At 41.1% G+C, this 144,179-nt stretch overlaps 3 protein-coding genes across 6 annotated transcripts; 1 reads left to right on the top strand and 2 right to left on the bottom strand.

The window, feature by feature from the left end:
• The first annotated feature begins 337 nt into the window (after positions 1-337).
• Positions 338-45,896, top strand: INTS6 (integrator complex subunit 6). Of its 4 annotated transcripts, XM_061994229.1 has the most exons (19): positions 338-387; positions 708-868; positions 1,096-1,173; positions 1,943-2,092; positions 20,531-20,620; positions 28,407-28,590; positions 29,901-30,026; positions 30,891-31,045; positions 33,825-33,977; positions 34,122-34,254; positions 34,753-34,847; positions 35,173-35,283; positions 36,876-37,091; positions 37,200-37,326; positions 38,045-38,187; positions 38,797-39,031; positions 39,735-40,106; positions 40,560-40,653; positions 45,313-45,896. In XM_061994229.1, the coding sequence occupies exons 2-19, from the start codon at positions 758-760 to the stop codon at positions 45,404-45,406; spliced, it is 2,667 nt and encodes an 888-aa protein (XP_061850213.1). In that variant the 5' UTR covers positions 338-387; positions 708-757; the 3' UTR covers positions 45,407-45,896. The 4 variants fall into 4 exon arrangements, with proteins under 4 accessions (XP_061850213.1, XP_061850206.1, XP_061850222.1 ...); XM_061994222.1 differs by lacking the exon at positions 338-387 and having other exon boundaries at positions 436-868; XM_061994238.1 differs by lacking the exon at positions 338-387 and having other exon boundaries at positions 436-868; positions 37,008-37,091.
• A 1,313-nt stretch (positions 45,897-47,209) lies between these two features.
• Positions 47,210-67,075, bottom strand: SERPINE3 (serpin family E member 3). The gene is made up of 8 exons (XM_062020471.1): positions 66,817-67,075; positions 62,037-62,270; positions 60,562-60,759; positions 55,590-55,788; positions 54,441-54,541; positions 51,365-51,451; positions 48,880-48,963; positions 47,210-47,250 (listed from the first exon to the last, which is right to left on the bottom strand). Exons 1-8 carry the CDS (start codon positions 67,073-67,075, stop codon positions 47,210-47,212), a joined length of 1,203 nt encoding a protein of 400 aa, XP_061876455.1.
• A 29,230-nt stretch (positions 67,076-96,305) lies between these two features.
• FAM124A (family with sequence similarity 124 member A) lies at positions 96,306-137,297 on the bottom strand. Its single transcript, XM_062020489.1, has 4 exons — positions 137,239-137,297; positions 126,789-126,820; positions 109,754-110,493; positions 96,306-97,109 (listed from the first exon to the last, which is right to left on the bottom strand). Exons 1-4 carry the CDS (start codon positions 137,295-137,297, stop codon positions 96,306-96,308), a joined length of 1,635 nt encoding a protein of 544 aa, XP_061876473.1.
• Between the last annotated feature and the right edge of the window lie 6,882 nt (positions 137,298-144,179).

Consider the following 144,179-nt stretch of genomic DNA (forward strand, 5'->3'; position numbering starts at 1 on the left):
GCTCCTCTGCCCGAGAACGCCCCTCCAAGAAACAGCGCACCCGCCTCAGCCCCGCGTCCCCGTCCCTTGGCCAGTCCTCCCGCTCCCGCCCCCGCCTCTCCCCGCGCATGCGCAGACGCCGCGCTCCCCCACCGCCCTGTCCCCTCGCGGCTCCAGCCGCCCCCCTCCGCCCTCCCCCGGCGATTTGAATATGCTAATGAGGCAATTCCTGGGAGCCCTATGGTGAGGCTGGGAGGCGGTCACGTGGGGCGAGGACGCGCCCTTCAGAGGCGGGCCCCGACCTGCCCAGGCTGCCTTAAAAGCGGGCGGCGAGCGAGGAAGCGCCTCAGTCAGAGAGAGAAAGTGCCGGGGTGGTGGGGCTGCGGCTGCTCCGCCTGAAACTTCTGAGTAACATCAACAGGGGGAGGGGAGGGCGGGCGGCGGTGGAGGAAGGTGGTGTGGGGGGGAAGGTTAGCAGCAGCGCAGCCCTATCCGCCGCTCCCTCATAAACCAGCCTGTGTTGGGCTGAGCAGGCCCCTCACACAAAGGAGGGCAGGGCAGGCAGGGCTGCCCCCCCTTCCCCCCCGCCTCGGCAGAGGGGCAGCGGGGAGGCGCCCTTCCCCGTGCAGAGCACTCACAGCCACTTACTCCTCTCCTGTCCCCCGTCTTCTTCTCTTCTTCCCCCACCCACCCCTTTCCTTCCCCTCGCCCCGCGGTTCCCCCTTTAGCCCCCTGCCCGCTGTCCATGTAGCCGCCCGGCCGCCGGTCCCTCCGCACTATGCCCATCTTACTCTTCCTGATAGACACGTCCGCCTCCATGAACCAGCGCACCCATCTGGGCACCACCTATCTGGACATAGCCAAAGGCGCTGTAGAGACTTTCATGAAGGTACCGGCTCTGCCTTGCGAGAAGAGGCGAGAGAGAGCGAGAGTGGCTGCGCGGGGAGGGGAGGGGGAGGCAGGGCGCGGGGGGCTGCCTGGGCCGGGGGCGCGGGGCGAGGGCGGGAGGGACGGAGTGCGTGTGTGTGCGGGCAGGGAGGGGAGGGCCGAGCCGGGGGGGCTCCGGCGGTAACGCCGCCTCTCGGCTCACGCTCTGCTTTGTCCCTCGCGCCGCAGCTCCGAGCCCGGGACCCGGCCAGCAGAGGAGACAGGTACATGCTGGTCACTTTCGAGGAGCCTCCCTACGCTATCAAGGTAACCGCCGCTCACCACCCCCCCCGCCCCTCCCGCCGCTTCCCCCCGGCCTCCTTCCGGCCCCTCCGCGCCGCCGCGGGCCGCTGCCGGCGGCCGCCCCCCCGCCCTCCTCGCCCGGGCTGCCGGCGGTCCGGGGCAGCTCGGCACGCACGGGCTCCGGCGGCGGCGGCGGCAGCGCTGACATCAACATGGCCGACATTTTTTCCCTGTGTGGTGTGTGCGAGCAGCAATGAACTGTGGGGGATATTCAAGTTGGTAGAAGTGACAGCAACTCCAAGGAGAGTTCAGCTTGGAAGGGGCGAGCGGGGGAAGGACTGACTTCAGCCCAGAGAATCCTAACTCGGAAGGGGACGGGACTTCCTTCACTCTAGCCGGGGGCGGGGTGGGGGGACGTACCGCAGGGAGGAAGGGGGTGGTGGGTCCACATGACACAGGACGGTGAACCTGTTGGAGGTCGATCCAGAGCTCCCTCTGGAAAGGGCAGTGGGAGAGTGGTGTAAATAGCTGTAAGGTTTGTGCATCGATGGCTTCACAGAAATTTGTCCTGTGGAACAAATCCAGAATCTTCATTTGACAGATGGGAAGCTCTAAGGTTTAAGGGGAGTACATAATTTCGAGCTTTATGGAAAGACACAAAATATTAATAATTTCTAAGGTGTTTTGTTAACATTTGTAGTGGATGTCGTGCAGCAAGGAAAGCACTTTATAGCTTAACAGGAGAGTAAACTGCACATCTGGAAAATAAGTCTTCTTACATTTCTCTTTTCAGGCTGGCTGGAAGGAAAACCATGCAACGTTTATGAATGAACTGAAAAACCTTCAAGCTGAAGGACTTACGACTCTTGGCCAGTCCCTAAGGACAGCTTTTGATTTATTAAACTTAAATAGATTAGTAACTGGCATAGACAACTATGGGCAGGTAGGTTGAATATTAATAGGTGGAAAAATGGTAAACCACAAACTTCTCAGAGACAACAATTAACTAGTTGTCCAAAGTGGCATCTTCATCAAATAATGTGGGGGCTTCTTCAAAAGAAAGCGGAGATCAGATAGTTGGAAGAAATGTAGTCATTGACGATGGTTTGATACCCAACTTTTTGGTTTTTAAACTTCTATTACTCTCAGTTTTTAAACTTGATGTAACTTTCAAGTTGGCCTTCTCAGTTAAACTTTGTCCTTTTTTTTCTCTGAGTCTATGTTTCAGAAGCTTATCTGGTGAACCAGGTGGGATCATGAAAATTTACGTTCTCCATATAGTGCTGTATAAAGTACGGTTTGGAGGATGAACTGTTTTTCGGACACCACTACATGTCCAGAAGTACTGAATGGAGCACAACTTTTTCCAAACCCATTCTTTCCAATGAGTTCACTACAGCTTTTTTCTGCCTACCTGTATTTTTATAAATCTGCATGTTGTATCAGAGCCCTGAGAAGCTGTGCTTTTCCAATGTATTGTGGCTATCCCTTTAAAGTAGGGCTTCTTTTTGGGATGAGCCGGCATTCTGTTCAGTAGTACTAGTTGGTAAAAAACAAACCAAGTTAAACGCACTTTCGGAAGGGTACCCAGTTCTTTCTGGCACCGGATCAAACCCTGAATTTGTTTCACATAAAGGATGTTATTAGTATTGGGCAAAGTATATCATACATTTTTCTCATGGGACACACTAACTGGGTTCTCCTCTTTCATTTATTGTTCTCATGTAACGATCCCTCTACTCTCTGGATTAGATATTGCTTTTGGTGTTTAACGTGTGATTGACCGTGATTGTGAAAATTGGTCCACTTTCTCCTCCTCCCCTTTCCAGTCTAAACAGTCTATATGACAACATGTCATATTTGTTTGGGAAGGAAGTTTCACTCATGCTGCATTGTGTGGCTTTGCCACTAGGAGATCAAGTGAGCCAGTTTGGTGATGAAACTTAAAAAAAAGGTGCTAGTTCCACACATGGTTATTTTTTTGTCTATTACCATCTGCTGTCCTCTTATACATCTGTGTGCTAATCTTTCCCATTTTCTGATGTTTTTGTTTAGTTACATGAGCTATACAAAGCTTTTTTGAACGCTTATCACTGTAGGAACACACAGAGTACTTGCTCTTTCCCACTGGTACTGACAGTTATTCTAATTAAACCCATGTCAAATAATTTGTGCATGGTGAACTGTGCTCAACTGCTCAAGTGGGCCGTTAATTGTCATGACTATTTTGACTCACTAGTAGTGTTCATTACTGCAAGTAGCTGCTTTTTTGTTTGTGGAGCAATGACTTTTTCCAGTGTCTGTTCTGTCTTGGTTATAAGTCTCTGGACTTGAGCCCACCCTTGCTTGTGCTTGTTTTTTGCCCTGTCCTGCATGTGGAGCTGGCTGCCCTGTTCCACATATGCAGTCAGGTGACTAAATAGAAATTCTAAATCTTTTTAATGTCTGCAAAAATAGATGAATATATTGCAAGTGCCAGGTCATCATCTGCTGCTGAAGTCACAGGTTCCTGTTCTGGCTCTACTGAATCAAAGTAGCAGTTTTTCATAAATCAGATGAAATTCTGGAGCGCTTAACTAGTCCTTCAGCACTTGCAGGATGAGATTAAAGGCAGTTAACTTTTCCTCAACTTCACATTGGCCATTGAACACTGTCATGTTATCCTATCAGCTTTTTGTTGTTCATATCTATTACTTAAAACTTGCTCAAGGTATATGAGTATTTAAACATAATACATGATGAGGGAAAATTACGAATGCAGGGTAATAAAAGTGATCAGAATGCTCAGTTGTGTTTGAAAGAGTTTTCACCCAGAATATAAAGTACTGAATCACTTTTTTTTAAAAGCAGTTACAAATATTGAGACCATAGAGTAGTAGTTAAGTAAAATATATCAGACAGATGTTTAAAGAGTGATTATCTTAGAGGAGAATATAATCTTGCAAAAATGCAACATTTGAATGATCTCAGGTGTGGTATTACATGAAGTAATAAATCCAAACTTTTATTAAGCTTTTCTGTGGGAAATTTCTCGGCTTTGCATCTTTTCACTATCTTTCCTATTTCTTGGTATATTGCCAGGCTTCTGAGTTACTTGCTAAGATCCACTTGTTCACATGTGTGACTTGTAAACCAGATTTTTATTATACATACAAATGACAAGATATGATACAAGCTTGATGGAGTTGTCTGGTTATGTCATCCAACAGCATGATGTCCCCCTGCTGAGTACGAACTGTTTGTATAAATGGCAGTGTGACTCATTACACTTGATTTCTTTCGAAGTAGACCAGAGTTCTCCATCAGCTGACTTCCTGAACAAGAGTGATGGCTGAACGGTCATTCTGAAATTGAGGAAAATCTCCTGCTTCATGTTGTCTTGCAACATTAATTTTCAGATTTTTAATATGAGTATTTATGATATGACTTTTGCAGTAAATAAGTACTGACTGGGTGGCTCCTGAAGATTGAGTTACAAAGTGTACAGCTGTATTAGTTGCTCACAGTATCTCATGTTTGGATCTTAAAGGGACACTGTCGATGCATTTAGATTGTCAGGAACCTGGAAGATTTTTTTGCAGGCTATGTCTGATAATAATGCCGTGGTATGGCTTTATATAGCCTTTTGTCTTACCTAGAGTTGTTAGGTCCACATTTCTGTGAAGGTTTTTTTTTTGACAACAAAACATTTTGGAAAGTACACTTATTTTAAGGTGACTATTCCTTTATTTTTTACATCACTTTCAGACTAATGAGTTCTGTATTAAATTGCTTGAGTCCAATAATATATATTTTTTTCTCCTCTGTAGTATACTTTTTGCTGATTATGGTAGCAGAATAATGAACTTTCAAACAAGGTGTCAGCTTTTAGTGATTACTAAAAATAGTAGTCCTCTTCATAATCTGCTTTTTTATTGAAACAAAATACAGGATTTGGATGTCTCCAGGTAGAAATTAATTTAAGCACATTAAGTTTAGTTAGGGCTCACAGTCATATCACACTCCACTTAGCCCTGTTTGCACTTAGGTAATTGACTCCGCCTTGTCATATTTTCCCCAGTTCAGCTTTTTCATTGTTCCAGGTGGTTTGAAATACTGAACCTTTTATTAGCAGATTTTCTGTCCTCTTGGAATACATTCCCAAGTCTTACGGCTATAGCTTTTTCAGCAGTACATATGTAATCATAATTTAACTGAATGGGTTTATATGAGGCAAATGTGCAGCTTGTTATAGTTCGTGGAAGGGTTAAATATTAATAGATACATTTATCTTTCTGTGGAAACAGAAGACATGAACAATGTAGCTATTATTATAATACAGTAAAAATGTAAACACGTGGTTGAATTGAACCATCCATGTACTACTACTACTATTTGCAGTTTGTAGTGATTTCTAAGACTAAGCTCTAAGGTAGGTAAAATATGTATCAATGGTGTTTTAATACTCATGTGCAAAGGAGCAACACAGCACTACCAAAACTTGAATCTGATGAATGTTTGAAATTGCTAAAGCTCTGATTCTCTTGATACCCTGTGTGTTTCACCTTGCCTATTGTTATTTGCATAATGAAGGTCTCATACAACTTTTTTTTTCAGCAATATTGCATAGAATGGAGTTTGAGAGGATAAAATGTACTTATCTGAGTGGATTTCAAAGTGGTTGAGTTGAGACATCGAGGTATTTTTCCATTTTTTTCAGGGTGAAATTTCATTTTAATATTGAAGCTAGAAACACCACTTTTCAATAACTCAGGCTTCTCATGAGCTTTTTATCTCATTAGAGTATCTTATATTCTTCAGCATTGTAATTATTATTGATATGCTATATCTGATTTAGAGATGACTTTAACTTTTAAACAAATTTGATGTGACAAAAACACATACTAACTTAGTTGTTTTGAAAAAAAATCCAACTATAATGCTTCTGTAATCCAAGTGGATCAAGACAGGTATCTTTTCTTCACAGTGATGAGTAAGGTGCTCTCTGGATTTGGACTAATACAAGAAACACTGTTTTGATGACTTAACAGGCTATGTGCAGTCCTGTTGAAAGCCTATTTTTCTGCAGTGCATTTCACATACCTACAAAAGCATAACTGAGAAATTTTGAGGCCAACTAAAACCCAAATGTAATTGAACCGATTAACAATGTTTTGGGAACTTAAAAATATGCTAAGGGCTGGAAAGACTTATTTCTGACCTCAGAATTGGAAGGTGTCCTGTATATAATGACATTGCGTTGAAACACTACTTTTTTTTTCCCCCAAAGATTTATTCATACCATGTATGGACCATCAAACAATATAATCTTAGGTTAACTGCTACTCTATAGTTCTCTCTGAATATATGGTTAGACTTTTTCTTAGCTGCAGTAGCAGTATTGCTGATGTGTTCACATGGTGAAACTGTTGGTGTAAAGATCAGCATGTTTTGCCACAGTGACTTAAATATTGTAGTATTTCAAATGCATGTAAATAGCAGACCTAGAAGATCAAGACTAATTGTGACTGTAGGCACACAACATCTTTGTTGAAGTCTCTCATTGGAGACTGGCTCCTTGGCTATGTGCTTGTCTGTGCCTGAGATCTGCTGAGCTGTAAAAAAAACCAACAATCACACATGTGAAATAGTGTCCTCTAACATTGCATCCATTATGCTTTTACAGTAATATGTTCTGGTTTTTTAGAATTGTTGAGCAGTTTTATTTTCCAAGTAGTTTTTCCCAACCCCTACCATTCTGTGATTCTATGATTTCCTTGCTTTCAAAAGCCAAAATCCTTCAAGCCTGACTTGTCCTGGTGTTCTGGTGTTATAAACATGATGGTGGAGTGGCCTGTGTTGAGTGTGCATCCAAATTTGGAACCAAAGTTTAGGTTAGCATTTCCTGCTATGTCATTCTGGCACAGTTTCACAGGCAATTTACTTCTCATGTTGGTAGAGGCAGAGGTTTACACTTCTAGAGCAGCTCTCCCATTCTCTTCTCCCTGAACCCCTCCCCCCTCCTGCCCAGCCTTTCCCGAAGAAAACCAAATGAGACAATTTCAGACAGTAGGAAATAACATAGCAAGCATAGTAATGAGATAAATAGAAGAAAGGGTTTCTCATAGTCCTGTTTTTTCTGGTACAGAAATGGTTTTGATGTAAAACTAGACGTGTGTTACTATCAAAGATCTGTGTGTGCTGTGCTCGTAGAGGTCAGTCTTTCTCACCTCCTATATGTTGAAACTGAACATATTGCTTCCCATTTATACTCTTTAGGCTGTAACCTTTAAACATGTAATCTTATCTGCTCTTGAAATGTTTATAATTTTTAGTTATTTTTGTTTCCTAGTATCCTTTAAAGAGGTCATTTCAAGTGTGTTTTTCATGTTGAGAGGTGGAACTGCATACCTTTCAACCTTCCCAGAGCAACAGACTTCACTGAAAGCCTCAATAATAATAATTATATCAGACTTATTCATTCTTAAAATCACTTGTCTAGTTCTAATCCAGTATATTTTTAAAGAAGAATTTAAAAGTTAAAACAAGCTTACACAAAGTATTCTATTTTTCCAATGAAAATGATCTCATCAGTCTGTTTCAGTAGCAGAAAGCAGTGAGATACTTTGTTGTGTTCTGAATATCAAATATGCTTTGTCCTCTTTGAATCCTTAAGTGCTCAGTATTTCAATAAATTTGATTTGGAAGGGGCACTGCCATAACATGTTCATTGTGGTGTTGATTTTTAGGGGTCAGATGAGCATAGTCATGCTGCCAAAGCTCAAGCAGATGATACAGCTTTCTGTCTCTGTCCAATGTTCTTGGATTCACTAAAAAATAATCAAACTAAGTCTGATGACAGTTGAGTACCAAAATTTTGTCTCGTCTTGACTTTCTATCTGGAACAACATATTTGCCTCGAATCATTATAGACTCCTTGGATATACTAGCTTTCTTGTTTGGGTGCTTAAAGGTAAGGTACATGTCTCATAGTTGCAGTTTTCATGTAGTTTTGAAATATATTTGCACTTCATCACAGCCAATTGTCAAGGAGGCAAAGCAAATACAGATACAGAACCAGGAGTTTGGTTGTCTTGTGAATCACAAGTATGTTGGGGTTTTTTTTGCCAGTGTCTCTGTTATGTTTATTCTCTTTAAACTTGTTTTTGCTTTTCTTATTGAATAGTTACATTCAGTCTTGAATTTCTGTTGTAGGCAGTCCATACCTCTGCAGCTTGAAGGGAAGAGCTGTTATTTGTGTATGTGTCTGAATTTTATTCCAACAGAGGCTCAGTTGAAACTATGATTGTATTGCTTGTGAGTCTGGCTTGCAGTTGCTTTTTTTCTTGAAGTACCTTTGAAAACACAGTGAGTCTTTTAGTTCCTTGAATATTCCCATATCTGTGTCTCCCACTTAATGTATTAATGTTTCCACTTCACGTTGTAATTTTTAGTATTGTATTGTCTGACCCTTTTTCCAAGTTACTTTCAACTGTTTATGCAACAGATTGGAATTCCATGTGACTTTGTGAGTGTCAGCATCTATACAGAACTCTTATCAAATGTCCAGTTTGCATTGCATGATTGTGGGGCCAATTTTTAGTGGTCAAATTATAGAACAGTCTCATTTAAAGAAGAACTAATGCTTCAGATACAATCATAGAATCATAGAATGGTAGGGTTGGAAGGGACCTTTAGAGATCTAGTCCAACCCGCCCTGCAGAAGCAGATCCACCTAGATCAGGTGGCATAGGAATGTGTCCAGGCGGGTCTTGAAGACCTCCAGGGAAGGAGACTTCACAACCTGGTTATATGTGTATTTATGGTTAATCATATATATGAAAAGACCTTTATTTTTTAAAGTGGACTAGCCTGTGAGCCATCAAAGATTCCTGATCATCCTGTATGGTATTTGTGATGTCTGCAAAGGATATCAGATGTTTGTGTATTCTGTGTATCAGCATATTTTTACTATTATAGTGACAAATATTAAGAGCAACCAGGATTTCAATTTCTCTATTATTGCTTGTGGTTTTTTAATTAAGATGGAAGGAATTAATATAATCACTCTGTAACTGTAAAGTTAGCAGCTAATGGACTAGATTTTTCTAAAATATATTGTATAGGCAATTTCAGTTTAATGAGAAATCAAGTATCTGTTATCTAAGGACCTGTTGTTTTCATTTTAGAGGTGGCATCTCTGCCTCAGTTAATTGATTTGCCTTAGCTTACAGAAATGTACGATCCACTATAAAGTTAAGCCTAAATTTTTCTAGTGGGGAAACTAGGTTAGTCCCTACAGATGAATTAAAATAGACAGGAAAGAGGTTAGTCAAGAACCTTGAATGATTTTGTTTGGGACGCTGGATAGACAAGAACTCTCTATGAGTGGACAGAGGGTTTGTCAAAATCAATACTGCAGTGTTAGATATAAGTGTTGACTATATCTAACATATTCCCATGGCATTAATATTGTCGATCTTCTGTAAGTCTAGTCTACCAGGATCTGTAGTGCAGATGAGTTGTCTAGTGTGGGGTTTTAGCAGTGATTCAGGGACATACACATCAAAAGTAATGCTTAATGTCATGTTGTTAATGTGGACAGGAAACTTTAACCTGAATCATCACAATTGGTGTCAGCTCAGTGAGCCACTCCCATGTCCTTTAATTTGTGTTGTTTTCTGTCTACCTGTAACTGCTACAGCTTGTGGAGAGCAGGGTGTTAATTTGATTTCATCCAATAATATTTGAGGATAAATTGTCTGAATATACTGTGCATCATTGTCTTTCTGAGCCAAAAGCCTACATTAAACAAATCCAGAATACTTGTCATTGGAATCAGTTTAGGACACTGACATTCTTTTTTTGCTCAGCATACAGACTATTAGTGAAAGGGACCATCTCTTTCTTCAACCACTATCTTGGGGCTTTGATTCCCAGAATGCTGACTTGACTACGTTCATCACTATATGTAAAACATATCCAGCATACCTGCTCACTCTGCTCCTTAACTTATGACCTCGTGTGTGCTCATAGTTGTGCCGAACTTGAAGCAAGTTGTGAGTGATGTCATGTAGTAAAATAAATCAGTGGTTGATTCAGATCTTTAGTAAGCTGGACTGTGAACTGTAAGGATTCAGAATCTGCTTTAAAAGGGTGAAGTTGCTCCCACTATTGTGGTATAAACTCCACGAGGGAGTTATGGGGACAGTCTTGGGGTGGTTATTCAGAAGAGTTGCCCAATATTCATTAGTCAATAAGCATCTTTCTGTCAGTTTCTCCGTGTTCTGGATTGATGCCCCCAAAAATATGGGGAGAATTTTGTATACAACTCTCTTTGATTTTTCCTCCTGTTCACTTTAGCTTTTTTTTTTTGCATTTTCCCTACTCAGTGTGCTGGCAACTGTTTAGTTCATTACCCCTCTCCAGTATATGGAGAACAGAGGTCTGACTTAGCACTGTGAATTGCACTGACTGAGCTAGGACCAGGTATGTAAAGTCATTGCTGTGAAGCAGAAAGGCTGCAATAATTAGGGACTGGATCCAGAGCTTGACAAGGTTAGTTATTTTTGGAGTAAAACATTCAGATGTATTTTTAGGAAATATGACCAAAATCATCCCTTTAAACCCAGATTCTTTGGGACTGACTTTTAAGTTATGTTTTTATAGATGATTATTTTAGCTCTTTTTGCTTCAAGTTGATAGATGATCAAATACAACCTATTTTTAGCAGCTTGCATTTACTGTATTCAATCAAATAACTTTGAAAACAGCTAGGATTTGTTGGTTGATTTATCCAACTTCAGGTGATTCCAGTAGTGATTTATTTACTAATCTGCAACTAACAGATGCATCTTTTTTTTAAGTGCCAATTTCCAGTACCTTAAAAATAAGGTACAAGTTGTGATCACAGTTGTATTGCTATTTGTGTATTTTAATTGATTTGTAAGGAACAGTCCAAATTTTTGATCTGTCACATCAACGTTCACACATTTCAAACATTAGTGACTTTGTTCTTCATTTCAATGTTTCTCTTCACTGTTTAGTTACTTGCTGAGATTGGCTATATATGAAGTCCATTCTATTGGTTGTTGGGGCTGGTGTTTTTTTTTTTACAAAGGTCACATAGTAAGTGTCAGGAACAGTGAAAGATTCAAAGACTGAATTGTTTTTGAAACTTACCAAGGACCTCGTCTAAATTAGAACACCTAGAAAATAATCAAGAAGTTATCACTTACATAATGTGTTATTGAGAACTCAATTAAATTTGTTATTAGATGGAAGAAACAGGGGCAACCTTGATATATTAAAGTAGCATTTTTGAAACTATGACTTAGTCATGTTGGGAACTCTTGATTTTTAGACACATGAAGACATCAGTGTGTCTTGGGATTTGAAGTTTGTCTCAGTAAATTCTGTCATGTGTTCTTCATTCCTTTATTGTTCATTATGAACATGACATACATGCTTCCTTGACATACATGCTTTCTGTTTTCATATGTGTACTATTCAGTATGGACATTTTGTATTCCAAAACTGTCATCTCTTGCATTGCATCTCCTTTCCAGGCTGCCTTGGGTTGCTTTTTTGAGTTTCGGTTTTGTTCTTAGTTACAAGCTTGTTGAGCAGAATTCCAAAATGACTGAAGATGTGAAATTAAGTAGTCTTTAAGCAGTACATTCAGTGCTAGACTTGGGAACCCAGAATATGTAAAATTATAAGCATCTATAAAAATGATACTAGGCACAGAGAATTTTTTTATCACTTGTTTCAAGATGGCTATGCAATGAAATCATTGCCTATAGAACACAAACTTGCAAGCTCAGGCAAATCAAGCAGATGATTTAAATTTATTTCTGTGATTTTTTTTGTGTGTCATATTTAATTCAGATAACTCTTTTGTCTCTCTCATATTTTCAATGATAGTAAGTGATGTCTGACTAGATTTTTTATTTTTACTGTAGTGCTTTGAAACTAGGCAGGACAAGTATGTCAGGACAACATATGTTTGAAGCTTTAGTAGTTAATTGAAGCCATAAATGTTAGTTTTAAAAAAAAAACCTAAAAACCTGCTTAGGAGCAGCTCCTTATTCCAGTCATCTGAAATACATAAAGTCTCAGTTGTACAACCCCATCAGTGTCTTAACTGCATGTGTAAAAAATCAGGCTTTTTTTTACTGCTGATCTGCAATGCCGGTAAGGGGTGAAGCAAAATCCACGTAACTACTTTGTAATCCTCCACAGACATTCCAAATAAGAAACTGTGATTAGTGCATGTCTTGGGCCTCAGAGAAACTCTTAGATATTTGCAATATAGTTAACTAAAGAATTGTCTAGGACATGAAAAATTACTTTCTCTTTAATCTTGCTGCAACCTGTAGGGAAGGACAGCTGTACATAGCTGAATTTAGGTTTTGGAATCTCCTCACCTCATGGAAGAAAGGTCTCTTGTAGGAGCTACCGTACCTCACATACCCAGACTTTCAGAGTGTGAATAAGTGCAGGAGAAATCATGACTGCTTGAACAGCATTTTCCATTTCCTCGGGGAAAGAGATGGTGAATTAAAGGAAGCATGAGTTCAGACTTTGATCAGTACTAGCAGATGTTCTTAAAACTCTGTTTTTGAGGTCTTCTCCAAAAGATAAAATCACCTGACATGAGTATTACCTTTCAGCCTGAAAAGAAAAGGAGGGATGGGGTGGTGGAGCGCAGAGAAAAAAATCTATATGTATGTGTGTAATACAGTTAAATGTTTGTGTCTGGGCCTTCCAAAAGATGGGCAGCAAAAAAGGGAGAATTGAAATGGTAGTATGTGCTGTCACTGGTGTCAGAAACCATGACCTAACTGTTGTTTTAAACACAGAGTTAGATCAGGGTTGAGTGGCTGACTCCTTATTTGTACTTACATAATCGTTTAAGGTTGTTTAGGTATTTGCAGTTTTACAAAATAAGTATTTACCAGTTAGTGTGGGTTTTTTGACATAATGTTCAAACAGAGCATGCCTCATGTTTATGTTCTTGTTACTCAATCACGTCATACAAGGACAGATTTTATTAACTTGTGCCCCCTCTGCTGGCTAGTTTTCCAATTACACAGTGAAAATACAAGTTTACATAGGTGATGTACTCTCTCATATGCTACTTTTACAAACTGATGTTTGCCCGAAGAACCTTTTGGGTGTGTGTGGGGGAAATACAGTGAAAACCATGTGAGTCCTAATTTTTGAGAACTGGTGGTGGTGTTGAGAGATGGAATTTTCACAGTGCGTGGTTATTGTCTTGGGCTCACTCAAGACTCTCATTTGTCAAATCCTGTTTTTCCCATCATCTCTCAGTTGAAGAGATTTGGTGTTTTGGAGCTGGATCTTTATGGTGATCTGGGCTATGGAAGACTATACTTTGAGCTTCTAAAACCTGCTACTCTGATACATCTACAGAAATGCTACATCTGCATTTCTGATAGCAGTCATTTTCACCTTAAGATGTGGAGTTTTATTCTTCCGTGCATAGTAAGAGACACTCTCAAATTACCTACAACAGGTGATTAATATACTTGTTTTCTTCCTGAAACCTGTCTTTGAGGTAGTATTTCCAGCTGCCAAGCATGAATGGGTGGTAGAGGGTAAGTCCTACCATCTTGGATACTGCAGGGAGGGTTAGAAGATAACAGCGTGATCCTACTGTAGATAATGTGGACTGTAGTTAATGGTAAGAATCTTCTTGCTGTCCTGCATCCCTTTCATAAGAAAACTGGGCATTTTTTCTTGGTGGTAGTGTAATTCCTGGAATTCCTTCATTAGATCATTTAATAAAATTTCAGTCTGTGCCTGATGCGACATCTACCTTTGACATTAATCAGGCATCAAGGGAGATCCTGTTTTATATTAAAATTTCTTTTACAATTTGAAAACTTCATAGCAGACTTCAAAACACACTTGAATCCTGTGTAAAACTCACTGATTAGTGTAGCATTCATGGAACTTTCTTCTGAAGCTTCTGAAAGTGATATTGAAATACATCCACTGTATGAATATCTGATCATCTACTAGTAAGACAGAATTACTACCACTGCAAATCTGCATTATCAGCTGCATAATCAGCAGCATCAAGGGAACATATCAGAATCTTGCGGACAGCAAAATGGAGATGAGTTATCAACATTTTTGTTCATGAAGCCTGACTTTTAAGAGGTCTTAAACCTGTACAGAATTTGATTACATTCTTCAACTCTTACTCATTCAGAGTGAAGTCACAGAAGTCTCTCTGGCATTTAAATGGTTCCTGTTTGTGAGGTCAATCTCTATCCTAAACCAGCATAACAAGTAAATATGGTTTCAAAGCTGTTTATATCATACATATTCAATCACTTGGCTAACACCATGATGCACTTGAGAGGTACTTTGCTTTTCAGTCAGTCCACAGAATCATGGAGCTCTTGTGGCATGTCCTTTGAGAAGCCAGATTTATCAAATCAAATGTTCTGATAGAACCCAGCTGCCCTTTTTTCTTTTTTCCCTATAGCATATTCTTCCTTGTGTTCTGGTAGATCAGATTTTAACAGTGTTTGTGCTAAATATTAATTAGGTGATATGAAGCATAGCTTCATCTGGGAAAGCTTCCATTTAATGCCATTTTGCTTCTTATCAAGTAGGAGGAAAGAATTTATTAATCTATTGAAGCAGAAAGCATATTAAATCCTGAGTACTATTGTGTGTACATATGTGTGCATGTCTAGATACATTTGAAAAAATCTTAAAGGCAAAGTACTTGTGAAGAGCTATATTGCCAGTTATGAATTCCATCAAAATACTACTATGATGCCAGTGTATTCAGCTAGTTTTGACTTGGGAAACAATTGTGTGAATGCATAAAATACAGTTGATGCTATAGGTCTTCACAACTATGTTAATTGGTGCTGCAGGGACAATAGAAAATAGTCAAAGTTACTGAAAATGTGAGTGGGACAAGTAAGTTGCATGAGGTGCCGTAGTTCTTATATAGCTGACTGTCAGATCTTGACTGACTGTTCTGCCTTGAGTAATCACAGAATCACAGAGTTGTTGAGGTCTAACCCTTAACCCAGCACTGTCAGATCCACCACTAAACCATGTCCCTAAGCTCCACTTCTACACATCTTGTGAATACCTCCAGGGATGGTGACTCAGCCACTTCCCTGGGCAGGAATGAAGAGGAAAGTCTGTAATAAATGTTTAGTGCTTTAGACATTTGATGGATTTTGCTAAAGCATAACTGAAGTTCCTAAGGTACAGAAAGTAAGTGAAAGTTATGATGATTGGGACCATCTGTTTTAGTTTGTTGAAATTCAAGCTCGGTATTTTGGTATTTGTTATCAGTTTAAAAAAAAGCTTTAAGGCTAACAATTTTGCTGTCATTCTGACTTCTAGTTTTCATTTCAAACTATTGTTTTTGAACAATGGCTGCTCACAGATTCTCATGATCATTTATGAGAATCTTGACCTTTTAAATTCTAAAAAACCTGATTGAATTGAAAAAAAAGATAGTGCACTTTCATATTTCCTGGTCAGATCTCTAAATTTACTGGCAGTTAGGGCTGATATATGATGTGTGTGCAACATGACTTACATTAAATTCAGTCACTTACTGAAATGAAAGCATAACTCTTAGGCATTTGATTGTGATCTGAAAACGAGATTTTTCCAGTGATTAGTAATGTATTCTGTTGAAAATATACATTTTACTTGAATTTACATTTATTTTGGACTACACGCCTTACTTGGACATGAAGCTTTTTGTACTACTAAATATGTCTTTTTATAGTACTTGCTTGTTGAACATGTCATTTTTAGTCCCTGACTTGGCCTTTTTTTGGTCATGTGCCTACTTCATCTATTTAAGTTTTTCAACACTTCTGACTCTGAGATTAATATTGAAATGTGTGCGCTGAGATTACAGTAGTCTTCAATAAATTTTCTGTTTCTGCATGTATAATACTGAATACTTGCACATCTAAAGGTCACCACAGCTCTTGGATTGCTTTACCTGTATACTTTGAAAAAGAAAAATAGTCCATGAATGTACTTATCAGTCATGCTGAAAGTTATTGCTAAGTTTACTTGCATGTGAAAGAAATTCTTAGTTTTGAGAGTCTTAACCAGATAGTAATGTACCTTAATATTTTGGTAGGCTTCTGGTCCAACCTGAGGCTCTCTCTGAGAGTGGGCTAGCTGTATGTCTTACTGTGACCCTAAGTGAGCAGTGTGGAGCTCAGTGGTGCTCACAGATCTATTTATTCTGTGTTATCTGGGCACAGATCTACTTCAGCTGAAGACTGAAGAAATGGTCACCAATATAACTGAGTTGCTCTCTGAGTTGGAACAAGTAATTGTGAAGCTGTCAAATTGTTCAAAAGAATGTGTATTGTGTAACAGATAAGTTACTTTAAAGACTTTGAATCTCTCGCTTATTTTTGGCCTAGCAAGCTTGCAAGATTGCCTTGATGTTGATGCTGATTTTAAAATAATTCTTCCTAAAAGAGTTGTGTGAGGTTGTTTTGGTTTTTTTTTGTCATCTCAATGCACATCTGTCCATGAAAATACGAACTGTAGGTGAAATGTAAAAACCCTTTTGTACCACATTACAGTATTTGATGGTTGAATAGGATGATCAGGCATAAAACCTTAGATGCTTCTTTCTTCGGATTTTTTTTCACTACTACTAAGAACCTTGAGAGGGAAAAAGCGTATTACTGAAAATAATTTGCAGTCAGATTGCTCTAGCAGCTATTCAGATTGAAATGGATACCAAATGAGCCAATTTTTCTTACAGAAGACAGTTAGCTGAAGTCGCTGAGGGAGCTAGTTGCCACTGAATTCTCAGCTGGGAAAACAAGTAATATTTAGTTTTTCCAAAATACTTGTTTATAAGCAAATCTATTAAAAAAACCCAAAAAAGCTTTAAAATAAAAATTGGAAATACTTTTCAATTTACTGTAGGCTGAGTAGTAAGTTGTGACTTGAACTACCATAACTAAATATAGCAGTTGAGCTTCTAGACTCTAAAGTGTTTACTCTTATATCAGTGATTATAATCTACCTGAAAACAAATAACACCAGAACAGAAATATCTTGACTTGTGTGCTTGTTAGAATAGACCTGTATCATGTAGCTTAAATAGGGGATGATGCCCTTATCTTTCCACAAGTACTGATATTGAGGCCAAATTGATCTTTACCAAACTTCTTTACCCTTCTTAAAGAACTCAAAGTTTTGCACTTTCTATTTTTCACTTTCCTGGGTGTGAATACAAAATTGTAATAAAATGAGCTACAGGATTATGTTTTGCTTTTGAAGTGAACAAAACCTTGTGGTGATTAGTTAGTTGTTAGAGCAAGTTGTAAACACACTTATTATTTAGATGTTGGTGGACTGAGCTGATTTCCAGTGTGTTTCAGCATACATGTAAGCTGCCACAGAGCTGGTAACGTATGCTCTGTCACACTGATTCACTGTGTAACTTAAAATAATTGAGCTGTGCTGAACTGATTTCCTGTGCTTTCGCAGTCCATGGTGTTGCTATGTACTTTGAAGAATGTAGTATTTCTAAGATGTGTAAGTTTATAGTGTTTTATTTTAATGGTAGATTTCCAGAGCAAGATCAATAGAAAATAATTTGGTTATTATAGACTTAGATTTGTTAGTTAGAAATAAAGTTCTAAAGCAGTAATTAACAAAACTTAAAATGACTTAAAACTTTTTTTTAAATTAAACTTAAACTTTTACACTTTTAAACTTTTTAAACTTCAATTAAATTTAAACTTACCTATTTTAAGTAATTAAAAGTTTAAGTGTAAATCTTCTGGAATTTCGTTTTCCCAAATTTACTAAAAACATCTCTGAGTTTTGAGAGCTTACATCACTAGGAAGACTTTTTTTTTTTTTAGCAATACCTGTCATAAGACTCATTTTGCATGCCTTCAAATAGCTGAGGTGAGAAGAAGGGTCAGAAAAGTCAGGGGTCTTTAATAATTAATGACATGGAAATTTTTAGTCAAAGTAGTAAACCTCAATAATACGCATTTTATCTGAAGTTCTTCCTTGGTATATTCTAATTATGTTGTTTCTCCTTTAGGTGGAGTGTAAATGCTTCGTATGTGCTTCTAAATTGTATGGATTTGTGAGCCTAAGCACAGCCGAGTAAACTCAACTCTGTTCACTTGTTAAATAATTCAGTGGTGAATTGTGTACTCTGTGACTACATTTCATAAATTCTTTCTAGAAAGGGTAATATTTGTAGCTGCATTGATGTGTTGTTGAACTCGGGGCTACTGTTTTTTCACATCTAGCTAGTGAAGAGGTTTCAAGGGGGAACTTTCCCTTACTACTTAAACAGCTGTGAACTATTCTGCAATAGTATCCTGTCAGTGTTTCCACAGTTATCCTGTAGCTGATACAAAATAAATGTGAGTTACTTTGTCTTTGGAGTTAGAGATTCTCAAATCAGTTGTTACTCTGGCTACGAATGAGTGTTCTTGTTCTGATATAAAGAGATTCTTGCTTTTGTAAATATGTTGCTATATGAGTTGATTCTTGGATGAATGTGTTAGTGACGTCTGTTGTCCAAGATATTTTTGAAATTATTAAAGGTAGACTGAGGATGCAGTAGTTTTTCTCAGACATTTTCCCTAGGCAAACTGAAGCTTAATCTTGTTTTCTTCTTTATTTCATAATTATGCTGAACTTAAAGTGCTTAAATTTAAGTCTTATGTTTTATGGGTAAAACTGAGAAAGATTGTAGTTGAGGTGCACAAGTATTTGAGGTAATGGGGATATCTGTATAATAAGAGTTGGCAGAAACTAAATTTTTGTACTTAAATTTCAAATTAGACCAGAATATTGATCTAAGTAGCATTGCTTATGATATTAGAAATTAAAAATCTTGTTGTTTTAATCAATTGTCAATTTATTTTTAGAAGAATTTATTTGCAGTAGGATTAAGTATTTTTATGTTCAGTATTCATGAGAACTACATCCTTCTAGTTAGAAACCCTGTTTTCAATATTATTTCAGTGTAAGATAATTAGCTTCCAGCTGGTGTTTTGCAGTTGTAGTGAACTATTAGTTGGCAGAATAACATACCGTAACTGTTCTTCAGAATTAAATAAGGCTAAATATTCTTAGGAAATTATTTTAATTAAATTTGAGTGTATTTTGAGAGTCCTTAAATTATTTTGAGTAATTGGATTATGAACTAGCTTAGCTTTCATGGGAGAGATTGATCTTCACTAATTAATTTTAATTTTGTGTAATTTTTGTCTGTAATAACATTATTTTAAAGGAAAATGTTAGGATTTTCCCTAAGGTTTGAGAAAATACTGAACAAATAACTTTTTTCTGTTGGTATAGAGTAAATCGATCACTGTAAATCTCGTGTTGCTGCTTCAAACTGGACACCTCTCACATAATACTTTCCAATTCTTAGGTGATATTTTTGTTCTAAGCACACAATCAGTAATTCCAGAGTACAAGTCTAAGCATATTTTTCTGTTTATTTTCTGAAGAAAAATGAGGCACTAAGTTTGGCAATAGAAGGAGTAGGACCCACTAAACAAAAGCTTGTGGTGACTTTTTCCTAGTCTGTCTTTAACTCTAGCTAGAGTGGAATGTGCTACCTGGGCTTGGAGTTGACATATGCATGGATTGCTTTGTGATCCTCTTTCCAGGAGGGACAGAAGCCTCCCCAGCGTGCTGGCAGTAAGGACATGAAATGCCAATAGGAAACCAGGGTTTTTTGTTACAGATAGACTAGTTGAATTTCTTGGTGGGATCACAAAATGGCTTTTATAGTTTTCTGACTTAAATGATTCATTTAGAAAGTTTATCTATTTTTTTCCAAGCATTGGTTTCTGAAATAAGTCTTGTGTGCATGGATGAACCACTGTGGTCAAAATGTAACTGGTACTACTCAGTTTTCTTTGAAACCTAAAGTATTAGTTCTTAACCCTAGGGGTCATGGTCACAAGGTACTATGCAAATGCTTTAGTTGGTCACACAGCAATTAAATCACATGTATAATCAACCTTGGAATAGGAGGAACTGTAAGTGTCTCTGTCTTGAAGAGAATTGCTCCTCTAAAAAGTTGATAGTTTGTCAGAATACTGCAGTACACGTTGTTCTTGATGTTCTATGTTAAACATTTTTGCCATGTTTTTGTGTGCATTAAATATAGATACATTAAGTATCTAGCTTTACATAACTGCAAAAAGATTCTGAAACCCAGAGCAGTGTACTGTACAGTACATGAGAATAAATGCCTCAGGCCTCATTGTTCTTTTGGTGGATATCATAGCCATTTAGTGACTGAACAGCAGCTTTTGAATTTATTACAGCATTTTAAATGAAATTGCCTTTTTTTCCCCCTTAGGGACGAAACCCCTTTTTTCTGGAGCCAGCAATAATTATAACAGTTACTGATGGAAGTAAATTAACTACTACCAGTGGGATACAGGAAGAGGTAAGACCTGACCACTGATTACAATGATATGTACTAAACATTGTGTTAGAATACTGTTTACAATAGGACTATACATGATTCTTCAAAATTATGCTTGTTAATAGCTTAAATGTACGTGTTTTTTCCTTTTAATTTGAGATAAATTTGTACAGTAATATGGCAAAAATCTGAATAGCTTTTTTCCTTATCACAGATGACAGAAACATATATTACAACTGTTGGTCTATTTAGTAGATTCAGTTTGCTATTTCTATCCAGGGAGTTCATGGCTTTTCAAATATCTCAGAAGAAACTGATTTCTATAAAACATGGTCTAGATACAAGTTCTTATGTATAGATCCAAATTAACATAATGATTTTTTTCAGAGAATGTGGCCACTAGAGATTATGTGCAATACATACTTCTTTCATACTGGGCTCTTAAGGTGATTATAAGGACACCACTGATTTTTTTATAATACAAGATAAAGACACAAGAAATGTATTTCAAATAAGTCTGCAGAGCCAATTAAAACATCAGATCTTAACATACTGGAGAGCCTGCTCAGACATGTGACATACTCAGAGCTATAGCAAATGCTGAGGTGCTGAAGTGTTTTAATTTACTGGCCATTTTGAATTCTTTGCTTAAAAAATGCACTTCTAGAGCCTTCTACAACATTTAGGGCTCTTAGCAGCAGCAGACTGTTTTGCTTTAAGAGCTAATTGTATAATCACTTAGCTGTGTAAATTCTTTCTTGAGGAGAAGTAACTTTGCTGTCAGATGACTACCTTCTAAAAGGAGTGAGGAATACCAAGATGCTCAGTGGATGAAGCATGTTACATCTGGGTAGAGATTGAGAACTAGGTTTGTTCAGCCTCAAGAAGAGAAGGCTGTTGGGATGGGGAATGTCTTTTGGCCATCTGTAATAACTTAATGGTGGAGGGAGCCTGGCCTTTCTTGGAAATGCAAAAGGCTGAGATAAAAGGCAACAGCTGCCAATTGAACCTCGGGAAATTCTGCCTGGATGTCAAGAAAAATGTAAATTGTGTGGGTGATTGAACACTGCCATAGGTTGTCTAGTGCTTATAAGATCTCCATTATTGGAGGTTCTCTAAACTGAGTTTGAGAAGACTCTGAGCAATCAGAAGGCTCTGGAGTATATAACATTTGTGTGTCCCTTCTAGTGTAACAGTTCTATGATTCTACATTACATTTATTTTCATCTTGTTCATTTATCCAGAATGATTTAGTAGGAAAGCTCTGTTGTCTCCTGTGAGCTCTTTCTCTTACAGCAAGAGTCAGGATTTTTTTGTAGTGAGGAAGTTCCTTTTCCTTCAACTATGGGTACAACTTTTTCACTGTACTCTTCACAAAAAGATGTTTTCTTACATTCGGGCAACCATTTGGCCATACAGCAATTTAAAGATGTGAGTTATTTATGTTAAGGAAATGGGTTTCCTGGTGACTGCTTTAATCTACTAAATTTAGGCTTGGATCATGAGTGGTGCTGACTGATAAGTGGGTGCTATGCCCAGAGTTTGAGTGTCGTGAACATGGCATTGGGTGAAATTTGACAGGTATGTGACTTGTTGATTGTTAAACTACATTGTAGAGATGGAAAATGTGCTCTACTAATGATAGTGAACTAATGATTTCTTACTAAATGAGCAAAGTTAAAGGCATTGCTGTATGGAGGAACTGAAGGTGACCATTACTCTTATTTCCTGCAAGACAAAAGTGCAAGTTTCTTTGAGTGTTCTTCCATATGTATTCACAAGGTATATATTTAATACTCAGCAGTGGGTGTATTTTTTTTCTCTCTTGCCATAGATGTACCAGTAGGAATGTCCTAAACACTATCAAAGAACAGGGGAACAAAGCATCCAAGGGTGCTTTGGTCTTTCAGGGATGATCTTTTGCTTTTGTCAGTGTGTGTCCTATTGATCAGAACTTTTCTTAGTGTAGTTTTAGCATCATTTTACGGGTACCTCTCAAATTGGACATGCAAAAAAGAAGCAGAATTAATAGAGTAACAACACCCTGGAGATACGGAAGTCTGTTGTTGCTCTTCTGTTCAGTAACAAAGCTTTTCGGTCACTTTCAAATCTCTCTTCTGTTTTTTTGGGTTTGACTTTGGAGAGGCTTTTCAGAGTTGATGCTGAAGTGATAATATCCCACTGGCTATGACAACAATGGGTTTTTTTTTCCCGTCCTCTCTAGAGTTCTTATCATGGTCTGAAGCAGTATATTTTTAGTTCTTTTAAAACTTATGTACAAGAGAACTGTCATGACATTGGATATGCAAAGCCTGTGAAGCCAGCACAGAACCTGGAAGGAAGTTTTCTCAAAGCTTTGTCATTGAGATGAACATTTGCATTTTTTACCAATGAAACCAGCTTTGTCACTGTGGGAACACTGTCATCTGCCCTAGTGTGAAACAGGCAAGATTGAAACCTGTTTCTGAGCTCTTGCTGAATTTGTCAGATGTCCTGTTCCTTTGTGGAATTTAATATGGGTTTTGGAGATAGCCTCACACAATCAACACTACTTGTCTCTGACAGATGTGGTTCCTCAGACCAAAATGATGCAATCTATGCCATTATCATCTCCACCAGCACAAGTTGGTAGGATTTTCAATCCTGTCCCTTCTGGCACTGAGTTCTAATGCACCAATGTCCATGTCCTGAAGAGTGCCAGTGTCAGTTCCATGTTCAGCATGTCATGTTCTTCAGATTCTTCCTTGGATTTGCTTATCTAAGTTATAACTTGAGGAAGGAATGGACTCAGACTATTGGAACACGATCATTAATTATTGGTCTCATGATATGGATTCCTTCTGGAGTGATGTTCACTCTAGCCTGATCCCTCAAATTTGGTCATAGCCCTTTCCCAATCTTTCCTTTAACAAGTGAATAATTGCTATAGGGAATTTCTCATATTCCTTTTTATATTGTGAAATGAAGTGTCACATGTCTCCAGTTTTGCACCTGCTGAGCTATGTTCCTTTGTCTTATGTCTACTTAACCCTCTTTTAAGAGAAGGCATTAAATTCCTTTTTGCAAGACTTGAAACAGGATTATTGACCTATTAATACATTCTGATGGATGATTATGCAAACAAAAAGCATAAGCAGTGTTGCTTGGGTTCTGTATGTTGCCATTCTTCTGATTTTCCAGTTATGAGAGACTTGTAAAGGAGGAATCAGTGATATTCTTGACAACTCATCCCACATCTGTGTGACATTGTCCCATTGATCCTTCCCTGAGTTGATTAACTTGGATCCCTGCTGTAATAACTAGGAAGTGGCAAGGTTTTGCCTGCTTTCAAGAGTCACCAGGAACTGTAAAGGCTCTATAGTGATTTTTAATTTTGGTTCCTCTGATGAAAAATAGTGATTTCTAAACAAATTCTGCAAGAAGTGTGTGGCAAATCTCTTTAGATGTATGTTCCCATTGTTCCTTATCCACATTATTCCTGTTAGCAGCAGTTGCTGGGATCATGGCACTTTGACACTGAAACTCAGAGCTCTTAACAAGTGAGTTCTGTGTATCTATGTCAGCTCAGTGTGCACATACCCGTGGATAAGGCTAACACCAAAATGGCCAAGTACATCATGTTGTTGACCTGATGTCTCTCTGTGATCCCAAGTTATTTTCTGTTATAACTGCATATGATTGGATGGAAAACATAACACTATTGTTAACTCAAGAGATTCTCAGCCTCTCAAAGGCTTGTTTTCTCAGCTGGGCTTGAATCTAGTTGCCCATCCTTAGTGTTTCAGTCCTCTAAGTATGAAATACTGCAATTGCTTGGAATGTTTGGTTTGTCTCATCTTTTATGAGTACCAAAAAAGCCTACAAGGAAGGTTACTTGCAGATTATTTTTTTAAAGATTTTTTTTAAGATCCAAAAGGCAGAGTTTTACTAGTTTTGTATGGATATTTTTTGAGCACCTTAATTATGTAATGACTTGGTATGAGATTTCCCACCACGGAGCTGCCTGTAATGACATAGATACTAAAGCTTAAGCAAGGTTAGGGCTGCCCATTATAACGTATCAGCCTGTATGTGCAGACATTGCCAGAAGAGCATTGCTCTCTTTCACCAGCTATCATGCCACTGCTGAATTCTCTAGTGCTTCTCTAGCTTTTATTCAGTCTAAGCTGTGTAGGATGCTCTGGAGGATTTCAGACACTGCTGCTTCTTATGTCTGCATAAATATATGTAGCAACAAGGACTCAAAATAAACCAAGTACTTGCTCACTAATAACAAGATTATTGTTATTTAGTAAAAGGTTGTCCTGCAACCTCTCTCTGTCCTTGAACATTTTAGTAGATTTAAAGGCAGGGAAGAGGGCCATAAGGTACATGCCACTGTCTTATTGTACCATTATGATGTTTGGGAATGGTAGGGTTTGTGTATGCTCCTATAAACTTGTGTTGAGACAAACCAGATGGTTTTTACTACTAAGCTAGGAGGACACTTGTATGTGATTATATGTAGACAACATGCTGAAGACCATTGCTGGTAAATAACCTGCCTTTAAATTGTTCAGTCAGTCTGTTTCTCAACAGCCAATATGAAGGAAAAAGAGGAAAAGATATGCAGGCCTTCATATTGCAATATGCATGGGGAAAGAGAAATGAAATGCAAGATGAACAGTTCTAGGCTCATCTTATTTTCTGTTAGGTATGCAGTTGCTATGGTAATTAAATATCAGTTAAGAAAGTAACTGGAGGTGAAAAGACCAACTTACTATTGTCTGTGGAGAAGGAGACCTGGTTTGAATCTAACTTCTCCAGTAACATGGATGTTAAGTTTAACGGGGATTAAACTGGAAGAAAGAAAGTGAGAACATTTAACTCGATGCTGGTGGCTTTGCATTTGAAAACATTTCTGGTAGTAATGTGTATATAATGTAGTGGCCTTCGACTGAGTACAGTTTGGTTTTGGGATTCTCTCAGTACAACTAGCTGAGCCAAAAGCAGGGTTTTTATTTTGAGATAAAGTATGCTCAGGACAGTGTTGGTGCAAGATCCAATGGGATACTTGTTATATTCTTAAATTATATTTATGTGCTGCCTGAAAAAAAAAGGTGCTGTTGGGTTCATGTGTTTTGCAAATGAAATGTACTCTTCAAAGCTAGTAAATGTTCTCTTCAATCATATCTAGGTAGGAAAGTTTGAATGACATTCTTTAATATAGTCTTAAGTGAGGACCTTGTAAATGAGTCTTTTTAGTCAAGTCTTTGGGCTTTTTTACTAAGAATGCAGTGATTCTTTAAATTTCCATTGCCAGGCAGGCATTGCTGGCCCTCTGTGTAAAAAGGGGGAAGACATGCATGCGAATCAGTAATAAGCCAGGTGCATTCCTTTGACCAACTTCATGTGAAACATTTGGGGAAAATAGTGCTCTTCTCACACAATACTCTCTGCTTATGTCAGCAAAAGCAGAAATTCAGGAGGAAGTAATCAGGTGCCCTGAAATGTCTAAAGTGTTCTAATTCTTGCTTACGTTATGAGAGTGGGTTTGTCATGTCTGTTCCCAGCTTTGAGATTATATCGATAAATTGGTTGTTTTTCAAACCAGATATGTGTTTCCCAGTATGAGGTACTTGCAATTATGTAAATTGAAATAGCTGAGGCTGCCAGTTTGGAAATCAGGTTTGATGCTTCCAAGTTAATCTGTTAAAATTAAGCAAACAAGAAAAGTTTTTCAACAGCTTATTGCAAACTCCTGAACTAAATGCTATGAATGAGAAACTAAGGTAATTTGTAGTGGGTGCTTTTGTGGACTTGCATCAAATTTTGGAACAGACTAGTAGTTTCCTTTGCAAACACTGAGTTGAGATTAAGAGTGGAGATTTTTTTTTTTAATGTTGTGTGAGGAGGAAAATCTCTGACAAGGTGCTGAGTTTGCTGCACCCTTTGGGCTTAACCCTTGTATTTAGCTGGGTAATGGAACTGTTTGCACCATTTGAGTCATTGCTTTGGAGCGGTTATTTTATGCTTTATGTCTTTAGTGCTCTAGGTGAAATGAGTTTTGCTTGTATTGACAGTAGCATTACAAGCCAGGGATCTGTGCAGTTTTTCTGAAACTTGCAGTTACGGTAAGTCTAGTCTGTCTGTTCAGGGATTCTGTAGTTCATAGAATCATAGAATGGTAGGGGTTGGAAGGGACCTTTAGAGATCATCTAGTCCAACATCCCTGCAAAAGCAGGTTCACCTATATCAGGTTGCATAGGAACATGTCCAGGCGGGTCTTGAAGACCTCCAAGGAAGGAGACTCCACAATCCCTCTGGGCAGCCTGTGCCAGGGCTCCCTCACCTGAACAGTGAAATAGTTTTTTCTTATGTTTAAGTGGAACTTTTTGTGTTCCAGCTTCATCCCATTACCCCTTGTCCTGTTGCTAGCTACAATGGAAAAAAGGGATGTCCCAACCTCCTGACACCCACCATTTAGATATTTGTAAATGTTAATGAGATCCCCCCTCAGTCTCCTTCAGTCTAAACAGCCCCAGTTCCCACAGCCTTTCCTCATAAGAAAGATGTTCCAGTTCCCTGATCATCTTGGTGTCCCTGCACTGGACTCTCTCCAGAATCTGTCTGTCCCTCTTGAGCTGAGGAGCCCAGAACTGGACACAGTACTCCAGATGAGGCCTCACCAGGGCAGAGAAGAGTTGAATGTTTACATAAGCTTGCTTTTTACCACTAATCTGTGTGAGATATCTCACACAGGATGTAGAAAGAGGGACTAGAAGCTTCTCAATGCTATCCCTTAGAAGGCAATCCATTGTTTCAGTTTTTCTCTTCTTGTTTCAATTAACTGAATATAAATTACTGCCAACCCTGGGAATTTTAGAGGTTCTGCTAGTCTCTCTGACTGGCTGTTGCTATTAGTAGTTAATAAATAATATCCTGACTATCACTCTATCCTTAGTGCAGCGTGCTTGAAGCCTGAAACTTGAATCTCTTCACTGTCTCTCATGGGGATTAAAGCAAAAAGAAATGCTCCCATGTGTTGTATGGCAGTGGATGATATATTCAATATTTTGAACTGAAACTGTTGTGTATTTATTCCCAGAGGCAGCACAATGGTACATGGCAAGCAATTATTCTTTGTATGTGTAACTGTGGTTATAATTATCTGTTACCTAAAAGTGAGAACTTACTTTACATTTCATTGTTGATTTTAATCTAAATCTCTGTTTTTCACTTCAAGCATGGGCTTGAGTTAACTTGGGTATGCCACACAACCAGTGTAAAATGTTTGCCTTCAGATTCTATAACATGACTACCACATTAGTTCACTTGCTGAAGCTGAGTTATTTGGATCCTGTCAGCTAGATATTTTTGGACAACTATACCCAAGTTATATTTCTTCTGCGGGAATCTTAGATTAACATTACCTTTTCATTCAGTTGTGTTTTTTATCATGAAGAACTGAGGAAAAGACTGACCTGAGCATGGTTCTTCTGCAGAAAATTGAAAGAGTGCTGCAGTGAAGCAGTTCTTACTGCCGAAATTCTAAAGAAAAATAATCTATTGATTTTGAACTCTAGTTTTAAAAAGTAGTTGTTACCAGTTTGTAATTCTCAACTCTGTGCTTCATGTTGCCTTGAATTGTTTGAAGTGTTGATTAAATGATATATGTCTTGCTTGTAATGTAGAGTATCTGAATCAAGTTATAAATATCTGTGGAAAGGTTTTAAGTGTGCTTATATAGAGTGAATTGCCATCACTATGTAACCTGAACTAATTTTTTTTAAAAGCAGTATATTCACAAATTTAAATCCCTTTTCAGCTTCACTTACCTCTCAATTCCCCTCTCCCTGGAAGTGAGTTGACTAAGGAACCTTTTCGATGGGATCAGAGGTTGTTTGCTTTGGTTCTCCGTTTGCCTGGTATTACAGCCCCAGAATCAGAGCAGATGACGGGGGTACCGGTGGATGACTCTGCAATCACACCCATGTGTGAAGTGACGGGAGGTGAGTGCCCTATTATCCTTTGACAAGTCAATACTTTTGAAAATGAAAATTAGTTCAGTGTAACTCTGCTTAGCATGTACATGTCATGGAATAAGTATTTCTGAATTCTTTATATTACTGGTAAAAGCTCAGAACTTCAATATAATAAAACTAAAGACTCTTATTGCATTAAAGCCAGAGTCAATTTAATGTAACCTGCCTTGGAAGATTGTGAAACTACTTGGTTCAGATTTTTTAGAAGAGAAAACTTACTTTTTTTCTAATGCACCTTAATATCGCAACTAGAAATTGTAAGAATCAAGTCTGTAATATTTACAAGTATCTAAATGGTGGGTGTCAGGAGTTTGGGGCATCCCTTTTTTTCGATGGTATCTAGCAACAGGACAAGGGGTAAAGCTTGAACAGAAAAAGTTCCACTTAATATAAGAATAAACTATTTCACTGTGAGAGAGCCCTGGCACAGGCTGCCCAGAGGGGTTGTGGAGTCTCCTTCCTTGGAGATCTTCAAGACCTGCCTGGACATGTTCCTATGCAACCTGATCTAGGTTGACCTGCTTCTGCAGGGGAGTTGGACTAGATGATCTCTAAAGGTCCCTTCCAACCCTACCATTCTGTGATTCTATTATTCTGTGTTTTTGCTAAATTCTTATGATACTTGGATCTAAAGAAGCCAAAAGTTGAGATGTGTTGGGTGGTTGTGTTTTGGTTGTTTGTATTTTCTTTCCCCTCTGGAGTATGCAGAATGCAATGCAGAATACAATGTAGAATGCATAATTCTTTAAAATTGATACTTTTGTCTATGTCATAACTCATTGATAATCTTAGAAGTTATATTCCAGATCAAACTCAGACATCACTTTTATTTGTTTGTAAAACCTTTTTATTACATCAAGTATTAGAAACAATGGTTCTTCTGATGCTTCAAATAGCAAACAAAGGGATTTAAAAAGCATTAAAAAATGGTTTGATTCTGTTTTCTGGCTATACTAAGTGTGCTTTGAAATTCGCAGACAGTCAAGTGTTGATGTCTGTCACAAGGGGGAGCCCATTTTCCATGAATGCAACCAAGAATTTGCGTTCAAGTCATTAAGGAGCTAAAATGCAAACTTTTTCCAATGAAGTGCATGTAACACTGTCACTGCTGTCACTAGACTGCCTTGCTGCTTACACAAAGTGGCACTGTTTGGGAGAAGCTTTAAGTGAGCGATCCATACATAAATCAACATGTGTGGCAGGTGAACAGCCTAAAATGACCCAAATTAAAAGGGCAGAAACACTAAATAACCTTAACCTCGACTTTTTCATCCTAGGTCGATCATATTGTGTGTGTTCTCCAAGAATGCTGAATCAGTGTCTTGAGTCATTGGTGCAAAAAGTGCAAAGCGGAGTGGTAATAAATTTTGAAAAAGCTGGACCAGATCCCTCACCAATTGATGGTACTTGAATTTTTTTACACTGTGATCTCAAATGGCAGGGATATGGCTATCAATATACTTTACTGAACTTAATGTAATAGTTGCCAAAACAAAAGGAAAACTGTTGCAGTTTAAAAGATATTACTACCAAAACACCTTGCAGTGTCTGAAATTGTGTTATATTTTTTAAAATATTGGCAATAGCTGCTAGACACTGCAAAACCTTCACGTTTGATTGTATTACTCAACTAATCTTGAATGCAGTTGCTCATGTCAAGCATAGTTAAATGGGTTCATGAGTTTTAATCAGTGGTTTTCAACCATCTACAAATGTAAATAGCTTGGTATGGAAATGCTGTGGGGTTCTATGCTTATCCTTTTTGATTTAATGTAGCAAAGTGGCTGCATTAAAAGTTAGAATAGTAAATACAACTGTACAGCCTTAACTTCTCATTCTAAATGGCCTAGCTAGGTTCCTCTTAAGATATTACTGGGAAGTGTTTCTGAGATGTTTTAAATCCTAATTTGCAAGAAGAAGTCCAGTGGTGTTAGTCATGTGTATGAATTTTTTTTTTTAATGCAAGTACATTTGAAGGTTATCTGTTAATAACAATGAGATGGGAAAGAAACTGGTTATTATGAAGGGCTTCAGATAATTGGCTTTCTCATCTCTGATCCTGTACACAATCAATGCTTATTTGATTTCTCACAGTTTCTAGGTTTTTGCAGAAATGCTTACTGATAATTGTCCGCTCTTCTTAGAAGTAATGCTAACTGCAGGAAGAGTTTCTCCAGGATTATAGTTCTTTAACTCTTCACAGAAGTTGTTTAGTACTCTTTTTGTTTTTTAACACTATTATAACCTAAAGCCTTTTTCTTCTATAGATGGGCAAGTGGATATATCTAGACCCTTTGGACCTCAACCTTGGCACAGCTGTCACAAGCTTATTTATGTCAGACCAAACCCTAAAACTGGGGTTCCTATAGGTCATTGGCCTGTTCCTGAATCCTTTTGGCCAGATCAAAATTCTCCAACACTGGTACGTACTGAAGTTAGCCAAAACAAAGGGTTTGTGCATGGAGGAATATTCCGGGATTTCCTGTTCACTGATTTTAAGTCTTGAGATAGGTACTTGTGATTTTAGCAACTGCAAAAGCAGTGTCACACAAGGAAGGATGACACATTTAAGCTTGTGTTGCAGTTGCCTGAAATTACTGCTGAACTTTTTAGTAACTTGGAAGCATTATGAAACTGCCTGTAATATTTATTTGTTGACCTGATACATGCATATAGTGTTTCTGTTTGAGCTGTTAGAATAGCAAACTAAAAATAAGGTGGTACTTTGAAAATAGGCTTGTAAAATTCTGTTGCCTCACGGATGGTATTGGTATAGAAGATGGTAAGATCTTCCTGTCTTTGTTCTAGGAAATGAATGTCACTTCATCTGCTATTGTTTAGTGTATCCATTCCTTCAATTTATCCCAAATAGAGAAATTCACCTTATTACCCACAGAATGAATTTTATTTGTTCTTCATAAAAGAATGTGTGCCACTGTTGTTTGCTTGATCTGAGAATTGATAGTATATCATCATTTATATTTTTGTACTTCTGCTAATCTTTGAAAATCACTGAAGTAGAAATAATGCAGTTGTATAACTGTTCCCCACATTTAAAGGTGATTTTTATTGATTTTATTTTTTTTTAATCTGAAACTAACATACTGACTAGCAAACTCACTGAACTTTTCGTGAGTTTTATCTCCTTTGTTAGAAAAATATTAGAGTCCTTTGAAATACAGGTTGTTGAGGAGTTGACATAGTGTGAAATTTCAGTCGTATTTGCAGGTTTGATATTGCTAGCATCTGTGGCCACATTGAAGGACGTGAATGCCTTTCTGAACTGAGGAGCAAGCTAGCATATAGGAATAACAGTAAATCTCTAGTAATTTAAAAGACATTGTATACTGGATATTAAAAAGCTACTCTGTAGGAAAACTGTGTACTCTTTGTAATCACTGTCAATGGCGTATCTGCCTCCATTCACCATGTAGTCAGAGGAGTTTGTCTGCTACTGCAGGTCTTAATTGAGATTGGTAACGTAAATCTTGCCAAGCAAAGAGTTGTTGAACTACATCTGTTAAAAATATTAAGTTGACTTACCGAAACGGTGAGAAAATGAGGAAAAAAATTCTTCTCTGTTGTAGCATGTATAGCTGTCAAAACTGCATGAAGCACTGGACTGTTGCGTGTGCAACTAAATCTCTGTTGACATCAACTGGAATTGGACACTGAACCTTCCTTGTGCAGCACTGGGAAGCTAAGCTTGTTGAACGTGTCTCAAGACTTGTATTTTATTACTGTTCAGAAAATACTTTGTTGAAACTTTGCATATCCTGTAACTCTTGTCTGCTTAAGAGTTAAGATGCTTTTTTGTTCCTCCCTGTTACTTCACCCACAGATGAGTTGTCTCAGACAGTCCTACCCCAACAAATACTTTGTGTACTGTAGGTAAAGATACTTTCAAAACTTTCTTACGTGTATATGAAGTCCACTAATAGTGTTGACAGATCAACATGTAAATGACTGCTCCCACTTTGAGGTAAAAATAGCTCTGCTGTCCAGGCAAGGGTTATTGGACTTCTCAAGTCTCAGCATTCAACTTCTTTTGCAGCCTTTTTATTCCTAGTATAACTGCTTCATGGCTTGGTCAAAAACTCCACAACAGCTGTTTATTGGAGGCATCTTCTTTGAAGAGAATTGCAGTTGGTTGGGCCTCCTGTTTTGTGTCCACTTGCACAGTACACCTTCCTCAAAGTGGAGAGACTCAAGACAAGACCAGCCTGATGGGCAGATAACATTTGAGTGGCTCATCCTAAAAGGAAAAGGCTGGAGCTTATTAGCATAGAAAAAATACTTTCAAGGTGAGGTGGTAGGAAAGCCTGAAAAACTGTTTCCCTGGTTCACCTTATGAATTTATTAGTTAGCTTCTTGTAAAGAGAGTAAATGGAAGGAGGCTTCCCAGTTGAGCCCTTCCCCAGATTCTAGTGGCTTTGGAGGAGGCTTAGGGTATGTATAAGCACTTGCATTTCTCTCCTGAAAAAAGCCCTTCAGTGGAAGGTGTACAGCTCTGGTTTTCATCACACTCAGAAAATCAGCTTTCCCTTTTCCCAAAATAAATTTCATATATGTTGTTAACTTGTACTTGAAACTCTAGGTACAAAAAGGACTTTTCCTTATCATTAGTCAGAAAATTAAAATCCAAACACTTAAATTGATTGAATGGAAATAACTTTTCACAGGCCTAGTTAAAATGTGAGGTCATCTAAATCTTGGGTATTTTTTTTTGCTGCTTGTGGTCATTATAATTCAGTTGGGATTTTGTAACTCTTAAATTTGCCAAGGAAGAAGAGTGCTGGAGAAAGTCAGTGAATGCAAAAGTGCAGTAGCTGCTTCTGTGGGAAATGGAAACGAGCATGCTTGCCCCAAAGAAGCATTGAAGCTTTTGTTTTTTTTGGTCTTCCCAGGGATTTACTGTCATTTGCAAAGTTTTTGTGTGTACATGCACGAAGTTCTACTTGCATAGTGTTCTAAATTTACTAGGTAAAATAATTGGCATTTAGAAAACAACATTCCTTTAGATTTTGAGAGTGCAAACATCATAAATGAACTGCTTAGGACTCATTAACAATAACTGAATTCCGTGTTGAATAGGCTTCTTAAACATGTCTATTTTCAAAGAACCCGTATTACTTTAGTTGTCATAGCAGAGTTGCATTTTAGTCACGGTCCAGACTTAACAGTGGAATGCTTATGTTTAGCCACCTCGCACATCTCATCCTGTGGTGAAGTTTTCCTGTACTGACTGTGAGCCGATGGTCATTGACAAACTGCCTTTTGATAAATACGAGTTAGAACCTTCGCCACTGACCCAGTTTATCCTGGAAAGAAAATCCCCTCAGACCTGCTGGCAGGCAAGTAAAGTGCATGCTGAATTGGAATTATTTCTAGAATAAACAGCTGTTTTCCATAGACTTTATTCTGTAATCAAAGTAGGATGTAAAACTTCAGCACACAATATTTTGGATTTACATGCAATATAATGTGTTCTATTGCAGGTATATGTGAGCAATAGTGCAAAATACAGTGAACTTGGTCATCCGTTTGGTTACTTGAAAGCTAGTACAGCGCTGAATTGTGTGAATTTATTTGTGATGCCTTACAATTATCCAGTCCTACTTCCACTACTAGGTAAATACTGCTTCATAAACATTTTTTAAGGTGCTAGGCAATTGAAAAATTGATCTCATCTGAATAGATTACTGCCAATAATGCCGGTGTTAGTCACACACCTGTGGAAAGGTAGAATGTCGAGCAATGTATTTGTCTCAGTAACTTGTTTCAGTTTCACAACTGACTGACCTTCATGACTCAGACTCAATGTGTAAGATGATTTAACTAATCATCATTCTTTCAGATATGTTTTGGTCTCACTTCTGTCATAATTTTGGGAGCCATTTTTCCCAATCTCTTGTTTGAATTGCCAGTTCAATTTGATAAGTAGTTAATCAGGTTCCATGTTTCAACTGCAGCATCATCTTGTATGTCTGTAGTTTAGTGGTATATGTGTTAAAATGTATATATTAAGCATTGAGGAGCTGGCCTTTCTTTCAGTTTCTTTTAGAAAAAGGATGCAATTCTGTCTAGGCATGCCTTTCATTTTGTGTCTCTTCATTTTATAACCATCAGATGACTTGTTTAAAGTACACAAGGCAAAGCCTACGTTGAAATGGCGACAGTCATTTGAAAGCTATTTGAAGACGATGCCTCCCTACTATCTTGGGGTAAGATGACTTACTGTGTTAAATTTGTTTTATTATGTAAGTTATTTTTCCACTGTGGATGTATTCCCTATTTCAAGTAGCGAATGTGTTAATTTAAGAGCGATTAGCTAAACTTCAGGTGTAATAATACTGTTTTCACTGGAGTCCTGTAAGAATTGATTCTATGTGAATAGAATAATGCTTTAAAACGACAAAAAATGCTGCCCTGAAAATCTTTGTTTTTCTCCTTCACTGAGAACTTCTGTTTGAAATGAACAGTTAGTTGAAGCATGTATACGACAGTTAGAAAGTTAAATATGACTGTGTAATATATTCCATGTTTCAGCCTTTGAAGAAAGCTGTGAGAATGATGGGAGCACCAAACCTTATAGCTGACAATGTGGAATATGGACTTAGTTACAGTGTCATTTCATATCTCAAAAAGTTGAGTCAGCAGGTAATGTTGAAGCAAAAGAGCCATACAAACTTATTCTAATATCAGGATAATGTTAAAATACTCAAATGACTTTGAAAGAAAAAAGAGCTGAAAGATCGAGTTAATACTTTCCTGTAAGAAATTAGCAAAAAAGCATTTAGGTTTTCTGAACTGAAAGAAAACTTAAGATTTAAATATAAACTCTATAGACTGGACCATAAAGATACATATGGAAATAGAAAGTCAGTTTCTTGTATTTAGAGTGATTTTACTTGTACAGATAGTAATGTATTTTGTCCAAAAGAAAACATGTTGTCTTTCATCAGATATTAAAGATGTTCTAGCATTTTATTCAGAATATAGAGATCTGTACTTTGTGCATCTGAATCAGAAAGTATCCTTTTTTTGACTTGTGAAATGAAATGGAAAGTGTTCAGTAAATATAATGTAAACTAACAATTCAGAATCTCAAGGCTACAGACTTGGCAAGTGACCTTCTGAAATTGTAGACTATAGTCAGAGTCATGCCTGTATGTTTGACTAGTCTCCTGCATCAGCTAAAGCACTTCAGCACTGCTACCTCTCCACTCTTTTCTTTGTTGAACTGTGCATGTTGCTTTGTTCAAGATAATGAAATAGTGTTAGTGGGCTTGAAACTTTAAGAAGCAGTAGTGCAAGTACTTGTAACTTGGCTAATGAGTTCCTGTGGACCAGCTTTCTCTTGAAACATTAATATAATGATTATTTGAGGAAGCAAACCACTTGAAGTTTACAGTATATCCTATTAAATCATAGTCACTTATTATTCTGTGGACTGATCTCTCAAACTGGACTTCTTAGACTCCTAAATACATGCACTGCAAATTGTGCTTAAAGCTTTTTTAACTTCTGAAAGGCACTACTAGTAGAGTCTCAGTTTTCAGAAGTACATATTAAAATTCTTAGACTATAAATCTATGTGAAACGGCACAAACAACATTAGCAAGTGTATTGCTAAATTACTTTTGACTCTTTGTTAACTGTACTCTGCCAAAAAGCTGGTGTTTATGAACATGTTTAATTTTGGTACAAATCTAATGTAATATTGTGGGTTAGAGCTATCTAGTCAGACAGAATTGAGTCTTATTATGTGTTTCATATTTATTAACATTATGACTATTCTTAGCAAGCTTTTAAAAGGTTGATACCGTTGTGTGACTGATGGCAACTATAGTTGTGGCAGAATCAGTCTTTTTGAGAGTTATTGTTTAGCTGTTACTGTAGAAAACAGTCTATGTGAGTACAGATAGATTTGCAGAGAATTGCTAGTCAAATTATGGCAACTTATGAAAATAAAAGCATTGCATGCATATTGGTGCTTAGATACTGTAATAGGCAGCAGGGAAGAAATATGCAGAAGACCTAAGCACAAATCTGCTTACTATATTTAAAATTGTAGTAAGTATTAGGTGGTTATGTATTAAGTACTCCTTAAGCATTCATCCTGGTTATGGTCGTCTTAGTGTATTAGCACATTGTTGAATCTTCTAGGTAGGAATTTAAAATGAATAAGTCTGACTAATCCTTTTAAAAGCATATTGTCAATTTTATTTATTTATTTATTTCAAATTAAGGCCAAAATAGAGTCCGATAGAGTCATTGGCTCTGTAGGCAAAAAGGTAGCGCAAGAGACTGGAATTAAGGTCAGAAGCAGATCACACAACCTGTCTATGGCACATAGGAACGATTTTCAACATCTGCTACAGGGGATTACTGGGGAAATTCCTCATAGACCTCTAGACCTCAATATGAAGGAGTATGCTGGGTTCCAAATAGCTTTGCTGAATAAGGTAAGCACCACTGTGTGTAATGTTGTTATTTTCAATATACTTACATTGAAATGCTAGATATTGTTTCATACTTGGTACTGACTGAAACTTTATTTACTGAAACCTTAGGATTTGAAACCTCAGGCTTTTAGAAATGCTTATGACATACCCAGGAGAAATCTTTTGGATCAGTTAACACGAATGAGATCTAATTTACTGAAGAGCACTCGCAAGTTCCTCAAGGGACAAGATGAAGGTTAGATAAGTTTTGGGGTTTTTTTTTTGGTCTCCCTGTAATATGATTGGTACTTAAAAATTGAAAACTGTAAAATTTAAAACTTAGTGGATATTGATCTTTGAGGAGGAGGTTAAACCTCATAAAAACTAATTTTAGAGGATTTTATGCTCTTTCCACTACTTGATTTTGCTTGATCAAAGGCTTGGCAACTAAATACTTAAGTTTAGAATCAGGTCCTGTGAATTTTAAGAATTTAATTCCAGTGGTCAAAAATCACTGTTACTTTGGGAAAATGTTAGTTTCAACAATAAGTTTTGGATGGCTAAAACTGGATGGAGTTATGTCAAAGCTATGCCCTGCGTGACATTACTACTGTTACGTATGTTTTATTTGTAGTAATGTTTTAGTTTGATTTGTTCCCAGACTCTGTTTTTTATCCGTCTACCCTGTTGAAAAGTTACAGGACACATTAGAAAACTAACATCCATGCATGACAACCATTGCTTGTTTCCTTGTCATAATGAGAAATAGAAAAGACACTGATTAATTTAAGCAAATTTCTTGATGTCAAAACATGACATTGTAAGTACCAGTTAGGGAACAGTAATGGTGAGTTTTACACATTTATTTCATTAATGTATTTGATAAGACTGAAAACTGGAAGTGTGAAGTGGTCATAAACTGAATTCTTATAAGGTTAGCAGTATGGTGTTAATAAACCCTTCCGTTATGATAGATCAAGTTCACAGCGTACCTATATCACAAATGGGAAACTACCAGGAGTATCTGAAACAAATACCTTCTCCACTCCGAGAGCTCGATCCTGATCAGCCACGAAGGCTTCATACATTTGGCAATCCATTCAAACTGGACAAAAAGGTAACATTACAGAAAAGCTTTTGTTTGAGTGTGTCCTGTTGTGAAGATGTGTGCTGCTAATTAGACCATACAAAGAGTAAGGGAGGAATACTTGCAAGTATCTGGAACAGTACTGCTTACAAGGAATTGTCTTGGATGCTTTTCCCTCAATAGCATCTTATAAAGGGCAATCTTCATTGGAAAACCAGCATTATGTCCCTGAATTGTGCTACAAATGAAATACATAGCTAATACATAATCACATTTCCTTTACCAAACTCCCCCCATAAAAAGAGAGCTTTGAAAACATGGACTATCCCTTTTGTCCAAGTCTATCTTGGACTTGACCAAATTGCCAGTATCATTTAGAGCTCTTATTTTAAATATTGGAGTCAATTTACAATACTGAAAGGGAAGTTTGACAGCTCACTCAATTGTCTTACTTGGCAGACTGTTGGATAAGGGCCTTAAGCACACTGATTTATTCTAGGAAGGATTTGGCTGAGTTTTGATAATTCAGTACATATTGGCATATTGTACATCATCGTAACATCAAAACATTCATTATGTTTTATATTATGTTTTGGGTGTGATGTTTAAGAATTTAAGGATTCATTAAATTAATTACAGGGAATGATGATAGATGAAGCAGATGAATTTGTATCAGGACCACAAAGTAAACATAAAAGACCTGGAGAACCAAATATGCAAGGGATTCCGAAAAGACGCCGGTGTATGTCTCCCCTGCTCAGAGGTCGGCCACAAACTCCTCCGGTTGTGAATAACCACATTGGAGGAAAAGGGCCACCAACACCAATCGCACAAGCACAGCCTGACCTTGTTAAACCTATTCCTATCCACAAAAGTAAGTGAACCTTCATCATCTTTAGAGAGTTTGCTTTCTAATATAGGCTAAAAAAAAGTAGAAATACTGTTGGTTGCTTTCCCAATTATAGCAATTCTTTTCCTCATTTTTGAAAATGAGATATTTAAGTGTGCATCTGGGGTTAATTACAGAAAAAAGTTAATGCAGTCCTTCAGACAGAAGTCTCTTTCATATGAACTTCCCAGTATAAACAATGTATTTCCTGTATTAAATGGGTAAACAGTGTAAATAGTCAGAAAGGTGTTCTCTTTGGGTGGGAACTGAGATGCTCCAAGAGTATTGCAACAAGAAGTTAATGTGAATTTTTCCCTTAGTGTGGAGCTGAGGTGCTATATAACAGTCTTTCTCACTACTCAGGAGTAAAGTTTGTCAGTTCATTTAATGGAGAGAGACAAAACATGTCATAGACCCATATTTTACAGGTATTTTTCCTTTGTTGGTAGTTCAGTTTATCTTTTTATATAAAGACTATACTTCTGACATTTTTTAGGCCATTTATTGTCAGGAGCTATAGTGATATGCTTGGTATTACAACCCACAATCACATATTTTCTTTCTGCCACATGTCCAGTAGACTATACAAGCTAGAGCGCAGCTTTACAAGAGTTTAATACTGAATTAACAGACTTCTATCACATGATAAAGAATGTGAAACTGGTAAGTGTACTCTTTGATTTTGCAGCACCAGGAACAAATAATGAGATTACAATGGATGATGTGATTGAGAATCATGTTACAGACCCACTTTCATCAGATGTTTTCCCAAGTACTGTGGATTCGGAGTTTTCCATGTCCTCTTCTCCATTCAATTCCTTGGATCGACCAGCAGTTCATACAGAGGATATTGGCCATGAACACTTAGGGAATAACTTGAGTGTTGATGGGTTTTTGGAGAATCATGAAGAATCAGGCAGTAAAGAACAAATTACTGAAGAGGACTTGACAGTGTCTTCATCCAGCAAAGGGAAAAAAACAGTGCATTGCAGAAGTTCAAGAGAGATTAATATAGAGCTAAGAGCACAAATTATGAAAGAGATCCGAAAACCAGGAAGGAGTAAGTATGTCAAATCTTTCAGATGGTTGATATGAAAGCTGGACAAAGAATTTGTATCAGATCACTATTTTGGAAACCATGAAACTAAAGTGAAGTAAATTTAAAGCTGAAAAGATTTGTTTTAAAACTTTTGCTAAAGGCTTCCCAAATGAGTGATTAAAACAGTGCTATACCTATCCATGTTCATGGATGTCATGTTTTTTATATTATCAGTATTAGAGTTAGCTTGTTAGGTCTTCCAGCAATATCCTAAACTGCAGTATCATCTATTTTTTAAGATTAATGTTCATTAAATGGTATGTGACTGCTACAGGCCTGGTTGATGGGAGATATATCCTAAAAACTTGTAAAAACTGACTGAAATCTGTTTTATTTCACTCAATCTATTACAACAGGTATCTGTATAGGCACTTCTTCTGTAATTGTGATTTTGCTTTTCTCTTTATCTTTAAGAATATGAAAGAATCTTCTTTTTACTGAAGCATGTACAAGGAAGCTTACAAACCCGACTGATATTTTTACAAAATGTTATTAAAGAAGCTTCAAGGTAGGTAACTGTGTTTTATCTGCCATCCGTAACTGCTTTACTACCACACAGTTTCTTTGCAACTTGACACACAATGCTTTGTACTGCAAGTAAATAACTCCCTGGATAAAGGTGTATTGTCTGCACAGGGTTACCTTTTAACCTCAGATTTTGTCTTTTAGAAGATTGTTCAGGTGTGAGTATACTGCTAATTTGAAAAACCAACCCAGCTGCGTAGTACTGTGATTAGGCTTTCAGAAACAGTTGGAATTCATTATTCTGCATCAACTCAATCTTGTCCTAAAAATAGTTTGGAGATCCAGACGTGCTCTCTATAAAGATATGTCTCTGCTCGTCAGATTTATTTCCTCCAGAAATATTGTAGCCCTGCCTAAGGCTATGGAAATGAGAGGTTAATTTGTCACTAGAATAGAGAGACTTGCTGCAGATTTAAACCCTCTTGTTAATCCAGGTAGAAACTATTCCTTGCAGCATCCTCAAACTGACCATACCCACTTAGCCTGCCACACGTTGTGGTTTATAATAAGAAGTATAGAATATGATAATAATGATAGTAATGAAACGGAATGTAAGAAGAGAGAGGGGAAACAAAACCCAGGAAAAGACAAGTGATCCCCAATGCCGTTGCTCACCACCTTCTGACTGATGCCTGGGTAGCAATCTGCCCCTCCCCACCAACCCTCCTCCAGCTTATGGGCCTTATGTCCTGTGGCATGGAATATCCCTTTGGTTAGTTGGGGTCAGATGTCTTGACTGTGCTCCCTCCCAGCTTCTTGTGTGCTCCCATCCCACTCACTGGCAGGGCAGGGTGAAGAGCAGAAAAGGCCTTAATGCTGTGCAAGCACTGTCCAGCAGAAACCAAAACATCCTTGTGTTATCAATGTTATTTTCAGTGTAAACCCAAAACACAACCTCATACCAGCTACTAGGAAGAAAATTAAGTCTATCCCAGCTGAAATGAGGGCAAATATTTACTAAAAGGAAAGAAAAGAGAAACATGTAATTATGTTTGGAACCAATGGTGTTTGACTTGAAGTGAATTAGCAATTCCAGCACCTTACTTGGATCATAAATATAACTGACTTTGAGGGTTTAGCTCAGAAGCCTCAAAGAATAGTTGATCTTTGTCATAGTCAGCTGCTTTTTTCCTGGGGTATTATTAAACAAGTTTTATGATTAAATAGGAATCTAAGTAACTTTTGGGTAAAACAATGCTAAGAGTTTAAGGTGCACTGAATGTTGGACATTCATACCGCTCCTCTAGCTTTTGACTGCCAGCACAGTGATGCTTAGAAATTTACACAGATCATATTCCACTTTATCATACTTTTTCAGCATTTCTAGGAAATGTCTGCTGTAACTTGCCTTTATTGTTATATCACATGTCAGAGTTTCTTCAGAGCCTGTAGGTTATATGTGTTTCCTTACTGTCTTTGCACACCAAAACAATACTTTTGCTTCTGGGGTCTGTGGCAACACTTAGTAGGGTTGGAAAATTTGTGCCTCTAAAATTAGGGTCTTTAGATCATCTGTACTTCTAATTTCTGTTGCACATCCTCTCTATTCCAATTATCTTGAGTTGACTCCCTACAGAATTTGTCAGTGGCTGAGTGTTGCTGTTGGTTGCATGAGAATTAAATCCTGTCTTCCAACATAGCCAACACATTTCTGTATCTACTGGTGGAAGAGGTTGGCAATTTTGTTTCTGTTGACTGTTGCTAAACTTGAATTCTATTGGTTTGAGTGTAGGAGCAGGTTAATCCCTTTTCTTACTCAGATTTTTGTAGTGTGGTAATTCTATCCACCGGGATAACACTACCTACAAATCCCTATGCAGTTTTTTGCTTCTTATTCAGGTGAGCTGTCACATTTAACCAAGGTTCCCTGCTCCCTGCAGGAAACATCTCTAGGCTCTCCAGAGTTGTTAAGATACACTTGTTAATTGATAGCTGACTTTTGCAATGCTGAAGAATGCAATTCAAATTTGGGATGCCTGCTCTCTTTGCCTGCTTCAAGGAGCCCTGACTCTCAACATAGACTTGAAAAAGCTCTTGAGCCTTTCAGCAACGAAGTGTGTGTTTCAAAACAATCACCGCTGAATTATGGAGAGTAATCTGCCAGAGAGTTAGGAGAGGAAGGTTTCTAAAAGAATCTATGGTTTTCACTTTTCTTTGGAAACCAACTGCCCCACAGTTCCTCTTCTGATAGCAGCAAAGCTATTGCTTTTGACAGAGAGAAATCAAGATGAGGTAGATGTAAGACTTATACTTGGTAATGCACATTTGGCTTAGCCTAGATGAGCAGAATTAGTGCTTGTAAGGAATCCTTACTTAACACCAGAGATGTGACTTCCCAATAGATGGCTCTAACTTTGGATGTGCAAAATAAAGAATTATTTAGGAAAGAGGTGGAAGGAATTAGTCTGTGTAGTGGAGAGGGCTTCAGTGTTTGTGAAGTTGGCATAGCATTCCATTTGTGGTCCTAGCCCTTAGAATAAGTGGGTTTTATTCCTTTGCTAACTAATCTACAGCAAAAGTTGACAAAACACACAACCTTCTCTAGATCAACCAACTTCTCAGTATGCAAAATTCAATTCCCTTTTATTTATTCTCCAAAATCATGAGCTTTAAGCTACTAATACACATAGCAAAGCCCAAAGTGTGTACCTACACAAAAAGCCGAGCAGTACCTACTTGTGACAGAAGTGCTGGCAAAAAAAATATAAACAATGAAATAATGGAACTTTGTGCTCAATAGCTAGAGCCACTCAAGGGAGTTTTGTTTATTAAGGGTACTCATGTTCCTATCAGAGTGACCAGTTGAATTAGAGCCAATGCTTAAATCTATTAATTACTATATTAGTAATTTGGTAAGTTGTTTCAGTTCCCTTCAAAAAACCAATTTGCTTTAGGGAAAAGAACTTGGCTTGGCACAGTGCACTGTAAACTTGAATTCTTGTGCCAATGGTAATATGATAATAGCTAGCTATGTGTATTTTCCCCATCTTCTACAATTTCTACAAAATACCTGCTGTAACTTGTATACCTACTTCAGAGGGACTCGAAGCTATTCTTAAAAGTGGCATTGCCCAGTCACTTTCATGGAATATCATAGAATCACAGAATAATTTGGTTTGGAAGGGACCTTTAGAGATCATCTAGTCCAACTGCTCTGCTCAAGCAGGTTCACCTTGATCAGGTCACACAGGAACGTGTCCAGGTGGTTTTGAAAACCTCAGAGAAGGAGACTCCACACCCTCCCTGGGCAGCCTGTGCCAGGGCTCCCTCACAGCAATGTTTTTCCTTAAGTGGAACTTTTTGTGTTCCAGCTTTTGTCCATTACCCCTTGTCCTGTCACTGGATGCAACAGAAGAAGTGCCACCCTATGTTCTTAACAGACAACTTTTAAGTACTTGTGTTAATAAGATCCTCTCTTAGTCTTTTGTTTCCCAGGCTAAACAGCCCCAGGGAGTATGGATGTGTTAAAATTTCACAAGGATTCTATTAAAGCACTTCACTGTTAGGTTAAATAATTTGACTTTTAGTAGAGGGAATAAGAAGGAAATAATAATAATAATCTGTTTCCCAGATGAATAATTTTCAACAGGCTGGGAACAGTTATGAAGGGAATGAGGAAGGATGGAGGGGAAGCAGTACAGTAAGTGTAGGGTTTCTGTGGGATTACTCAGGAGAACTGATGAGAAGGATGGGTAAGGGCCCAGAGCATGGGTATTCAGTGAGATTGTAAGTGGTTAGGAATGGGAGCTTGATTCCCCATAGTCAAGCTGGGATTGTGGGGAGGTCTGCCATTTGGGAATTAGAGAGATGCCATGTTTCTGTGAGCCAAGAACTGGGAGGCTGACAGGGACTAGAGGTGTAGTATGGTCATAGGACTGACCTTGAGGTATAGTTCAGAATAGTACTGAGTTGAGAAAGGGTGTGATCTTTTTGTTGCTGCTTATCTGTGTGTGTGCATCTGCCAAGGCATTGGTCAGAAGTGGCTTGTCATGTGCAATAAGTGTTGCAAAGGAGAGAGCTAGCTGTAAACAGCAGGGAGCTGTGTGCACTGAGCTGACTGTTAGCAAAGGTGACAAATGATCTACTCTTCAAATGTATGTAATCAAAACAGAATAGAACTGCAGAGACTTCAGGTATGGATTACATCTGTAATTTAATCTTTCACAGACATTAGTTTGTATTTGTTAGGAAACCCACTCTGCCCTGTGTAATGGCTATTCCTTCATCAGTACCAGCTTCTCTTTTTTGACTGTACCATGAGGGCATGCAAAGAATCCTGAAAACTGTTGCCAGCTCTAAGATGATAGTTTGACATGTGTTTTATTTCTGTACTTCATAACTTTACTTCTGTAAACAGCAAACAACTGTCTTTTTCCTGGCTTTCTGAGGGCTGAGGGGTGTTCAGCAACATGCTAGGAGAGACTGTAGTAAGCATAATTTTGTACTCTCTCATTAAATGGAAAAGCAAGGAAGTTCACTAGAACTTAAGGAGATGACATAGATACCTATGAGGTATATATGACCTTATTGTACACTGTCCCTAAAATAACAACTGAAGTCTTCAGGGTTCAGTAAAAGTTTTGTGAATGAAGTTTCATGTGTTACTGTGTGCATCCATTGTTTTGCTTTCTCGTAATTACAGGTTTAAAAAACGAATGCTGATAGAACAGCTTGAGAGTTTTCTGGAAGAGATCCATCGCAGATCCAATCAGGTCAACCATATCAACAGCAGCTAAGAAACACTGCACAAGAGAAAGCCACAGCAGGGCACTGCTGTCCTTACTTGCATTCATTTTTGACATGCACTCTTATCTCAAGTCCCTGTACCTGATAAAATGAGAAGCTGCTCTATAAAATGATGAGAAAAGTATCCATCATCTTTTTTTTTCCTCATTTCTGTTATTTTTGTAATGTGAAAAATATTACAGAAACATTTTTATTTAACTAAACGGAGAACTTCTTGCTTGTCATGGACTTAATGTGTCACTTTCCCTCAGGTTCTATTTTTCTTAATCCAACCTTCAAACCTATCACCTCTTAAGGTTGAACTTTGCCAAAAAGTTGCTTTGTAATTTTCAAAAAAACAAAAAAGCACATACATTAAACAAGGTAATGTTTTGTATATACAGTTATTTTGGATATATTATTGTAAGTTGTATAAATGTATTTTGAAAAATATTTAAGAAAAGCACTTTTGTTATTCCATCAATAAAAGCTCTATTTTAATCTTTGTGTAGGATCGAGTACAGTTTTTATTGGAATGGGTCATTTTGCCTTTCCTTTCCAGAGCTTGAATGTTCTAGTATCAGTGCTAAAGAGGGAAGAGCGGTTTTATGTCACTGGAGATTCTGTTCTTGATCAGAGAACAAATGTAAGGAAGGTAAAGCTGCGTCATATCTAGGTCAGGATGATACTTTGGGGTCTTGGGTAGTTTATACTCTGCTGTTTGGGGCCTGGCATAACACATGGATGTCCTGTCTGCACATCCACAGCAGTGACAAACCCTGCAGGTTTATGAGGATACAGCGTAGTAAAGCAGGGCTCAGTAGCCTTTCAGGAATGCTGCATGGAGTTTGGCTGTGTCAGAAGTTTTTCCATGTTTACAAACACAGGAGCAGCTAGAAGGTGCTGCTGCTTGGACACAAAGTACCACCAAATGCTTTTATTGGCCACATCTGTGCTAGCTGCTTCTGGAAAGCTTTGTTTGGTTCAGTGGAAGCAGCTCCTCTTTGATTCTTTTCCTGGGAGTCAGCAGTTAGCAGTCTTGATCCAAAATCTTTATGGACCTTGGTTTCTGATGCATGTGCTGTGAGTTGCTGAATCTTGTACTAGAATACTCAAACTGTATCCCAACTTTTGTCAGGATGCTGAAAAAAGGGCATTTTTTGGATGCTTTTAGCTTCATTCAGTGTTCTTCAGGAATATCCATTCTATGTCATGTTCACTTAAAAAGAAGTAAAATAAAAGGTAGTACTACTGCGTCTTTTGGTAATAATATTTGTTTGGTCACTGATTGAGTGGGTATTTCTGCTTCCTTACCTGTTCTATCAGTTTTGAAACAGCCTCTTAACTTGATTTCTTTTCCACAGCATTTTGCTGTTTGCTTGTTACCTTACTGTCTCAGCTGGATTATATCTAAGTCTGGAACCAGACTCAATTTCAGTTTTATTCTTAAGTTTTTGACTTCAGGACAGGAACAAAAAGTTGGGCTTGAAAAACAACATACATCATAAAGCTTTCATGTGGGATGCCTTCTTTTGGATGACCTACATACTTGGCAATGGTTGAGCTGACTTTAGCTATGATAAAGTTAAGCAGTTGGCCCATATTCTTAAACATTAAGGTGGCAAAATCTGTTTGGTTTCTATGCTGACTCTCTTTGCTGTAGTTGTGCTAATGATTCCTAGACAGCTCTAAGTTTCTAACAGTGTGTGCAAAGAAGGTATTAAAAGGCTTGCTCACTCTTCTTGCAAGTGATACTGTTTAATTTCATTGAAGGAAAGCTCACCATAGAAGACAGTACATTTGTCTAGTGTTTATTATGAAGGGTTTGTAACTCTTCCTATAAAGAGCACCAAGCCTGTAAATGAAAACAATATGAACGTTATTTCAGTTTGGGCACATATTTTGAAAGTATAGTACATAAATTAAGCATGGAATTAGCAGATGTGTGGCAGTTTATGGCTTCTATAGAAACATGAGCTGCAATTGCATACTTGCCTTAGAATAACTGAATGTTTCCTTATTAAAACCAAAAAAGATGTTTCCAAATAGTCGGTAGCCCAAACCAGAAACTTGCCCAAACCATTGGCTGAAGAATCACATTTGAACTGAGAAAAATAGAGCCTAAATTCATTCACAGAATCTTAAGGGTTGGAAGGGACCTTGAAACATCATGTAGTCCAACCCCCTTGCCAGAGCAGGACCACCTGGAGTAGGTCACACAGGAACTTGTCCAGGTGGATTTTGAATGGCCACAGAGGAGACTCAACAACCCATCTGGGCAGCCTGTTCTAGTGCTCCCTCACACTTTTGTGTGCTGTAGTTATAGAGGAGACTTATTTCAACCCCTGGAATGAAATCACTGCCTCAGGTTCCCTGGATGTGTGGTTGATTGTTTGCATTGATGTTACATTGCCTGTCTTTCAAATGGAAGCTGGAAGGAACATAAGGAGGTTCCAAAGAAATACAAGGAAGAATTTCTTCACTGTGAGGGAGCACTGGAAGAGGTTTCATTGAGTGATAATGATGGCCAAAGTGTATTTAAAGCAGAACCCTTACTAGGATACTGTTTTTTCCTTTTTAAATGGTAAGGGAGAAGGCCTGATGCTTTGGAGGACCAAGCAGCTGCTAAATGGTCCATGATGCACTTGATTACTGCCAATGAGCTACACGGGGTTTTCCTTTGGCAGAGATTTCAGGATTGGTTGTGTGATTGGACATTGGAAATCAGACATGCATTCTAATACTGAAGCCAGAGGAGCACTGTGACACTGCATTCTTTCATAGTTTTTGGTCTTTTTTGGTTTGTTTTGAGGGCCAGGGGAGTTCATTCACAAGAGTTAGCAATTGCAGAAGATATATGCATTGTTTGGCATCTCTTTGCAAAAGTGAAGATACAACTTAAGCTTTTTGCAGAGCTGAGTTACCCACTTACATACAGTGAGTATCTATGGCTTTTGATAACTTTAATGTCTCCATAGGATGCTACATAGTGAAGGGTCCAGATGTGTAAGACTATCTCCTTGAAGGTGTTAGCATTCAAAATACGAGAGAAGAGAAACTTGCTTCTGCATGTTCTGAGCTATAACTGGACAAAAGATTGTTGGTCTTCAGAATTTCTGATCTCAAAGCTGCAGAGGTAGGAATTAACACAGGCAGGAGGCCGTTTGCTGTGTGCCATCTATGCGAGCATGAGTAAGGTTCATTCATAGGGAAGGATTTCTGTTTTAACTTCAGGTGTTTATCTGGCTGTTCAAATTCATTTATAAATTGACCTCTCTATCACACTTTCTTTTAAAAAGAAACTCAACTGTATTTGTTATGCTTTAGAAACCCAAACCCCATGGTTTCCATGGTTGTTGAAGTTTCCTGGGCTAAAGAGTGGCACGCTATATACAAAGAACTTGTTACTGATTTTGGTGCTACCTGGGAAGGATTGAAAGGACTGAAATGCAAATGGAAGAACTGAAATACAGAGCATGCATACCTGTATTAGCTTCTCTCAGGAAAAATGTGAAAGGTCTGTCTGCTTTGAAAATAGGCGTTCGAGATCTTTTTAGCAGTACCATTGCTGTAATGCAACAGAGAAAATGTTATTAAAATGCATCCTTTTTCTTTCCATCTTCTGCACTGTGCCCTCAAACTGATGTTTAGTACCCTGGGCACTGAGTTCCTCCTCTGCTTTGGGTAAAACTGTTGTTTTATTCTTAACAGCAAAAGCAGTCTGGGCTAAGGAAGAAGTGCAGTGAGATGTGTTGGCAGTGTGTGTATTTCATGTGAGACTGTCTGGCGTTGGATTTCAAAGGTAAGGTAGTTTTTGTTAACCCTAAATCTGCTACTCTATTGCCTCAACGAATTCCTGGCTGTATTATTCTGTTAAAAAGGTAAGGAAGGCACAACTGTAATCCCTTTTCTGGAGACAAAAACAGCAAAAAAATATCTTTATCCTGGAATTTCTCTGAGCTCTCAAGAGAACCTAACTGTCCTCCATCAGATTTCTGGCTGTCTCCTCTTTGGTTGTGGGTTAATTATTAGATTAAATAAAAAAGTCATTAAGAGTTATGACAGCTCAGCTATTATTAAAACACGTATTGGTTAAAGAAATCCTTCCTTTTAGCTATGTAGTATTAAGAACATGTTGTCAAAATAACTTCCAGTATTAAAACTCAGTTTTGGATTATTTTTTAATAAGCAGTTAAAACAGTGGAATTCAATTGGAAATTCAAGGAAGATTCAGTAAAAGTAGTTTGAGTGGCACTATGGCAGTGCTCCTAGAGAAAGTATCTACTGTAGCTTTCAAGCCACCATATGACTAGATCTAGAGCTTTTAAAGTAAGCAATAAACACAATTATACCTTTTAAAATCAGGTTTTTTAGCTTGGTCTAACTGGAGTTAAGAGAAATTTTAGCATTGTGAAAAAGGTCTAATGTCTGATTGCTCGTTACCTTTAGTCTTTGGTAGGTGGTTGAAGCCACCTAAAAGCTTTTATTTTGCAGGGGAATTACCAGAAAAATGCTAAAAATATTAATACCTAGTAGAGATGAAAATTGTCATAATTTTAAAGTTGTACAGCTCTTCAGAAAGGTTACAGATGTCACATATTCACTGTACACCCACATAGAATCATAGAATGGTAGGGGTTGGAAAGGACCTTTAGAGATCATCTAGTCCAACCCCACTGCAGAAGCAAGTCTACCTAGATCAGGTCACATAGGAACATGTCCAGGTGAGTCTTGAAGACCTCCAAGGAAGGAGAATCCACAACATGTGCAGCATGTGCCTCATTGACAGTTGTAGCTAGAGCTACACCAAATCAGGGGTGCTGGGGTTCCATTTGACATTGTGGCTGTGGGATGTATGCAGTGAGGGGAAATGCCCCTCACCACGCAGCTGAGTGTTGTGGGCACCACAGTAAGCACTGCAGGACTCTCCCTATATACCTCTTGGACTTCTTCCTGGAAACAGGGAGGAACAATGGGAGAGACCCAGATCTTGTCCTGGTCAGCAGTCAAAGACCCACCAGCACTGGCAATGTGCATGTGGAGCATGTCTACAGTCAGCAGAGCCCAGGGAAGCAGCAAAGTGAGCTGTAGTTAACCATCACCCTTTTGCTGTGCTGATGGTTGAGCACCTTGAGGATGTGGCAGTAATGCCTATGTAATCCATGTAGGGATTTGGGGATGCTTTTGCCTTTCACTGACTTGTGGTATCTCTGGAGCATCTGAGACTTCCAAAAGGGAAACAAAAAAGCAGAGGACGGCTTTGATATTGCTCATGTGACCAAAAAAACTAAAAAGGTAGGAGGGGAGTGTGGGGAGGGAGGTGTGCTTAGCTCGGTAATTCTAGTTCCCCTGTTTTGTGTGAACTGTGATGGAAGGTTTCTATTGAGATGTCATTCAGGTTGTGAAGGTCATTTATTGACTCTGTAGTCCGTAGCTGAGGCTTTACTCTGAACCTCCCCACTCATCAGCCCCCACCTGCTCAGGCAGAAACAATGTTAAGAGAAGCTACTGCATGGGAAAGTCACACTATAAAGTATGTCATAAACAAATCTGTCTTCATCTTCTTAGACATAAAACTTTCCCATTGTCACCTTCAATGCTATCAAAGAGCTCACCTTCAAAAACCAAACCCCGTAACTTCAGGAGCTATAGATAAAATGTTACTAATCTTTTTTCATTCTTTGCTTTTATGACCTGAGCAAACAGGTTTGACCAACAGAAAAAGAAACAGTTTATTGTCTCAAACTGTGTTTTTCCTGGGCTGGTAAAGTAGGTTTTCACTCGATCCTTTAGATGTTAGTTTGAGATCAAAAATTAAAGCATTCTTCTGAACAATTACAAAGGTAAAATGGAAGCATGCTAAATATAAAGTTTAAAATCAGGTTAGGCATCCATTTAAAAAAAAAAGATTAGTAGTTGTTTCTGTGGTGATAAACTCCAGCAGTGAGAAGTCTGTATATTTGATTTACCTGTAGCTCCTGATGCCTTTGTACCATCTTCTGTTATTTCAATTTCTGCTTTGTGGATAGCTTCTGAAATGTAAAGACTGTCTTGCTCTGCAAAATCCCCAGAAGTTAATAGTTATTTTCTGGTTTTCATTGCAAACACTGAAATAACTTAGATATGTCAGCTGGGCAACTAATTCAATGACTGAAACTGAGCTGCCCTAAAGGTTGGCTAGGCCAAAGGATTCCAGTTCCTTGGCATTTTGCCACAACTGCATCATTATTTGATGCTGGTGGACAGGTGTTGGTGTGTACTTGGCCTCTGATCTGTTCCAGTTCTGAAAAATGAAACCAATGTTTCTAAATATTATTCTTAAGGTAGCACTGCTTACAAAATACTTAATGCTTAGCAGAAGGAATGTCATTTTAGACAATTTTTAGCTTTAAAGCAATTTGCTGCGATACCTTGAAGTACATACTCTCCACCTTACTGCGAATGAACTGATGCTGAATACAATATGTGCTACATTGTTAGCTTTCATTCTGTCCTGAATCTCTTTCTTTGGTTCCTTCAGCATATCATGTTCAGAAAGACAGTGCAGTACAAACCTGCCTTGAGTCGGGTTTTCTGTATCAGGCTCCCACATTAGAAGATCCTCAATCCCAATTTTGATACGACTCCTGAGTTTTCATATTTGTGCTTAATATGGATGAGCATAGACAGCCTGAACAACTAACTTAGCTTAATATTACAAACTTTTTAGTTCAGCATGGAGCTGAGATAATACCTCTACTTTGCTTTTGGAATGGTGTGATTTTACGTGCAGGAACTTGGAGAATAAGCTAAAACACTCAGGTGCCTGGAACTTGTCTGCCCAAACCTGTCCTTTGTCAAAGTGTGGCTTAATTGATGGCTCCCAACCATGCAAGTTGGGTAAAGCCTACAGAAGAGCATCTCTTTCACACAACAGAATGGCATAACACTTGAGAACAGCAACATTAAGTTACTCTTCTCTAGGAAAGACAGCGTGTCTCAGATCTCTGTATTGCTGATGGAGGGAAGCAGGTCCTTTGACAGTGTGAGTAGGAATGTGCACACATGACAGGGAAGGAGCCTTAAGTCACTATTGTGAATACCCTCTTCTCTCTCAATTCTACCCATGTTTACTTAATCTTTGGTCTTTATGACTATTTTCCCACTATATGGACAGCAGTGTGCTGAATGGGAATGACTAGTTCAGGTTGTGGTGGAAAGCAAGGCTACATGGTGAGAGTGGGAACCAATTAACACAGTGGCAATAAAGAATTAATTGAGGGAGTGTGGGAGGGGAAACTGCAGAAAAATAAATGCTTCAGATGTGACTGACATAAAATGGAGCTTGAAGGGAATGCATTAAAAAAAGATACCAAGGAGAGTGTTACAAGTCTGCTTTTCCCCAGATGATTGCAGAGGTTGAGAGGTTTGTTTTTCTTTCTTGTATGAATCTGAGGATTGTGTCTGACATACAGGTGAAAACAAGGAAATACTGAAAGAGTATTTTATCTGTTTCTTTCTGAATTTTGTCTAGTCAAAAATCTAGGATGGAGACAAGCAGGAGAGGGAGGGGCACATTATTATTTTTTAGTTAGATAAATCTAATATATTTTGGAGAAAAAAGTTAGAAGTTTCTAGGCAAGAAGAAAACATTCCAGGTCTGAAATAAACACATTTGCTTACTAAATGTGATCTGAGATTAAATATTCTGAAGATTATGGCTTCTGCTTTATATGGAGGAGGAACTGAGATCTTGCTTGCCCTTTTTCCAACTGTATCAATTAAATAAAAGATAAAACTACTTGATAAGCTCTGCTTCATGTAACATCATAGCTATAACCCTACTGTTATGATATATAAGTGAGTAGTGTAAGTGCAGAACTGAGAAAGACCTCAACATGTACTTTGATCCATAACCCTGCCACGGGCAGGACCTTATAGAACTTCTAGAAGCTTTACCCTATATGATGAAAGCCATGGAGTTGCATACGTAGGAAAGAAGCTGCTAAGTAATGTTGTTTATGGTGGAGTTCATCTCCTTAAGATATTTATCTTATTTAAATAGATGTTAACTTCATAAAATACATCCTTGTGCACTTTATGAGTATGCTAACACTTTTTTTGCAACAAGCAAAGCAGCAGGCTTTAACAAGAAAGTGGGCAGTAACAAATTATTTCAACATGCACCTCTGCAGATGTGTAGTACAATGGAACAAAAAACCATGTTCAGTTTTAAAAGCAGCATAAAAAACTCCACAGAGGTAACATGCCTTCTGAGGTTCGTCCCAGCAAAGCAACTTTTCTGTAAAAGCAGGTTTTGTCTGAATTGGAGGAATTGCATTCATTTATGCATGCATTCACATGCACTGGAATTGTGTGAACTCTGCCTCTCTCTGAGCAGCTACTACTCGCAGAAATTACTGAGTTGAAATTATTTGTGTTTCTGGAACTAGTCAAGAGAAAATAGAAAATTTGGATTCTTTTTGTGTTCCATATTAAATAAGGGTAAAAATTTTCCAAGGAGCACAATAATTTCAGACTTCCAAAACGCAGTTTATGATCATAACTAGTATTTTAGCAAAGGTAAAGTATCATATACTCCAGTGGTCCCTGCATTAGCAAGACAACGTAGCATGAGCATGTACTAATACGGTTTGGAGTGTCAGGACTTAGAATACAGACTGGGTGGAGCAGTATCTCTAAATGTTAAATGACTTCTTCAAAACACAGGTAGGATTGCAAGTTATACTAAGCATCCTAAATTTCTGAATAAACAACTATTTTCCAGGCCTACACCTTCTTGACAGTTTTCATCTTTGAGAAAGGAGAGAAAAAAGCAAGACCAAAACCAGCCCCTTCCCTTTCAGATTCCTCCTGTCTACAAAACAATAGCTCAAAACACAATTGCCAATAATGAAGTAGAACAGTTGAGTGTGACTTTGTTTCAGAGTTTCACAGAGGAATAAGTACAATCATTTCAGAAGGCCCAGGTCTACTGAATCATTCAAATGTAGGAATCTACAACTATTGGGCCGTGATCGTATTTTATTCAGTCAAGCCTCTTACCTGAAATGCCTTTAAAATTAGCAGTCATGGGATCAAATGCATCTCTAATTCCCAAGGCAGAAAAAACTGTCTTTAGGTCAAAAAGGCTTTGAATACTGAACCTGAAATTAATACGATAGAATTCATTGAAATGCAGGATTGGTGGTTTCATAGAATGTGGAACAGATGCAATTTATTTCAGGTTTTTGCCTTTCATCCGTCTATTTCTGTATGATCCCAGTGCATTCAGTCTGATTAAGTGTACTTTGTAGAAAAGCAACTCATCTTCACCTGAAGACGTTAACAGAAGGAATCCCTCACCTCCATCTATTGCAATCAGGCAGCCTCTCAGTCATCTTGACACATGAACTCTGCATTTCCCTAAGTGTTCTCTTCTTAACAATGTTTTTTGGCTGTAGCAGAGGTTGTTCTAAACATTTGCCAAAGATTAGCTTTGAGAAAAAGAATGTACAAATTGGTTTTTGGTGTTTCATTAACATAAGGAATGCACTGTAAGAGATGTGTGACAAAGCTCTTCCATGCTTGTCCATACAATGGGTACAGCTACAAAAGGCCCTCCTGTTCCTGATTCCTCCTGCCATTTCGTTTGAATAGGTGATAGCAAATGCACAGATCCTGGGGTTATTGTCTAGCTATGGCAAATTATTAATGTGGAAAATGGATGTCTGAAACTTGCTTTGTGTACACAAAGATGAGTTTCCCTGGTGTGAGGGAGGCATATTCTTCCTAGAGTACTTTTGTGGTCTACTAACAAGTTGTAAAAACTAGCTGGTTTTGTTGTTGGGGTTTTGAAAAAGTTATATATTTCTTTTTCCTTAAGCAAAAAGAAAAATGGAGTGTGGGAAAGGGCCAGGAATATTTATCTCTTTAGATCCTCACAGGATTGCTATACCCCAAACAAATGTTAAGCTATAGGAATCAACTGAAATACTTGGTTTTTAAAACAGTAAGGATCATGCCAGAAGGTTTTGTCATTCCCAGTTCACCTCCTTATGGCTTAAGAAAGGGTTAGAGCTTTTCTAGTGATGTGATGAATAACAAACTGAAAGCATCTCATTTGATTTTCCCTCACACACTGTATCTGCTCTGTCCCACAGCATTCTGACAACTGAAGCAGTGAAGCTGTCTTGGAGTATTAATGTTGCTTACCTAGGTAGAAAAATGTCCATCTTTGTTCTCTTTAAGCTATTGGCCCAGAGAGTTATCGTTTTGGCAGAAAGGTGGGACTCAATCTGGGACAAAGATGTTCTTTTGTGACTGGGAAGCAGTAGGAACATGCTGACTTTCTCCCCCAGGTAGGGTAACTCCACTACGCTGAAGTCCTCCAGAGCTGCAGTCTGGAACTGGCCTGTGGGTGGGTAAATACAGACCTTATTTCATCATTCAAGTGGGGAAAACAATCCAAACCCCACAACTCAAGCCTGGCTCAGCAGAACTTCAGTGATAGGTTATAAGGGGCTGTTGCTAACACACAGTCTCTTGCAGCCAGCTCGGGTTGTTCTTAACTTACAACAGTAGCTCATCTAAACAGAGCTGATTGTGTAAAAAGGTGCAAATACATAAAGTACATATCAGAAAAATGCCAATGGCAGTGATAGTACCTGAAGCCCTGTCTCAACAGAGCATGGGTATTTTCTTACTTTCTCATATCATAGCTGTCCTCCTTGCTCAGAGTTTCTAAAACATTACTGGGGCAATGACAGTAACTTGATGATGACCGTTCCTGTGATACTCATACTTTGAGTAAGCTTTCCATTTTCTCTGTGGTTTCAATCTAATACCTTTCACTAAAAGCTCACTACTGTAAGACATGAGAAAATGTGGTGTCTTATTGAATTAACTGAAACCTACTTTGCCTCTTGTTTCCATCTTTAATACCTTTAAAAATTAGTTTTACCCTTATTTCAGGAAGAAAAAGGTACATTAAATGATAGGCTTATGCTTATTTCAGCACTAGATTTTTTTTTTTTTAAATCCAAGCCTAAACCATATCAAGATCAGATAAAGATTATAAAAGTCAATCTCAAAAGCAAGAGTTGGTGTGCTGCTGAACTTCCAATTAGTTATGCTGCAATTTGTAACAGCCATTTAAAAGTACCAGTTAAATTCCATGTTTCAATGAACAATTAGTCCAGCCATTTCTAATGGACTCAGTAGAACAGATTCAGTTAAGTGTTGATTATTCTCCTAAATTTTGAGGCTCTTCAATGAGCCCTCCTGCCATGCACCACGGAGAGGGAACTGCGTTGTTAAAACCACCTCCCAGTATGTGGGTGGCTTTGCCAAGAAAAGACCTTCTGGTTTGTAACGGGCAAGCAGGGAAGATGTGCATTTGTATTGCACTGGACATGAGCAGCTTAATCTAGGGGCATGCTGATATTCTGAAGGCAGCACGTCTTGCACAAAGGTTATACAGAACTTATTTGTTAATTGGAAAGAAAATCAAAGACTTGAGATTATTGAGTCAGAATGTTTAATGTTCCTGACTTGAACTGCTTTTGAGCATCCCATAAGAATTGCTTATTTGCCGAATCAATTTTCAAGTATAGTTAACAAATTGCTTGGAAAAATGAACATGTAAAATAGCTGTGGTGTTTTTAAGGCTTGTGTAAATAGTAATGTTGACATTTCCTTGGAGCTGTGTTAATTATCCTCAGGCTGATATGTTCTGCCTGGCCATGTTGAAAGGATAAACAATGCTGTAAATGCTGAGATGGGTAACAGGCCACAGCTAGTCTTTCTCACGCCTTTTATCTTGATGGTAGGCAGCTGCTATAATTTGATAATGAAGGAAGTTATCTTATGCCTCTGTTTTGTTGTAACATACCTGTCTTTTGTATTAACTTCAAACTGATTTGTTAGAAACGTTTCTAGCATTTTGAGTGACAAAGACTGAATTGGCTCTATCAGATCTGACAATCAGTACATTTTAAATAATACTTCTCATTTCAGCTTTCCTCAGAAGTCTCTCCAGCTGTAGAGAGGTCACACATTTCAGACCAGATGAAAAGGGGATTCCAGGATTTTGTTTAACCTTTTCTTCCTGTGCAAATAGTTAATGCTCCAGCTGTCTACTTATGGGTGATAGGGTGGGGTCCCTGTGTTTAGGCAAATGGTCAGACAAGTGCAACTAGCAATTTCACATCAAGTTGTCAAGGGCTCAAGACCAAATATATGGTCAGTCTTCAAATATATGGTCAGTCTGCAGCTCAGCTGCCAGATTTCTGACACTGGACTATACCCAAGATCTGCACTTGTATAAGAACTAGCAGCCCCCTGCCTTCAGTCATTTTAGACCTCTCATTTCTTTATCTCACTCTCCTAAAAGGCAAAGTTTGGAGAAAAGATCTGTACCTGAGATATTAGCTGTGAGTTAGTCCCAAGAAACCTCTTAACTGAATAACTCGTGAAGCAATGAAGGGTGATGCTATTCCAGATTTCACAAGTAGCAAAGGCCCCACAGTGAGCTGGTGACATAAAATCAGGGGGCTCAAAGATCACTGATTCATATAGTTGTTTATGTTACTCAACAACAAGGATGATAAAGTGTAGAGTTTTGGAAAGGGAAACTCTGCACTCCTGAGTAAAGTTGATTAAATTATAAAAGATTCAGATGCAAAGAGGATGGGAGCGCTCCAAGTCAGAGGTGTGAAGGGACTCCGGAGCTGGCAGCCCTAGCAGGAGGAAGAAGCATTGGTGAACACACCACAGATGTCCCAGAAGAAGAAACACAACAAAGAAAGACTCAACAGTAAGGAAAAGCTTGCAAAGAGTGAAAAAGTAATTCCTTAGCCAGGTGAGTTATGGTTCAGAAATAATCCGACATAGAAATAATGAGTGGCCAACTGCCTGCCTGATGTGATTGTTGCACAGAGAAGAAAAATGGTTTAGCCATATAAACCAGATAAAAAGGAAGAATGGTGCTGCTGACCATGGTGAATTCAATTTTTTTTTAGATTAATCTCAATTATTTTCTGGAATTGATGAGAAAGAAATAATCTGATGATATAGCACAGGATAGCCATAAGGTTCCTAAAGGAAATGGGGAAAGAACAAGGGATATTATGACACTGGAGACAGAAACAAAGGCAAATAATGATCTGGGGCCTCAGTGTTCAACACTGCAGAATACAAAAAGATCTTTGATATGAAATTGCAAATGTGTCAGCAAAGACTTTTACTACATGTCTAGTTGTGTCCCATGCCTGAAAAACAGGAGTGGATTTATAAAGAAAAAGAAAATGATTTGGGAAATATTAGATCTTTGTCTAAGAATTTTTAGAACATACTCTGGAGAAAAGAACAAACAAGTCACAGAAGGAAAGTGAAAGTGAGATAAATTGCAATGTCAGGTAGACCCTAGCAAACACATCTATAAGTCTTTTTGACTTGATAACCTATTTGACATAAAGGCATGGCTCCAGTCATCTGGTTTTAAATAAAACATTAAATCTAGTTTCACTATGGCACTATTTACAGGTAGAAGTGAAGAGCAAGAAATGAAAGGCAGTAAGCAGCTACTTGAGGGGGAAACTACAATGAGCCAAGTTAAAGGTGGTGCTCCCAGGTTACCAATGGCTTTCCAAAGAATTGTTAACATTCAAGACTTTCATCAAAGACAGTGAGGTTACTGTGACAGCCAGAGTGCTGGAAATCAAGTGATGGTTCAAAACCACACACACAAAGGAAGTATGAATCTGTGGAGGTTTCTCTCTCCTTGCTATGCCCAGGACTCATCAGCTGGAAAAATATGGAGAAAGAAAAAAGGCCCAGGTGGAGTCACCCTGGAGTAACCACCCTAGGCTGATTCTGTGGTGCAACTTTGCAAGGTGTTTTTAGCGAGTCGTGGAAATACTAACAACATATCGTCAAGCATGGATATGACCTCATTAAAAGTATTACCTACATTCCTGACACTTATTTTCAAGAAAGATAAATTTAAGTTGGAAAGGTGCAGAAAAGGATGAGTAGAGAATTGGAGTATCTGTTTTTTCAGTAGTTTAGAAGAGCCTGGCATCTTCATCTTAGCTAACAGGAAACTGAGAGGCAGCTTGCTGACTGGCAAATGCATTTGGGAGTAAATATCAAAGCTGAAGAGAAATTATTTAACTAAAAGGATAAAGCTGGCAGGATGCTAAGAAATATAAATCAATCTTGAAAAAATTTAGACTTGGAATTAGGAAAGTTTTTACCCAAGTGCAGTTTTGAAATTTAGGGCAGAAGGGAAAAGAGTTTTTTATATTTTGAAAGAGATTGTAGAGCTAAATGAAGGAATTCCTGGTGGTAGAAAATCAAGTCTAGAGCATGAATCCTTCCATTGGCTACCCACATACTTCAGGCCTTTGAAAGGAGTGTACATTATGTTCATGCAGTATACAAATAGATGTTTGATCTGTATTTATACTGTTTTAAGCTCATGCTGATAGTATCTACTGATTTGGTAGACCATAAAAATGTCTCCCCTTTGGTACAGAATTTGGCCCTGAAGATTTTCAGTTTTACCCTAAAGCCTTGGAGAATGACTGTAACCAGAGACAGGGGAAAGAGTGTGCAGTGCTGGTACCAAGTGGTTATTATCCTATCTGGTGCTCACACACTCAAGGGACAAACAGTGATCAGACTGAAGGGCCCAGAAATCTCTTTCTCACCTCACAAATCAAAGTGATATGAGCTTGATCTTAATTCAGTCCTAACTACCTCTCTGTCAAGGGATCAAATTTGCTTCCTAGGGTCTTCTTTTCCTAGGCAGCTTCATTTCACAAGCTTCCTATTACTGCAAAGGACATTGTGTGCTAAGGTATCTCTGGTCTTTCCTGTTCCTTTCTGATGTTATCTTGCTGCTTTTTGGTTGTTATAGCTGACAAGTTTGTTATGGCGTGCTGGGAGGTGTTGGTCTGTGAGGGATGAGGCATGGACAGTAGATATTTTAGGAACCATTTTGAACCCAAGATCTGTTGCATGATTGCCTGGGGTTATAAAAAGTCAATTCAGTTACTCAGGTGGTCCCTTTGTTTTATGAGACTGGGAAAATAACTCATCTTAGTTCAGTGGTTGTGGAAATTAATTACATAAAACTATTCCTTGCTGTACAATATAGTAGATTTGGATAAAGGATAGTTACCATAGTTAACTTCAGCTGTGTGATGCATTGTGGGCACTTTCAGGGTTGAGCCCTCCGCTGTGGTAAAAGGCAACATCTGAGTATCCATAAAGGAAAACTTCTTTTGCCACGTGCTTTTGAAGTACATGGTGCTCACCAGGGTGACTTGGCTGAGTGGCAGCTGGGTGCTCTCTGACAGCATGTCTCGCATGTCCCCATCTGCATGGAAGAGAGGAGGGGAGGGGGACACACACCGTCCTACTCACCCAAGCCTAAAGGCCAGGTCTGTGAGAGTAAGTGAAGCAAGCCAGGACTGCTCTCCATTCGTAAGGGCAAGAAGCACAGCTCGCAAGGCACTGCTAGGCCTTCTACCTTCCCCTCCCCGCTTGTACTCAGCCTCATTAGGGTTATGGGTTGGTCCACGGTCTCCCCTGATCCAAGCTCAAATGAGTCAATGCCGATGGCCAAGGTTGTGCCAGGACTCTGCTACTCACTGGGCAGTGTGGATGACAGCAGCCTAGTGCTCAGCACCATCCCCTGGCCCTAACTGATCTTTTAGCTTAAATGTGCCCACATGTATCTTGCAGTGGTTCATCTGTAGTGACAGAAATCCCTCATGAAATGGATTCACAATTACAGAGTTCTTTGTGAAGTAGCTAAGTCAACTGAAGCTCATATCCTCGCTCTCCCTCTCACTTAACTGGCAGCTCAATTGATCCTGCTTCAGGTGTCACAAATAGTTTTAAAAGCATGATTCACTTTTAATACATTGGCACTCATATGAGAACCACAACATGAACTCTCACTGTAGTTTCTGCTTCTCAAGCAGTACTTTTCTGTCATGAAGCTGGATCACTAATCACAGTTCATTTGAGAAGGATAGGATTTTTTTTATAAATAGCAGCTTTAATGTGTGTGTTTAACATCACTTTACATGTTGATGGCCAAATTAACGCTCATGTAACTGAAATGGATGGGGCAAATCGGGGATTGGTTTGGTCTGCTGCTTCTAAGGACTTACATTTTCAATTATTTTATCATTGCTACAGAATTTAATTTCATTACTTTTCTTGCTTGTGTGGAAAGTAAGTCTGTTTTATTTCCCATTTTGATTTTTTAAACTCAGAGTCTGACAGCTGAGCTTATGGCCCTGTGTGTTCCCCACAGCAGCAGGAAAGCGTTCAATGCAGTGACCTTGGTCGCTGGGGAATTTGGCTGCTCCTCATTAAAACTGAAAATGCTGCAAAGGATTGCCATTTTAAAAATTAGAGGAACGAGGCCAAGCAGTTACCAGCCTAATACTGCCAACTTATACTCACAGATTCAGACCTATTCTAGCTTTTTCCTCACATCAGAAATGAGCATCAGCACAAGAATTAGATTTCTCAGCCTTGGCTTGGTAAACTCTGACCATGGCAGAACACTTGGTTAAATGCAGTTCTCTTTTATTTTAGATTTCATTGGCATGCAGTTGTTCTCAGGGGCTGTTTGGTTACCTCCCAGGGCAGCAGTAGGCCATTCCCATCTTTGAGCCGTGGTTCTGTTAGGGTCAGTGTGGTTGGTTTGCTGCAGGCTGCTGTTTGCCCAGCGCGCAGCATGTGCAGCAAAGACGGGCGAGAGCTCCACGCCGGCATCCACGAAGAAGGAACAGGCCAGCTGCACCAACCTGCCTCTGCTGGAGTCAGCTGCTCCTTCATACACCGCTTGCAAAAAGTCCTGCACGCTTGGATCTGGCAGGGGAGAGAGAAGGAGAAGCTGCAATTATCACGTACAGGCAAAGGACAGCAGAGATCGTACCAAAGCTCTGCGGCGCTCAGCTCCAGTGCTGACACTGGTGTCCTCTGAAAGGTGAAGCACTATAGCAACTGGAGCACCCTTGACTTTATAGGGTATTACTGTTGAGTGCTGCTATCAAGGATGGTGGCACGCTGGGCACAGGAAAGTACTCTCTATGTCACTGTAGTGCAGATATGTCAAGTGGCCAGTTTCACATCAGGCTCACACCTCTATGCAAACACAGCTCTTTCAGCTGCTAAGGAACATGATTTCCTCTTGGGAAGTCTCTGGACTCCCATTAGTGAGTCTGTTTCAATCGCAAAAAAGGTATCTGTAAAGATGTGGTAGTTAAGGGCCTGGAGAATGAAGAACAAAGCTTTTTGTAACCCTGCATGTGACTAAAGCAGCAGCAATTATTGGAGTATAACAGCCAAGTAGCGAACTGTGGAAGGCAGAATAACTTTGAAGTTCACCAAAAGGACAACAGAGAAGCAACCACCAAGCGTCCCGAGGGACCACTGACCCAATAAACTGAGCATGTGTAAAGAGCCAGATCCCTATGATAATTAGTTGTAGGAAATAGAATAAATATGTATAACCATTCTGGGAAATTCAATGCATAGGTAGGTAACAGGGTAATTTAGGCTTTATCTGATGCAACATACACGTTAGGTAGAGTGATCCCCTGTGCATCCAGTGCTGCAAAAAAGGAATGCCTGCTTTGTATTGCTGCATTGGTGTTAAGTTTTATTCCCAATTTCAATGACACGTTGTTGTGCCTGCAGCTATGACCAGCTGAGCTGCCAATGCTGCAGTACCACTGTTGTCTTCTCCTGTTGTAATTGATGCCACTTACCCCAGAAAAGGCATCTCCCTGGTTGCCCCAGGATCTGTCTCTGCTGTCTTTGGTCCTCATGTGTTGTTTTGTTTCTTTTGAAGGCTGATGCCCAAACTGGCCCAGTATTGCAGATGAGCCCTAGCAATGCCAAGTAGAGTTGACCAATTGCTTCATACATATTACAAGCAACTCTTCTCTTGATACAACCCACAAGAATGTCTGACGTTATCCCCTTGCCTTGCCTTGCCTTTCCTTTCCTTTTTTTTCATTTCCTGAGAGCCCTCAGATCCTTTCCTAAAAAAGTGTCCTTTGGCTTAATGTTCCCTGATTTGTAAGGCTGATTGCTCCTTCTAAATACAGAATTTTGCACTTGTCCTCATTGTGTCCTATTCACACATTTCTCTCATTTACCAGGATCCTTTTGAATTCTATTCTAATCTTCCAAAATGCTTGAAGCAACTATGAGCTCAGCAAATTCAAAAAGCCAGTGATGTGTTCTCTAGTTCATTGCCTACTAATGAAAACTGATGAATAGTGCCCTAGTCTCCTGTTCCTGGGGAGCTCACGGTAGTTCCTAGACTCATAGAATAATTTGGGTTGGAAGTCCAACCCCCCTGCAATGAGCAGGGACATCTTCAACTAGATCAGGATGGTGGTGGCTTCCATGTTGGATAAAGGGTTGAGGCATGGGCCACAAGGAACATGAGTCCTCTTTCAGGGGATCCTATGCTCACCTGTTACTTGCCTTTAAGATATTTCCAGCAGGTTCCTCCTCCCCTAAATAAGCTTTCTTTGAGGACTGGGAAATGTCTGGAGCTTGTTCTTCTTCAGCCATCAGTGCCCCTTGGCTCTGTGGGACCACTAAGATCTCTTTGCTTTCTAGGAAGAAAGAGGCACCAAGTGTCTCAATCTCTGTATGAAACCTAACCAACAAATTGCCATCCACAGTCTCCAAGGGGAGTCTGCATTGTACCCCACTCTTCTCCAGGGTGCCATACTGAGCTCAAGTGCTCCTCTGCCTTGAGATGAAACCCTGGGGTGTCTTTGGGGAGTCCTCAGGTATCTGGCTCCCCATGGGCATGGCTGGGCTTGCTATTATAGCCTTGCCTAGAAATCTTGAGTTTGATTTCAGGGGAATCTTAGGCAAAGGAAGGTGTCACCCAGTTTCTCCAGATGCCTGTGGCTATAAGTGGTGCAGGAAGGAAGTCAGGCTGAGCTGCCATCAAGGATGTGGGTGGATTGGGGAGGCTAATTGGGGAAGAATCAATCCTACTTGGACTGACCTGCCCCAGGCTGCGCATCAGGTCAAGGGCAGAATCACTGTGAGCCTCCAGCTGCCAGACAGGTCCCTGACCTCATCAGGAGCCTTACTGCATTGCTTCATATTCTTGATGGGGTAAAAGGAGAGTTTCATGTCTGCTGATTTCTACCCCTGTGTGTTTTCTGACCTAACAGTGCTCCTTTAATAACCTGCAGGTAGACTAATCACCTACGAGAAGTTTCCTATTAATGTTAAGATCTATTACTCTTTAAGGGATAAAATATTGAACTCCTTGAACAGATGTCAAGAAAACTCACACAGTCTGAGGCATAAAGTGCTTCTCTCGTGTGTTTTGCATTAAAGCAGGAGCATTTGGCAAGCTCTCTGGAGGATGTGAGAAATCAGGGATGGTAAATTGGAAGCAGATGCTAACGTGAGGTGTGGTATCCTGAGCTTATAACTTCAGTCGTATCAAAGTGCTTAGCTAACCAAAGCCCTGGGGTTTTGTTCTCCAGAAAACTGTCAAAATTGCTTTAAAATACTCTACCATTAACAAAATAAAAGAGCAAGGAGAAAGCATTTTAAAGCATGTCGTTTTCTGTGTGCTGTCTAGAGAGACATCCCTTTATCCATTGTTTTTCTTAATACTAGGATAAAGGAGAACAAATCTTCCAAACATTAAAAGAAGATTACAAGTGCCCCTAAGAGCGGATTCTTCCTGAATAGTGAACGAACCATCAATGTTTTCATTGTTTTCAGGCTGCTAAAGTTGTAGCTACATCCTTCATATTAAGACAAACCAACAGAAATATCAATGCAAAAGTCTACTGGAAGAAAGGGATTTTATCAGATATGCACACAGATGTGATTTTAGACATCTGATAGGAAATTTGATCTAAGTATCAGATTTATTTTATTTAAATAATTTGAGGAAGTGGTTTCCTTCTCTGTCACTGGAAATGTGCTGTTATACCCAATATGAGCAAGTCCCAATGAGCTACTGTATTTTCACATTCATGCATGAGTATACCTGAAAGCCAAAGCTCATGTGGCTTGTGCCACAGACAGCCAAAACGGAGATAAAATGTCTGCTTGATATGATGTGTCACATGAGACATAAGGCAACACAAAAGAGCTACTAGGTCATTAGCAGCCTCTGCACTTCATTACGTTTTGCGTGGAGGTCTGTGCCTGGGTTTCACTGTGCAATATCATTCTTAAGGTTCTTTCTTAGTAACTGAGCCCCTAATGACCAGAAGTGTCAAGCAAGGTATAATCCTTGTATGAATTAATGTTTAAAATTACCCTACTGAATGTACAGAAGCAGGAGTCTTATAGGCAAGAGTTCATGAAATCAGCTGCTTGTAATAGAGATGCGCTGTCCTTGTGTCAGTGGCTGCAGCTGTAACTGTACAGAGCCAGAGCTAGCTCTTACCACTGTGCTGGTGTTGAATATCAATGCTGTACAGAATGGTGATGGTGACTAAGGCAGGTTACATCACAGGATGGTGAAATTGCTGCGGGTTTTATTCACTGAAAGCATTTTTTTCTTTGCTGAGAGATAGCAGTGTCACCTCTATACATAAGTCTTTCATGTAAGCTGCAAATTTTGAAGATGAGGGAGTCATCTGCTTTCCATAAACATTGTGCCCATAATGTAAAATAGTTTCCAATGTGTGATGTGAGATGGCAGGATAATCCTGATCTATAATGAAAACAGCATTCTTAAATGCAGCTGACTTAATGTTCGATTTTAAGACATCTGCCTTTTCCACATCCCTTCCAGGTTCCCAGTGAGTTTTTATTTTAGGCTGCTTTGAGGGAAAGATACAATTGCACTATCCATCTGTCAATGCATACATCTCTCTGTCAGTCTCCTTCTAATTTTTCCTCTTTTTGGCGAGTTGAAATGGCATTAGAAAAAGGCAAAAAGTCTTAAAGATAATTCAATTCTTATAGGTTTCATAAAGTTTGTTAATGGGATAGGAGAAGAAAACGTAAGTGGGACGGGAGAGGAAATGGTTGTCCTCTGCCTGGCACCGCCTCACACAGGACACAGGGGAGGCCAGGACACTATGGGCACAAGCAGCCTCTGAAACAAGTAGCAATTCTCCCGTTCACTGAAGAAGCTTTCCTAGATGTAGCTCTGTTTCAGTGCAGTCCAAGAGTAAGCACTTACCAATCAAAAAGAAGGACAATAGCATGCATATCAGATACTCCCTTGAGTTCCCTTTGTCCAGCTGATACTTGGCTACCAAAGATGGAGAAAACACACCTATGCTACATCTTGCAGTGAGACAGAAGTTTGCCATGATGTGTGCAATTGCTGTCTCCTTCAGGGAAAGCTGTGAACTCATTGCTAAATGTAAGACAGGAAGTAATTTTTTAAGCGATACATTACCATGAATGTTGTATCCTAGGGCATCCTGAAGCTCTGTAAAGGTATTTCCTTGAGCACCAAACTGCAGCAGCTCCAAAGAAACAGCCACGCTTGCTGGAGACACTACCAGATTGGTTCTGTTCTCTGCTTCAGATACATGCTGGTAGAGATTGATGGCAAATTCAGTCTTCAGCTCTTTCAGCTCATCATAGGAGATGCAGCTTCCTTTGGTTAAACAGCAAGCGGTCAGGGTAAAGGCAGAGAAGATAATGGGTAACATGAAGGCAAGCTGGGGAACACTCTCCACCGGGTAATCAAATCTGCAATTAACAAATAATACACATATATTTAGAAAAGCAATAGGCTGAGCTGACAGGACCTTTCTCTTTCCATCAGTGTTAAGGTACCACTTGCAATGGTAATGATCACTGTTAAAATACTTGTCCAGGTCTACCCAGGAGCTATTGTCACTAAAAAAAAAGCCGCCCCAGATGTAGGGATATGCTGAGGACTCTGTTGGCTAACAAGAACTGAGATTTCCAGAGTGCTGTACCCATGTAGGATAGTTGGCTGTTACAGTGTGGAGACACAGAGCCCCTTGATTAAGAAGTTAGATACCTGCACACATGATGAGACATCTTAGAGCAGTCTCCATGCCGTTGAGCACCCACAGCTCTTTTCTGTCTCCAGCACAAGGAGGATCACATCCAGCACTCCCAGAAGGAAGGCCGCTTCTTATGAGGTACAGGTATCTAACTGGAGGCTCTGGAACGGGCTTTAGATTCAGGTTTGCAAAAGGCTGGCTTCAGATTTCCCATCCCCCTCCCCTGATATTCCTTGTATGAAATTTATCCCAGTGAAAAAGGTTGTATTTGCAAAAAGCTCCAGTGCTTGAAGCACTAAGTCACTGCTTTGGATTTTTATGGGAAATGAAGCATTGGTCAACATATTGTATTAAGAGACACTTAAATCTGTATCTAAAGGAATAATGCTAAAATGACAGAATATCTCTCTTTACAGAATTTTGCCTTTTGAACATTGTATGCAAGTATATTTTAGAAAATGCTGCACCTCCTTTCACTTCAGGATTTCCTACAAATCTTTCTCCATGCCCTTTGCTCTAGAGAGTACCTCTAATGCCTTGTATTTACTCACAGTTAGCTCTGTTAAATTGTCTTGCCTTTCTGTGTCCTTCTGTGTGTCTGAATGGAAGCTGTTTATGTGCGTCTTGTCTCCTTCTTTAATAGGTAGTGGAGTAAAGACTTAAGTCATGAGACTGCATTTAAAGGGATAGTCAGTGATCAGAGTCTCTGTCGGCGATGTCTGTACCACCCTGTCCAAATTCCTGTAGGCTACAAGCTCTATGGAGAGCCAGGCAAAGCAGCGTGCCACTGACCAGCAAATCCAAGGCAAGGAACAAAAAGGTACACATGGAGATACAATCAGCAACTTCCTTGCAAACCCTGCTTTGAGCCTCATGAGACTTGTGACCTGCTGGTACCAAGCAAAGCATCTCCTATCTCTCTTCTCACCCCCCCCCCCTCCTTCTTTTATATGAATTCCATTGATTCCTCAAAGGGGAAGAGAAAGGGCTTTCTGTGTACCAGGCACACAGATACTTTTTTTCCTCCACTTTTGAAACCTTATTCAGAAATCCCATGCAATTAAAATGTCTTTATTTCCTTTTTTTTTTTTTTCTTAATGCCATCCCAAATGAAAGAAAAGATTCTCATTCACTCTTTAGTTTTCAGGAAGAAACAGCACATGAAGGATATCGAATGGAGAAGGGGTTGATTTGGATGAACCAGAAGCAGGAGAGTTGTGGTTATGACCACTTTAAAAGCAGTTGCCGTTGTTTGTGGCTTTCTTCATGTGACAGGATCAAATCCTGACTGTCCTATTCACATGTTCAGCCTCACAGCTTTACAATTGCATGTAAGGCAAGCAAGGTTTTTGGCTTAAAAATGTGTGCCAAGCTGCAGTTTACTAATGTTAGTAGAGTTGATTGTTATATATACCCTCAGCTATTTTACAGCATAAATTCCTGTTGCAACTGGGAAAGAGGATATGGGGAGAAAAGGTCATTATAGTCAAGCAAAGGTGTTTAGGTGCTGCTGTTTCATCCTTAGAGGGAAGGAGCAGCCACACAATTGAACTGGGGCCCAAATGAGACTGAAGCAATGGGCTTGAAAACTAAAGATGCTCTCTGCATCTGCACTTGTTCTGTTCTTTTATTTTTGTTGTTTTGAGAAGATGACAGAATAGACAGTGATACTGGGTCCTGGCTCAGGAACCTCGGGTTTTGATTTCATTCCTGCTAGGACAGGCAAGATCAAGAGTTTGTCCAGTCCCAGTCTAGAACAGCAGTCAGGGTTGTAGCTTTAGCCATGGACTTCAATGGTGGTATTCTCCCCATGCAAATTACATTTGTGCTTAAGAGTTTTGCTGAATGAAGGCCTCTCTGCTGAAGTAATCATCATAGAATGGTAGGGGTTGGAAGGGACCTTTAGAGATCATCTAGTCCAACCCCCTTGCAGAAGCAGGTTCACCTAGATCAGGTCACACAGGAACACGTCCAAGAGGATCTTGAAGTCTTCCAAGGAAGGAGACTCCATACCCCCTCTGGGCAGCCTGTGTTATCCTTTATAGTGTCCAATGCACTGGACATATATTCAGGAAGAATGAAATGGAGGCCACCAAATGATTTCTCAAAGGGCTCAGTGCTGCCTTTAGATAAAGTGACTCTGGCCACCGGTGAGGACTTTGCAGCTGGATTTGATGTGATGTTCCCAGAGGCTCCAGACCCGATAAGACATTTCCTCTGTGCCTTGCTTGGTACTCTCCTGTAGATTTATAAAGATTTGAAGAAAGATAGGGAGCTTCTGAAGGTTTTAAGCGTTACTGTCAAAACTTGACATTCAATTCTTGCCTGGTAAAAATGTTGCTATTCAGATTTGGGGTAAGAATTTATGGAAAACATAATTGACAATTAGATGCAGTAAAAATGTGGTGTAGGACAGAATAGTTTCTGTGGGAAAGGGGGAAAAAAACCCATTCTGGGTCATGCCTCATCATAGAGGGGGCTTAGAAATTGGAGTGATTGTTTCAAGCTCTCCTTCTCTGCACCTGATTTAGGAAAGGAAAACTGTAGGGGAATCTTAGTGGTGAAAGCAGTGTTTGCAGACAAAGAGAGAGGGCTTCAGAAACCTAAAAATAAATCAGTGCTGTTCAAAATAACCACAGGGAACAAGAAGTATGCTTCACATATAACAAATAAAAAAGAAAATCCATTAATGCATGATTAGAAAGATAAAATACAGTAGAGGAAGAAAGAGTCAGGGAAACTAGCCATGGCTAAAGAACAAGTGATAAAATACTGGGAGGAGGGTATGAACATTTATCATGATCAAGACAAGACTCAAAATTCTCATGCTCTTGTTTGGCAGCCTTAGCTTTAAGTTTCTCTTCTCCAAACTGGAATCCAAAGATGAGAACTAGGTGTTTCAGGAAAAGCAGGTGCCATGTGGGGGTGAGTCAGAAAACTGTGCTTGCCAAGCGAGCCTGGGTAGCCAAGAGCTGAGCTCTCCAAGTGAGGGTAGTTTGGGACATAACTTGGGGGCTGCAAAGCAAATGGGAAAATTATAGACATTCCAGTTCAGAGAGAGAGGTGTCCTGGACCTACAGAAGTGTTGGGATTGGCCTGCTCTAGGGTAAGGGAGTTTCTGGATCTTTTTTTTAGTTTTAGGATTTTCTTTACACTCTTTGCAAGTGTCCTAGTCTAGGCATCACATCCTTCTTTGAGTCCTAATCTGTCTATGCATCACAAGTTACTAAGAAAAGTACTGATACATTAGCTGGCAGTCATTTTCTTTTTAAGAGCTGGAAATGCATTTAAAAAGGAACGCAATTGGTTGGTCTCCACGATAACTCTTCAAAGACAGAAAGGGGCAGAGGTAGCAGCTATATTTTGAGAAATGCTTTGTGACCTTGAGATAACTTAGGCTGCCTGTGAGGGAATTGAGGAGAGGCAGGAAACAAGGACATCTGGAGAAAATACAGTGCAGGAGTGTGTGGGTAGGAGGCTGGAGCATGGGATGCTGTGTCTCCATGGATCTCCTCTGGGCGTCTACAGGAGCAGTTCAGAAAGCTTCAGAAGGACCCAAACCTCGACCTCTCTGTCCCCTCACTGAGCAGAGAAAACCACCATTCTTTGAGAAGGAAAACAACAAAGAGTTTCCTGATGTGTGAGTAAACCACCAAACAGAGGGCAAAACTGGTAGAACTGGTGAAATGGGAGGTTTCTCTGGAAGACTTTTCTCTCTGCAAATGCCTGCAGTTTTGTCTGTTTTATTCACCTGTGTTCTAATAAAACCAAGCTGTGGTTTGGCATGGCTGCTTTTGGGCTCTGGCCAGTTTGGACTTTTAATGCATGGACTTTACAGGACAATCTGGAGCAGAATTTGGCCCAGGAAAAAGGCTGGAAGGGAACAAGGTAAGCATATCAGGTGGGACGCAGGTTTTCCTCCTCAGAACCATCTAGTTTGCTTTCCTGTATCAGGTCACCCTCCAGCACTCTTCCTTTGGCTCTAGCACAGCCTTGGTATCAGCAGGATTACTGTACATTTACAACTTCATAAATGAGAACAGAATTCAGCCTGCTATCTGCATCTGTTTTTTTTGTGTGCTTGTTCTCTTTAAGATACATAACCCTGGGGAAATTAAATTGAATACAAACCAGCTTCTTTCCTGCTTACATCTCTGCTCCAGGAGACAGCCTGCACTGCAAGATACTGACACATTTGCTCAATCAGGAAGAAGGTTTTGCTGAATTTCAGGATTAGAAAAATTTGCATCATCGTTTCATACAGGGCTTATTCTGTGGGGAGGCAGTTGGCTGCGGAGCCATAAAACACCCAGCTGAGCAAGTTCAAGTGAATTTGCTTACTGCTATCCACATGCCAAGCAAAAACCACCACTGCCTCTGCCACCCACTGGGACGTGAAAGGCAAAACCTGGCTCTTCAAAGGATGGCCACTGTAGAGGATCACCTTCAAAGAGAAGTCCAGTGAAGTAAATAATTTCTGTGGGACTTTATTAAAATAACCTGCCAGCTGACCCTGTGGTGCCTTTCCAGGCCCAACTCCACATGCTGGGATGGCAGCAAACCCCTCCTCAGGGCATGGTCTCACTGAGCAGTTAATCTCAGTGCCACTGCCTATCTAGCCAGGACTCACTGGGGAGCACACATGGAGCTCCATTGCAACTGTGGGCTTAGAAGTGTTTTCTTTGCACGTGAGCTGAAGCAAGCCCTGGCTCCCATCCCTGCACGTTGTAGATGGCGAGTGCAGAGCGGGCAAGTGTGGCAGTGAGGACTGCTTCACTCACACTCTCCTGCCCAGCTCCAGCTGGAAAGCAGCACAGTTAGCAGCGATAAGGCTTTTTGGCAGCACTCACAGCCAGAGGGAGCCTCTCTGTCCTTTGCTACAGGCTAAGTCACAGGGGACCAACAGCAGGGACCAAACTGCACAGCACTTGGCTCTTGTTCCTCTGCAACACCTATGGCTTCAAATCATCAACACAACGTTTTCTGTGGATTCATTTTCCTCGTTTGCTAGTACTTTGAGTAGAATAACAGAGCAGCAATCATAGATTGTGACATTGAGGGCTAGTGTTTTGTACTCAATGGCTTGCCCAAGGGCACGTGGGTCCTGGAATTAACAAGCCCTAAACTGTACCCAGCAGCAGCTTTGGAAACAAGCAGTAAGTTAACAGGAAGTGTGAGCCACCAGTGCTGGAGTGAACCGCTTTTCAAGTTGCAGGGTAGGTACTTCTAATGTGTTTTGCCATGTCTTCTGCAGTGGGCAGAACAGTGTCTTTCTCTGGTGAAAAGCAAAGCAAATAGGAGCTCCTCTTTCACTGAAGGAGGCTAACATCACAGCACTGATGAAGCGACACATGTTTCCTCATGCAGAAGTGTAGGCTGAATAAAAGCCTGGATCAGGTCAGTCTCCTAACTGACGGTGACCGTTCTTGTTATGCAGTTTTCAATAGACAGAATTCAAAAGGGCTGAGAAACCACAAGGATAAGATCACTTCTTTGGTTTTTAGGTTGATGAAACTTACTTGAATTATTTTTGAAAAAAGGAAGAAAAGCTGGTTGAGGAGAGAGTGGAGATTTTGTGCATCCTTATTCTAATCCAAGTAGCTCCCCTATGCATGTCTCATGGTATAAGATAGCTTAAGAAACTTTAGGAAAAAGAATGCATGACCTCCAAAGTGATACTCTCAGCTGTGTAGGTGCTTCCTGCAGTGTCATATGAAGGTCTCAGTGGCAAAGCCTCTTCCCTGTGGGCTCTGAATGTGTGGTAAGAGCCTTCCTCGGTGCACAGATGACCTGTGATGGCAGCTGTCACAGAAGAGCTACTTTGCTGCCTCCAGTAGCTCAGAGGTGCTGCATCAGCACATCAAGAGTTGACTTCCTGGTCTGTGAAATGTAACCTCTGCCCCCAAAAGTCATCCTTTTTGGTATCTGCAGATTTGAAATGCTTCTGGGAGAGAGTCGGTACTCTGCATGGGGCCTGGTTGAAATTCATACAGACAAGATGTGCCAGTGAGCCAAAAGCAGGAGTCGGGAGCAGCACTGTGGCAGCACATTTTTGTCCCAGATGACTATATGAACTGACAATTTAAATACATTTACGATTGACAGGGAATATAAAGTATGTTAAAAGCTGATTTTAATTCGGACAATCCCCAAATGCTTATCTAACTGACTATCACAGTCTCCTACAGTGCCAAATAAATGGTGCCAAGTAAATGACACTGGAAGAGGTCTTCATGTAAGCATGTTGCCAACTGCAATTTCTGCTACTGATCTGGCTGAAATGACAGGGAACCAAACTGAACACGAAAACATGAGGATGTTTATGAAGTTGCAGAGCTCACCTCCTGTAAGAAGCTTGGTTTTCAGAAAGAGGGATTTGAGTAGGCCAGAGAGGTGAGATCAAATGGTAACTTAGAGAGTGAATAATGTGGAAGAATGTTATTTACAGAATAGGCCAGTTCACCAGCTGTGGTTTTACTTCTCCCATGGTCTGAACTGACCAGGTAGATCCACGTGGAAAGCTACCTTGACAAACTGGTTTAGCACTGAGCCACGGCTTTTATATCCTTCCTGCCATCCCTCTCCCTTCAGCCTGAGGATGAGGTCAGAAAACTGGCTGTACCCAAGCGAGCAACATTAGACTGAGCTCTGGGGCTGCTGGGCCCACTCAGCAGGAACAGCACATCTGCAGCCGTGACCCATTGTGGTTTCTGTGCATGCCTCCCAGTGCTCAATGCAGTTTTGTTTGTCCTGCCCTCCCACTCCAGCTTGTAATGTACTCCTGAGCTGGGCAGACAGCCAATGCTGTACGTTACACATAATTTCTCACGCAGCCACTTTGGCACACCAAAGTTCACCCAAGCTAACCAAACCCTCCTACCCAGCCAGCCCCAATCTTTCTCCCTGGAGCAATTTCCTCCCTGGCATTCAATGCTTCTTCACCAGAGTGCTCCACACATTAATAATAGTGGGAAAGTTCAGAAACAGTTCACAGATGTCCTTGTATGTCAGGCAATTCTCCTGATAGTCTTGGCTGCCTCTTTCCTAAGCAGATTTCTGCATTTCTGCCACCCCATTGCTGAGGTTCAGGTGAGAGTCCTGGCTCTGGAGGGCCTGATCTAGCTCCTTCACCAGCTTGGCTCCATCAGAGCTCACAGTAGAACGCTGGTGGTCCTTGGACTTTCAACTGCATGGAAAAATGGTCCTGCTCCACCATGACAGGAGAAGGAGAAAGGATGGGTGGGTGCTTCCTTCTCCCTCTGCTAGTAGGGCAAAACAAAACCTTTATTCTTTTGGAGCTGACCTGCATTTACAGTTTACTCCCCATTTCAGATTATAATCCCTTCTGGTGACATCACAGGTACTGCTGTGGCCGCCAAGGTGATGTCAAAATGAGAAGCTTATGACTGTAAATGGGGAATAAGTCACCAGAACAGATGACCTCAAAAGGAGCTAATATCCTGTTATTATGTAAGTGTTCCTAATACTTATATAAATGAGTCTGTGAGAAAAAAAAAAAAAGGAAAGAAAAAAGACTCAAATGGTCCATCAGCATATGGGAAGGTGTGTCTTAAGTTTGACATTTTCTCACAGAGCTGTAGATACTTTACTAGTCTGTCTTGTCCCTGAAAATCTTCACACTATTATCTCTGTTTATGTGGCTGCTCAGCTTTTTAAATCAGCCTCAGGATCCTTCCTCATTTAAAAATACTATTATATCTTAAGGGAAAAGCACAAAAGTTCTCCATATTTTGACACGTCCAGTAACCACTTACATGCTTAAGGATAGCTAAGCATCTCAACAAAATATAATCTACATTTTAGTCTCATGAATGCATTAAATAATTTGAACATGTAAGAGCAAGGAAATGTGACTTGTCTGTGAAGCCCTCTGGGCTCCATAAGGAGTGTCACAGGGTGTTGTACTGGGTTTGTGGGGTCAAGTTTTGGTAGTGGTGGGGCTACAGGAGTGGCTTCTTTAAACAAAGAGCTGGCAGAAGCTTGTAGCTGACAGAGTCAGCGCCAGTTGGCTCTGAGATGGATCCACCGCTGACCAAGGCCGAGCCAATTAGCAATGGAGGTAACACCTCTGTGATTAACGTATTTAAGGGCAAGAAGTTGCTGCATGGAGGCAAAACTGCAGCAGCAGCGGAAGGGAGTGAGAATGTGAGAACAACATCTCCTCAGACAGCCAGGTCAGTGGAGAAGGATGGGGAGGAGGTGCCCAGGCACTGGAGAAGAGATTCCCCTGTGGCTTGTCATGACCATGGTGAGGCCCTGCCCCTGCAGCTATGGAGAAGCACAGTGGAGCAGAGATCCACTCGCAGACTGTGGAGGACTCCACACCAGAGCAGGTGGATGCCTGAAGGAGGCTGTGACTCCGTGGGAAGCTCACCCTGGAGCAAATTCCTGGCAGGACCTGGGAAACCATGGGGACGGGAGCCCAGACTGGAGCACATTTGTGGTCAGGATCTGTGACCCTGTGGGGAACCCATGCTGGAGCAGTTCATTCCTGAAGGACTGTTTCCTCTGTGGAAGGGACCCAAGCTGGAGAAGTTGGTGAGGGACTGTCTCCCATGGGGAGGGACCCCACACTGTAGCAGTGGGAAGTGTGAGGAGGCCTCCCCCTGGGAAGCAGCAGCGGCCAAGTCCATCTGTAATGAACTGACTGCAGCCCCCTTTCACTATTCCCCTAAAAAAGGAAAACCTTTATTGCCACTATAAAAATTACACTTCATATGCTGAACTAAATTCTTAGAAATTGGAAATAATGTTCAGAAACTCAAGGGCCTTTTCTTCGTATATGTCTCATCTCCATCGTGCAGCTGGTTTATTGTGTTCCATGGCCAAGTATTTGTTACATTTCATCCTGGAAATTTTTAAATGGATTTTCTTGCTTTGATAGGATAAGACGCATGTTTAAGTGCCTCGAGGGGAAAAGAATTTCACATCAACACTTTCAAACACAAAGTCTGGATCTTCCGTAGGTTTTTATACTGTGCAAGTGGATGTTTAAGGTATTTAATACTTTCTAACCTCTAGTGCCCCTTTTACACAGACAGGCAGTCAGCAGGGATTAATCTGATCCTAATTAACCACAAACTCTTCTGATGCTTGGTCACTGCACAGTAGCGTGCTGCCAGGTACACGGAGGTAAACTGATCTGGATTATCTGCCGGTGCATGTGCTTCACAGAGGGAGGTCTGGTGCTCTGTGTTCTGGGTGAGTTACAGGCTTTAAACACTGAGTGGGGAGACTGCTGTATTAAACTGAGGTCGTAAGGAAAGGGGCAAGCATTAATCAGATGGCCTCTTCCTGATGGCCTTCCATCAAGGTTTCCTTTTCATAGACAGCATTTTTCATTGCAACACAGCAGAGGGGAAGAAAGTGGAAACACTGAAAATCCAAAGAGAAGATCAGTTTCCTCTTCTTTGTCAGCTGCCAAGGAACACGACTCTGGGGATACGAGCTCTCTCTGTTTTTCTTCCCTGTGTGCAAACACCCTGTCTGATGGAACCTCAGGAAGGCTCGAGTGTGTGTGTGTGTGTGTGTGTCTCGACTAGCACGCTGCCCACCTTGGCTCTCATCTTTCCTTACCAAGCAGCTGAGCTCTGCTCTCCTCATGTGGCACAGAAAGGAGAGCACTGAAGGTTTTCTCCAGTCTCATGGTAGCCCATAAAGCAAAACCAACACACAGCAAAGTCAGCAAGGTGGGTATGAGAAGAGTCTTAGTCTGTTTGGCGGGGAAGCAGCTGTGAGAGATGTACTCTGGTGCAGCGCTGACACAGCCTGGGAGGAGACAGACATGTCTGTTCATGGGCCATGAGGAGGAGGTGCAATGGAGACCTGTGGGAAGCGCAGAGACTGCAGCAAAACTCTCAGGCTGCTGTGGTCCAGGTGTCCTGGTGTGACCCAAAACCCCAAAACAGCCTCCCTGAGACCAGACTCTCACTCTCCTCCCTCCTGATGTGGAATCAGCCATAGCCCATGGTATCCTGCACCAGGAAGGGCAAAACCTTTGGCTTACTGTCTGCAGAGGAACTGCTCTGTCAAGTATCCCTACCTAACAGTCCAGGCAATGGGCTCGTCCTGCCCTTGTGACTGCTGTCAGCAACATCTAAGAAGACTTGGAGGGACAGTCATACACAGGGATGAAGAATCCTGTGGAGAAAATGCAAGGTTGGCTTACAGCAGTGAGGATGAGAGCAGGAGGGAAGCAGGACATTAAAAAATGGATCAATAAATACACTTAGAATAGCATTAGGACCTGGTAACTGAAGTTAGTCAAAGCCAGTGCAGGAGAGAGCATTAAAGGATTGATTTACAGCAGGGTGGATGGGTTGCACCTGCTGGTGGTCTGCAATTTAACATGGCATGTCTGACTTGTCTCAGGAATAGACCCAAGTTATACACCCCAAATTGTACACCATTGTTTTCTCACTGACAGTCTTCTGCAAAAAAGTAGGTATTTATAGCAGGTCTTATTTTTTTTCCTTTTTCGAACAGGGGGATTGCCCTAGCACACACCCTTCACAGCCCTGAGCAGGTCTGTGGACTTGGCAATTGGTTCTTGAACAAGGAGATGCAACAGCAGCAGCAGCTGAAGCCAGATTGGCCTTACTCTCCAGATGGTAAATCTGAGGGTTCCTTCCTGGAAGGAACTCTTCCATCTCTTTCCACTGTGCTTGAGAGAGAGCAAGCTGCTAAGAATAAGTCAGGGACTTTTCTTGCTAGGAGGCAAAGCAGATATCTTTACTCTTCAGAAAAGAGCTCAGGAACTCACACCCCTGATTCCCTTACCAGCCACTGGCCCTGTGCCACCCATTTCCCCTTCCCTGTGACAGTCTGGTGCTGTCTGCTGGCCATTCCTCAGCCCCTCTCCTTACCACCCCTATCACAACCTGGGGCTTTGGGCAGCTTCCTCACACTCTGGCATCCAGCTCTTACTTTTGCCCTTGCCAGGTATGAAGGAGGATGCAGCTCTGGAGAGAGAGACCTGGGAGTCCTGATTGATAATAAACTAACCATGAGCCACCAATGTGCCCCCGTGGCCAAGAAGGCCAATGGCATCCTGGGATGCATCAAGAAGAGTGTGGCCAGCAGGTCAAGGGAGGTTCTTCTGCCCCTCTCCTCTGCCCTGGTGAGGCCTCATCTGGAGTCCTGTGTCCAGTTCTGGGCTCCTCAGCTCAAGAGGGACAGAGAACTTGTGGAGAGAGTCCAGTGCAGGGCCGCCAAGATGATCAGGGGACTGGAACATCTTTCATAGGGGGAAAAGCTGCAGGAACTGGGGCTGTTTAGTCTGGAGGAGACTGAGGGGGGATCTTATATATATTTACAAATATCTAAATGGTGGGTGTCAGGAGGTTTGGGCATCCCTTTTTTCTGTTGTATGTAGTGACAGGACAAGGGGTAATGGGATGAAGCTGGAACACAAAACGTTCCATTTAAACATAAGAAAAAACTGTTTCCTTGTTCAGGTGAGGGAGCCCTGGCACAGGCTGCCCGGAGGGGTTGTGGAGTCTCCTTCCTTGGAGGTCTTCCAGACCCACCTGGACATGTTCCTGTGTGATCTGATCTAGGTGACCCTGCTTCTGCAGGGGGGTTGGTCTAGATGATCTCTAAAGGTCCCTTCCAACCCTACCATTCTATGATTCTGTGAAAAATGGAACACCTGGTGAGAGCTGGAGCTGCTTCATGAATCCCAGTCCCCTAGAACAGGTGACCATTTGCAGTTGCACCCTCCTACCCACTGATTTTGGGAGGTAACAGTGCTCAGCTCTGCCAGAGATGGTCCACTACCTGCTAAGGCTATAGAGAAACCTGGGTACATGAGGTATCAGGAAAAGCTTGCTGCAGAGACAAAATCAGCCCGACCCAGTGTTAATACCACATCAGGTCTTGATCTTTGGTATCACTGGTATGTCCAGACCAGCACTTTGACTAGGGAAAAACACAGCCTGTTTGCTGCTTGCAGGCTCTTCACCGGCCCTCAACCCTGCCCAACCGTCATCTCCGTCACGTTGCTTCATTTGTAATGGTTGCCAAGGACTTTGGCATCAGATCAAGGCAGGCTGATAGGATCACGCTTATAGTTCTTAAAATGGATGAGGTTTTCTTGCTATATTGCTGCAAGTGTTCCTGCAGACAGAAAAAGGGAGGAAGCAGCATAACAAAGGTCAGTGGAGAGGAATTTCCTAGAAATGGGATCCTGAAAAGTAATTTGCTGCTTCTGAAGTGGGTAAAGTTAGGCAAATTCACCAGGGATCTACGTGGACTTTTTTCAGATACTATAGTGGCTGAGGCACCTTCAATCTGCTGTGTACAGTGTGATTCACCACTTGAGGTTTACCTTTGTTCACATTGCTCCAAATAGGAGAGCCAAAAGCCAGCTCATACCCGTACGAACAAGTGCTGGTTTCCAGCACAGTTTGTTTGCTTTCTGTGTTGTTTTTCTGTTTTCCCCCTTAACTCTGAAGCATTCCTCTCTGAGACATATCAATTTTTAGAGATCAAGGCTGCTAGAACACTCCTGAGAGTGGCAGTAATTTTGGGAAGCTGCCCTCTCTGTATCAGTGTGCAGCCTGCTTCATATCTATCCATGAGCTCTTTTGGACACAGCAGGAGTCTGGCAGGAGAAGAGAGCTTGTCTCCAGGCTGAGCTTTCAAGGTTGTAATGCAGGCATGTGGAAACACATGTCTTCTCCTCCTTTAAATTGAAGTCTGCTGGAATAGGCATCTAACAAAATGGTATTTTGTTTAGGTTTCTCTGTAGTAAGTAGCACTGCACAGAGCTAGGTTTGGTAACACGATGCTACCTTTATTTTTAATCTGGGAAGACCATGGTATGGCTGGGTGAGGGTCATGTGTGAAGCTGTGCAAAAGGCATTGACCACATCCTACAGGAAACGCTGGCGGTGTTTCATCTGGAGTTGTTCTCTGTGCACTTTTTGTCCTCAGATACATTTCAAGCTATAACCCTCAGCACAATTTCATTCCTGGCCCCTAAAGGTTGTGTGTTTGAAAATGGCAAATCTATATTCTAGAAGAAGGTAAAATTAAACTGTTAAACTATCTTGTTTCATCAGAAGCACTACTAGTAATGAAAAGAAAAGGTCTTTAAAAGCTAATAGCTCGTTCTGAAGGTCGCTTCTTGGAGGACACAACGAGGAGCTGATTCTGCTTGAGGTGAGGCATAACACGTGCTCACTGTGTGACTGTTGTAATTAAATGTAAACATTTCTTTCTCAGTGGAATTTTTCCTCCTTGCTTAACGTGTGTCTGTTGCTGCTTTGTCTCCCTACAACTCTATTAATTAAGAAAAAGTGTCAAAGGACCAGCTGATGAATGAATGAGTCACAGAATTAAGAAATTGCTGGTTTTCAGAGTTTTCTTTCTTTTAGAGAGAGAACAGATACACCTGTCTTTAAGTGCTCTTGTCAAATATGGGGATATTTAACTCTACAGTTGCATGGAAAAATAAGAATCTTCTTTTACTTCAGCACTTCAAGAAGAGAAGAATTCTTCATTTTTTTTTTTTTAGGGGAAAAAAAGAGAAACAGCTACCAATTGTCACAGTGTCAAAATTAATTATTTTGGATTGATCCATTTGCCTTGATCTTTATGACCCTCAAGAATTTCAAATGCTTATCAGTTAATCATTTAAATTCTTCAGCTAAACCCCTTACCTCATTAAATAAAGAAGTGAGGAGAGTCTTGATACGCTTCTCTTTATGCCTGTCACACCACAGTATGAAAATACAGATCATGGAATCTTAAAGTATTCTGAGGAATTTCACTTTTAAGTTGCAAAAAAGCCATATATTTCTCTATACAGTTTGTCACATTCTCATCAATGACTCTTGCTGGTCCCTCTTAGGACTAACTTAAAGTACTACCTTCAGTGATGGAAGGAGATCACGGGACATTAAATTTACTGGTGACTATGCCAATGTCACCAAGCAACAAAAGGTTGTTGAGTGTTGTGTTGGCCTATTGAAAGGCAAAGGGAAAGGCAGAAAGAGTGTACTTAGAAGACACATATGAAAAAATGTAAGCTATATGTGAACCTTTCTTTATGTATACTGACTTCTTAAAGACATTGGGGCCTAATGGGGATGTTGCAGAATGGAAAGAGTGACTCAAAATGCCAGACTGTAGGATTGCATGTCCCAGGTTCTGTGCTTTCTTCACTCTAAGTGCAAAGGTAGACAATTCTTCAGTGTGTGCTTTGCTGAGAAACAAACCACACTGGAGAAAACCAAAGAAAATGAAGATATTCCCCCAGAAACCTTGTTACTGGTGCTCAATGTGGAACAACCTGTCCATCTCCTCATGTCCCAGCTCCATTTTGCTTTCTCTGTAGCTCAGGGAATATTCATTGCTGATGGAGAAGAAGCATAAAGGCTGGGTGTCATGAGGATGGGGCAAGTCTTCTTTTTCTGTAGTGCCCAGTGACAGGACACAGGGTAATGGGGCACAAGCTGGAACACAGGAATTTCCATTTGAACGTGTGGAGAAACTTCTTTGCAGTTCAGGTCAGGGAGCCCTGGCACAAGCTACCCAGGGAGGGTGCGGAGTCTCCTGCTCTGGAGGTTCTCAAAACCCACCTGGACGCACTCCTGTGTGACTTGATCAAGGTGAACCTGCTTTAGCAGGGAGTTGAACTGGATAATCCGTAGAGGTCCCTTCCAAACCCAAGCATTCTATGATTCTATGATTCTGTTTAGCTAAGAAGCCATTATCGGTTTGAAGGGGACCTTCAGAAAGAGTTTGAAGGGGAAAGAAATGATCATTACCAACTTTCACACAACTTTATTGAGCTAAAGATCACATAGGTGCTCTCTTGAGTGATCATCTAGGATCTTTCAGTTGATTCTGGGCTCCTCAGTTTTGGTCATCTTTGCATTTCTTTGGTTTGAGACCCTGGTGGTTTGTCAAGCTTCAGTGATGTGCATTATAGTATGCACAGGTAACATCATTTTGCTCTTTCCAAACCACAGTAACTTCACAGTCAAAGTTCTGCTGATATATTAGATCCAATGTCCAGATTATGCCAATAGATACATTTCATGTTTGACCAACCTGATAGTCTTTTATGAAGATGTAACCAGGTAGATAGATGGTGGCAGTGCAGTGGATGTAGTTTGTCTTGGTTTCAGTCAAGCATTTGACACTGTCTCCCACAGCATCCTGGCAGCAAAACTGAGAAAGTGTGGGCTGGATGATCAGGTAGTGAGGTGAATTGTTATCTGGTTGAAGGGAAGAAGGCAAGGCAGTTGTGATCAATAGGTTGGAGGCCTGTGTCTAGTGGAGTCCCTCAGGGGTCAGTGCTGGAACCAGTACTGTTCAATATATTCATTAATGACATTGATGAGGGCACAGAGGGCACTGCCAGCAAGTTTGCTGATGATACTAAACTGGGGAGAATGGCTGACACACCAGAAGGCTGTGCTGCCATTCAACAAGACCTGGACAGGCTGGAGAGTTGGGCAGGGAGAAATGTAATGGAATTCAACAAGGGCAAGTGTAGAGTCTTGCATCTGGGAAAGAATCACCCCATGTACCAGTACAGGTTGGGGAATGAACTCTTAGAGAGTAGTGTAGGGGAAAGGGACCTGGGGGTCTTGGTGGGCAGCAGGATGAGCATGAGCCAGCGATGTGCCCTCATGGCCAAGAAGGCCAATGGCATCATGGGGTGGATTAGAAGGGCTGTGAGCAGTAGGTTGAGAGAAGATCTCCTCCTCCTCTACTCTGCCCTTGTGAGACCACATCTGGAATATTGTGTCCAGTTCTGGGCCCCTCAGTTCAAGGACAGGGAGCTGCTGGAGAGAGTTCAGGGCCACAGAGATGATGAAAAGCTGAGGGAGCTGAGGCTTTTCAGCTTGGAGGAGAGGAGACTGAAGGGCGACCTCATTAATGTTTACAAATATGTAAAGGGCTGGTGTCAGGAGGATGGAGCCAGGCTCCTCTCAGTGATGGCCAATGATGGGACAAGGGGCAATAGGTATAAGCTGGAACGTAAGAGGTTTCAAAGAAACACAAGGAAGATGTTCGCTGTGAAGGTGATGGGGCCCTGGAACAGGCTGCCCAGGTGGGTTGTGGAGTCTCCTCTGGAGACATTCAAAACCCACCTGGATGAGTTTCTGTGTGACCTACTCTAGGTGGTCCTGATCTGGCAGGTGGGTTGGACTGGATGGTCTTTAGAGATCCCTTCCAGCCCTTGAGATTCCGTGATTCTGTAATTCATGTACCTCATCCATTTAATTCCATCATATTCTATTGATATATGAAAGCCAACTTTTTGCCCTGTATTTCCTCCTGATAGATCAGTTTTCCTCTGGGCATTACATTTAGGCTACATTTATTCCTGCTTCTTTAGGATGGCACAGCTGTTTTCCACTTTCATCACCTTTCATCCACTTTTCCTATTCTCTCAGTGTGGTGAGCCTTACAAACTACTATCTGGACCTGGACTGCTGCCAAAGGGGAAGCTGAAGTCAGAAGCAAATCAGAGCCACTTGTAAATCAAACCTGCAAGAGATTTTTGGTGAAAATTGTACCTCATATCGTGTACTGTGATAACTTGGAGGGGAAAGACATCATCCAGGATATAAACAGGCTCAGAATGACAGTATTTAAACTTAGTCCCCCAGAGTCCAGACTTCTCAAGATTCTCTCCTCCTAGCACGTAAGACATCACACATCATAGTGGCCCCTGTCTGAATCTGATGAGTTGCCCTTGCCAATAGCCTCATTTCCCCAAGACTATAGAACAGCACTTAACTCCTTTCCTGGTGTATGAGTGACTTCATATCATGCACCTTCATCTGTCAGGTGGCCCACGGAGTTGTCCCTGCCAAATGCACATATAGCACATATGGGAATGTGCAACTCTGAAGTTACAACATTTGCAAATCCACTTTCTTGTCATCCTACTTGTCTCTCAGGAGCAATGCCAGCACCTCCCAAGCTCTCAGATGAGAAGTGTCCACTTGGTGAACATCAGGGCAGACGTTCCTGTCAGGGTGGCCCTGTCACAAACCTAGCACATTACTTAATGAACTTAGCAGAAGCAGCTGATGCTCTTCAGCAGGACCAATGCTCTCACACCTGTAGGATTTTCCCTGCAGAAAATTCAGATCACATGTGGCATCATGATTATTTTCACAGAAAAGTTGTTGCTCAGTCCCTGAGAATGCAGTTCCCTACAGAGTCTAGTTCTAAAAGCCAGGAATAAGAAACGGGACTGATTGTTATTCCTATCACCTTTGAGAGAATTCTCTTCTGTAACTTAATTGATATACTTTTTTTTCTTTCTATATAGCATTCTTTTAATGTACTCAGAAACTTCTTAACTCCTGTATCACATATTGCAGCCCCTGTCTATGCTTCTCATCCATCCACATCTCAAGTCTTCTTTTTCCTTCATGCCAGTCTTTACATGATTGCATATCATTTTCAGAAGATTTCACACTTCTGAAAGTCCATATGGTTGTCAAATTCTTTTCTGATGCCACTTGTTTATGGCTTCAAAATAATCAACACAGATTCACACATCCTTTTTTTTTCTCTTCCCCCTTACCCCCCTGTCTCTTTTGTACACAGCTCCAATAAGATTAATTCACTTCTCCAAATGATGCTGCCAAACTTAACACACCATCGGAGAGGGCCTGAGGCAAAAATCTGTTCCATCTTGCTATGCTCTTCATTCGTGTCAGGCTGCAAGTTAGCTGTCACTCCAGAGAGTAGCCAGGTTTTCCTTGGACCATCTACCAAAAATGGCAGTGTCAGAAAAGGTTCTGGTTACCTAGTATGTCTAAGAGATCATGAGCCTCCACACACAAAGAAGAGCAGGGCTCACCTGCAGCTGCATCCTCATGTTGTCACTCAATGATTCCCAGGGATGCTGAAAGCAGAGTTTGGTACGCTGCACTGTACTAGAGATGAGGCAAGTACCAAACCCCATTGATTTAATAAGTAGATACTAAGGAGGGGAACAGGTTGAAGGAAAAGAGCCTGGGTCTTGTCCTGCTTCATTATGGACACAGAGCTGCAGGTGCAGCCTGAGACTTGGGTCCTGTTTGAAGAGATGTGAGACGGGTTATTCTGTGGAACTGGGGGACCATGCAGAGCTGGAGCACCTCCAGGCCCACGTTGGCCAAGGTAGGGTCAGTGCTGTAGTAAGTGTGACTTCTATGGGCCTGAGGTTTTGTGAAGGAGCAGGGTGAGCTGGATGGGAAGAGAAAGAAAAGAAAAAGGAAAACTAAGGGAAAGACAGGGAAGAGGTGTGTCTGTGAGGACAGGCAGCTTGAATCCAAGGGAACTCATCTGCAATAGCAAACCAGCCCTTCATCTCAGAGCAAAGGTTATGCTGGAAAACAGGAAAACACTCTGTGCACTCAGGTCCTGTTGGCCTCAACGGCTTCAGTGTGCTTAGTCCCTGGAGCTGCTGGCTCTCCTCCACCATCTCCATATCTCACCCTAACACCTTGAAGAGCAGGGTCCTGCATGGCCCCCTCCATGCACCATCTGGGACTAGAAGATGGGAGCAAGGTCACAGCTTGGTCCTATATTTTTGCTCCTCTCCTCTTTGGCTTTTCCCAATGTTTCCCTGACCTCATTGCCAGCTCTTGCCTCCCCATCTCCTACCCAGGTGTTGTCTGCAGCAGCCCTGACAGTGGTTGTTCCTATTACTGCCATAGGTAGTCCCAAAACTCCTTTCTTCAAAACATCAGCACAGTCTTTTAAGAAGCTGCAGGGTGGGAATGAGGATCCTCACCCTTCCTGTGGGAAATCCACAGAGCAAACAGCTCTTGAAAGCAAGCAAGGCAGCAAAGTGCTGTGGGAAGAAACTTAAGAGCAGAGGCTGCATTTCTGTAGCTTTATGTAGCACAACAAGGGAACTCTGGCAATTAGTCAAAATCCATGAGCAAGGCCACACAGAAATTAAAGATTTATTTTCTTGTGGCCAATATAACCTGAAGAGTAGGAAATCAGTGGGACTGTAGTGGTTTTGTCTGGGCCAGGTTTTTGGTAGTAGGTGGAGCTAGAGGGATGGTTTCTTTAAACAAAGAGCTGCCAGAAGCTTCCCCTGTAGCTGATAGGGCTAGGGCCAGTCAATTCTAAGATGGACCTCACAGCTAACTCAGGCCTGGCCAATTAGTGATTGTGGTAACGTATTTGAGGAGGGGAAGAAGTTGCCTGGCAGTTGTTAAACTGCAGCGGCTACGGGGAGTGAGAATGTGAAAATATCTCCACAGACATCAAGGTCAGTGGAGAAGGAGGGGGAGGAGGGTGCTTAGGCACTGAAAGAAAGACTCTCCTGTGACCTGTGGTGAGGACCATGGTGAGGCAGCCGTGCCCCTGCGGCCCATGGAGGCTACAGGGGAGCAAAGACCCACTCGCAGCCCATGGGGGAGCCCACACCGGAGCGGGTGGATACCTGAAGGATGCTGTGACTCTGTGGGAAGCTCACCCTGCAGCATGTTCCTGGCAAGTTCCTGGGAGCCCATGGGGAGAGAGGAGCCCACACCAGAGCAGGTTTGCTGTCAGGACTTGTGATCCTGTGAGGGTCCCAGGCTGGAGCAGTCGGTATCTGAAGAACTGTTCTCCTGGTGGATGACCCACACTGGGGCAGCGTGTGAGGAGCTGCCCCTGTGGGAGACCCCATGCTGGAGCAGTTCATGAGGATCTGCAACCCATGGGAAGGACCCATGCTGGAGAAGTTCATGAGGGACTGTCTCCTGTGGGAGGGACCCCACAGTGTAGCAGTGGGAAGTGTGATGAGCCCTCCCCCTGAGAAGAAGCAGCGGCAAAGTCCATCTGTAATGAACTGTCCGCAAACACCCATCCCCTGCACTGGGAAGGAAGGAGAGTCCTGGAGGAGGGAGGAGAGGGGAGAGGTGTTTTAAAATTCAGTTTTATTTCTCATCTCCTTGTTCTTATCAATAAATCAAACCTTTTTCTGCCCAAGATGAGTTTGTTTTGCCCATGACACTAATTTCTGAGCTATCTCCCTGTCCTTATCTCGACTCACAAACTGCTCATTATATTTCTCTCTCTCTCTTGTCTGTTTTAGGAGAGCGAATGACATTACAACTTCGTGGGCACCCAGTCAGGGCTAAACCACCACAGGGACTCGTAGCCACATCATGGCAAACCATATGAAAAAAACCTCTGCTCCTAATCACATTGCAGTTAAAAACTAACCTGTCCATACAATAGTACATATGAACTCCAAGAGGATGGCTGTTAATTCAACAAAGTAGGAGAAATTATATAATTAGTATTATGTGCAGCATTCTTAAACTGTATCTGAGGTGGGGGGCCCTCTCACCAGTTCATTACAGCTAAGGAGCAGAATCTCTCCGGTGGCACTGCTAACCTCACAAGAAGCATTGTCTTGGCAGGAGTTTGGTCATACTTCAGCAGATTATCTCCATGCCAGGAGGGCTACAATTTTCATCAAAGTAAATAGCATAATTCACAACAGCCAGCTGACTTACTGTGTTGTGCTCAAGGGCTCATTCACAGCAGATGCTCAGCTCCATCCTCAGCAGGGCCCTAAGTGGTCACCCCATGGGCTGTAGCTGCTTCCTCACCTGCAGCATCATGGCAGAGATTTTTCAGTCATAAAGCCATTGGGTTACTCTACGCCCCAACTTTGTGATGAAAAGGATAAAGCACAGCTGGGGGGTGGAAGCCTATCCCAGGCACTATCAGGAGCTAATACTGAACTTCAAGGAATAGAGGGTAGGCCAGTCTCATTGGAGGAGGTGGCTGGAGCAAAGCTTGTCTTCTACTGTGCCACAAAGCCACTGCCACTGCCTTCCCCCTGCAGTCCCTTGGGATGCTCACTGCCAAGCCCCACTGGACCCCATGGACAGAGACACATAGGGACAGCTCAAGAGTGACAGAAAACTTCTGTAGAGAGTCCAATGAAGGGCTACAAAGATGATCAGGGAACTGGGACACCTCTCTTAAGAGGAAAGGCTGTGAGACCTGGGCCTGTTCAGCCTAGAAGAGACTGAGGGGGAACCTCATCAATGCTTATAAATACCTAAAGGGTGGGTGTAAAGAGGATGGGATGAGTCTCTTTGCTGTACTGCCCAGTTACAGGACAAGGGGTAATGGGCATAAGCTGGAACACAGGAAGTTCCACAAGGAAAAACTTCTTGAGACCTGGCACAGGCTGCCCAGAGAAGGTGTGGCGTTTCCTTCTCTGGAGGTTTCTACACTTTGCCAAGACACATTCCTGTGTAACCTGACTGAGGTGAACCTGCTTTAGCTGGGGATTGGACTGGATGATCTTAGGAGGTCCCTTCCAACCCCCAACATTCTGTGATTCTATGACCCACCCCAGGCGGTGCCAGGCACTGCTGTGGGATACAGCGCGCATGGTGCCAGGGCCTGCAGGGTCCTTGGATGGGTGCTCCGTGGGTGTCACCCTCCCCCCACCAGCAGCTCCTGCTCTGACACTTGCCTGAGTGAAAACCACGAGATGGCACTAGCAACTTTTGCAGGCTGGTGGCTTCCCAGCAAGGCACACAGGAAAAATAGCATGCTGCATTGCCACACAGCCACTCCACAGACACTGAGACGTGAACATGGTGTTTCTCTTTCTGACTGGTTGGCTTTGGCTAAATCCATTTCCATTGCCATTTTATTATGTACTAATGCTCAGGAGTTTTTTTGTTTACAGCAGGCAGATTGGATTAGTGGCTCCCACTTACATTTTATGCCTCAGATATTCAGAAGAAAAGTGATTAACAAGGACAACTGATTCTCAAGTGGACTCTGCTTAATGCAAAAGGCAAAGTCAAAGCAGAGACAGGTTGTTCCTGTGCAGCTGTGAAGGTCTCCAAGATTCAAGATGCTAGATTGAAGCAACACTATCTGTAAAATCGCTAAATAAAAGTGCACTGCATAGTGAGCTCCAGCTCCAAGGCCAGCCCAGCACTGTTTTACACACATCCACACCCTTCAGAACTGTTCTTTGGTCACAGGCATACATGCAGCAGAGCAGCTGGCTCAGCTTCCCTCCTGGCCTGCTGTTGGATCCTTACAGCTCTAGGGAACAATTATCTCATTTTGCAGCAAAGGTTGTTATCCATAATAACGTGAGGACTGCGTTGCAGCCCAGCTGAGAGGTGTTTTTACAGCATGCCCCTGAGGCCCTGTGTTTCATGCCCAAGGGTATGTGGGAGCAATGAGAGGATGCAAAGTCTGATGGGACAGTGTTGGAAACAGAAGGTGGTGACCTTCACCTTGAGCTGAAGGTCACCAGGTAATGTCTTGGAGAAAGCTGCCTGTGGAGGTTCAAAACAGCCAACAAGCAAATAAATGATGCAGTGCCTGAACCTTCTTCTCATCCCTCTTCCATTTACTACTGCAAACATTTACCATCAGAGGATTTACAAGGCCCTGCAGGGCTTTCCAGGTCAAGCAGTTGGATTCCTCTCCCACATGAACACATGCAGGATGTTTTCTCACAGTTATCTCATAACCTGTTCCTTCCTGGACTCAGAGTGACAAGATCCTTCCCAGGTACTGAAGTAACATTGCCCAGTACCCTGCCTTGACTTCTCCTGGAACAGGAAGCAATCAGGGAAATTATTTGGATGAAGGCTGCAAATAAACATGACTGTCTTCTCATATAGGTCATGAATCCAGTGCTGTCCACTGCTACAAGCTGCTCTGGAAGCTCGGGGAATTCAGCAGGGAATTTGACAAATTGATGGAGAATAAATTCCTTGGTAGCACAATGTAGCAGTTGGTCACACAGTGATATGAATACAGTTTTTGGCTCAGGAAGTCTGCATTCTGTGTAAATTTAGCAGTTTACATTATGCTGAGTCCTGGAAGCTGGGAAAGGATGCCACAGGGAGAATCGCTCTGTACTGAAATGACAGGCTCAGATGAGAGAGAATTCATTATTTGCACAGAAATAATTTTGAGTTAGTTTGGGGAAGCATCAACATGGTTTTACAGAGGCAAATTAGCCCTCATAAATTTATTAGATGCTTCAGAAGCCATCAACAAATAGGTGTATAGCTATAGGAATGGTTTTCCAAAGTCCTTCATCAAAGCCTCTTAAAGAAACCATGCTGTGATGGTTTAAAGGGTAAGGTTATGTGAATAAAGGACTGATTAAAAGGCAGGAAACAGAAGGTAGTAATAAATAGCCAGTTCTGACAGAGGAAGGAGGCTGGCAGTGGAGTCATGCAGGGATTTGTACTCAAGCTTATATTGTTCAGCATGACTTAAACCTGGAAAAAGGGGAGCTTTGTGAGATGGGAGTTTGTTGAGATTATTAAGCATCCAAGATAGCAAAGATGACAGACAACAGGGGAAGCTGCAGAAGAGTCTCACCTGGCGCAGCAACTGGGCAGTAAAATGCAGATGAAATTCAACATGGCTAATTCTAAAATGAATTACATTTAAAAAGATATCTAATTGTACATGCATGACAGAAGGCTCTGAACTTTTTACTGCTTGGAGATTGGACCTTGGAGCTATATATAGATCTATGAAAAGGGTAGCTCAGTGCCCAGCTGCAGTCTAAGTCACATTACTAGGAAACTACCAGAGAATAAGTGGGAAACACTTTCAAGCTGTTCTGTAAATCCACAGTGCATCTACAGCTTCAAAACTGTGTGTGGTTAAAGACCCCCCCAGCTCAAAAAGCATACAGCACAACAGAAAGAAATATAGAAGGGTAACAAGGTTGAATAAAAGCATGGAATGGTTTTCCTATGAAGAATATCTAACTAGATTAAGACTTTTCAGCTTGAAAGGATAAAACATAACAGAGAGATATTTTATATAACTCTCTAAAACTATGAATAGTCAGAAAATGGTGAACAAGAAATGGTTATTGACTGCGACTCTCTGGAGCAAACCTAGGGGGTATCAAATGGAGTTACCATGTATCTGGGAGATAACGCTTCCTGTATAATCTCTAGTAGCTCCATATGTAGCAGTGCAATTCCCTGACACCAGATATTGCAGATGATAAATGGGATCAGAAAGCAACTGGACAAATTCAAGAAAGGAGAAAAGAATCCTTTACAAAAGCACCATCTATGTCACCTCAGACCTTCCTGAGCCTTTTGATCTGTTCCTATGAAGGCAGGTCAGGTGTTCAAGCTAGGGCACTGCAGCGCTTGCTATCTAGGTATGAAACTGCATGCCTCAAAAAGCTTCAGTACAAGATCACAGGAGCTCATCTCCTTGCTGATGACAGCCACTGAAAACATCAATGTGTTGCAATACTCTTGATTGCTTTGCTAGCTAGTGCATCCACAGTTTTATTCTGCTCCCAAAGCCCTTTGTGAGATAGGGCTGTCTTACCAAGACTGAGGTAGTTCCGTTCTACTGCTCAGGCTGATGAACCCGAAAATCACTCCTGAAAGACCTCAACACTCGCAGAATGTAAAAACAGATGATTAGCAATGTAATGGGACAGCTGAGTAACTAGAGATGCTGTGGCTAGATATGTGTTCTTTAGGAAAATATGGCTTAGTGAAGAGCAAGTTGAATGTGAGTAAGCAGTGGTAATGCCAGCAGCCTACTGGGTGGTATAAGCAAGGGAGCTGACATCAGGTTGACAGAAATACTTCTTTCTGCCTACTTAGCACTCTTCAACTCACATCCATAGTGCTACATACAATTCTGGGCTAGCCCATCCAGGAGAGATATTGCCAAACTGGGGAGAGTTCAGAGGAGCTGGAGTCATTGAGATAGTAGGGAGCTAGAGTGTGTGATGTGCAGGGAGAAGCTGCAGGGTACCAGCAGTATTCCACCAGCTGAAGGGGGATTATAGAAAAGACAGAGTGAGAGTTTCTCAGAGGCACAGAGCAGAACAATATGAGGGAAAGATCACAAGTTTGAACATGGGAAATTTTGACTGGAGATTAGGAAGTAATTCCTTACCATGACAGTGCATAAGCACAGGCACAGGCTGCCCAGAGATACTGTGAAATTGCCACCTTTGAGTATTTTCAAACCTGAGCAGACAAGGCCCTGAGCAACCTGATTTAACTTCAAAGCTTTGATGTTTGAGCAGCTTTATGTCTTCTTTCAGCAGACATTTTTGACTAGACAACCTCCAGAGGCTTCTATCAACTCCCGATGTTTCTACGACTCCATAACTGCCATATAAATATATGTAAAACCCACAATGTTAAACCATAAAACCATAAAAATTAAACAAAGCCAACCCTACACAGCTCTGCATATACAATGTAATGCTGACATGCAGACATGTCCCATGAGGGGAATAAAGAAATGTATAACAGATAACACCACACGCTGATGGAAATAAGAGGGAAGTACTCTTATGAAGACCAATGTACATCAAACAATCCAAGATGGGATTTAAGCATGCAGGGTTACCAATGTGTGCCATGGTTTCTATTTGATCATTCAGCTTTACTGGAGCAAATGATTTACAACATCACAGTGAGAATCAAAAGATCCGTCCTGCAGAGGCAAAGCCGAGTGCAACATAAAAATATTTTTTACTATGTTTATTTGGTAATTATCCCACTGACATGCACTGCCAGCAGCTGGAGAGCTTCTGTCACTGCATCCATTTAGAAGCCTAGTTAAAGCAGTCGGTGAGTCTGCAATACTTCGTAAATGAACACACAGAACGTTAAGCATAAAACTGACTTTTCATCTCTATTTTATTTCACGGAAGCAGTGCATTTCGGGGCTTGAGAAGGAGAGAAAGGTCAGGGAAAACCTGCAGTTCTTAAATGACATTGTTCATAATTTAAGCAAAACAACACAATACATAATAAGTAAATGCCATGAAATTTGTGTATGTTTAACTCTCTGATGAGATCACTCCCTTCTTAAATAACAGGAAGAGAATTAATGAAACCTACCTTCAGTGAAACACTCTTCAAAACCTGGATTTCATTATTACAGAGTTCTCTATATATTATCATTTCTGTCTTTCCTGTCAGGAGGACATTCAGATATTCCAAAATTTGGTTACAAGCACCACATATGTAAACAATTAAAAATTTCATTTTTAGTTAAGTATCAGTAAACAGAAGAGAAATACTTGGGAGACAGAACCAGTGGAGACAGTATAAATTCAGCCTGTGGAAGCTCATTTGGCTTTCTTCCCATTAGGGTAAAATCTTGAGCCGCGATGTTTGCAGAGCTGCCAGTAAACGCCACACATGAGCCTCACAATTGACACTTGAGCTATCCTGTGCTTGTTTGTAGACCTCCAGTACCAGTGCTTCCTGCTGTGTCAGGAGATGGCCCCTAGATGTGCTGAACTCCTTCTTGCAGAGGCACACCCCAGGTGGAAAGATGTTTCAAAGCCTCCCTCTTCGTTAAAAGCCTCGGTCAGCGTCTGTCAGGAGCCTGCCCGTTGGCACAATTCCAGGGTCAGACAGACACATCAGTTCAAACCAGTTTTCGATTTCATGTTCAGCTCTAATGTCATCCATATTATTAAAATATTGTGAAAAGACTTCCCCTCCCCCTGCCCTTTTCAAACAATGAACACTAAAATTTTCAACAGATTTAAAACCACTTTATCCAGTTGGTTGTCATATCTGGAAGTGGCTACTGTTGATAAAATGGCTGTCCCATAAAGATACAATGCTATTTCATTGTTAATTTTTGTACTACCACAAAAAAAAAGTAGTATACAGAAAGCAATGAATCATAAGTTTAAACCTGTGGAGTTTGACTGTCCTAGGTACTGCTGCTCATATGGTGAATTGTATTTTGAGAGGGCACAAAAAATAACATGGAGCACAACTTTGGATAAATCAGGTCTGCTGTGTTCAGAGGGATTTTGACCTAGAGGACATGAAAGTCAGAGGAAAGACTGTATGGACTCTGAAAGAGTACAGAACAAGTAAACACATGCACAACATGACAAATCCTTCATTGGTGCTATTTGTGGTACCAGACATTTCTTAAGAGAACAGTTCACCCAAAACTGCAGTAAGCCTAAATAGATTGGAGGGTGGGAGGAGGCTGATATCTGCTGTGCTCAGCGCTTGAATAGATTTTCCTATTTACACATTGTTTTTAGCACAAAAGACAAGGTCTACTGCTGGTACATGCTGTGATAGCATCTCATGAAGAGAAGGCTTGGACACCAGCCTGATATCTCTTTCCCTGTGTGGAGAAAATTACAGCAAAAGGAAAATTCCTTGAGGAGTAGCATCCTGACTCTTGACTATGCCTCTGGCTTCTTCTGGATTGGGGATGTAGCTTTAATGGATTTCCCCTCTCCTCCCCCATAAACCTGTACTCAGTGTCTTCCAGGCTTTCTTCCAGAATTTTGTACAAATTGCACATTTACTTAAATGGGCCAGGAGACATGTCCCACTTTGCTTTTTGTAGCTATTTTTTAGAGTATGTGTGTGCTTTTTGGTTGTGGTTTTTTGTTTGGTTTTGTTTTGTTTTTTTCCTAAAGTGGCAATTCTTCTGAGCAAAACTACCTGGTAATACAGCAAACATTTTTCTCCAGAAATGTGATTTTGTTCTAGTGGTTGATAGGGCTAGGCCAAAGGGTCTCTTCCAGCTGAAACGACTCTACCATCCATGGTGTGTCCTTCAGCATCTGTACCTGCATATATGTTACACACATCATTAATACAAACACCTTTTAACATGGTCATTTTCTCACTAGCTAGACCAGAGCTGCACACAGCACCACTTATCTGCCAAAAATGTAGCTTTTCATGTGTGATGCAACCTCTGTACACAAGTACCTGAAGGTACTTACTTGTCATATTAACAGGTTTTACTCACATTTTAATGCCAAATGAATTGGAGCAAAACAGGTTATCAAGAAGGTGTATTTAAAAACATCACTTGAAAAGCCAGTAAAATTTGGCTTGTTCTCCCTTTGGAGAGAAGTCTTTGAGATGAAGTGTGTTTTACTCAGAGAGGTGTATGCTTGCACAGGAAATATGAAGAACTAGTTTCTGCATTCATTATTTTTAACAGAAAAAGAAATCTGCCTGTAAAAACAGGGAGATGCCATAAATTTGGGACTAGTGATGTAAAAATACATAAAACTGCTATGTTGTCTTCCTTATTTTGTATTCCAAAAAGGTAAACTCTGCATTGCCTGAGTAAGAAGTAGCAAACACTGTTTACTTGGCTTACCACTGAGCTGGTTCGGACAACAGCTCAGATGGCTCCCTTCCAACTGGAAAGGATGGGCTTTCTGAGGAGATGGGTTGAAAATGTTCTGTAAGGTTTCCCTTTTGGCACTTTCTGCATTCTGGACTGTTAAAGTAGGAGATACAACAGAGCCTTCTCTTCCCTGGGGAAGGAGTGAGACTTCTCCTCACCTCAGCACTGCCAGCTCTCAGAGGCTAGAAAGAACAGTGTGTATCCTCACAGTGAATGTCTTGCCTGACTACCAGAAACCTGCTACTGGGACTTGTAGTGCTTAGAGTTGCCTTTGGAACTTGTGAAAGAGAAAGAAGACTCCTTTCTCCTACCTTCTTTCCTGATTTAAGGGAATTTCTCAGAGAAATTAAAGGAGTTTGGTGTCACAAATTATTCTTCATTTTCTACTGAACAAAACTGGTTTATTATTTGACTCTTCTGTTATTTCCTTCACCACCAGTCTGCAGGTCAGTCATAGAAACCATCCACCTTGCATTGCCGTGGACAAGCTCCTGTGTTGATCATCTCCAAAACAAAGGTACAGGGCACATGCTCAGACTGCTTTACTGGACATAATTTAGGGACATCCATTTCTGAGGAATTCGAGTGCTTTCCTCAAATACTCATCATGCTCTGCTGCATCATTTCTACTCAGTGAGGAACCTTCTACAAACTCAAGGTGGGCCCACTGCTGCCGTTCACAAGCAAAGCATGTTTGCCCTGGAAGGTGTAAGATAGTGAAACCTCAGATGTAAAATTCTTCCTCGGTAGCTGGTGAAGCTGGGCAAACACTACCATGATCACCCAGAAAACACAGAGCTGCTCTTGAGGACTGTTTGGGATGCTTGGAGAGAGATGCTGACATGAATGAGCTGGAAGACCATTCAGAAAGAGAAGGTAGAGGACCATCGACTGATTCTAAGGTATTGCACACGGCTGATAAAGGCCTCCCACTAGTGGCCACCTCTTTATCCTTACTGACAGTTTGTTTCTGTCGGGGAAGAGAGGCTTCCAAGTCATGGCAAAACCCATTGAGGGCAGAGTATGCAGAGACCACAGACAAGTCTGAGAAGAATAGCTTCATCCCCGTGTCTACATCAGTCTCCTGGGCACCCTCCAAGTCATCAATGTTAAGCCTGGGACTGCATCTCCATGTTTTTAACCTGGTTGCAGGGGACTCTGTATTAAAAAACTGAAATGGTTCACTGAAATGAAGTGTCTCTGAGGCTGAGGAGGAGTTCACTGTGGGCAAGCAAAACAGAGACTTGCTTCGCTGAAATGACCATGAAATGCTGGAGGCACTGCTAGACCTGCGTGTCAAGTCTTCTTGATCACTATGTCTCAAGTCCTGCTGGGAGAAACCAAGATAATGACCAAGGCCATTTGTGTGATGTACCTTGTTTTGCCCCATTTCTTTTGGTTGCTCAGGGACAGATTGGTGGGTCTGAGGAAGAACGGCTGGCAGAGTGGTGAAGCGGGAATCTGTTGATGCAGATGGATGTGGTTGCTTGTTCTGCTTTGCAGGCTTCCTACACCAACTGCGTGCTTGCTGCAGCCAGGAGAGGGAGAAAAGAAGATCGTATTAATACAGAATTGGCAGTCTTACAACCGTAAGTCTCCGCTGCTGAGTTGTTACTGCAAATAATTACGAAGCAGACTTCATTCAGTATGCTTGCAGCAAATGTTTCACTTCAATAACAAAGAGAAAGCACCCTGCCAAAATCCCAAATATTTATATAAGAAGCCTTGAAGACAACAAGAACAAATGATAGAGGAGCCCTGCTTTGTGGGTTGGATTACACTAGCTCGAATTTCTTCCTTCTTATTGACTTGTTCACATTCATTCATATTCTGTCTCCCAATATTACTGCCTTAGTGGACAGCTGAAGAACACAAATGAAGACATGGGAGATGTATGTTACCATCATTATTATTTTTCATTTCTTCCTTACTGTCGTGTAACTGTTTTCACTTTTTCCTCTGAAACATCAAAAAGCCTTTAACAAGTAAGCCCATACTGTGTCATCTCAATGGAAATTTACTACTTCTGTCAACTCTTTTTCATTTTCTCTTTCTCATCTGGTTAGCTGGGCAGTGTGCTCCAAAACCCACCTGCTCTATTAACTAGGTCCTAATGACTTCAGGCACAGTTTTAAAACATATAGTTTGCTTGTAGACACCTAGACTGAAGACCTAACCTGGTAGTTGTGATCTGAATCAGGACCTCAATCTTGTCTCTAGGGCAGGATTCAGTTGGCTACCTGCCAGATACTTGAGCATTTGCCCAGTGACAACAGCTGTGACAAATGGAGAGTCAATGATGTCCTTCTCAAGAAGCAGCTGGAGCGCCACGTGGCCTTCCTGTGGGATTAGATACTGATGTGTTGGTAACTGAACGGAGGTCCCAGTGTCCAAGCAGTCATAAGGATTTTCATCATTCCACTTATCTCGGTAAGGCTTTTAGAAGCTTGCATTTTAAAAAGTTTAACTTCAAATCTTCTTACTGGAATTTCTCATATAACACAAAATGCTAGATTTCTGTCCCAAAATGAACTAATGGGACTAGGTGCAAGACTATACCCTTGAGAATTAACAGTTATCTCAACTACAGGTCTTGTCATCTGGAAATAACAAAAGAAAGAAGCAGGTATCTTGGTTACTATGTGCTATTAAAGTGACAAGGTTGCGACAAATATGTTTCTGGGAATTTTCCAGTGAGTCAGAAAAGTATTAACATGCTGTTGACAGCACTCCTAAAGCCTAGTTCAGAATGCTGCACGTGACTCAAATCATGCCTATGTGAAAACAGGAAATAAACTGGAAAAGATGCAGTCACAAGAAAAACAACCACTATCCATTAAAAATCTCTGATTCACAAACTAATAAGTTTCTAATAATGACAGAAGCAGAAAGTCTTCTGAGGCGAGCAATGGATAAATATGGAGCTTGATTATTTTTACCAAAGAGGTGACATGACATGACAGAAAGGGATGAGACCTGGCAATCAAGGAGGTCCTTTGTATCCCCTGTCTGTAAAAGAATGCCATACATTGCTGCTTCTGACCTCTTGCTAGTGCATACCACATTGTCTTAGTGACCCAGATCTGTCATGACTATCTTCTGGGTTTTATTGCAGTGATTTTACAGGCAAAACAAGGAATTTCACATCTGCAAGAAATGTTTGCCTCATTTGTGATTGCCCAGCCTAGCTAGAGATGATTTATAGGACAGCCAAACCATAGGAGTTTGCTCAGGCATTGTAGACGAATATACATGCACCAATGTATCTGCAACGAGGTATGTTAATTCACAACCTATTTCTGTATGATATAATAAGCTGCTTTCCTTACTGCCATAAAGAATTAAATTAACCACTGCAGTGTAGCAGTTTCATTAACTGATAACAAATTGAGTACCAAAGACACAAATAAAATGAGCCAAATGGTCAAAAAAACATTAACCAGAAATCACTTTAGACCTCTACATACACACAATATTATTTTATTTGTTTAATATGTGATTTGTTTAAAAAAATTACCCAGCAAGATAAAAGGCTTGTGTCTGTGAAGAAAACACCAGCTATTTCTTAACCAAAGACATTTCTGGATAACTCAGTACTAACAGTATGACATGCTGAAAGTACACAACCAAATCAACACACACTTTGGGTTTGTCCAAGAAAACACTCCTCCTTACATTTTGTTTGCATTAATCAAAGGTACTATTTTATTCTGTTCTGCAGCTCTGATATCAGATACACTATGGACTCAACCACCACGCTTGGGGGTACCTCCAGAATGCTTTTTTCACCTCTTAGAGCAAATCATGGATTGCCTGGCTGTGTCTTGTTTTTACACTATATTCTCGTGCTTTTGTAGATTTAATTGATCATTTGGCAGATCAAGCAATCAAAGAAACCAAGGATCCAAGCAAATGCAGTCTTATTGCTTACAAAAGGTAAGGAGGCCTTTGGGACCACAAGCACTGGTAACAATGCAGGCAAAACTGCCCCTGAAAACACCAGGCTTTTGGGGACAGATGTAACAGTTGCACTGAGGAGAGTTCTGTGGGCAGTACAAAAGCCTTGACTTCACCCTGTGCAAGACCATACCATCTGTCTATATGTACATAAACAGGGCCCACAGACACCACTGGTAGCATTTAGTTGTCTAGTTAATACAGCCAAGGGAGTCTGGAGAGCAGACTTTCTTTTCCTGAAGAAAATTCTAGAGCTAAATTGCTCTCCAGGTCATTGGGCTGTACTGAGTACATACCCACTGACTACAGTGAGGCTGTAGCTCACACAAAAATACCTGCAGCTGGACATCAGTTGTAGGTGTCTACAATCTGGAGCTGAACCAAAACCTGCAGAGGTAACTCCCCCACTCATTTTGCTTTGGGATATAGAGGAGGTATTTTGCACACTAGTAAAAGCCTCATGCATTTAGATGATGGTAATGATTTGTTTTCCGTATTTGTTGACGTTAACTTTTGACACATTCCAAGGAAAAAGCAATATAATTTGGTCTCTCAGGTCACCATCAGTGAGAGATACTGGGTTTGATTCATATGTCTAATTGTAGGTGTCTGCTGTATGTTCTCTGGCCTGTAAGCACATACACAGGCCACTCCATATCAGGAATGTCTGTGCCTGGGAATGTTCCTGGGCACATTTAATTTATTAATACAGGTAAAGTCTTAAGCATTTGGGCAATAAAGCACAGATACCAGAAAAGCTTATTTTGAGCTCTTTTCTAAAGTTCACAATCTCCCTAGTTTAAATCAGCTTATGTTAGTTTTGGATTGTAAATACCAATACATCTGCAACCAAATTACCAGTAATCAAAAGGATGCTTGCCTGGGGCATCGCCTACAAGAGTGTGGAGCAGAGGGCAACACCAGGACTAATGGATGAAGTGAGATTAAATGCTTCTGCTAGAAACCCTGGTGGCTCTCATGTTGGAACTTTCCAACCAAAAAGTAGAGACTCTAAGGAAAGGTGAAATGCACTTCAAAGTGGGAACGCTTGGAAGGGGCAAAGTGCCCCATGCAGACACAGGCCTAAATGAAACACATTAACATGAAAAATCTACTTTAGGTAAAACATTAGCTTTAGAATTTAAAAAAAGTAAACATTTTGCCTATCTCTTTTAATGTTCCTGTGGGCAGATAAGAGCATTTCATGTTATATAAGGTATTTGCTGTTACTCCTGCTACTGGGTCACAGTCCCAGATCAAGCCCAGTTGGCCTGGCAGGGGGTAAAGGTGGAAGAGTGAGGAGAAGGGGACAAGTACAGCGTGCCCTTAGCACAGTTGCCTGCAGGACAAGCCAAGACACATCACTAACACAATTAGCTCTGTTTATAGGAGGAATTGTTTACTTCAATCCTTTTTTTGTTTAGATTGGTTATATGATTTAGAAGACCTCTTCCCAATGCTGATCTTCATGAAAGAGGCAGAAAGGGAATATACTACAGGGAGATTTTTTTTAATACTTTCATCTTAAAGCAACACAACTGAAGAGTTTCCTGACTGGCAGAATACTGGACTAGACAACTGTACTACAGGTAGAGTGTCAGAAGCTCCATCTCACTAAACACTAGTGAGTAAAGATTACAGGCTGATCCTGTATTGTAGAGACCTGGATTATGACTTTTCTATATCTACATTTTGTAGCTTGTCAGAGATCACAGAGAGGATTCAGTGTTTAGCCAGGATTAAAACTTGGGCAAAACTAGCTCTTAGTCCTGTGCCAAGGCCAAGGCTGCCTTGTATCGCCCCGGCATGGCATAAAGAAAGCTGCATGCAGCCTGTGCATTCATCATGTGAGCTCTCCTCTTCACTTTAACCTTACAATGCCCAACAGTTCCACCAAGTGGATTTCCAGGTGTGACTGCTTATGGGAGAAACCACAACAAGTGAGAGACACTGAATTTATACTGCCCTGTGTGCCATGGGATGCTGACCTATTTTTGTACCTTGAGGACGGTGTGATGCACATGCAGCTACCCATTTCAACAGAACAGCATTCTCATGCCTCCTCAATTCTGCCCTTGGCTTTGGAAGCAGTTGCATCTACATTAATTTTCTGATTATTTTATTACATCCTTATCTTGAGCCTTCTCACAGCTTGCTTTCCACATTGCCTATTACCTCTGCAGCCTGGCAGAGCCCTGCCTGGGACAGCCATGCTGCCTGTAGCAGGCACAAGCGTGGCAGAGATGCTGGAGAGAGAGTCAGCCCTTTGAGAGGACAAAGACTCCATCCAAACCAACATATTGATTTGACTGAAATTCCAAATACAGGGAGACAGATTTGTCAGACCTCGCCACAAAGACACACAACAAACCCGGCCATTGACTGAACAGATTAGCTCTCTAACAGAACAGATTTTTTCATCTGTCGCTAATCTGCTGCTCATTTATAATCTCTGCACAAATCTTTGTGAGGCCCGGAGGGATTTAGAGTCTTTGTGTATTACAATGGGCTACAGAAGAATTTCATGACGAATATCCGGGAATGCCATAAACAATTTTGGTTGAACCTCACAGAAATGCACTTTCAACTTCACTTTGGCTGCCTATACCTAACACAAAAAAAAATCCATGCATGCTCCTGCAGTCTATTTTAAGTTATCTGCTTTTAAAGAAAGCAAATAACGATCTCATTATGCATTATCTGTATTAAGCACTGCTAGCAGGGCTCAGCTAAGGTCAGGACCCAGCCAAACGGCCAGCACGGCAATGACATCACCATCTCCAGCTCAGATTCTGCCTGCCTTGCTCTACGGGATGGTGTTTGTTTAATTGTATTAAAACCTGTGGGATTGATCCAGAAACAGTAATAAAAGAAACTTGAGGAAAATGTGGCAGAGTTTAGTCCTCAGTATCACCATAATATGTCTTACTTGGAAGGCAAAATATATTCAGAAGGCAGGAATATTAAGAGGCAAAATACAGAAATTCAATTTAAAGCTGAGTTGAACATATTTGGGAAGTGGCACATCCTGTGTTTGTAAAACTAGAACAGGTGGGCGTATTGTACTGTTAAATATATTTACTCTCAAGAGTTTTCACTAGATGTAGTCTCATCAGGGATCTTACTATACTGTGAAATATAACTGCACTAACAGAGAAGAGAAATTCCTTTGGGATGAAAAAAAAACAACTGAAAAATCATTTCCTATTTGAGTGGGCAACTGGCTGAGCTGTATCACCACCAAAACCAACCATTAGTACCAAGAAGAACCAAACACCTACGGCACTAAACCAAAGAGAAATAGAGGAGAAAAATATTAAAAATAGGAGGCTAGTATTAGCCTTACAGATTAATTAAATCAGTTTAAGGTACTTCCCTTGACTGAGTCAATTTTTACTCCAAAAGTCTGTCCTTCTCACCAGTTTCCACAGAAACCAAAACTAATTTTTGTAAAGGTGCCCTGCATACATCCATCCTTGCTTATCCTCGATCCTTTTCGTGCCTTTCTTCCTCTTTGTGCTCAGATTTGCTGTCTGCACTATTAACTCAAGCAAGCTTTAAGATCTTTTGTCATCCCCATTCTCCTTCTTGCAGACTAAACTGTTCTCTGCAAAAGTGTCCTCTCTTTGTCTGTTTTTGTCTTTCCTTTTTACCTTTTCTGCTTCCTGCATTACTTCATCTTTCTCTCTTCTACTTGAACTTAACTGTAGTGACTGAAGACTGCAGCAGTGGGACCATGTTTTTTGTTTTTTTTCTTTATTTCCCAGAGTTTGTGGTTGGTAAATGCTCTGAGTAACAGGGATGAGACAATTTAACTGCATTTGAGAGTACAGGGGTACATTACCTCATCCAGTCTGACCTTGTGTTCATCATTTTACAAATCATGAAATCATTTCTCTACTGAGCTCGCTGACACTTCAGGCACACAAAAGCACTTCAGTTTCTAATCTTAAACTGCTGTATGCTTCAGACAGGAGCATAAGACAGAAGTGCCCCTAAAATGGTAGCAGATTGACTAGTGCTCCTACAGTACTTACAAGTTGTATCAAGATTATATGAATGGTGGATGACCATCAAGGCACCCAAACTGGAATTTAAGGGAAGGAGGAGGGTCACTGCTTTATGTTGCAGACAGGAAATGCAGAGTCAGATGAGGTGAAGGGTTTGGTGGGTCAGCTGAAGTAAATGCAACTGTGACCACACTGATTTGTGTCTTAAACCCTCTCAATAGAAACAGAAGTGGACCCTAAGACTCCAAGATTTGCCTCTTCTTGGCCAAGCAATCTTAAAAGGCAAACTATTTCTCATGCTGTGGAGGAGAGCAAAATGTTTCTCAGCTGGGGCTGAGAGAGGAAAAAAGAAAAGCTTCTCCTAACTTCAGATTTTGTAATTGTTTTGACCTTGGCAGCTCAGTAATCCCCACCTTTGCTGTGGAGTTTTTTTTCTGTGTTATCTGAGTCCTCTTATCCCAGCTCCTTGTTTTAGTTACAGCCAGTATCCAGCGTTCTACAGGAAGGCACTGTCTCTGCTCGCTAAAACACAGTGGATTAGTTGTGCATCATGGAAAATATCTCTCTCCCCGATTTCTACATTCAGCTATCTCGAGTGTGGGGTTTGACTACAACCATATTTTTCATGCAGGTATGTACATGTTTTAAAACAGCTGAGAGAAATAAAAGCACTTTTGTTCTCCTCATGGCTCCAGATAAAAGGGGATGAAGAGATGAGTTCATGAGTCGCACAGACACCTGTATATAATACACTGAATAAACACAGAGGTTTTTTAGCTATAAGCTCTTGATTCCTTCTTCTGTATATATGCCAGTGTCTGTGTAGGCATGTAACCTTCATGTTGGTTCCCACCTTCAGGCATTTTGCACTGTGTATGACTAGCACAGAATGCTTTTATGCATGCAGCTGTCAGACATCTGCAACCCTAAACTGACTTCTGGCAACTTCAAAGATGTATTCAGCAGTAACGTACTGATTTTGTACATAAATGACTGACCTCATCAAATCATTTAGGGGATGACTACTGTCTGGCCATAGATCTAGGGTACTCATTTTGTACACCAAGAGATGGAGAAATCTCCTAGCTAGCTGAGGCCTGAGCTTGCAGGCAGCACAGCAGCAGGTTAATAATTCTTAATGGCTGAGTCCACATGCAATGTCTTCTCTGAAGCAAAGATTCAGGTAATAAACCACGTTTCCTAAATATGATTATACCATTTCTGACCTCAAGATTCTAGTTGCACACTATAGGTAAGAGGACTGATGGCGGCTTAACTCAGCAAATCAGCTAAAATAAAATCAAATCCCTCTAACTGAAAGCTGTGATCAGTTAACATTTGCACTGTTATTTCAGAGATGCTCTATAATGCAACACTAGGCAGAAAATAGCCATCCCTTAAACAGTTTACCTTCACTAGCACAATAACTGGCAATAAAAGCCTTACAATGCCAGAACTGACTACCTTGTTTCAGGCAGGATTAGCATAGACTGGTAACAAACCACACATTTTGGGGGATTTTTGTTTTGGCTTTCTAGAAATGTTGTTTGCCTCTTGGTGCTGAAGACAGTGAGCAAGAGGAGAGATTTCAGCAAGAAATTGGTTATTACAAGCTGAATCAGATGCCTGAATATAGGTGTTTGGTCCATCCTGGGACCTCCTAGGTTGCCTGCCTGGCATTCCAAGAGGGCCCAGCCCTACTGTAGGTCCCGAGTCTAATCTGCCAGTACACTTTTTCTGGGTGGCTCAGGTACCTTTTGCCACGTAAAATGGCAGGAGGTCTTATGCTTAAATGCTGAGTCACTACCTTAGTGAGATATTCATTTACTGCCACCTACCTTCTTCCCAAGTATGTCTGCATGTCATGCAGAATAGATAGGAAATTCTGCCAAAATGCTGTTTTACCTTTCCTATCCTATTCAAAGATGGTCTCATAATTTAAAGAAGCCATCTGCGCACTTTCTTCTCTCTGCTCAGTGTCCTTGCTTCCCAAACACACATGGTCAAGCCAGTTTCATCAGTTATTCACCCTTCCTGCTTCCCACATTGCACTGCTAGGAGTGCAAGTTCATTAGCAGTTCAGCTGTCTCTCTGTGGATTATGCCCAGAGGTAGACAGGAATTTGGACAAAACTGACAGTATACCAGTATAGGGTATATTCTTAGCTACATTATTTACATATTCTTCCCACTGCTCTGATCAAAGCTCCCTAGAGCTCCTACTTCTGGGCTTAGCACCGGTAAAGCAGTGTGTGTGTCTTCCCAAAGGATGCAAACATGCTTTTAAGCTTTGCTCCTGCTAAAGCCAACAGCAGCTTACTCTTTGCCTCAGCTAATATATAGCTGCACCCTTGGAGCTTACTTGATGATGTGAAAAAGCTACAAAATAATTTTGAAGGGCTTCCTTGCAAATGAAAGAATAGTTTCTGTGGCATTGAACAGACTTATCCTGTCTATAAGTAATTATATTTTCTCTTGCACTGACTTTATCTAAGCCCTTTGGTAATTGCATTTGCAAAATAGGTTAAGAACATAGATCAATCTGGCTGGCAAGTATCCAAGTACTTGTAAGCATACCAAGAAAAACACAGAGGTCACATCTTGTTAGTCTAATCGTGGAAGTATATTCAAACTTCAAACATTAAACACTGCCTGTAATTTACACGGACGTTACTCTGGCATTTAGGCTACATTTGGTACTTTTAATCTGTAAAAAGGTGCAGCATTCATATGAAGTAGCTAGAAATATTCTCATGTTTACTATGTACCAACTGATGCACAGGCTGAAAAATACTAGGAGGTCATTGCTTGGGCTCATAAAGCTGAGAAGAAGTGAAAGTTACTTACTACTAACGTTGTGGCATTGACACTGTTAATAGCAGCACTCGGAGAAGTCAAAAGGTAGTCCTGTTGCTTTTGAAAGGTAGATACTACAGTTTTCTTGAACTCAGAATGAGTTAAAAGATTATAAGAAGTCCATGGGTCACCAAATCCAATGTCTCTTATAACTCATGCTCCATCATATAATCCCTTTTCCTTAACTGATCACCTCATCTTGAATTAGGGCATTAACCTGTTTGCACCTGCTGGGTTGCTGTCATGTAGTTGGCTGTCAGTATGCGCAACTGCCAACTTAAATTTATCTTCAGGTTTTTGTTCCTGTGCTGAACAAGTTATTTTTGTGAAATGGCCTTTTCCTTCTGCTTTATTTTCCAAACACAATCAAAGCTCCCTTCAAACTTTCCTTGGCTAGGCTCAGATGATCCTACTCTTCCAGTTTCTATTTTTAAGATACCCTCTCTGTTCCTCTGCATGGGGTGAGAGCCCTTTCCTGTACCCACACCTCTCTGGAGCTGAGAGATGAAGACAAGCCAGGCTTGTAGGACCTTGTGCAATAGCACAAGCACTTCAATGCTCCTTAGAGGATACTATCTCTGGTACAGACCAGAGACTGTACTTTTCTTATCATGTCTGTGTTGCACTGCTGGCTTGTAGACATCTTCCTTTTGGTTTAGTTATACAGCTCCACTTCTGATTGTACAGACTTGTTTAAAATCTATATACCAGGACCTACTCTTTATAACTTTACAATCATGTAAGCTAAATGGAAAGTCTCTCTTTATCCTCCATTTTGCAGATAACTTTCTTTGCTTAACCACACTTCTAATGGGGTAACTTCCATTTCTGTAACTTGATTGCCATTTTTCTCTCCTTTTCAACATTATCATCCCCACTGAAGACAGAAATGAAGATTAATTGCACTTGGAGGCCATGCTTCGCAGGATTTTGGTCTTCTCTTTTGGTGCATATGGCTAAGACCTTGTTCTGATTTTCCTTGCAGAGTTTACCTCAGCCTGCTGTCCAGCAAGTCTTGCTTTACCTCTGTACTACCTGGCACCTGTTATTTCTGAAAATTTGCTACTTTAAAATCACAAGCCTCATTTAGAAGCCCTGTTGGTTTTTTTTTTTTTTTACTCTTTCCTTCAATTTACCTTAAACCAGTGAAAAATCCCATCAGTCAAAGTTATATCATAGAACAGAAATCTGAAAAAGAACAAGGAAAAGAGGATGTATGTTTGCTCTGCCAAAGCTTTGTGATGGCTCTTGCAATGTTAAGTTTACAAGTTATCTCAGACTAACACAGATATGCCTGTGGTGTAAAAAGGAGCCCTGACAATTTGGTGACTATCTTGGCAGAAGGGCAGGGGAGCTGAATTGGCTCTGGTCTCTACACATGTGCCATTCAGCTCTGGCATGGGGTGTCTCTGTGGGTGGCATCTAAGAAACAGCTTCAAAAGGTTTACCCACCTCTTGAATGTGACTCACTAGAGCACAGATCACAAAATCATGGAATCATAGAATTGCTTGGTTAGAAAAGCTCTTTTCTATAATTATAGAATAATTTAATTTAGAAAAGACATTTAAGATCATCAAGTCTGACCACTAACCTAATGCTGCCAAGCCCCCCATTAAACCACATCCCTCGGTACCTTACCTACACATCTTTTAAATAGCTCCAGGAATGGTGACTCCACCATCTCCCTGGGCATCCCAGTGTATAACAAACACCCTTCTTGGTGAAAATGTTCTTCCTAATCTCCAACCTAAACATCCCTTGGTGCAACTTGAGGCCATTTCGTCTTGTCCTATCACTCATTACTTCAGAGAAGAGACCAACCCCTACCTCACTACAGTCTCATTTCAGATAGTTGCAGAGAGTGATCAATTCTCCTCTCAGCCTCCTCCAGGCTGAACTTCCCCAGCTCCCTGAGCTGCTCCTCAACTGACTTGTTCTCCAGACCTTTCACCAGCTTCATTGACCATCTCTGGACAGTACCTCATAGAATCATAGAATGGTAGGGGTTGGAAGGGACCTTTAGAGATCATCTAGTCCAACCCCCCCGCAGAAGCAGGTCGACACCTCAATATCCTTTTTTGTAGTGAGAGGCCCAAAGCTGAACACAGCACTTGAGTTGCAGCCTCAGCAGGGTTGAGTACAAGGGCACAATCACTTCTCTGGTCCTGCTGACCACACTATTTCTGATACAAGCCAGGATGCCCTTGGCCTTCTTGGTCACCTGGGCACACTGATGGCTCATGTTCAGCTGGCCCGGCTATTGATACTGATGGCCTGTGTACCTGGGGTCTTTAGTCTCAGGAGCCACAAACCCAGAGACACTGTGCTGCCAGGGTTGCACACATCTCTCTGCAGGCTGGGAGGTCTGTACAGTGGAAAGAGGACACCCACAAGGCCTCTTCCACAGAAACAAGGTCAGACAATTTGACTAGCTTCATGAATGCTATTCACTCTATAAAAAATACTCTCCTTTGAAATCTGAGCAACAGTCTTCCAAAAGTGAGGGTTGGTGCTCCTTGATTTGAATGCTAAGCAGCAATAAATACCACTGCAGTGCAGGAACGCACATTAATGTGGCTCTGGATTGTGACAGATACCTTCTCTGCAGGGCAAGCAGCTATTAAAAGCTCACTGCTTGTTATCCCCTTTATCTCCTTCAGATGTGCTGCAGTGAAGTGCAACATGCTGATATGCTGTCCAGATGTGGTGCCTATGGATGTCCTAACAAATAAACTCTCTTTCAGGACTTGGTTATGATCACTTGAGATGAGTTGAAAAAGAATGTGGGAATGTCTCAGGCTGCTCTTCAGAGTGTATTTCTTTTCCTTCACCACTTCTTTCCCCATCCTGATAATCACTGTGCAAGACAGAGATGCAGTTTGTCATCCTGTGAGGCTAGAAAATAACGAGTACCATCAGGAATTCTGCTTGTCTTCTCTAAAAATATCATAATTGAGAGCTATTGAATAAACCCCTGCCAGTTCTGTGCCCGTGTTTCTTATAAAACTACACTCATCAGCCATCATTTCTCCACTTGGGCTCGTAATTCCTTCTCTCCTCATTCTTTTAAACACAGCTACCTCATCTCACAACACTCTTTGCATAAAATGAGGTTGACTGATATCTGGATTGTATCATCTGCTGCTTTCCTCATTAGTTACACAGACAGCACAGAGTTTCAAGTTGTTTCTTCAGCAGTACTGTCCTGGCTCTTTCTCCTAGGATAGTGCAAAAAAGGGGAAAAAAAAACCCAACCCACAAAGCCCTCTTTCCTGGCTGTCATTGCAGATTAAGCTTCCCTGCACAAAACCAGTAAATGTGTTTCTGTTTCCCTGTGTTCTGAACTTACCTGCAAAAGGATCCTATTTCCATCGTGGTCTTCTGTCTGCCACCTTCCCTCACTGATGGGGCTGCAAGGGTTGGGCAAGAGAGGCACGAGCTGCCCCACATCTTTTACTCTGAACTCCAGCACGGCTGACTCCGTTGGCATTGGCACCTGGCCCTTGGGAAGCTTTTTTAAAGAAAACTGAATGTCTATTTCCATGTTTGAATAGATGGGAAAAACACAAAAGTCTGCTTTCTTCTGACATACTGGCCTTTTCAGTATCAACTCGTACAATTTGGAGATGTCAGCAAAGTTTTCATTCCTGCAGTATATAGTGAAGCGAATAATTTCTTTCCCGTAGTGCACTGGGCGAATGGCCCACAGAGGGGTCTCTGGAGCCAAAGTGTAAAAGTCCTGGCTGCATGGCATGTAGGGCAGGAATTTCCCATGCACTTGCTCTGTGTGGTGGTAATGCCAAGGCGGATGCTGAAAGGTTTCGTGGAGCTGCAAGATTGGTTCTTCTCCATATTCCTCCTGCAGAAACAGAACGATGGCAAGGGCTGGCTGAGAAACTCCAGTCTTAACTGGCTTCCTGTGCCTCTTGGGCACTCGTCTTTCTGAGACTCGAAACAGCTGGAGGTCTGGGTGGATCCAGGCTAGAAGATTATCGATGGCTTGCTGAAGAGTCTTGGATTCACCTGGGTCTGTGATAATATGAACACTAACAAGGAATGGGTCTTGAATGCCTTCCACGGAAAGTTCACCTGAGAGCATAAAAGGAAAAATATCCTTTAAGATCTCTAACCAAGTTGTCAACATCTAGACGACCCTTAAACGAGAAACAGTCTGCATTGGGCTCTTTTTTAAATCTCTCTCAAGCTCACCTACAGCAAACTAAAAATAATGCACAGAGATATAGCAATGAAGAAAATAATCAGAAGACAGAGAAGTTTCTAAGAGTTGCTGTTTCTACTGAGGTAGAATCCAAAAGACAGTACCTAATACACATTTCTGTTAGAAAAGAGTTGCTCCATAAGCTGAGAGGTAGGAGAAACAAAAATACTGACACAAAGTGTGGGTGAAAGGGACATAAATAATGTGCAGAATGATCACGGTGGACAGTGTTCATCCCACCTTGTTTTAATTTGTGCCAGTTGGCTCAGAGTATGGAAATCACACCATCTAACTCCACTCTATCACCTTGATGTTGGCATTTTCCACACAGTTAAGAGCCTTCTGTGTCCTGGAGGCAACTGTTTTAATAAGTAAGGTAAAGTTTGTAGGGAGAGGTAATATCTTTTATTAGACCAACTGATACAGTTGGGGGGAAAAAAAAGCAGACAAGCCTTCAGGCACACAAGTCCTTCTTCAGGAAAAGATATTACTTGTCTTACAAATCCTGCACTGTTTATATCTTCAGACCATCAAGGCTTTAATGCTACTGCTTCAAGGTTGTGGGGTTTTTTTATAAGATCAGGGACGATTGGTAAAAGCAGGAAGCACAAAAAACTACACTTACTCAAGGGAAAAAAGAAACCTCTAGTGGCCTTGGGAATGCTCACAGGGGTTCTATCTGTTGTCACCCCTGAAACCTCTTTGGTAACTCAGAAGCAGAGCATCAGCCGGTTAGAGGGCAGGAGAGAAATTGTCATGTCTGTTCTCCTGGAGCTGGATGCCAATAAAGATGCACATGAATGGAGATCCAAGGCAGTTTGAGAAATTGTCCAGGTAATCTGGATAGTTTTGCTGAAATGGTTCCCCGTGTGGTGTTCTGAAACCACCTAGATGTCTGAGAACCTAAGCCTGGGCACAAAGCCTAAATGTGTGAAGCCTTAGAAAGGCTTCCCAAGCTTTTCATTATGCAGACCACATTTAATAGGGAGATTGTCTCACAGTCTGTTTCCTCTCCTATTGGCAATCAGCATGAACCTCTCCCTCCTGGCATCAGAATAACATTCTTGTGATACTTCAGCAATTGCTTTAATGGAAAAGCAATATTATACAAGCAGTGTACTTTAGTTGTCTTTCAACTACAGAATAAATAGCTGCAGGACTCTGAGGAAAGCTAGATGCAACTGCATAGCTTTCCAGAGATGACCAGTAAACATACCATCAGCCTCAATCTGGAAGCTGCAGGAAGATGTGGTATAGGGAGCAAACAGCAAGCATGCATTTTGCCTAGGGGACATATAGACAAGTCAATAAAATAATTAAAAATATAGTTACATTGGAGTTCTCTGATCTCTGCATGAAATAGGTGATGTGGAGTGACTTTGTCAGATGGTTAAGTATATGGCAAGATGCAATTGTTACTGCTAGGTAACTGTGAGATATCTCCTGTGGGTAGTCATGGTGTGGGAGAAAGACAAAGAAGGTGTAGGGGGGAGGTCCTCTCACAGTCCTTTACATGTGACAGAAGGACAGGAAGGAAAACAAATTGCAGAGGACAGTGACCTAATAAAATCATAAAGAAAGTAATCACCGTAGCTACACAGTCAGTCATTTTCTAAGATGGGAATAGAAGATGTTCATCTCTTTTCTCCCTCCGTTTCCTTTGTTACACAAATGCTATCAAAGCCTGCAACAAGTGACAGGCTTGATATTTATGCATATAAATGACTGCAGCTCTGAAAGAAGCCTGGGCACAACAATGTGAAGCAAAGAGTCATCATTCCTGTTGGCTTCTTGCTCTGCACTGGAAAAAAAAAAAATCCCTGAGCACTGCTTTTCTGCCCTCCTGTTGCTCAGCATGGTGCACGGACACTGAATGGATAAAGCATTTTTCAAAAGTGGAGCCCTGTGAGAGCCAACCCCAGCATTAGTATTCTGCAGCCATAGCTGCCTGTGCCTGTCAGCACCACACACTCGCAGAGACAGACTCAGCAGACCACCAAAACACAGCACAAAGCCATCGTTAGGAGCTGGGCAGAGAAAGTCCTCCTGTTTTTTGAGCGATAGGCAACTGTGCTGAAAGGGGAAAAGTGTAACAAATTGGTACAGAAAGAGCTTCACTATCTGTTTTATGTTAGCAAAGATGCTTTTACCGCAATGCTTTTACACCTTTCATGATGTGGCTTCTGTGCTTATAAAATGGCAGCCCTTTCTGTTTTGGTAGGAAAAAGAGAAACATAAGAAAAGCAGAAATATGAGGCAAGGAGGTAGGAGAAACCTCCCCTGAAGTTGCAAACTGTTTCTGTGTTACTAACAAGTCTCTTTGCTTGAACTGACAAGGAAGGGGGGAAAAATGACACCATTTCTCATGACACAGTTCAATTTGCCCCTGGCAAATTGTCACAGAAGCAAATGAAAGCTCTGCATATGTATCAGCCTTCCTGTGTTACTAGTTAATCCCACAGAAAATATCAAAATGCTGAGGCATCTATTTGAAATAAGCTCCACAGTTTTCACAGCTATTACACTTTTTTCTTTCCTGTGACAAGCAGGGGATTAGTTCTCTCTGAGTTGGCAAAGCACTAACATTGCTAAGAGTTAGTTACTACGAGGACTGAAAGAGTATTTTACAATTCTGAACTTTTTTTACTCCTCTGTTAGGTAGTACTAAACACTCATGAGAGGTTAAAGCAAACAGTCAGCCCAAATGCTGCGGGGCTGTCACACTTGATGTCCTAAACCTGGAAGCTGAAGGTGGTCTGATACTGAACTTTGGATGGGTCTTTCTCTACATATTAATTTTATTGTGTTGCTGATGCAATATTGATAAGTGGGAGAAAAAAATGAATTCTTGCAAAGCAGAATGGCAGTCTCGCCCCGTGGTTCTTCCTCCCCTCCTTTCCCTGCCCAGAAACCAGGATCTTTTAATTAGAAAGACAATCTGACAGAAAGCAGTGGGTGCTGTCAAGCCTGTGCCAGCTGTCCCACTTCCATACAACTTCACTGAAATTCAAGCTGCCTTGTCTTGGGGACAGACAGGACAGATATCTGTCTGTCTAGCCCAGTCGCCTACATCCCCTGCTAAGCTCAGGGACAGAGGCTGGAGAATAAACTTGTGGAGGATGATCTTGCCTTCCTGATTCTTTTCCTCCCCATCCCCCTCACTCTGTAGGGGATGGTGCTGCCTGCAGAGGACAACCCTCTTGACATCCAGAGGTACTCAGCAGGATAGCTATGACACAAACACCCATGGGTGGAGTGAGAAGCAGTGGGTTAAGTGCTCTGCTCCTTTGTTGGGGGGGGGCAGGTGGAGGTCAGTCATAAAGACTCTGGTATCTGGTAACAGCCTCCTTGCTGCAACTGGCCAGGAAGGCAGGGCTCCAGGCCCCAGGCAGGCACAGGTGAGTGTAACTTCAGGTCAGCAGCCCTAGCAGCTGGGAAGCACCTAGGCTCAGCTGGGAGGTGTGAAGAATTGGAAACACAATCCTTTCTCCCTGGAGTATTGCATGCATTTTACATTAAACCACACAAGAGGGGAAATGTCCCTAGAAGAAATGAGCAGAATTTTCTCCCATGCTACCAGAATAACCCTAGGTTAGAGAAGTTTCCTTTTTGCATTTGCTTTTTGGTCCCAGGATTCTTGCACATCTGGCTCCAGCAGAATGGTTACTGGATTATCTGGCTGTGACCCAGCAAACTCGTCATGTTTTTATGCCATGAGAGGCGCAGGTTGCATTCCCCCTGGCATTGCCCTGCATGAAGACCTGTCCCTTCTTGAGATAGTGCTTCAACCACTTTTTTATTTCAGGAGAAATCCCCACTTTCAGCAGTCTTGATGACATTTTCTAGGCTTCTCCAGTGGACTTTGCTGGAAATCCATTGACTGCCTAAAACCAGCCCATAGAGAGCTTAGCAAGGAGGTAAGTACCTGACTCCCTGATGTGTCTCACCTAACCTTGTGGTGGTGAACCAACATATGGACCTAAAGACCTCTCAGACTCACTAGGAGATATTTCATAAAGTTACCTACAGGGTTACGGAAACGCGGTAAGTATGTGAGCTAGGACGGAGTCCTTGTAAGATTTTAAGTAGACTAGATCCTAGCCCATGGGAAAGTGCATTTCCAAACTGTGGCAAGAATTTTCAATTTTCTAGCCACCTACATTTTCAATCTTGTATCCAAGAAACTCAGAGGAAGTATTTGACCTATAAATACTTGACATAAATATTTTCTTCATCTGTCTTGCACCATTGCATGGAAGATCTGAACACTGGAACACGAACATCCAATTCCAGCTGCAGCATTCTGCTTCATTGGAACCAATGCCTAAACCTCTCTTATCACAAGGTAGATTCCTTTATCACTCCATCAGGCAGTAAGATTTCACATTTCATTCTGACCAAATTGCATTACAGCATATGTACATCAGGCAATGAGAGAGGGTCAGAGTGGACGTGCTAAGGTTCTGAACTGCAACTCCCATCAAGCAGTACTTCACTATCAGGAAACAATTCCTACCAGTAACGAAATAATTCAGCATTGAACATTACAGATCAGCATATTTTGTTCATTGTTAATAAAAATATTTCAACTGTGGGAATGTAAAAAACCCCTAATAATTAAAAATCACTCTATAAATAATGTCAGAAAAAAAGTGAACTATAATGTTTCCTAATGGAAACTTCATGGGATTTCTGTTTCACAGAAAATATCACTATTTCTCTATTTCAATCCCATTCCAAAACACAAAGAAATGGCAAAATTAAGCATTCCTCACTGAGCAGGACCTTCACATTTTATCTCAGTCCAAGGCAAGACTAACTGTCTTCAGTGTATTAATTGAAAGGCTCAAGGGTAGACACAAAGGCAGAGGCTATTTTTTGTAAACAAGGAGCATTACTTTATGGGCAGTTACAACAGAAGTGGTTAGTGGACACCTCTGGCAACAGAACTCACTGCTAGGTCATGCTTTGATGAATTATGCACCATCAACAATCTTCTGAACAAGCAGGATGTGACAGATTCACCAGCTACTCCATTCTCTCTCCCTGCTGTTTAATAGCATCTGACAAATACAGGGCTGCAGGATAAAGTGCTTCTCAGCATGCCCTGCCTTGCACATCACCTCAAACTCATGAAGGATGTTCAGAAGCAATAAGAAAGGGGATATTTTGCACAGCACAGTGACAAGAGGAGAAGCCTTTTTCACACTTCCATTAGAGCAGCATTGTCTTGCAGAGCTGCAGTTGAATGTTTTCTGATGGAAGTAGTAGTGCCAGGATGCTCACTCCTCTGTCCATACTAAGGTAGTATAGGCAATACACAGCACACCAGCATACTGCTTCTCCTCCAGATAGGCATGTGATTATAGGCTTTCTGTGCTGTTATCCAGCTGCTATAGAACTAAAAAATGAAAAAGGTACTGAGCAAAAACAAAGTTGGAGAATTAAGGCCCTTGATCTGCCTGATGGAGATAGAAAGCTTTCTCTACATGAATATGAACGATGTTATGAGGTGTCGTTGCCCTCAGTGTACAGCATGCAGCCAACCCCGTGGGAATGAATCTTATAAAAAAGTGATACTTGGTGCCCACAGAAGCTCTGCACGATCAAGCAAAGGCAATGGCAGATCTCATCATGTGGTACCCTTCCTGTTAAATTGTGCAGCAGTTGCTAAAACTCCCCACTGTGCTACAGCCACGAGTGAATTCTCATCCCTTTCCCACCATCAACATTCCCCTTACCTGTGTACAGGTAACCTTTCATGATTAGCTTCAGCTGCTCCTGAAAAGGGCCATCTCACAACCTTTACCTCTCCATGTACTCCTGCCCGCTCCCTTCCTTGGCCTGTGTACTTGTGTGGCTATACATCTTAAGCTGACCATGCAACTGCACCCTGACACTCGCTCTCCCATTTTCAGTCATTTGGTCTATGGTGCCAAGACCGCCATCCTGGCTCGCCTTCAGAACTGTGTGACCTTCATCATCTTCACAGGAAGCACAACCATTCTGGCCCAGAGTCTTCCAATGGAAGCTTTGTCTGGTATCTCATAGAAGTTACTCCAGTGGGAAGCTGGCTGTCCTGTGCTCTTTTTGTAGTCCATTGGTGAGGGACAAGATCAAACTTCAGATAAGGCCCATCACTCTCCACTGTCCACAAGTGTAATGGGAAACAAGTAACTACTTCCATCTTGGGCACCTCAACTATGTAATGAGAACTGGACGGAAAGTTTGTGGGCCTACATGCTTATCTTGAAGATCATTCTTGTTCTGGTCACTTATCTCGCTGTACCACTTTGCCAACAAATGAGACATAATTTTGTGATGAGCATTATGGAAGAAATGCTTTTGAGTTATGTGACTGTCATATCTTCCATTACATCCTCCAAAACCAACTTACTTGGCTCCTTCAGTCAGTCTGCTGACTGCTCACAGCAAGGTGGTCAGGGACTCCTTGGGTCACAGATGTACTCTCCGGCCCTATTTCTCTCATCTCCTCATTCACAGTACTGCAGCTTTCTCACTTATCTCCTCACTACCTGGCAGAAAAGAAGCAGCTCAGATTTGGTATAGAGGTATGTGTTTGCTGCCTGTGGGCTGACTGTCCAACTGTAGGTTAGGAGAAGAGGCAACCTGAACTCACATTACAGCCTTTTTTTCTCCACAGAGAATACAGTTTGTCCTACTGCCTTTCATCCAGTTCTCGTGAAACCTGTGTGAAGTTAGTGTTTCTGTGAAGAAAGGTGGCACACATTCACATCATGTCTCCCTTACAAAACAGGCTAAAAAGAAAGAGACAGGAATGCCACATCATGTTTCTGCTTGTGTCAACCCATGTCCTTGACACTACAGCTTTCTCCTTCCTGTGTCTGTGAGTTCTACCTAGGCTTTGTGGAGACTGTTGGCATGTCAAAGTAGAGGCTGTGTGTTATTGTATATTAAACACACAGCAAAAAAACCCACCCAGCTCTGAGTAGAAGATGTATGGGATCTTTGTGTAGACAAAGTGTAGGAAGCCTAAGTGGGTGCTTTTCCAGCATGGTTCCACAGCTCAGCAACACCTCACAAACAACTCTCAAGATAACCATTTTCCTGCCAATGCTGTGGTCTTCTGCACGAGCTCTTTACTCTTGCTGCACAGCATCCTTGCAACCTGGTATTCTCTTTCCTCAAAATACACTGCTGACACCACATGTTACAGTGGCAACAACAGTGGCAGAAATAATCAGAACTTCAGTGTAAAAAAACAAACCTCATCATCTACTTATCCTCTGGAGAGCACTCGAATCTTACTTCAGTAAGACCCTTACTCTCTTACTCTCATCAATCACAGATTTAGCTACCAACTTGCTGAAAACTAAGAACCCCAAAATGCTGGTGTACTTTTACACCTTCAGGACTATTCTCCTGACGTCACCTGCTGTTATTTCCCCTCTTCCCTTCCACAGAGTTCATCATGATTTGAGAGTTATCTTGGTGTTTCTGTCTGCACATATGCCCACGCCACAAAACACATGATATGGCATCTTCAAACTCTCTTTGCTGTCTTAGCTGTCTTCACTCAAAAGCCACAATCTACCCATTTGCCCATCTAGGGGCTCATGCAGAGATTTCTTGCACAGGAGACCCAATGCACATAACAGAAAAAGGAAGGAAAAGGGTTTTTTTGATACCCTGAAAAGTATTCCTGATCTGTGCAAAACAGCTGGCAATTGTCACTCTGTGTCTTTCAGGAACAAACAAGAAGAAACCCCTCTGTGGGGAACTGGAGCACATCAGTAAGCTGCTGCTCACAGGATTTGCGCCAGTGAGATGGCAAGGCATGGGACTTCATTTAACTGCCTGTATTGCTACTAAAGTCAGTGGAGATAGACTGAGAAAGTGCATTAATTATTAATGTTCAAATATTACACTGATTTGCTTTATTATATCTTGCATGTAAAATGAAAGAAAACAGTCACCTCACTTTTTAGGGTAAGGAAGGGAAAGAGGTATGAAATTGAAAAAGAAAGAGCAGTAATCCAAATGTCTGCAGATTTCCACTTTAGAAAAGTTAAGCTGTAAAAAGATGCATGTCCTTCCCCATCATAAAATTATCCTAAAGAAAGATATGGATTGTTGTGCTTGGCAAGAACCCAGACACTGATCTTCAGTATTAATATCAGATCTGCACAAGGCTGAAGCGTTTAGTAATTCAGTAAAACTGCCATCAGCAATCACCAGTAAATCAAAAGCTGTACAATGCATTCAATTGTGTTCAACACTGTATTGTTCAAAGTCCTTTAATGGCAAGCATTGTGTTTTCTTAAAATCTGACTCCTGTGTAAAGCTGAGGTTGTAAAAAATGTGGTTTTTATAAAACAACAGAAGGAATACTGCCTTAAATGCCATTGTACATTTGATTGGCTGACAAATTTGGTCCAACAATGAGGTCCATACCTCACACCATGTACCCTAGCTAACTGAGAGTTCGATTTCATGACGGGCTTAAGACAATGAAAGACTTTACGGCTGGTACTCTTCCCCCATACTGTTCTTAGGTTACTGTTCTTAAGTGTTTCTAGTGCTTCCTATGCGTCGGGTCTAGGTGCAAGTTTAAACAGCTTGCTAAGTGGACTCAAAAGAAGCCCTCTAACAAAAAGTAATCAGGATTGTGCCTTCTGGTGGCAGTCAGAGAACAGATTTGGCTAAAAATGTTAATTTTCAGGCAGACTTCTTCTTTTAATCAGCTTATGCTTTTGCACAAACCTTCCTAGTATCATGAAGAGGTGGCAGTGAAACCCACTCAGAGGGAAGGCAGAAGCCACAACAAAGCGTCTACACTGAAAACACAGTTAAAGAAAATACAGAATCAATCCCTGAGTCGTGTTTGTTCCCCTGTAAAAAAACTCTTAAGACAACAAAAACTATTTTGAATCACATAAAGCCTTCGGCCAACAGCAGGGTTTGGTCCAAAAGACCTATCCCATATCAGCTGATGGTAAAAGGAACCAGTTAATAAAAACCACATTGGTGGTGTTTCATCTTGATACCATATGGTGGCAGCCAGGAGTTACATGGTAAACGTTTCACAAACCTTTGAAAAATTAGACTTAAGATTTTTTTCTTTATGAAACTAGTAATCAATAAGAGAGTCCAGCGCAGGGCCACCAAGATGATCGGGGGACTGGAACATCTTTCATACAAGGAAAGGCTGCGGGAATTGGGGCTGTTTAGTCTGGAGGAGTCTGAGGGGAGATCTTATTAACATTTACAAATATCTAAAAGGTGGGTGTCAGGAGGTTGGGACATCCCTTTTTTCTATTGTAGCTAGCAACAGGACAAGGGGTAATGGGATGAAGCTGGAACACAAAAAAGTTCCATTTAAACACAAGGAAGAACTATTTCACTGTTCAGGTGAGGGAGCCCTGGCACAGGCTGCCCAGAGGGGTTGTGGAGTCTCCTTCCTTGGAGGTCTTCAAGACGTGTCTGGATGTGTTCCTATGCGACCTGATCTAGGTGAACCTGCTTCTGCAGGGGGGGTTGGACTAAATGATCTCTAAAGGTCCCTTCCAACCCCTACCATTCTTTGATTCTATAATTCTATATATGGTACCAACAAAAATGAGGCAGACAGTGGACATCTACTGCTCTAAAATACAGCATGCATTGAGTACCTAATGTTCCAATCCCCTACAAAGCTTACCTAAATAAATTCTATTTATTTATTTGTTATAGTTCAAATTGAAGAAAACACGTCATCATGATGTACTGAGGCCATAAAATGTGGAAACTAATTGTTGGCATTTTCAAAACAGCACACATTTGAGAGAAACTGCCTCAATAGCTTCAGTCTTCCCAAGTGTTTTGCCATTTGTCTGGGTGAGTCAGATGGCTTTTCCCATTCTAACACAACTACTGCCTCTGAGTCAGGAGTTGCTATGGGACAGATTTCCTTTTTTAGCTTCCCTCTTTGGGCTTTAACAATTCAGACAAAAGTCTCAAGAGTTTCCCAATCATTCTCATCACTGTACCAGCTGAACCTGAAATGCCAAGATCTTTCCTGCAACTCATTACTCAGAGGAAAAGACCCACTAAGTGGTCATCTTGCTCCTTGTGGTTTTCTAAGACAGCAGCAATAATACTTCCATAGAGGGAAATTCAACCCACATCACCTAATAATCCAATTTAACTTTCTCTGAAATCTTTCCTGTAAATTTTTACTAGAAATGTGTGGCACTTGAGAGCTCAGTGTATATGAAAGCTTTTCTATGCTTCTGAATCATGCTTGGTAATGAGACGGAGGAAATTCCTTATGTGATTTTATGACTATGTAAGTTTAAAAAAGGAGCTAGAAAAACATTCAGATTGTCATTCATGCATGATTTTTTTAATAAGTAGTCCAGTTTTTATCTGTTGTATCTATATGACAGGGAAAAAACCTAACTGTATGTGGTGAGAAAACAACATACAAAGCAACAAATCCAAAGATTAGATAGCTCTGGTTCAGTAGCTGTTATGACTACACTCATGCCCCCTCAATATAAGAGTCCCAAGCTAGCACTAAGCCAGTAGTAAGTAATTTAACCATGGAACACAGTTCTATGCATGTGAAATTCCAATCTTAACAAAGCACAGCACCCCATGCACCAGTACAAGCTGGGAACTGCTGGAGAGCAGCTCTGTCAGAAGAGACCTGGGAGTCTTGGTTGACAGCAAACTAACCATGAGCCAGCAATGTGCCCTTGTGACCAAGAAGGCCAATGGCATCCTGGGATACATCAAGAAGAGTGTGTCCAGCACGTCAAGAGAGGTTTTCCTTCACATCTACTCTGCCCTAGTAAGGGCATATCTGAAGTACTGTGTCCAGTTCAGGGTTCCCCAGTTCAAGATATACAGGGAACTTCTGGAGAGAGTCCAGTGGAGGGCTACCAAGATGATGAAGGTACTGAAAGCATCTCTCTTACAAGGAAAGGCTATGTGACCTGAGGCTGTTTAGCCTAGAAAAGACTGAAGGAACACTTATAAATACCTAAAAAGCAGGTATCCAGAGGATGGGGTGAGTCTTTTTTTTGTGTGGTGCCCAGTGACAGGACTAGGGGTAATGGGCACAAGCTGGAACACAGGAAGTTCCACTTGAACACAAGGAAAAACTTCTTTCCTGTGAGGGTGAGGAAGCCCTGGCACGGGCTGCCAGGGAGGGTGTGGAGTCTCCTTTTCTGAGGTTTCCAAACCCACCTGGACACATCTAGTGTGAGAAGAGTGGGATTTTCATAAACAGAATGTACTGTAGTGGTGGTGATTTCCCATTCCCCGTGGCCAGATCCAGCACAAAGAGCAAACATCACTGAGGAAATCAAACCTACCATCCAGAGTGCCATTCAGGCAGCCTATTTCAACAGACATCTGGTGCATGGAGGTAAGAAACAGCCTTATCACCTCACCCTGCCTTCAGAGTCAGGATCCAGAGAAACCTTGCCCATACTAGCCCTCCATAAACACTGCAAGTTTCATGCATGAGGGCTCTTGCTACTTGTAGAGAAACGAGTCCAAAACTAGCCCAGGGAGCTGATGCGGATGACACTGATGAAATACCGATCAAATCCCAAAACAAAGACAAGAACTTATACTAGCATGGGAACAGAATACCAAACAGAAAAAAACCCCACCCAACATTAGAAAGAAACATGGACAGTAACCTACTTTTGTAGATCTGCCAAAAGAAACTGTCTTGCTCTTGATTTTTATAACCGGAAAGTGGGTGAAGTTCCGTGGGTTAGGAAGTATGCACAGCATGGAAATAACATTTTAATACCCCAGCTCTCAGGTTTACCATGAAAGAATATGAACAATCTAAAAACATCCCAGAAGGACTCAATCATTTCCCAGTTGCCAAATGAAAGGCAAAGTAGTAGGGGAAGGCGAATTACCAGCTTCTCAACTGCAAAGCAGGTGAGTGACAAGCCTTTACCTCATTGAGAAGCACAACATAAATCACTGTGTGCTACAGGGTTTTACTATCTCAAATGCTCTAAAATCTGCCACAAACTTGCATTTAATCCCATAGGGCCAGTTTTATGTTTCATTTACTGACTTAGCTGGAACAGTACAAACATGTATCCAGGCAGCTCCCTACTGATTGCCTAGCTGAAAAACATCAGGGAGGGGAAAAAAGAAATCACTTCCACCGTTATTTCTAAGACAACCTGGTTAAATTGCATCCTGAGCTGACTAGGTATAGAATATTTCAAATATTACAAATCAGAAAAATCCTGCTTCAAAATGCCCAGTTCTGCTTTGAGTCTTTCTGAAGAGCCATTACCGTAAATGCAAAGATTATGCAGAAGAAATAAGCAGCCCCCATCAAAACTCCTCCTCCCTGGTCAAAAATTACCCCTGAAACACACAGCTCAAAGCAATTTGAAGATAATTAAAATGTTGATGTGCAGAGACTGTTGTTTATTGTGCTGGCCAACAGTAATTAATTATTTCTTTGTGATTCCAACTGGCTGTATCCATATGCCGCCTACAGTCTTTATATTTTGGTATTATGTACTTTGGGTAAAGGTCTCTTCTGTGTATATAAAGTGCTCAACACAATTACCTCTCATATATGATTAGGGATCCTTAATAGCAATTAAAAAGGTAATTGAAAATATAAGCAAAAAGAGGCTTAATACATTTCCTAGATTAATGGAGAGCACATATACAGGCAAACTGTCCTAATAAAAAGAAGCACACTTCCCGCTAAAGAACAAAGGGGAAAGTGGCTATACACACCAGAAATCGGGAGGAGGGGAAATGAAAACATTAATTTAGCACTTCTCTTCCTTGAAATCACACTGTTGAACCTCTCAAAGCTGTAATACCTCAAATCGCAGCATCCAGCAGACAGGTTTGCCTGGCCTATTTACTCTGCTCAATAAGAGAAGGCAAAGTGGCACACAGTCACCCTGACAACAGCCAGAGCCTGCATGTCAGATAACTGCTGCATTTTCTTGCAGAAATAAACACACTCTGCCAGCTCTGGTACTCTTTCCCAAATTACTTGCTGTAGAAACCACAAATGTTAGATGAGTGCTGCCAGGGAAAAGCATTTTTGTGTTACCCAAAGCTGTGACACAAGGGCAGAGAAGAAAAGAATCAAGATGCTGTATGAGACCCAAGGTCAACCAACCGACCAGGCAGGGCTTTGAACTGCTGAAGTAGTACATCACCCATGATAACTGCTGCCATATGCATAGGGGAAAAAACAATGGGACTAGAAATAACCCATGTACAGAATTATCCTTCCATGGCCATATAGCAGATGATGAGACTGTACCTCTGACTTGGGAGGGGTCTAGTGTTCCTGTATACTTTTGTGCTGGTACAAAGCTCTGCAGTTTGTTCAGCTGCTGTCATCGCATAAAGTGGTACAGGCAGCAGCAGTTAATTCACCTGCTAAATCTTTATCCTTTTCTTGCCAAGTCTCTGGAAAACTATGGTCCACTGGAGTACCTCCAAAAATTTAGAAGATTATTCACTTATTAAATATTGAAATTGAAGCCTCATTGGTACCACCAAATAAGATTCCTGCAAAAAGAGATTAGCCTGAAATCCTTCTGCTTTAGATAAACTCCACTTCATTAGAACAGGAGCTTCAGATGAGGCAGCTGTAGGTAATGGAGACTGTTTGCTTTTTAATTTACAATAGTTTATCTTCTAGTATGATAGGGCCTAACAGCATCATTGCTTACACTGCTTTCTGAACTATGAATGGTATCCACTTGCTGATTTTTTTCCCCTAAAGTAATTAAAATGGCCAAATCGTCTTTTTTCTTAATAACTCTTCCCTAATAATCTTTTCTTCAAAGGCATTATGTACCCCTTGACTGTCAGCCTTTGACATGAAAGCACTTCTGTTTTAGTGAAACTCTTTTATGTTGCTGTTTCTGTTACTCTTGCACCGTCTGACCAAACTGACCACACAAATCCCACAAATTACAAAGCTAAATACTGCTATTTGTGAATCTGTATCTACATAATTTGCCTTGGAAGCAAAAAAGAGAAAGAATAATTCTGTCCTGTATCCTGAATTTTTGTGTCTTTGCTGGAATGATAATACCTCCTTGTATTGACAAATTACTGGTGTTGAAATATAACTGTAATCCCCACATGCACTGGACAGCTGTGGCCAGCAGGGCATTGAGGTGACCACAGTTAACATGACACACTCTAGCTGCCACAACCAACGATTATCCTTACAAACTGCTCATTTAATAAAAACAAAGACTTACAAATGCAATTTGTTACCTTTATTTGTAAAATGTGCAGCATTCATGCAAAGTTGGTAAAGGGAACAGACATGAAATTTTAGATGAGAAATAGAATTCTAGATTCACAAAACGGTGGAGGTTGGAAGGGACTTCTAGAGATCACCCAGTCAGGTCATACAGGAACACCTCCAGGTGAGTTTGGAAACCTCCAGAGGAGACTCCACACCCTCCCTGGGTAGCCTGTGCCAGGGCTACCTCACAGGAAATAAGTTTTTCCTTATGCTTAAGTAGAACTTTTTATGTTCCAGCTTTTGTCCATTACCCCTAGTCCTGTCACTGGACACTACAGAAAAAAAAGTGTTGCCCCATCCTCTTGACAAATATCTTCTAAGTACTTTTATGTGTCAATGAGGTCCCCTCTTAGTCTTCTCCAGGCTGAACAGCCCCAGATCCCACAGCATTTCCTCAAAAGAGAGATGTTCTAGTCCCCTTATCACCTTGGTAGTCCTGCTCTGGACTCTCTAGAATGCTAGATTTCTCTCTAGAGTTTTAGTTTTCTCTCTTCCCTTAGACCTTGTCTTCTGAACCTATCTGCCAAATAAGCACTTGTACTAGGTAAGTAATTATGGGTCACTACTAAAAAAGTGGAGGAAGCTGGCAGCATATTCCCCAAGTCATCACCCTAAACCATGAGCTGAGAGATTGGTGAGGCACACATCTGGTGTAGCCACTCAAATCCAATGTGCTTTTACTGTCACAGAAATGTTGATTACCTGGATTTTGCTTCCCAATCATTTAAAAAATTATGTCTGACAGCAGGAATCCAGAAATCTATTTAAACAACAGAATTTTGGAAAAACCTGCACAAAATTCTCTCTCAGAGACACAAACACTAAGCAGATGGAGGAAAGACGGCAAGCTCCATGCTAGGCTCATCAGTTCAGGAGCCACACATTACGAACAATGTCTGATCCAGCTCTTGCTGAAACCAATGAAAGCCTTCCACTGCAGACCATGGGAGACGGAAAATAACCCTCTCCACACTTCAGTCAGAATGTGTGAATGAGAAAAAAACTGACAGCTTTCTTCCCCTCTGATTTTCATGGAGCTTAAAGATCCAGATTATCAACCACAGTTTGTCATCTGTGAAGTTTTGATCTGCTTGCTTGGCATAAACAAAGCTCAGAAATATGTGTGAATCAGAGAGACAATCATCACCTTGCACTTTGACAAGATACTAGTAGCTGTGCATGAATAAGCATTTTTGCATTTCTAAGTGCTGTGATACAGTATGTCCTACAACTAAGAAAATGGAGTAGGTTGGTAGAAGACTGAATATGTGCTCCTTGTTCCTTAAAAATTTGCCATTTTGCATTGGTGAAGAAGAAAGAAAAAACAATTCAGACACCAGGATTTATCTTTTATCAGTTGGATAACCTGAAATTCAGATGCCTATCATAAATGTCTAGAAAGACTGTGACCCTAGAGCATCTATCAGCTTTAGACTCAAGGAAATGCTTCACAGAATGTGCTTTCAAGTGCTTCCTTGGCATAAGCTTATAGCAAGCACTCAATTATTCCTACATTCACCAGTTCTAATGGTATTCATCACTGCAAACTCATTTGGCCAGAGGACTCATTCACACTAGCCACACCATGTCAGCATTATTTTGTTCTTCTTTTGCCCTGCATTCTTGCAAGCTGCACTATTTGTGACTTTATAAATGGCTCATGTTTTGGTCGTAAACACTCAACCAGTTTAACCTTCTATACTGTTTCTAGACATAGATCCAAGAAAAGAAAGAATGGGGCTTTTACAGTGTCAAAGTGAACTCCATCATAACATTACATTGATGTTAATAAATATTAACAATTAGAAAAAAGAAAATATGAGAATTCATTTCTGGAAAAGATCTCAAAGTTATACTCACTGCTGGTAGAGGACATGCGGCTGTACTCAGACCTGCAAGAAAAAGATTTTTAGTTAGACCACATTAAATTTAAAAGAGATAATGAAAAATGCACCAAATCTAACTCACACAACATCTTAAAATAGTTTAACACTAATTTAGCATTCTTTTTCTGCTAAGATAATAATGAGAATAGGTTTTGAATACAACCTCATAAAAACTAGCACCTTGCATGAATTCTGAAAACACCTATGTAGACTGAGCAAGGCAACTAATGTTTTATCTAGGGCCTACACGTTACCTAACTCTAGGCATAAAAGTTAAAGCTTGCAAGGCTCTCCAGAAATAAAAAATAGGCTGCTTCAGGCACAGATTAGGAGTAGAAATCTACTAGATTTTGACTCTGCTCCTCATCTTGCTCCTTGCCTTATGTCCTCTAAATGTTGCTCGGCAGATTTCTTTTCTTTTTTTAAGAGAATTCTATTGAATTCTATTAAAAGAGCAGAATTTTTATATTTATTTGCTCATAACTGACAGGGAAGACACAAAATGAGTACCAAAATAGAAACATTTAGATGAAAAAGCTTTTTGCTTTAAGAGGTCCTTTTCCTCTTCAAGATATCTCTAAGCCAGACCATACACTCATTGGTTCTACTTTAGTGCATACTGGATTACCCAAGAGAAAATCAGATCAGTTAAGTATTTTGAGCAACAGTGCAGCTAATTTTGCAGCTGCATATAACCCCAAACTCCTGAAAACCCCATTCTAGACTGATTATAACATGGACCACTTATATGCTAAAGACCCTATAAGAAGAGACAGGTGAAACAAATAAGCTATCACTGGATGTTAAAAAACAAACAAACAACATTTCCACTTCTGAGGCCCTACCTATGACTTTTGAGTGTTTGGTTTTGGAGTTCACAGTCACAGAGCCTCCACTCCTCCACTGGCTGAATCCCAAAAGCAGACCCCTCTCCACAGGTCTCTCTGCCACAATTAACAACATCTCACGTGTGCCCTGCAGTGCCATGAATGTAACAGGCAAACTGATCGGGGAGCCATAATGCAGTTCTTGGATCCAAACCTAAAGTGCTTGTTTTATACAAATAACTGCAACAAGGTTGCCATATTGCAATTGTCATTGCCAACAACTTGTGAGCCTGGACTCATAAGATATCTGTCTGGAAATTGATACCATCTAAGTGTATTCTCAGGGTATCTTCATACTCTAGGCTCTCAGGCATCCAAGAGAATAAAGCACATAAATTCCTGCCCTGGTTTCAGCTAGAATAAAGTTCATTTTCTTCCTAGTAGCTGGTATAATGGTGCAACTATAGTGGCTGCATTTGATTTTAATATGGACACATCTCTGCAGAAGAAACAAAGCAGTTACAGTTAGTCCCATATGAGGGTGATGGAGCGCTGGAAGGGGCTGCCGAGATGGGTTGTTGAGTCTACTTCTCTGGAGACATTCAAAACTCACCTGGATGAATTCCTGTGTGACCTACTCTAGGTGGTCTGCTCTGGCAGGGGGGTTGGACTAGATGATCTTTTGAGGTCCCTTCCAGTCCTTGAGATTCTGTGATTCTGCAGATCAGATGCTAAAGACTGATGGCTTAGGTGAGAAAGAGCATGGGGATCTATCCCCAGTGTTTCTTGCCAATCCCACTGGATCAGTGAAAGGTGAAACAATCCGTACTGAATTTGTACTGTGAGGTGATTATAGCTTTTGAAAAAGATTGTGTGCAGTACTGGGGAGAGAATAGCTGATGGGAGCATGCAGCTCCCTCTCTCCTTTACTAAATCCTGTACCCACAACCACTTTGATAACGCCAGGGAGCAAGGAAGCATCTTTGTCACATATGGCAGAGAGCACAAGTCATTAGTAGCCTCTTTCAGTGCCCCATATACACCTGCTACATAGCACCTCCTCCATCAACAAAGTAGCTGTCCCTCAACCAACCTCCTCCAAGACCTTTGCATAGCTGGGAAAGGTACAGGTGGTAACGAAATGTGCAGAGAAGGAAACTCCCTTCTTCCTACCGCTGGGCCACGTACACACAACTGGTGGGCTTTGGGCAAGGACCACAGGGAGTGACCCTGGGGGCTGTCTAAGCAGTATTGTGCTGGCCATGGAGCTGCATGGTATTTTCAGCAGCAAGTCATGTCAGTATCATTCAGTACCATATATATTTGGAAGGGTGTGAAAATTGTGTAAGATGTCACTCTTTACATGCCCAGAGGCAAGCAATATATGCCCCCAAGCAAGCATTCATTTAGTCTGCACTTCTGTTTGAAAACAGCCCGGGGCTGTCCTTCAATGTATCCGTTGGTGTTCAGCAGTAGGTGGCTAATTCAATATGAATCTCCTCTGCTTGTATTTCATTTAGAAGCTAGACAATGTTTTGCCTTTTGCTTGCTGCAGGTAGAAGCAGCTTTCAACTTCACACCATTATTTTATTATCCCAAAGTGCTGCAGGCACATTATAGGACACAGAAAATTAATGAGTCCTGAATTGAGGAAGTGTCAGTCAGTGTATGTACAGGCAGGACATGAAAACTGAGACAGGAGGAAAAAGAAAAAGATACGGAGTGAGAAAGCAGGAGACAACAGTGTGCTCAAAACTAACTGCACAGAAACATTTTAATAGGCTTTAGAATAGTATTTTTTTTTTGTTTTTATAATTCTAATATAGTTCAATATAATATTTAATTCATATTTGTTGCATAAGTGACATACAGAATTTCTTAAAAAGGCTCCTGTCAGCCTCAGATGCTGAAATGAGGACAGTACTCTCCCTAAGCTCCCTCTATAGTCCATAAAAAGAGAGGTCTGAATTCTGTCTCTCCCTAGTTGTTGACTAGAGGCAAAGCCTACAGATACGGGATTTGTAATGTAGGACCCTCAGCTGCATGCCTAAACCCAAAAGGGATGAACATGAGTGTCTCTGTGCTCTCACAGTCATCCTGAATCAACTTTTGTCCTCCCTCTGCCTCTTTCCTTTCTTAAAATTTATCTTAAACCTAGTCCTTAAGAACAAAAATTAACAGTGTTTTTGTTAATTAATATATTCAGAACATTAGCACAAAACATTCAGGTTCATGACATGTGTTGGTAAATGGCTTACGCAATAGATTTTTTTTCCTTATAGTCAGCTATTTAGGATACTAAATTCTGAAGTATCTGTAAGTCTTTCAAGCTTTTTAGACCAGTATTTGCAACAAACATTCCCTTTGACAAGATCATGCATTACAAAAATTAAGTACCAAAATAAACATCTCCTGGGTCATGTGGACTGTTGCTTCCCATCCCTTTTTTAAACACCCTGAATATCAGCTTCTACCAGTTCCCTTGGAAGAGGATTTTCCTGTTAGGACAACTCAAGACTAAAGCACTTGTGGACTTTAACGGTGACAGACTGCAGCCATACTGGAGCTCAGAGGTTCCAGGAAAATTACATGGCCTTGTAGCAAGCTACTTGCCCTTGACAGAAATTACATTATAGATAAAAGAAAAGAGACGTTCAGGAAGAAGTTGAACAAATGGAGGACTGTTCCCTTTATGGGCACAAAATAAGGGGAAAAAAAAATCAAAACCAGTATTAAAGCAATGAGAGGTACTGAAAAGGAGGGCTCACTGCTCAGTCAAAAGACACAACAGCCTGCAAAGAAATTTGTGCTCAACAGTCAGCCCACCAGCAAAGAGGAGCTGTGAAGATGTCAAGAGACATTAAAATAGGCATGCAGAAGCTTGAGAGAAATGTGGGCCCTCGATTCCCATTAGCTCCATTGAAGGATCAGGACTGTGTGTTATCAGAGAGTGTAAGGCCATCAGGAGCACAAAAGATCCTCAGGATTCCTCTGACATCAGCCTGTACTATTCGTGGCTGATTAGAAATACTGAGCCTCAAAAGACCCAAGAAAGGGAAACAGACCACTGAGTACCAGTAAGTAGCTGCTAGTGCAACTGGGTATGGTATATAAAAACATCCTAAACGTGTTTCTTTGGGTAAGAAGCATGGCTATGTTACGTTGCCGCATCACACAATGTAGCTACACCAGTGTTACGCTGTGATTGGGTGCCTTTAGCACAGCTACAGCAGTGACATCCCAGTAACAAACAAATACACTCAAGAGAACTGTCTGGGATTGAGGCCAACTGCCATGAAATGGTCTGCACCTGTACCATTAAAAACTCTTGCCTTCCAAAACAGACTGGTAAGTGGTCTGCTGGGAATGGTTCCTGGGCCATGATAACGTGGTAAAACAAGTCCCTGGCCTACAGTAAAACACACCCAAGAATCACATGGGAGAGAGCTTGATGGCCCCATCCAAGCTGATGCCATTAACCATTTTAAGTGTTCAACAGCATAGATAACCCTGTCTAGGTGCTCAGGCCCACCCCTATATGTTGTTTAATGCACTGGTAAGGCTGTAACTAGGGCTTCTGAGTCAGGCAGCCATCTCCCCAAGCCAATCTGTCGTGTAAAACAAACACACATCTCTCAAGGTATTCTAACACAATGCCACACCATGATATGCACAAGATCTTCATTGCCAGGACTCCTTAATCCTCTCTGCCCCTGCAAAAAAAAAAATCACGGGAAGTTTACTAGTTCTTCTGCTGTCTGCATCCTTTGTTTTCCCAGGACTGAAGCAATGGCACCTGCTGGGTTTGCATTTCCCCTGCCTTCTCTATCTAGAGGTGTTTCAGATTTTGCTGTTTCATATTAAAAGCTGTATTTAACAGCTTCTTTGGCTTCCCTCCCTGAGAAAGAGCTCCACGGGACACACAGGAGGATTTTATATCAGTTAAAGTACAATGCATGAGTCAGAAGATTTAGCTTTGTAGTTCCGTCTTGAGTTTCTTCTCATCAAATTCCTGTGGGTCAGATTACAATCTGCTTTGCTAGGAACAGTCTAATGCAAACCTGGTGCCTTCATCATACTTCTACTTGTGTAATCAAGATGACTGCAATGAAATCACTCAAAGCCACTTGTCTCAAAATGCCTGATCTGGATTTCGAGCCAAGTGATGAAGTCAGATGATGGATTCCCATCACTTAGCTCTACTACACTCAGGAGCTTACTACCAACTGTGGAGTTTGAGGCCCCACATGATGACAGACATCATCATCACTGTGTAAGGATGAAAGGTTGTTTGTAACCTTTCAAAAAGCATCTGATGAGACAGGACCACACAGTGCTTTAGTGAGCACACTTGCCTTTACACCTCCCTCACAGAGCAGTCCCCAGAGGGATGCATCAGGACTTAGGTGGCATCTACCTACCCATCCAAAGCAAGGAGGTGAGTTGCCATCCCAAGGTCCTGGTGCTCTTAACTAACAGCAGAAACCACCTAACTTATACCAAACATCTAACCTTCACACAGCCATAGTTAACCTGCTGAGACTTAGCTGTCACAAGTGTTACCATAGAACTGGCCACCAGAAAGGTGATTTAAAGTCTGTTTCAACCTCACTTTCAGTGCCCTAGCATGCACTAGCAGGTCTGCCTGCCCTGAGGTTCAACCAAACAGCTTCACTCCAGTGAGTAAATCTGCTTAGAAATGGTGCCTCAACCCAAATTGGTGACAAAGAGCTCAACTTTATACTATTTGAATGTCAAATCAGAGACAAGTTGCTGACCTCACCACATCTGGAATGATGGAAACATAGGAAGTGACAGTCTCAGCAAAAAAAAAGAAAATAAAAAGAAAGCCCAAGGTAAAAATAGGTTTAACAGAGTGATTTATGTTCCTGAGAGTTTCACACTGATGGATGAAATATGTGACAAGTGACTGACATGTCGAGGGACTACTATACAGATGACAAAGTCAGAAGTGTTGAATTGCCTTAAGCTAGAAACATATGACATGAAAGAAACCTCCCACCCCAACAAACCATTCAGCTATTCATTTGATAATTTAAGTTACCAATTCTGACTGAGGACACACATGAATTAGAATATTCTTCATACTTTTTGCTTCGGTGGTGTACACCCTCTTTTTATAGGTTACCTTGTCTCCTATTAACAACTGCCTTTTCTGCTTTAGTGTCTCACACATGTTACAGAACTACAATAAAGAAGGGATTTTTTAAATCTGCTTAACAGGTAAGTTAAGAGAGATTCAAACAATCTGTGATTCAGCCGTGATCACACATGCAGCTAGTGAGAGCCACAAGGAAAATAAACAAACAAGTGTAGCACAGTCAAAAAGTTGTCATAATCTCTGCAAAATTAATTTGAGGGATAGAAACACGGGAGAAGGTGACAAGAAGGGAACAACCATCCTCAATGAGAACTGTAACCAAACAGTAATGGATTTTGCTAAATGTATATTAAAAATAGCTGCTGCATGGTTCAACATCCTAAGCTTCAAACACCTTTTATTTCTCTGTTTTGCAATAGATTGCTTCTATATATCACTGAACTTTTCCTTCATAGTTGCCTGCTATCGAAGAAACAGTATAATTTTCCTTCTTCCTAAAATTCATCCAACACTTGGCAATTAACTACTAACTGATTCAGATTGCATCATCAATATGTAGGTTTTAAACTTATTACACAGAATAAGAAAAGCACTTCTATAATGTGTCCCCACTTTCTCTGGAAAATTTATACAGTATTTGAAATATGAATGCAAAAACTGCAAATTCAAATAATTTCAGTAAAAACTTTGCAAAACTTTCAATGGCTTCTAAGGGAGGAAGGAAAAAACTAAGGGCTTAGACAAACTTTGATAGTAAGATAATGATTAAAACATGAACCCTTTATGACATGGGCTCTTACAACTGTCTAAGGGAACCAGTGAAGTTCTGCTGGGAGCTGTCTCCATTAATGAATCTATTGAAATCTTCATTAATGCCAGATACCTCACTGAAGTGCTATGCTCAGTTAAGGCATATATTCTTGATCAACAGAACAGTCCTATAGAAGTAATCCTTGAACACAGCTAATGGGACCAAATAAAAGCTTAAGAATAAAAAAATGAAGACTTTAGGTCTGAGAAACTACTTGTTTTCCACATCCACTATGTGTCACTAGGGATATCAGTCCCGAGTACAATGAATTCAGATGATGCTTTGCCCTTGACATCAGTCATAGCAACAGTCTGTCTCACTGCTTCAAAATTGCAAATTTAATAACTTTAAAAATTGTGTTAGTCCTCTTGGGTGGTATAGCTCCAAAAATCTTTGCTCTAGTATTTGGAGAAAGGACAGTGAAATTGCAGCATTTGTATGGCTGTAAACTTCCCAAAATTGAAAATTATGTTTCTACAACTCATTTTAAGTAACTTAGTATTACTTTTCTAGCTTGTTTGTTTTTCTTTACACTTTATCTACAGTTCTTTAAACTTATATATTTCTCCTCTCTTTTATTTCTTCCTTCCACTTGTTTTCCCCTCTGTTTGCTTCCTAATCAAAGACTAAAGAAAGATCACTTTTCTCTTCCTAAAATGTCAGGTTTTATGGTACAAATCCACTATTAAAATTATTTCCAGAGAAAGCTCTCTTGTCTTCCATATTTCTGGGCTAAAATACTTCAGTAGCAGATAAAATGAGGTTTTTATACTAAAAAGCCCCAAAATACGTTTCCTGAGAAGAAACAATTTGTATGAGCAAAGTCAAGAATGGTCAAATTCTTTCAAATCTCATTAATAAATAGTGAGTATAAACTAACTGGCTTATATGTTCTACTCCCTTTATTTAGGTACTTGACAACATCAGCTCAATCCATTCTTATCGGATTCAGGAACTCAAAAGACACTATTTTTGCTCAGCGGCCTCTTTGTCAACCCTGTTTACCGAGGTAAATGCATTAAGGGGAATATATTGTCCAAGAGATGAGGAAAATGAAGGCTTCAGACTGTAACTGATCTTGTCTGTAGCAACTTTTGCTTGCTGTTGTAGCTGCAGAAAAACCTTACAGAGCATATGCCCCACAAGACACTGGTTAGCTTCTATAAGCAGCTTCAGCAGTACAAGTTCCATATAAGAGCTCACACATCATTACACACGATCATCGAGATGACAAGTGCTTACAGTGCCTGCATTTACTACAGTCACTATCCACTATTGTTCCCTGAGTGACAGAAAGGGACTACTTGATGTAAAGCTGTTATTGAATTACTCTGACAGTTGTCTCCCCTCATAGGTTCAGAGGATGATGGCTGAACTTCAAAATAGTTAATTATTTCATTTTTTTTAACCGTCAAGTCATTGGAGAAAAAATGAAAACAACTCAATTCAGCAATAGCTGTGACGCGACTGAGACAAAGCAAAGAGCAGATCTTCTGGTGAGAGGGAAAAGCAAGTACTGTGAACAGTTGGTTTGGTGAGAAAGCTGAAATATAAACATTGTGAAAGAGACATACGCAACATGTTTATCTGAATAAAATAGCTGCTAAAAAGAACTAAAAATAATAATTGAAATGCAGAGACACATTGCTTTTCAAAATAAACTTCAGTGCAAAGCAGTGTGGTCATTAATTGCCATATGTCATTGTTCAAATTCCTCAGACAGACTCTTCCCCCAACCTACACTTTCCAGTGTCAAGCCTGGGACTGGAATGCTTGATAAAATCCTCAGCTTTAGCACCTCATCTGCACTAGATACCAGCAACTGAGGTCTGAGGGCTAATGTCACCAGCTGGGTCAAACCCCTCCAAATGCCCCTCCCAAAGAAACCCAGGTTTTCCTATTCCAGATAAACATAGTAAATTAAGAGTGATTTGACTCATCAAGGATTTTTTGTTTTAGTTTTGAACCAGTCCTGAATTCACTGGTCATTTTACCTTCCCTTTACTCACGTTCCCCAAAGATAAACCAAATCCCTGTTGTCCAAATATCTAGAAAGGAGGTCTGGGTTTTTTCCTTCAAGCTCATTTTACATCAAATATTTTAGAAGTTTCACCATTAGGCACGTCCACAATACAAGCTGATGGAAAAAGTCCTTGTCAGATCACAGAAGATATTTTAAAAATGGATTTGAATTAATAGCTGGACATACGAAGATTATTAAATTCCATTTCAACCTTTTTTTTTTTTAAAAAAAAGGAATATTGCTGCTTTAGTTTTGATGCTGTGCACCTGATACTACTTTGCAAACAAGCTTTGTCTTCATAGTTTTGTTATGCTCCGTTTCACACATCAGCGTGCTGCCCTGACACAACAGTAAGTGTCATCATTCACTGGTATCAGTCCATGATTACGGTACTGTCTTTTTCCCTGAACCTCAGCATGTGCTGTTACAGTAGGAAGAAGGAAAGGAGTCAAAGAAAGGAGTTCTGTCTAACACTGTTGCAAATGGAGGTATCTGTCAATGTGTATACGCTTATGACCATGCAAGAGTTGGACTACAAAGCAAAGGAGATACACTGGAAAAGGAGCTAGGAGAAATACAGCTGAGAAAAGAAGGAGGAGGGAGAATCAAAACCTAGGAAGGAATGGTGTTAGAAGGAATAGGCCACCTCCTTTTGTCCTTCTGGAGCCAAAGAAGGAGCAAAGGCTTACTGTCATTCCTGGAAAGATGACATGGCAGTAGCACAAAGGACAGTATGGAAAGCACTTCCCCCTCTCTCTCAGAGATGGGATGCCATGAATCACCCTTGCAGGTCCATGACCTGAGAAGTCATCCAGCTAACAAACACAGCACATCTATGGCAGCAGGGTCACAAAGTCAGAAGGAAGAGTCACTCTCTCTGACTCTGATATAACATACACAGGTTAGACAACTACCAGCAAAGTTTACAGCACTTCATAGGTCAGTATGATATGCATCATGACAACAGTAACCAAATTGAAGGGTACCTACAAAGCTAACCTGCTTTTGTGGGTGGCTTTTTGATGGTCTTTCTAAGGAGTCAGCCCTCTCTGCCCAATATTGTCCAGATATCACTGCCAGAAGGACAGTATAAGTTGCTCAACAAGCTTCCAAACTACCCTTAACACAAGTTATCCCGGGATACAGGGATGGTGCAGCACCAAGCCCTGACCAACGTGCCTACAACCCATAAAGTACAGTGCCGGGCCCCGCTGCTGAGGCAGGCACAATGTGCTTTCGAGCTCGGACTTAAAGCCCACGGTCACCATCTCCTAGTACCCTCCTCCTTCGATGGGGAGCTTTCCACTACGCAACCGAAGGAGAAGGTAAACTGCCAGGAGCTTTCCAGGCGCGGCGATGCGCCGCGGCAGAAGCGCTCCTCGTCTCGCAGGGGATCACACGGCCCCGGGGTTGGGGGCGAAAGACAAGCCGGAGCCGAACGGGGCGCAGTCCCGTCTGCTGGAGGGGGTTCTGCCCGAGACACGAAGCCGCGACCAACCCAACCCCAGCCCGACCGCCGCCGGCATGGCAACAAGTGCAGCCCCGCGGCCCGGGAGCGAGCTCCCCGGCGCCCCGCCTGCCCGGCCCGGGGCGGGGGGGGCACGGGACGGTGAGAGGCCCCCGGCCGGCCCCGCCACTCACCCGCCCGTCTCGGCTCCCGAGTCCACGCAGTCGTCCTCGCCGCCGGGCTGCTTCTCCATGGCGGCGGGGCCGGGGGGCCGCCGGACCCGCCGCCGGCTCCTGCCGCTGCCTCTGCTTCCTCTGTCGCCGCTCCGCCGCCTGCGAGAGGCAGCGGCGGCCGCCTCCCGGCCCCGGCCCGCCTGCCCGGGGCTCGCAGCCGCTCCCCCGCTCCGCTCCGCGCCGCCGGCCCGGCCTCCCCTCCCCGCCCGCGCCGGGCCCCCCTTCCCCTCTCCCGCCCGCCGCGGGGGAGCCCGCTCCGAGGGCAGGGGGACCGCCTGCCTCTCCCGATCGTCTCGAAACACCCCCGTCACTCAGTGAAAAACCTTTCAGCCGCACTAGCCGACAGGCCACCGTGTCTAGGCGCTCTTCAGCACCTTCATTGCGGCACTCCTGGTTTTTCAGTTGGAAGAAAGGCTCAAAGGTGCAGCGCCCAATATCCAGTGAAAGTTAAGAGAGCCTTTTGGATGGACGGCCTCCCTATCCATTTTTTCTTATCCTCTGTTACAGCCTTTTAAGTCTTCCGCTGTGCTGAGCTTTCCCCAGTCTCCCTTAGCGCTGCCTGGCACATCGAATACAATCACTTGGAAATTGCACACAGAAGTGGTCAGGGGATGGTTTTCCAACCCCACGAGAATTTCTGTAATGATGACAAAAAATGATGTGATGCCTAGTGGTGCATTTTGAACGCTGCCTGTTAAGGATCACTGCCATAGGAAAGCCTACCGGTAGCAGGGCAGTTGTGTTCAATTAACACGAGAGTGCAGGGAAAAGCTATGGATGAGCACCTGTATTGCCTGCCTCGTTTGTTTTTGCAGGTGAGCACCCACTGTTTCTCCATCACTTACATAAATACAAATATTCACCCATGTAGGTGTGACCCAAGATCTCCCTCAGTCCTCCAAACACACAACCAGTCTTTCTTTAATCCACTTGGTCATCCAAATCATCCAGAAGATTACAAGAAAAGGGGCAGAAATGATTTGTTGGCTTGGGTCTCCAAGCTGGGAGACCAGCACTCGTGTCCCTTCTGAGTCAGGTTCAAGCACAAAACTGGGAGGTGTTGTTCTGTGTTCCCCACAATCTAGATATTGTGGGACAATTAAATACAGTAAATCTACTCCAGAACTGGGAAACCACTTCCATTAGTGTTTTGTGGAAAAATGTCACCTTTGATGAATTGAAGATTACGCTTCAAAAATCTCTAACGACTCCCAAATTTCTATCAGCCATGGAAGATGGCCACTTGCAGAAAGTGATCAGGAGTGATCAGAAGAAGAAAAAAAGGTGTTTTTTTCAGTTCTTTTACCTTTTGTTATTAATGTCTTACAAGAAAGAAGAAAAATAATGAAATTCTCAGAATTTGAGACATAAAACAGACCAGAATATACGAATATACTGCTCAAGGCAAACTTAAATTGGCTAAACTGGTTTAATTTGCCACTAGTACTTTTTTAGCTATGCCTACATTGCATGGCATTGACATCCTTCATTTCAATATACATTCAGGCTTGCCAGTGGTTCATCAAACTGTACATAATAGCATGAATTAATATTAACATCTAACATTGTTTAACAGGCTCACACTGGATACAGTTCATGGCACTGATGTCTCTACTACTGCTCTACCATGGAGACACACAGGGCTCATCTACAGTCCTGCAGCCTCTCAGCATCTCTAGGGATCATTAGAAGAAAATTTCAGCCTCGACTCTTCATCAAGAATTGGAAAAAAATAATTGTACAGGAAAGTTGGTATTTAATCTGTTTGGAATATCTGGCAAAGTTACCATGCAGATCATTTTGAGATCAGAGAAATGCTTTTTCAGTTTATGTGGAGGATTTCACATAACATTTCCAGAAATATAAGGCTTTAGGTGTGGAATAAGCCCCTTTAATTACAATCCTTCTTCTTTCTTTCTCCCAGCAAGTTCCTGGAAGGTAGTTTAGACAAAGTTCTATAAAAAGTGCCCATACAGAACAATCCTGTAACAGGATCAAACAATCCATAGCAGTTCAAACTCGTCTTCTGATAAACTGCCATCCAAACCTATTTGCTCACAAAATTAAGTGCATATGATTTCTTTTAAAACTGGTACCACAGGGCTGTGCCTGGCTGTGAAAGTAACTGTGGCATGAGCTGGTTCCCAGCTTGCTAATATTTTAATCTTCATATTCAGGTAAGAGGCCGTAATATGTTTTCAGACATAGTGTGTCGCTAAGGGGTTTGTCCAAGGCTAGAGTGAGGCAAAACTAAGATGGCAATTATCTCTTGATTCCCTGCTTGGGCCTCTGTTTTGAGTAAATATTTATTCTTCAGCAACTGCAACGGCTGCAGAGCACCCTGAGTCCCCCAAAGGAGGTATCAGTAGTCAGCGTTACCAGGATGGAACAGCCCTTGCTGTCTCTGATTCTCAGTCTACACATGCATTTATTTAGTTAGTGCAATGGTGCTTAAAAGCAGGTCCCGTCCATGTGCTTTTAAGTGTGATTTCAAAGTGAAATAAATTGACTCTAGCTACTGTTGAGCTGATTTAAGATGTAACCAAACCTCCTTAAATGTTTAGAAATAGGTTTGTTTAAATTGATACATTTCTGTACGTAAAATTTTAGATGGTCAGCTAATAGATCTTTTCCATCTCTGACTTTTATTATTCTAGTTAGTTATGTTTGAGCACTGGCATATGAGAGGATCTGGAATAGATTTTATGCTGCATTTAAGATTAATTTATTCCATCTGTCCCAGGGAGGGAAAAAAGAAACATTTGAAGGAAATATATAATTAAGATAGTAAGTAAAGCTACCACAAACTCTAGGTTCTCTTATTTATACATTGTCTCATTTAACTCTTGATTTATTCTAGTATTTCACATAATTATGGTGAAAAGGAGACTTCTCTACAAGAAATTCCAAGCACTTCAGAGATTGTAATGAATGAGGTATGAAGTCCTGGCCTTTACTTAGATTTTCTCTGTTACCTGTGCTTCACACTGGCTTCTCTGTAGGATTTGTTATAAATAAAAGTTAAGTTTTAATTACTTTCTTTTACTTTTGAGGCTGTGATATCAGTTTAAAGATAAGGGTAACAGTGAAAAGATATTCCTCAGTTAAATTTTCCCAGATTTCAAGCCTTTTGTTAAATAACATTTAATAGCAGCAGTCACAAAAGCTCAGATAAAATCAGGAGACATCTTCAAAGATGCCAAAAAAGTAAAGCACTCTGTTGGCAAAACCAAACACCGAGGACATGGAATTAATGCTAGTTCTGCAGGAAGTTCTCTTGCTTTTAGTTGCCCAAAGCTTAAGGTACTTAAAAGACAATGTAAAGCAAGTTTTTATGACTGTGTTCAAATCTATTATCATCATAAGTCCTACACAGTGTCTAATTAGGAGCTGTCTACCTTCTAAAGGAAACTTTCAGTGTGCCTAGTGCTGTATGCCCAGATTGTACATGGTTAACTGATTTAGCTCATATCAGCAAAGTCAGGCACCATCTAACTGCAGCTTCTAGCCTCTGTCCTCACAGAAGCAAATGGAGGCAGCAGAAGCTCTCCCTTGTCCCTCATACAATGGTCTTAGTAACTGAGAACGTGGTGCACAGAGTGATAGCTGCAGCCTTGGAGCTGAAGAAAGGCAGAGTGGAAACCTGAAAGACAAACCTCATCAGGTCATACGTGTGCTAAAATGGAAGAGGAAATGAAAGCATCAGTTTCCCTGATGAATCCACACCTGAGTTCAAGTTTCAATCTCTTTTCTGCTTACTGAGTTCTGCCTGCTGGCATATCATCTTTCCTGTACCAGCTGTGAGGATGGATGTGTAAGGGTGTGAGTCCAGCTCTCCAGCCCAAAGAGAACCATGTGAAAGAAGTGGCAATATTGTTCATTGTATCATGTGAACCTCCTACTGATTCTGGTATCATTTATGGGATATAGATAGCATCTCCCCTGTATTTCTTTCTATACAGTGGCCAAGCTTCACTGTAGAGTAGGGAGAGAGGAGAAAAATGGGTCCTTTTCATGTAACTCAAATTCTGGTGATAAGGGCACTCTGATAGGGAAAAAAAAGCACTCAGTCTTGTTTTTTCCATGCACCATTTTGGATCTCTCCCTTTTTTTCCCATGCAATTTCAAAAGAAAAGGGGATGGATGCCACTGCAGCTCCTTCTAGCATTGTGCTTTAAATTACAGAGTCCTCCAAGTGTTCAAGAGACAGATCAAGAACCTAGCTTAGCAGAGGACTCAGTACTGCAGATGACAAAATGACAAAGATGGGACTTTTCATTCTCAACTAAAGCTTTTCAAAATGGACTATAATTGTGCTGCCTCCATCCTCTGCTACCTCACTCTGAAAGCAGAATCTCATCCCTAGTAAGGGGTTCTGGATTCCATTCCTGACACTTTCCATCCCACTCTAGGTGTTGCAGTGATGAACTTCTCAGTTTACAAGATCTGAGATTTATAGAAAAGGTTTTCTCTTTTAGTGGTCCCAGTGGAAATTAGCACTCTACAGGTCAAGACTTTGTTAACATTCACTGCTGGACTTCAGACACTGGGTTGTGGATTGGAGAAAAGCGTAGAAATTGCAGTTTTGGAAGGAGGAGGAGAGTTACGGCTTGGCATGGCGTTCAATCTTCATGCTAGGTCAGCCCTAAAAGGCTGACTTTCAGACTGGTAGATGTTGCCAAAATATTTGTGGCAGTTTCTCACATAGACTGTTGGGTTGTTGGGCTTTTTTAAGGGTTACGATGAGGTCAGTTTCATTTGTGGTAGGTCTCAAGCCAGACACCCAATCTCCTAAAATTCTACAATTTTGAGGTAAAATACAACTATGCAATAAAAAGCTGTTTCTTCAAAGCACTGAGGCAAGGGTTTTCAGTGGAGTTTAAGGGATTCTGGTTCCCAGGTCCCACTCCTTTAAGTTTCATTTGAAAACCCTAGCATGCACACTCCTTCCAAAGTTCACGGTACAGGGCAGCAAATATGTATTTTATAAGCAAATTGCTCTTTTTTACTTGAATTCCAGTATATTAAACTTTTTATGGAAAACTTCTAGCACTCAGTAACAACCGCTATAAAAACCTGAGTATTTGGAGTCCCTTTCTGTGTCATCCTGAAGCCCAGAACTCAAGGAGCAGAAGGGGCAGTGGAGCTGCACCTCATTGGCGTGCAAGCATCTGGTTGGTGGCCTGACTAAGCTGGGTGATGGAAAGCCCTTTTCAGGGGAAGTAAAGTGAAAGTGACTGTATTGTGGACTTTAAGGAATTAATCTTGCCCTTGCATTGGAAGTGACCTCATTCAGATCTTTTCAGAGCGCTTGGCCAGAGGCCATTCTGATCTGTGCTGGCCAATGGATGGAGAATATATCTGTCCTCTGTGGACTTGTTAGTTGGGGAGGCAAGGCTTGAGCCACAGTGCATGTTCTGTAGTGTTTGCTTGGTTTCTCCCTTGATGGAAGTATGAAGAGCATAATGTTGTACGTTCATTAAAGCACAGTGGAAATCATAGAATCATAGAATGGTAGGGGTTGGAAGGGACCTTTAGAGATCATCTAGTCCAACCCCCCTGCAGAAGCAGGTTCACCTAGATCAGGTCTCATAGGAACATGTCCATACGGGTCTTGAAGACCTCCAAGGAAGGAGACTCCACAACCCCCCTGGGCAGCCTGTGCCAGGGCTTCCTCACCTGAACAGTGAAATAGTTTATTCTTATGTTTAAGTGGAACTTTTTGTGTTCCAGCTTCATCCCATTACCCCTTGTCCTGTTGCTAGCTACTATAGAAAAAAGGGATGTCCCAACCTCCTGACACCCATCCTTTAGATATTTATAAATGTTAATGAGATCTCCCCTCAATCTCCTCTTCTCCAGACTAAACAGCCCCAGTTCCTGCAGCCTTTCCTCGTAAGGAAGATGCTCCAGTCCACTGATCATCTTGGTGGCCCTGTGCTGGACTCTCTCCATGTTTCAGCTGTCATGTTTAAAGGAGTGCTACCAAGTGTTCTGTGGTGTCACATGTGTGAAAAGTTTACCTGGAAGGCAGACAATGGACTTGGTGTCCCTTTTATGAGGTCAGTGAGGCAATTCAGACTTCTGGTGAGGATCCTTAGCCCTTCACATATACTCAGTGAATTATTATCATATTCACAAAAGCAGTCCTATGCTGGTAGCCATGACAACTCCTATTAAATGAAGTTTTTGATGAAACAGTGTGCTTTACAAGACTGAGGTAACATTTATTTTCAAGGACCGATCCTGTACCTGCTGCTGTTCAAAGAGGAAGGATTAAACCCCTGTGACAGCAACAGTAAATACTATAGCAGCTTTTAATGTAGACTCTTCTGAAGGGGAAAATAGATTTCATTTTTTTTCTTTTCCAGTGGGTTGTGACAGTAAAACATTTTACTGTGGAAAGCAGCTACATTTAAAGCACTGTTGGATCTCCAAGGCAGATTTTATTTCTTAATTGTTCTACCACATTTAAAAAACCCAGTTTTGAATTACCTACGATATAAATATTTAGCCCTAAGATTGACAATCGGATGGTCCTGTTAGGTTTAAATGTTTTTACTAAAACTGTTCATTCAGTAGTTGTGAGTTTTAGCAACTGATTTATCAAGCGAACAGCAGGAATGCCTGTCTTCTGCATAATCTGAGCTGTGGTAAACATAGTGAAGTAGATCACAGAAAAAAAACTTTAATAGTTTTTGCTAGAAGATATTTCATTCTGTTTTGACTTCTGAGATCTGTAAACAAAAGTAGATTTACTGGTTTAGTGGGAGATGTTAAAATCCCATTCGCTCTGGCTGAACATCAGCTCCTGCGTGCAGCAGTTTTGTGTAGCCTTGCTTTCCCCTCCTCCATTGCACTGAGGCTATAACTACTCCTTTTACTGATATGGTGTGAGAAGA

Source organism: Colius striatus, chromosome 1 (assembly GCF_028858725.1).
Source record: "Colius striatus isolate bColStr4 chromosome 1, bColStr4.1.hap1, whole genome shotgun sequence".
In the NCBI taxonomy this organism is placed as follows: domain Eukaryota; kingdom Metazoa; phylum Chordata; class Aves; order Coliiformes; family Coliidae; genus Colius; species Colius striatus.

Excerpts from the sequence above, each read along its gene's own strand:
- INTS6 (XM_061994229.1), top strand. The coding sequence starts at position 758 with ATGCCCATCTTACTCTTCCTGATAGACACGTCCGCCTCCATGAACCAG. Across the intron at positions 38,188-38,796 it reads CATTCAAACTGGACAAAAAG|GGAATGATGATAGATGAAGC; the intron begins GTAACATTACAG and ends AATTAATTACAG. Across the intron at positions 39,032-39,734 it reads ACCTATTCCTATCCACAAAA|CACCAGGAACAAATAATGAG; the intron begins GTAAGTGAACCT and ends TTGATTTTGCAG.
- SERPINE3 (XM_062020471.1), bottom strand. The coding sequence starts at position 67,075 with ATGTTACCCATTATCTTCTCTGCCTTTACCCTGACCGCTTGCTGTTTA. Across the intron at positions 55,789-60,561 it reads CACAGCTGAAGTTAACTATG|GCCAGTTCCAGACTGCAGCT; the intron begins GTAACTATCCTT and ends ACCCACCCACAG. Across the intron at positions 48,964-51,364 it reads AAAGGCATCAGGAGCTACAG|CAATGGTACTGCTAAAAAGA; the intron begins GTAAATCAAATA and ends GTTGCATTACAG.
- FAM124A (XM_062020489.1), bottom strand. The coding sequence starts at position 137,297 with ATGGAGAAGCAGCCCGGCGGCGAGGACGACTGCGTGGACTCGGGAGCC. Across the intron at positions 126,821-137,238 it reads TCGGGAGCCGAGACGGGCGG|GTCTGAGTACAGCCGCATGT; the intron begins GTGAGTGGCGGG and ends TTTTTCTTGCAG. Across the intron at positions 97,110-109,753 it reads GAAATAGGATCCTTTTGCAG|CAAGCACGCAGTTGGTGTAG; the intron begins GTAAGTTCAGAA and ends TCCTGGCTGCAG.